Consider the following 144,179-nt stretch of genomic DNA (forward strand, 5'->3'; position numbering starts at 1 on the left):
ATCCTCCCATCTCAGCCTCCTGAGTAGCTGGGACTATAGGAATGCATCACTATGCCCAGCTATTTTTGTATTGTTTGTAGAGATGGGGTTTCACCATGCTGCCCAGGCCAGTCTCAAACTTCTGGGCTCAAACAATCCACCTGCATTGGCCTTCCAAAGTGCTGGGATTACAGGCATGAGCCACAGCACTGAGCAAAATTAAATTTTTAGACCTTACCCTCAACTGTAACCACTGTTATAAATTTTAAGCCTCTGATATCACTAAAACAATATCAAAATATGTTATAAGAGTTAAACCTCATCATGCTTGTGAAATGAATTGGTAAAATCTGATACCATATTCATATAAAACAATGGTCTCCAACATTTTTGGCACCAGGGACCGGTTTTGTGGAAGACAGTTTTTCTACAGACAGGAAGGGGGTGCAGGATGGTTTCAGGATGATTCAAGCACATTACATTTATTGTGCACTTTATTTTTATTATTATTACATGATAATATATAATGAAATAATTCTACAACTCATAGTAGTGTATGATCAGTGGGTGCCCTGAGCTTGTTTTCCTGTGACTAGATGATCCCATCTGGGGATGGTGGAAGACAGAGACAGATCATCAGGCATTAGATTCTCATAAAGCGCACGCAACCTAGATCCCTTGCATGCACAGTTCACAATAGAGTTCTCGCTCCTATGAGAATCTAATGCTGCTGCTGATCTGACAGGAGGCGGAGCTCAGGCAGCGATGCAAGCAATGGGGAGTGGCTGTCAATACAGATGAAGCTTCACTCATTTGCCCGTCACTCACGTCCTGCTGTGTGGCCTGGTTCCGAACAGGCTATGGACCAGTACTGGTCCATGGCCAGGGGATTGGGGACCTCTGGTGTAGAACAGTAGTTTTTCTTGTTGTTGTTGTTGAATCTAGTTTCTGAGTAAGCCAACACAGGTACATTGCACAGTGAGACCTGATAACGAATATCACGATTTCATATTTTAAGTTATCTAAAATGCAAATGCTAATTGATAGTGCCTGGTTTTTTGCTTGCTTGTTTGTTTGCTTATTCTAAAAATGCTTTCAGGAGCTGCTGGCTGTCAGTGTCCCTGTGCTATTTGTTTTGCGGTGTTGATGGCACATTTATGACAAGAAACGCCAGACCCAACATCGTCCTGCTGATGGCAGATGACCTTGGAGTGGGGGATTTGTGCTGCTACGGTAATAACTCAGTGAGGTAAAGTTGGACTCTGACCCCTTCCCTGTATGTGGGAGTCTCCCGTGCCACAGTGGTCACGTCTTTGCCGTTGTAGAGAAGGGTTTCTGGAGAGAAGTCCATTGTCTGATGTTATTGGCAGGAATAGCAGAGGTCCCCGGGGAAAACTGCAAAATGTCAGGAGACCGCTTAACATCTCAGTTCCCTTAGTTTCTAGCTGTTGGTGGTGGCGTTTTCATTATTGTGCAAAATTTACGTTTAAAAATTGGCCTTTTTTGGTCAGGCATGGTGGCTCAAGCCTATAATCCCAGCACTTTGGAAGGCCAAGGTGGGGGGATTGCTTGAGCCCAGGAGTTTGCGATCAGCCTGGGCAACACAGGGAGACCCTGTCTCTACGAAAAAAAATTAAAAAAAATCTACTGGGACATGGTGGCGTGCGTCTGTGGTCTCAGCCACTCAGGAGGCTGGAGCAGGAGGATTGCCTGAGCCAGGGAGATTGAGGCTGCAGTGAGCTATGATCCCACCACTGCACTCCAGCCTGGGTGACAGAGGGAGACTCTGTTTAAAAAAAAAAAATCACCTTTTAACCATTCTAAAGTGAACAATTCAGTGGTAAGTACATTCACAGTGTTGGACAACCATCACCTCTGTGTAGTTGTAGAATTTTTCACCGTCCCAAAGAAGACCCCCATTACCCATCCTATCCCCATGCCCTGTTAACCACAAATGTACCCTCTGTCTCTATGGATGTGTCTCTTCTTGGAGTTTCATATACAAATAATCATATAAAGTATGTATTTTCTCTGGCTGCCATGACAAAGGTCCACAGACTGGTTGGCTTAGATAACATCAGCTTATTCTCTCACAGTCCTGAAGGCTGGAAGTTCAAGATCAAGGTGTGGGTAGGGCTGGTTCCTCCTGAGGCCTCTCTCTTGTCCTTGTAGATACCATCTTCTCCCCGTGTCCTTACAGGATCGTCCCTCTATGTGGGTCTGTGTCCTCATCTCCTCTTATTATGAGATGTCTTAGTCTATTTCAGGCTGCTATAAAAGAATACCATAGGCTGGGTGCGGTGGCTCACGCCTATAATCCCAGCACTTTGGGAAGCTGAGGTGGACGGATCATGAGGTCAGGAGATCCAGACCATCCTGGCTAACATGGTGAAACCCTGTTTCTACTAAAAAAATACAAAAAATTAGCTGGGCGTGGTGGCGGGTGCCTGTAGTCCCAGCTACTCAGGGAGCTGAGGCAGGAGAATGGCGTGAACCCGGGAGGTGGAGCTTGCAGTGAGCTGAGATCGCGCCACCGCACTCCAGCCTGGACAACAGAGCAAGACTCCGTCTAAAAAAAAGAATACCATAGACTGGAGTGGCTTAAAACAACAGACATTGATTCTCCCACATTCTTGGAGGCTGGAAGTCTGAGATCAAGGTGTGGGCAGGGCTGGTTCCTCCTGAGGCCTCTCTCCTTGGCTTGTAGACACGGTTTTCTCCCTGTGTCCTCACAGGGTCATCCCTCTGTGTGTGTCTGTGTCCTCATCTCCTCTTCTTATAAGGACTTCAGTCCTATTGGATGAGGGTCTACTTTAATGACCTCATGCTACCTTAATCACCTCTTTAAAGACTCCATCTTCAAATACAGTCACATTCTGAGGTCCTGGGGGTTAGGATTTCAGCATAGGAATTTGGGAGGAACACAATTTTGCTCATAACATATGCTATGTGGTGTTTACTGACTGGCTTCTTTCACTGAGCGTAATGTTTTCAAGGTTCATTCATATTGTAGCATGTGTCAGTACTTCATTCCTTTCCATGGCTGAATAATTTTTCATTATATAGATACACTACATTAGTCTACAGCTTTAAAAATATCTTCCTTGAATTATTTCTAAAGTCTCTGGTCCCCGGGGCTCTTTATTTCTCTACTCTCTTTTGATAGACCAATCTGGCACTTGTGAAAACACATAGCATCTTTTAGTGTGGATTTAAATAACATTGTTTCTTCTTGGAATGCAGATCACAGTCTAGTCCTATATTTTAAGCATATATTTGTTGATTGAAAGGCATTGGTCTTCTTTCTTTCTTTCTTTCTTTCTTTCTTTCTTTCTTTCTTTCTTTCTTTCTTTCTTTCTTTCTTTCTTTCTTTTCTTCTTTCTTTCTTTCTTTCTCTCTTTCTTTCTTTCTTTCTCTTTCTCTCTTTCTTTCTCTCTTTCTTTCTTTCTTCCTTTCTTTTCCTTTCTTTTTTTCTTTCTTTCCTCTTTATCTCTTTCTTTTTTTTTTTTTTTTTTTTTTTTTCTTTTTAAGACAGGATCTCACTCTGTCATCCAGACTGGAGTGCAGTGGCATGATCTTGGCTCACTGCAGCTTTGACCTCCCAGGCTCAAGTGATCCTCCCTCCTCAGCCTCCTGAGCAGCTGGGACTACAGGCATGAGCCCCCATGCCCATCTAATTTTTTTTTTTTTTTGTAGAGTTGGGGTTTTGGCATATTGCCCACTGTGGTCTGAGTTCAAGTGTTCAGCCCCTCCTGGCCTCCCAAAGTGCTGGGGTTACAGGCGTGAGCCATCACGCTCAGCCTTCATTATAATCTTTCTGTGAGATTGTGGGAAAAAAATGTTGTACACATGGGATTAAGATTGGGTATGCTTTAGCTTTTAGGAGAACAGGCACGTCTTTTTTTCAACCTGTAGAATTCTGTAAGTTTTACAAAATTTTTGCAACATATTAGACAAAATGGGAAATAAATTAAACTCCAAAATGTCACAATTTGGTTATAAAATAGGTCAATTTTACCATAAAATATATATTAATGGGAGGCTGAGGTGGGAGGATCATTTGAGGCCAGGAGTTTGAGACCAGCCTGGGCAAAATAGCAAGACCTGTATCTCTGCATAAAACTTTAAGGCCAGGTGTGGTGGCTCACACCTGCAATCCCAGCAGTTTAGGAGGCTGGGGAAAGCGGATCACTTGAGGTCAGGAGTTCAAGACTAGCTTTGCCAACATGGTAACACCTCATCTCTACTAAAAATACACCACTGGGCGTGGTGGCTCACGCCTGTAATCCCAGCTAGTTGGGAGGCTGAGGCAGGAGGATCACTTGAACTCGGGAGGCGGAGATTACAATGAACCGGGATCGTGCCACTGTACTCCAGTATGGGTAACAGAGTGAGGCCCTGTCTCCAAAAAAAAAAAAAAAAATTAAATAAAAATTTAAATAAAGTAGTAGGGCATGGTGGTGCACACCAGTGGACCTAGCTACTTGAGAGGCTGAGGTGGGAGGATCACTTGAGCCCAGGGAATTCCAGGTTGCAGTGAGCTATAACTGCACCACTACACTCCACCCTGGCAACAGAGCAAGAGACTGTCTTTTAAAAAAATATGAAACACATTAACAATTTATTTACTCTAAATTACCCATTAATTTTAGGTCCTTGATAAGAAGAAATTGGCTAATTTTTTCATTGAAATACATTTTTTTCTCAGACTCATAAAACTGTATACTGAGTGACCTGTATTCATTTGTAATAGTTTTGACTCAAGATATATTTTAAACTTACATTTCCCTTTGCTTTTAACCATCAATGCATCTAAGGAAGTAGATTAAAGTTTTAAAAAAATGAATTTTAGGTTTACCAGAAATAGAGTCAACTAGAATAGCTTTGATCCTCGATCATCGTATAGAGAATTTTTAGAAACTCACCTGCCGAATTCTTCTTTGGTCTGCAGCACACCTAATATTGACCGCCTGGCGAATGAGGGAGTGAGGCTCACCCAGCATCTCGCAGCTGCTTCCATGTGCACCCCAAGTCGGGCTGCCTTCCTGACCGGCCGGTACCCCATCAGATCAGGTGAGGCAATGAAAAGGCAGCAACATTTCAGTCTCACCAGAATGCATTCTAATGATTAGTTTTTCAAATCTTTATAAGAATTCTCAAAATGTCACTCAGAATATTAGGGATCTAAAATCAAAGGGCGTTGTTATCCCTGGACAGCTTAAACATGTGTGCCTCTCAGGGAGGTAAAGTTGGACTCTGACCCCCTCCCTGTAGGTGGGAGTCTCCCGTGCCACAGTGGTCACGTCTTTGCCATTGTAGAGAAGGGTTTCTGGAGAGAAGTCATTGTCTGATGTTATTGGCAGGAATAGCAGAGGTCCCCGGGGAGAACTGCAAAATGTCACTGCACCTGCCCATCTCTGTGCATATAGTGACAGGGTTTAGGCCTGTTGGGGGCAATTTGCCAACTTACGGTCAACACTCCCATTTTCAGGTACTTGTGCTAAGATTTCTCAAGAGGCCCCTGATGTCTTTAAGCTAGCGGAGACCATGCAGTGTTCTGAGATAAGTGGATCTAATCTATCTCGGAGGATGAGATTGGAAAACTAGACACAGTTGGGAAAAAAAGTATAAGTGAGAAAAAACAAGGAAATGAAACTTTTACATGCTTCCTTACTGGACCCCATCATTTCAAGATTCAGACTTACCAAGTTGATATAATGACAATTAAATGTTTTCCTTTGCTGCTTAGCTTAGAATCAATACCTACAAACATCCACTCAACATCAATATTATGAACAACAATTTTTATACCCAGTTAAAATATAGTGGTCCCCTTAGACACTATTGAAGTGTTCATGGTTATCAGCCTCTATGTGAAATATTGTGCCATACTGCTGCATTTTATTTAATTCTAGTATTTGCTTGTCATAATTTTAGTATACCTGCCTTCACAGTTTAATTTTTCAGTGAAAAATTTTTCTGTATGAATTTTCTTCCTTCTAAGTAGTAACTTCTCATCTGATACATTCAAGGAATGAACTAATTAGGTTAATGAGAATTATACTAAAAATAAAAGTAAACACTGAAAGTTTTTGTCCTATAAATATTGATTTATTATTATCTTTTTTTGTTGCCTAATGACCTTCTTTCATAATTCAAGGTTCTCCATTTTGTTCAAAATAGTTTGATTTCTAGATAAGCAGTCTCTGTATAACACAGTACCGTGTATGAACAGGGATAAAGACATGAGTCTGTATGAGTTTCCAAAAAAAAATCACACTTCTAATTTCAGGATTTCAGGATTTTTTTTTTTTTTTTTTTTTGAGACAGACTCTCGCTCTGTCGTCCAGGCTGGAGTGCAATGGTGTAATCTCAGCTCACTGTAATCTCTGCTTCCCTGGTTCAAGTGATTCTCCTGCCTCAGTTCCCGAATAGCTGGGATTACAAGCATGCACCACCACGCCCGACTAATTTTTGTATTTTTAGCAAAGATGGGGTTTCACCATGTTAGCTAGGCTGGTATCGAACTCCTGGCCTCATGTGTGATCCACTCGCCTTGGCCACCCAAAGTGTTGGGATTACAGGAGTGAGCCACCATGCTCAGCCTAATTTCAGGGAATTTTAAGTATTGATTATGGTGAAATAAAATTTATTTTAAAAGGCCGGGCGCGGTGGCTCAAGCCTGTAATCCCAGCACTTTGGGAGGCCGAGACGGGCGGATCACGAGGTCAGGAGATCGAGACCATCCTGGCTAACACGGTGAAACCCCGTCTCTACTAAAAAAATACAAAAAAACTAGCCGGGCGAGGCGGCGGGCGCCTGTAGTCCCAGCTACTCGGGAGGCTGAGGCAGGAGAATGGCGTAAACCCGGGGGGTGGAGCTTGCAGTGAGCTGAGATCCGGCCACTGCACTCCAGCCCGGGCGACAGAGCCAGACTCCGTCTCAAAAAAAAAAAAAAAAAAAAAAAAAAAATTTATTTTAAAAAAATAAGAAAAAAATTAGGTGATTGGTGGAGAGATTTCAAGTCATTGCCATGTGTATATTTTTAATAATTTCACACAAACGGTTCAGTTTAATTCATTCTACTTATCAAAAATTTCAGCAAAATAGTTCAACAGCAAGATAATGGTCTAATGCTTCCCTTAGTAAAACTGTTTCTCTTTCCTATCAATAACACTGTCTAGAGTCTACCTTCTTCTTCTTCCAAGGTAGGATCCTTGAAATGTACTTTTTTCTTTTGAGATGGAGTTTCCTTCTTGTCACCCAGGCTGGAGTACAATGGCATGATCTCAGCTCACTGCGACCTCCGCCTCCCAGGTTCAAGTGATTCTCCTGCCTCAGCCTCCGGAGTAGGTGGGATTACAGGTGCCTGCCACCACACCCAGCCAATTTTTGTATTTTTAGTAGAGACAGGGTTTCACCATGTTGGCCAGGCCGGTCTCCTGACCTCAGGTGATCCCCCCGCCTTGGCCTCCCAAAACACTGGGATTACAGGCGTGAGCCACTGTGCCTGTCCTGAAATGGTCATTTATTTCTTTCTTGCTGATCTTCACTTGTGGTTTTCTTGTGAATTCCTTTTAAACTATAGGTGTATACATTTGTCTGCCAGTATAAATCTACATAATCCCAGCACTTTGGGAGGCTGAGGTGGGCAGACCACTTGAGGTCAGGAGTTAGAGACCAGCCTGGCCAACATGGTGAAACCCTGTCTCTACTAAAAATACAAAACAAAAACAAAAACAAGCCAAGTGTGGTGGCACACGCCTGTAATTCCAGCTACTAGGGAGGCAGAGGCATGAGAATTGCTTGAACCTGGGAGGCAGAGGTTGCAGTGAGCCAAGATGGTGACACTGCACTCCAGCCTGGGTGACAGAGCGAAACTCCATCTCAAAAAAAAACAAAACAAAACAAAAAAAAATTACATATATACACACACGTATATGAAAAAGAAATTGTCACTCCTACAATTCTTCATTTCAGATTCCCAATGATACATTAAAAAATGTATTTATACCCAGCTAAATATCCGAGTATTTATACACAGCTAAAATGCAGTGGTGTCCTCAGATTCTATTGAAGCATGAAGGTTATCAGCCTCTACATGAAAAACTAACGAAGGTTATTTGTTGTTAGTCTGAAATTCAAAGGAGTGTAACTGAGTATCCCATATTTATTCTGGCAGCCCTAATTCCAAGGGAATGTTTGCATTTAGCAAGTGGGAAAAGGAGAGTCAAGGATGTACAGCCAGAAAGGCAACAGAAAACTTGGGGAAGAATGGCTTTGAGGAGGTGCAGGAGGAAAGGGCTTGAAGCATGTCGGGATAAATTCGGTATTAGCAAAGACTATGGTGCTAACCTATTGACTCCTGTGAATTTAGGGATGGTGTCTCCCTACAACCTCAACCGTGCCCTCACGTGGCTTGGTGGTTCAGGTGGTCTTCCTACCAATGAAACGACTTTTGCCAAGCTGCTGCAGCACCGTGGCTACCGCACGGGACTCATAGGTATGGCGCCTGAACTCTGCTCGTGGAAACGTGATCCTGCGGCCTCTGTCATAGTATCTAAGGTGTTTCCGGGGATGTTGGCTCTGTGCGCGCCAGTTTGACCGACTTCTCTTTGAGATAAGACACTTGGAGAAGGAATTGATCACACATTGACTGGGGATGTGTAGAATCAAGGGCATAATATTGGAAAAACAATGAGAACAGAAAGCAAACAAGGGTATCCAAAGTTGCCACTAAAATGGAATATTGTGTTGGAGGGATACGATGTTTGTGACACCATTATTAGCAGAAAAACTCGTAAATTTGTAGCGAAGTACTGTTGAAATTGAAAACTTAAAGCATTAAGAGTTGTCAAATGGAGGCAGTTGCTGGTCGATTTAGATCACATAATATTCTATGCCCTTTTGGCGGGGGTGGGGTGTTGGGGGGGACATGAGCTTGTGAGGGAGACTTTCACCGAGAAATAAGTTTGTAGAATTCCAGTCCTAGAAGATATTCCTCTAAGAATAACTTGTGTGATCAAATCCTTTTGGGAAATGCTACCCCAAAGCATTGTATGGTTCACTATTTTTGAGGATTCCTAATATGAATTGTAAGCCACAGCTCTGAGATATCCTCAGTTAAAAAAAGGTTAAGAGATTTTCCATCAGTAGGGCAGGTATTCCCATGCAACTCCCAGCAGTGTCCTGTGAGTGGGAGTTCTCCAGATTAGCTTTGAGCAGCGTTCTCACATCATTAGAGCACAGGATTCAGATCTCACTCTGCCATTATTCATTAATGTGACTCGGGCTTCTGAATAAATCTAGATAGCTGGGCACAGTGGCACGGACCTGTAATCCCAGCACTTTGGGAGGCTGAGGCAGAAGAATTGCTTGAGGCCAGGAGTTCAAGACCAGCCTAGGCCACCAGAGCAAGACCCTGGGTCTACCAAAATAAAATTTTAAAATTAGCTGGGCATGGTGGCACACACCTATAGTCCCAGCTACTCAGGAGGCTGAGGCAGGAGGATTGCTTGAGCCGAGGAGTTCGAGGCTGCAGTGAGCTATAATCATGCCACTGCACTCCAGCCTGGGCAACAGAGCAAGACTCTGTCTCTTAAAAAAATAATCTAGACAATGTGTTTTCTATTCATAATACAGGGTCTGTGAAGTGTTGAATACAATAATGTGTGTGGACAAATCAGAACATGACCTGGCCCCCTAGAGGATGTGCTTGATAAAAGGAATTACTTGCATCATCAGAATCATTTGGTTCTTGATGAAATTCTTTGGCTAGTTTGTCATCCCTAGCTTGCGGACCTAGAAGAGGTGTTCCATCTGTAAATAAAATCTTGGTTACCTTTCAGTGAGATGGAATAAGAGGGTGGGAAGGCACTGCTAGCTAAAAGCATGAATGTGCAAGCTGCACCGAGAGTCCTTGGTATTGTCCCCACCAAACAACCAAGACATCGATTCTGGCTTCCTAGCAAGCTCCAGATACCTGGAAACTTTCTCATTGTTCATGAGGTTGTTTGGTACCAAGCAAAAGATTTCTTCTGAATGAACACTAGGCTCCTCTTCTTGTAGCAAAAGCAAAGCGGCTCCTGCTGCATGGCTTTTGTCTGAAAGAGACACATTGCAGGGAGAAGGCTGTTGGCCCATGTCTATGCCAGGGAGGTATTCGGGGACACCAAGAAAAAACCATGACGACCACAAAATGAAAGTTACATTTGAGTTTTCCAAAGGGAAGCCCACATTCTAAAAACAGACCAGCACTGAATGCTGCCCTGCTGCCGTGGTATGATTTTATTTTACTTTTAGGCAAATGGCACCTGGGTTTGAGCTGCGCCTCTCGGAATGATCACTGCTACCACCCGCTCAACCATGGTTTTCACTACTTTTATGGGGTGCCTTTCGGACTTTTAAGCGACTGCCAGGCATCCAAGACACCAGAACTGCACCGCTGGCTCAGGATCAAATTGTGGATCTCCACGGTGGCCATTGCCCTGGTTCCTTTTCTGCTTCTCATTCCCAAGTTCGCCCGCTGGTTCTCAGTGCCGTGGAAGGTCATCTTTGTCTTTGCTCTCCTGGCCTTTCTGTTTTTCACTTCCTGGTACTCCAGTTATGGATTTACTCGACGTTGGAATTGCATCCTTATGAGGAACCATGAAATTATCCAGCAGCCGATGAAAGAGGAGAAAGTAGCTTCCCTCATGCTGAAGGAGGCGCTAGCTTTCATTGAAAGGTATTTAGCCATTTCTTGTCTGATTTCTTGCGTGGAAATTTTATTTTTATTTCATGGCAGGTCGTCACACCTTGATAACACGGACCTTTAAAAATCTTTTGGAGAGGCCGGGCGCGGAGGCTCACGCCTGTAATCCCAGCAATTTGGGAGGCCGAGGCTGGCGGATCACGAAGTCAGGAGATTGAGACCATCCTGGCTAACACGGTGAAACCGTGTCTCTACCAAAATACAAAAAAATAAGCCGGGCCTGGCGGTGGGCGCCTGTAGTCCCAGCTACTTGGGAGGCTGAGGCAGGAGAATGGCGTGAACCTGGGAGGCGGAGCTTGCAGTGAGCCGAGATTGCACCGCTGCACTCCAGCCTGGGCGACAGAGCAAGACTGTCTCAAAAACAACAACAACAACAAATCTTTTGGAGAAAATGTGTGGTATTTGGCTTTCTGTTCCTGCATTAATTTGCTTAGAATAATGGCCTCCAGCTGCATCCGTGTTGCTGCAAAAGACATGATCTCATTCTTTTTCATGGCTGTGTAGTATTTCATGGGATATAATGGGAACTAAACATTGAGCCTCCATGGACATAAACATGGAAACAATAGACTGCAAACTTCTAGAGGAGAGAGGGAGACAGGGGGACATGGTTGGAAGACTACCTATTGGGTGCTCTGCTTACTCCCTGAGTGTAATAGGCCCAGGTAACAAACCGGCACATGGAGACCCTGTATCTAAAATAAAAGCTGAGGAAAAAAAATGTAGGTGACATTTGTGATAGACTTGAGTCTCCTCTTAGGTAGAATAAAACAGTTAAATTTCCTGCAAATTTTGAATGCTCAAAAGGCAAAACAACAAAAACAAAAAAACCCACATATTTTGCTCGCTTTCCCATTTTTAATGTTTTAATTATTATTATTTTTTTTTTTTACTTTTTGGAACAGGATCTCACTCTGCCACCCAGGCTAGAGTACGGTGGTGCGATCATGGCTCACAGCAGCCTCGACTTCCCAAGCTCAAGTGATCCTCCCACCTCAGCCTCCAGAGTAGCTGAGACTACAGGCACACACATGATGCCTGGCTAATTTTTGCATTTTTTTTTTTTAAGAAAGGGGGTTTTGTCATATTGCTCAGGCTGATCTCAAGCTCCTGGGCTCAAGCGATTCACCCACCTCGGCCTCCCAAAGTACTGGGATTACACTATGCCCGGCCACTTACCCCTTTTCTGAAAACAAAAACTGGAGTTGCCATATTTTATTCTATTTTGCTTCAGTGTGGATTGTTGTGTAAATTGATTAAACTTGGGGGGTAAATTTTTTCCTCTGTCTCGGACACATACCCAGACACATACTCAGACACAGCCGGAAGAGCTCTCTGTCCATGAACTGTTGGGAGGTGGCTCTGTATTTATAGATACCCAGTTTTAAGTTTTCTATGTTCAACACAAGCTATGCAGGCATGACTGTAATGAGCTCTCATCATCCCATACCAGCTCACTTCTACATTACAAATTATTATTATTATTATTATTTGGAGACAGGGTCTCACTCTGTCACTCAGGCTGGAGTGCGGTGGTGCAATCATAGTTCACTGTAGCCTCAAACTCCTGGGCACCAGTGATCCTCTTACCTCAGCCTCCTGAGTAGCTGGGACTACAGACGCACATGGCCAGACCCAGTTAATTTTATAAAATTATTTTTCCGTAGAGACAGTGCCTTGCTATGTTGCCCAGGCTGGTCTCAAACTCCTGGGCTCAAGCGATCCTCCTGCCTTGAGCTCCCAAAATGCTGGGATTACAGGTGTGAGCCATTGTGCCCAGCCTAGATTACAAATTAGAGGCACATTAAAATTGTTGGTGTGGATTCTCATTGACACTGTTTGTCACCTTCCTTAGTGGGGTTGACAGGGAGTGGAGAGGGGAGGCTATATTGTTACTCCACCAGGCTGAAGGGTATGCAGTGGAATATCATTCACTCATATGCCCCTGTGCCCGTCAGATTCATTATTTATTCCAACACAACCATGAGAACAGTGATACAGCCACCCACTCAGCTCTCCGTTCATCTTACCTTCTCTTCCCATCCCAACCCATTTGCTTGGGCTACCTTTTTGGGAACATATTCAATCTCCAACTCCTTCCCTTCTTTCTATGCTGGTTGTAAAAATGTGTAAAGGAGTAGCTTTAGAATGACTGTATGTGGCAATGCAAAACACAAGGTCAGGCGTGGTAGCTCATATCTGTAATCCTAGCACTTTGGGAGGCTGAGGCAGGAGGATTGCTTCAGCCCAGGAGTTTGAGACCAGACTGGGCAATATAGTGAGCTCCCATCTCTACAAAAAATGTACAGAATTAGCCAGGCTTGGTGGCATGTACCTGTGGTCTCAGCTCCTTGGGAGGATGAGGTGGAAGGATCACTTGAGCCCAGGAGGTCGAGGCTGCAGTGAGTCATGATTGCACCACTGCACTCCAGCCTGGGCAACAGAGTTGGACCTTGTCTCAAAATAAATAAATACATAAAATGCAGAATACAAAAAGCAAGATGTAAATGAGGAGAATTTATTTCTCTCTTGGGGTAGGCAGGCTACAGATACAGTGAGGTTATTCACACCTCAGCTTTTATCTTGTTCTCTGCCACCTTTGTGAGCAGCCTCATGGCCCAAGGTGGATGCCAAAGCTCCAGCCATCAGACTTATGTTCCAGGAGCCATGAAGGAGGTGGAAGAAAGAAAGAAGGGAAAATGGAAAGTAAGGAGCATCAAATCCTTACTGTGGCACATCTGAGTCTGTCCTTAAGATATGATTCTTCTGAACTCATACCTAAAAGAACACTTTGAGACAATAGATGAGGAGAATTCATACTTTATAACCTATTCAGCAAAGATTAAAAGATTTATTAAGCTGCTACTTTATGTCAGATGCTAAACTGGACACAAGAGAGTATAAAATGAACCGCATTAAACATTTTTGTTGTTGTTGTTAAGACAGGGTCTCACTGTGTTGCCCAGGTTGGAGTGCAGTGTTGTGATAATAGCTCACTGCAGCCTCCACCTCCCAGGCTCAAGTGAACCCCTTGCCTCAGCCTCCTGAGTAGCTGGGATCACAGGTGTGCCATTATGCACAGCTATATTTTTGAATTTTTTTGTAGAGACGGGGTCTTGCCCTGTTGCCCGGGCTGGTCTCAAACTCCTGGGCTCATGCAATCCTCCTGTCTCAGCCTCCCAAAGTGCAAAGAATATAGGCATGAGCCACTGCGCCTAGCTACATGAAACATTTCACTGGGAACACAAATGTTCTGTTATCCTTCGTTCCTCTTCATATCCTTTCAACATAAACCTCGTGGTATTTACGACTCACAGGAGAGGTATTGTCATCTGAAGTACATAGAAAACCTCCAGCAACCATTATGAGATCTTTTCATCAATGCAGAATCGCATTTAAATGGTGGAAATGGCTTTATTTGTGAAGGTAATTTTGGTAACTTTCTACCCCTTAGGGTCAAACGGGAACCTTTTCTCCTCTTTTTTTCGTTCTTGCACGTACATACTCCACTCATCTCCAAAGAGAAGTTTGTTGGGCACAGTAAATATGGCAGGTATGGGGACAATGTAGAAGAAATGGATTGGATGGTGGGTAAGTATTCAGTGACAGAACTGTAAATATCTGAAGTACGGGCTACAGAAAAATAAATCTGTACTGTCTCAAATTATGTCCAGCCCCTTGCATAGCATAAATACCTGTTAAGTGTTTGTTTCATCCCTGAATTGAATTAAAAGATGGCTTTTAATTGTTCAGCAATACCAGTGAAATATATTCCCCAACAGAAGTCACAGTTTGTAAATATAAGTTTTCCCATCTTTAAAATAAAGACAGTCACTTTTCTGAAAAACTCATTGGCAGGATAAATAAAGTTGCACTGTAAAGAATACTGTAATTCCTGGCCGGGCACACAGTGGCACATACCTGTAATCCCAGCACTTTGAGAGGCCGAGGCTGGCAGATCACTTGATAAGGTTAGGAATTCTAGATCAGCCTGGCCAACGTGGTGAAACCCCGTCTCTACTAAAAATATAAAAATCAGCCAGGCATGGTTATGTGGGCCTGTAGTCCCAGCTACTTGGGAGGATGAGGCAGGAGAATCACCTGGATCCAGCATTCAGAGGTTGCAGTGAGCCAAGATCAGACCACTGCACTCCAGCCTGAGTGACGCAGCGAGATTCCGTTTCCAAAAAAAACAAAAGAATATTGTAATTTCAATTCCTGGTTATTTTGATGGATATAAAGGGAAATGTTATTCTGATTAGTCAGTTCTACAGGAAATACATAGAAATTTGGGATGGGGATTTAACACAACTAAAGCAATTTATTTCAAAGGCATAGTGTTCACTATAAAGAAATGCTGAGGATAATAAATTAGCAGGCAGGAGGCGTCACTGTATGCATTCCAGAATAATAACTGGCTGTGCTAGTTGAATTGCATTCGCCCACCCAGCCTCTATGTGCCTGACAGAGTTGTCCTTCTTCTCAGCAATGGTGTTTCATTTTGGAATACAGTACTTTTCTTCTTCTGAGTGCAAACTTCTGAAAACGGTGCTCTGCCAAACCATCTAAACTAACAATCTCCCAGTTATCAGCCGCCTGTGTCTATTTATATGGAGTGCCTTTGAAAGAAATGGAGCTATTTTAACTTAAATGCATTTAAGGGGTGTTAATCAAATTTTATTATAAATAACTTTCTTTTCCCTGAAAACCACAATCTAAGTGAGCTATAAAAAACTAGTTAAAATTACCAAAGAGCTAGTGGTGTCAGATAGGACAAAGAGGGGAATCCTGTCATGGGATAAATTTCTCTTGTACATTTCCACTGTGTGTGTTTCCCTCAAATTCTAGGTACCATTGTAATATTTACCATCTATATTTAATCCCAAAGAGGAGATAAAGTACAGAGAGGGGCGGGGCGTGGTGGCTCATGCCTGTAGTCCCAGCACTTTTGGAGGACGAGGCGGGAGGATTGCTTGATCCCATGAGTTTGAGACCAGCTTGGGCAACATAGCAAGGCTCCATCTCTACAGAAAAATACAAATATTAGCCAGGCATGGTGTCACACACACGCCTTGGAGTTCCAGCTACCTAGGAGGCTGAGGAGGGAGGATCACCTGAGCCTGGGAGGTGGAGGTAGCACTCCAGCCTGGGTGACAGAGTGAGACCCTGTCTCAACAAAAAAAAAAAAAAAAAAAAAAAAAGAATACAAGGAAAGGCAGTGCTGCCAGGCTGCCAGTAAGGCATTTAAGCAGAAATGGGGAGAAAAAAGGAATGTATTAAAGGGAAAAACTTAAGGGCTTAAAGGGAACTAATCCCTGACATCCAAACCCTTTTTAAGCTTGTTGAACTAAAGCTAAGCTCTGTATTTCTTAATTTAATCTTTGCTGTGGGAAGTGTATGTGTGTGTATATATATATACACCCAGTTGCAGTTATTTTATTTGCATGGTATAAATTACAAATCACTTTTATGCATAATACTATAGCTAGTTTTAATAGGAATTAAGCACCATATGTTATATACATATATATACACACACACACCATATGGTTTATATGTATACACATGTTATGTTATATATATATATACACACATAGTACTGTATGTTGCATATATACACATTTATTATATATAATTTAATTCCTTGGTAATGAAATACAAACATTGAAATGTGTTACAGTTAAAAACCGCTATAACATTATAGCCTTTATGGAATTATATAATTGGGATTTTTTTTTCTTTGCTTCTTTTGAAATTGCTTTTACTATATTTGTACTTAGTCAAAGGACAGTTTCCTGCAAAGGGAATTTCTGTTAAAGTCAATATCTGAGTATTTATCACTGAGAAATAATTATGTTTGTTTTACGGTATATGTAAATACATGATGAAGACGTGTTACAGAAGCTAGCAATTGCATTATTAAATGGCTAATATTATTTGACACAGGAGAAATGATGAGTAGCTATTTTTCTGCAAAACATCTCCCAATATTCTGAGTTTTCTCCATCATTTCTTATAAAAATTCTACCAAAATGAAGACATGTTGAAAGTCAGACAGGTATCTCTGTGGGTATTATTTTACTATTTAACAATATGAGTATAAAACTCACAGGTTTAGTAATTTATTAACTTTACTCAAAAATAAACCTTAACAATGCTATACTCGTGCAAATGCAAATACAAGGTGCAAAATGAACTTAATGAATCTTCAAGAATTCAATGACATTTTAAATTTTCCAATGAAAGAAACTTGTGCCTATTAAAAAACACTTTTAATCCCCCCCTCCCTTTTTTTTTTTTTTTTTTTTTTTTTAAGATGCAGGGTCTCACTCTTTTGCCCAGTCTGGCTGGAATGCAGTGGTGCGATCACAGCTCACTGCAGCCTTGACTTCCAGGGCTCAGGTGATCCTCCCACGTCAGCCTTCTGAGTAGCTGAGACTAAAAGTGTGCGCCACCATGTCTGGCCAATTTGTGTGTGTGTGTGTGTGTGTGTGTGTGTGTGTTTTGTAGTGAAGGAGTTTTGCCATCTTTCCCAGGCTGGTCTCGAACTCTTGGGCTCAAGTAAACCTCTCACCTCGGCCTCCCAAAGTCCTGGGATTACATGTGTGAGCCACTGGGCCCAACCTTAATCACTTTTCATTATTGGTTTCTTTCCAGTTGTCTTTGGTAAGAGGTCTTACAAGTGATCTATTACCGTTAGTATTTATATATTCATATGCATCTGTCTATTTTCACTTTAGACACTCTACGGACAATTATTTGCCTATGTATTTGTTTTGAAACAGAAAAAGAATTTGCAGCTACTATATTTGCACAGTATAAATTACAAATCACTTTTATGATTTTTTTGATATTATAGCCAGATCTAATGTGAATTGATAATTTACATATAATTACTCTCTTCCCAGAAAGCCTTTATAATCTTTCATCTTACAAACCCTGGGCTTTAAAATATCTTAATTTCTAATGATAACATTTCTAAAAAATAGTATATGTCACTTGTAAAACAAATCACTTTTGAACAGTAGATAACAAAGGTTAATGAGTTTACGTATAAACAGTTTTCTGTGCGGCTCCTTACATTTTCTTTTATCTCTGAACGGGACAAGAGCATCACAGAGATGATCTAGTGTAAACGAGAAGTGCATTGGGACCTCAGGCCCAGGACGATGTTATCTGCTGATTAGCAAATGCTCAACAGACATCAGAAAGGAAATGAATGTTGTTTGGAATTTTGCTAGAACAGCTTTCTACTTATTATTTTAAAAAACTGTCCTCCTGAGGGATTGTCAACACCTTAAAGACAGTGTCTGCTGAGTCTAGCGCAGCATTAATTGTCATTAGATCTTAACCATAACCCGGACAGCAAGAATAACCTGCAATTTCCATGTAGACTTCAGCTAGCAGCCAGGACAGCAAAATCTCTAAGGGAGGCGGTGCCGTGCCCTGGAGTACGAGGATGGCTTTGCTCAGGTGTTCCTGGAGGTGTCATTTTGCAAACTGTATTTTTAAAAATTAATGTTCATCGGTTCATTTAACTGCTGGGCCTAGTTGGCATTGTCTATTTGAATCGTTTGGGGCAATGATGACGTTATATATTATTACACGATTTGTATAATAAAATAGACTTTATTATATATTAAATAATAAAATAATGAACATATGCAATAAAATTATATAATAAACCAATACTTTATATATTATATACAAACTATTCTATATTTTAAATTAATATAATTAATGTATTTAGTATATTTAATATAATTTATATAATTACATTAATATAATAAAATTAATGTGATATGCGACACACAATATCATACAATTGTATAAAATATAGTATATATTCATATAAATGATATAAATTTATGATAAAATTTCATATATTAGATATATTATAAAATTTTATATATTCCTTATATATTTTACATTTATTACATATACTCATATTTTATCTTATATTTAATATCTTTTCCTATATATCTATAAATAAACATATTTTTACATATTACATTGATGTACAAAATACTATATAATAAAATATTTACATGCTATTATAATTATATAACAATTTTTACACAATGATATAGTGTATTAATAATCATAAACTATTATGATGTTTCTAGTATTGTAAAGTCATATGGTATAATAATACATAATATGTATTGATTATACATATTGCAATATATTTTATTCTATTCCATAATTGATTACATTTTAATATATAACAATTCTTTATGCATTTCTAATACATCATGTTATATATTAATATGTATTTGTAAGAAATATGTACTATATATCATACAATATATAATAAATATATAGTTGGTAATTAAAATGTATGAAAGTGTATATTATATTAAATATAACATATACATTATTACATTATATATTAAATATTTTAACTGCTGGATATAATATATATTATATATACTATATTACATACAGTTTAAAATAGTATATATTACAATATTATATGATTAATTATACAATATTGTGTAATGCAGAATAACATTTAAATGCTATGTGTAATAAATGCATAATAGCAAACATATAATAAAGCAGTGGTGATCTGCATCGAGAGGTCAACGTCTTTGTGTCTCTGACCCTCACCAGGTAAAATTCTGGATGCCCTAGACCGGGAGTGCCTGGCCAACAACACCTTGGTGTACTTCACCTCTGACAACGGGGGCCACCTGGAGCCCCTGGACGGGGCTGTTCAGCTGGGCGGCTGGAACGGGATCTACAAAGGTGATTGTGCGCAGAGAACCAACACCTGTCCATTGAAAATCAGTAGTCTCTACTGGCTTTGCGTTTGCTTGAAGTCATTTGCCATGATGTTCAGGTATTTTTATGTGAGTCAGACTCTTATTAAGCTAGACCAAAAAAAAAAAAAAAAAAAAAAAAAAAAAAAAAAAAAAAGCTGCAAATTTTGGAGCAGTTTCCAAGAGCTTCAAAGTAAAATGTTTGAAGCAATGCCAACCCCATGAGAGAGGGCATAGGATCTCAATGACCATCTATGGCAGATTTCCCAGCCTCCGCACGATTGACATTTGAGTCTGGAGGATTCTTTGGCTGGGGGCCTCCTGTGCCATTGTAGGCGTTGAACAGCGTCTGTGGGTTCCACCCACAAGTGCCGGTAGCACCCACCCCAGAGCAGCGACAACCAGAAATGTCTCCTGACATTGCCCAGTGCCCCCTGGCGGCAAGGTCATTTCTAGGTGAGAACTGCTCCTTTAGATCAATCCTCACTTGGATTCTCAGATGCAGGTTTTTAATTCGGTAACATCAATGATGCTATTTATTATGCTTTAACGAGTGTTATGTCTATCAGAAAAAATAGTTTTTCATTTGACTGGGGTGCCTATCTCCTCATGGCCAGCAGATTCTTCCAGCTCACTTTGATAGACTTCATGCCGGGTTGTTCAAGAACTCCATAGCACCCACACTTAGGCATCACCAAAGGCATACCAACAGAAAGAATAATTTAAAAAAGAATTCGGTATTTGCTGTTTTCCCACTACCCCCTAACCTTCCAAGTAAAACAAAAAAACTAAAAGGGTATCAAAATTGTCATCATTATAAAATCAGAATGTTTGAACTTCCTTGTATTTCATTAAAAAGTTCTGTGTGTGTGTCTTATATATATATTTTCCTATCTATATAATCACTATGTATACATATTCACCATATTGTTTATAATATATAATCATATATTCATCATATGTGATATATAATCCTATATATAGTCACTATGTATGTATAGTTACTATATCATTACATATAACACATATAATCCTATATATTCGCTATATTCATTACATATAATACATGTAATTTTACATATTTACTACATATAATATACATAATCCTGTACATATTCACTATGTATATATAGTCATTATATTCATTATATATGCATAATTCTATGTATTTAGTATATTTATTGTATAGATCATTACACATAATTTTATATATTCAGTATATATAATATAATATATAATTCTATACATATATTTACTGTTTATAGTCACTATGTTTATTATATATAGTATATAGAATTCTATATATTCACTGTATAGAGTATACATAACCCTACACATATTCACTATATATACTCACTATATTCATTATATATTACACATAACCCTATATATATTTACAATATTCATTGTATATAATATATAATTTTATATATTCACTATATTCAGTATAATATATATAATCCTATATACATTTACTAAGTATATATAGTCACTATATCCATTATATATAATATATATAATTCAATATATATATTCACTTTATATATTCATTATATTTACAATATAAAACCCTACGTATATGCATGCACAGATAGGATTATATATAGTGAATATATATATGTACATATATATATAGGATTGTATATACTGGATTATATATTGCAAATTAATAGAAGTGAGCTCCTGAAAGCATTCACCTCCTCTGACTTGTCATGTAGTCTTGCTGTAGTCATCACTGTTAATTAGCAAAGATTATATTGGTACTAAGCCTAGTAGAAAAAGTGAGGAACAGGTTTGAGTCACCATATACATACCATCTAATGAAATGTGATTATTACAGTCATGATGATTCTAACAACTGTACATATTGTATATTGTAATAATTATTATAATTGCATGAGTATGTGTGAGTGTAAAGCCCCTGTCCTTAAAAAGCACACATAACCCTGGAATAGGACTCTGGCAAAATTGTTGTGAGCATTTCTCAGGCTTTGGGACAGGATACCTGTTTCTCAGGGTGCTCCCTGTGAAGCAATGAATTCAATGGATGGAGAGATTTAGATCTCCCGGGTAAACAATTGGTTTTGTTCTAGTCTAGTTACGCCCCCCACTCTGCCCCACAAAGATACAGGTTATTAAATAAGATGAAGAAAACATCAGGATGGCTTTATGATTGTGTGTTAAAAACACATAGATTTGCTTCAGGGAGCTTGTCAAGTTTTTCTTATAACGAAGAATGGTGTTACTCGGGAGGCTCAGGAGGGAGGATTGCTTGAGCCCAGGAGTTGGAGGCTGCAGTGAGCTATGATCGCGCCACCGCACTCCAGCCTGGGCGACAGAAGGAGACAGTGTCTCAATTTAAAAAAAAAATGGTGCCAAGAAGCTGAGCTGCCTTTCAACACTGGTTAGACTGGTAGATCAGTGAATGTGTCTGCAGTGAATTTTACCTAATTTTCTGCTAGAGGCTTCCGGTTTTGTGTTTCTTTGTAATGCTGCCTGCCAGACAGGTGCACACATAGAAGGCATTCAATAAACATTTCACATAGGAAGAGACCTTTTCCTCCAGAGAGGCTCTTAGTTTTTCTTAAAGAGTCTAGACATATGGTCTTGACACTGGCATTTGGCATAGGGCCATTTTTCTACTCTGTAACAACCACCTGAATCTCACCAGTGATCTTAAGGCAAGGGCTTCATTTGTTTTGTGCTCAGAAACACCCAAGGGGACTTTTGTCTAAGAAGTGATTCTTAACTCTGCCTCTGGCCATTTTTCTACTCACACTCCTCTCTTTCTTCCTCTATAGGGGAAATCACGGGGTAAAATTTTTTAGCTTGTTCCTCAAGGATCAGTATAATGTGGATAAAACCCGTCTTTTTCTTTTCTTTCTCTTTTTTTCTTTTTTGGAGACAGAGTCTCACCCTGTCACCGAGGCTGGAGTGCAGTGGCACAATCTCAGCTCACTGCAAACTCCACTTCCTCGTCTCTGATCCCCCCACTTCAGCCTCCCGAGTAGTTGGGACTACGGGCATGGACCACCATGGAGTGCAGTGGCGCAATCTCGGCTCACCACAACCTCCGCCTCCTGGGTTTAAGCGATTCTCCTGCCTCAGCCTCCCAAGTAGCTTGAATTACAGGCGCCCACCACCATGCCCAGTTGATGTTTTTGTATTTTTAGCAGAGACGGGGTTTCACCATGTTGGCCAGGCTGGTCTTGAACTCCTGTCCTCAAGTGATCCGCCCGCCTCAGCCTCCCAAAGTGCTGGGATTACAGGTGTGAGCCACCACGCCCGGCCAGTATGGTTGGGTTTTAACTCATCTTTGGTTGTGTTGTAATCTTTGGTTTTAGGTGGCAAAGGAATGGGAGGATGGGAAGGAGGTATCCGTGTGCCAGGGATATTCCGGTGGCCGTCGGTCTTGGAGGCTGGGAGAGTGATCAATGAGCCCACTAGCCTAATGGACATCTATCCGACGCTGTCTTATATAGGCGGAGGGATCTTGCCCCAGGACAGGTATGGAAACAGTGGTTGCTTCTAACCTAGGGTGATATATTTGAACATATGTGGATATACTTGATAATTCTATGTGTGTGTGTATATGCATAGTATATTACTTAATTATCAATATTCTGCCCATAGGGCCAGATGTCTTTCTCCCCTTGGTGCATGGTGGAATATTTTGTTTTCTTCTTAGAGTATACCTTAATATTCTTTGTCATATTACACTTATGAAGGTGTGTGTTTGACTGTTCTCATGGATGGGATCTGATTCTCATACATCATCACATCCCTCACAGCTTCTAGACCATTACACAATTAAATGTTAAATGATTACTGAATAAAAACATGTATGCATAGAACAGGTGCGGTGGCTTATGCCTGTAATCCCAGCACTTTGGGAAGTCGAGGCAGGCGGATCACTTGAAGTCAGGAGTTCCAGACCAGCCTGGCCAACATGCTGAAACCCCATCTCTACTAAAAATACAAAAATTAGTCTGGTGTGGTGGCACGTGCCTGTAATCCCAGCTACTTGGGAGGCTGAGGTGGGAGGATCGCTTGAACCCGGGAGGTGGAGATTGCAGTGAGCCAAGATCTCATCACTGCACTCCAGCCCGGGTGACAGGGTGACACCCTGTTTCAAACAAAAACAAAAACAAAACACGTATGTGTGATTGCATGTGTGCTAAATGGTATTATTGTTTCTGGTTTGCACTTTGTCTATGAGGTTTTTTTTTTTTTTTTTGAGACAGAGTCTCGTCCTGCCGCCCAGGCTGGAGTGCAGTGGCGTGATCTTGGCTCAGTGCAACCTCTGCCTCCCGGGTTCAAGCGATTCTCCTGCCTCAGCCTCCCGAGTAGCTGGGACTACAGACCGGCGCCACCATGCCCAGCTAATTTTTGTATTTTTAGTAGAGATGGGGTTTCAGCACATTGGCCAGGATGGTCTTGCTCTCTTGGCCTCGTGATCCACCCACCTCGGCCTCCCAAAGTGCTGAGATTACAGGCATGAGCCACCGGGTCTGGCCTTGTCTATGAGCTTTAAAATGAACACATACATCCTGTGCTTTAACGATTTAATTCCATGTGTGTGGGGTGATATCTATTCATTAAATGTGAAGTTTCACTGGAATCAAAAGAGCGTAAATAGCTTAATTTTTCCAGTCCACAACATTAACTCATATTGTCTTGCAAGGTATCAGGATAATAGTTCCAGCTGTTCTCTTCTTCCATGACCTCAGAAAATGAATGTTTTGTTTCTTTTTCTTTTTGTTATAAAATGAGGGAAAAGGAGAAAGTTTTAAGAATTCCTTCTTCCGCCGGGCACAGTGGCTCATGCCTGTAATCCTAGCACTTTGGGAGGCTGAGGCGGGCGGATCACAAGGTCAGGAGTTCAAGACCAGCCTGGCCAACATGGTGAAACCCCGTCTCTACTAAAAATACAAAAATTAGCGGGGCATGGTGGCGTGTGCTTGTAATCCCAGCTACTTGGGAGGCTGAGGCAGGAGAATTGCTTGAACCCGTGAGGCGGAGTTTGCAGTGAGCAGAGATTGCACCATTGCACTCCAGCCTGGGCGACAGAGCAAGACTCCGTTTCAAAAAAAGAAAAAGGAAATTTTTCCTCTTTATCTTTTGCCTCCTTCTCTTCCTCCTCTTCCTTTTCCTCCTCCTCCTCCTCTTTCTTCTGCTATAAAATGCGTGACTGAACCATGCCTCTCTCATCACCTTCTACATGCCCCCTTCTCTCCCAAGAGTGATTGACGGCCGGAACCTAATGCCCCTGCTGGAAGGAAGGGCGTCCTACTCCGACCATGAGTTCCTATTCCACTACTGTGGGGTCTATCTGCACACGGTCAGGTGGCATCAGAAGGACTGTAAGTATGAAGGCCGCGGACACGTGGAAAGATGATAAGGGCCCTGTTCCTGTCTCCTTCGTCTCCTGGAGGAAGTTGTACCATGTGCGGATATTGCTCAGCCATGATGGTGCTTTTTCGCTGGGAAAGCCACATACACAGTGCACTGCAGTAGGATTTTTATTTTATTTTATTTTATTTTGAGATAGGGTCTCTCTCTGTCACCCAGGTGGAGCGCAGCGGTGTCATCTTGGCTCACCACAACCTCCGCCTCCCGGGTTCAAGTGATTCTCCTGCCTCAGCCTCCTGAGTAACTGGGGCTATAGGCACCCACCACCACAACCAGTTAATTTTTTTTTTTTTTTTGAGACAGAGTCTCGCTCTGTCGCCCAGGCTGGAGTGCAGTGGCCGGATCTCAGCTCACTGCAAGCTCCGTCTCCCGGGTTTACACCATTCTCCTGCCTCAGCCTCCTGAGTAGCTGGGACTACAGGCGCCCGCCACCTCTCCCGGCTAGTGTTTTGTAAATTTTTGTACTTTTAGTAGAGATGCGGTTTCACCATGTGGGCCAGGCTGATCTTGAACTCCAGACCTCAGGTGGTCTGCCCACCTCGGCCTCCCAAAGTGCTGGGATGACAGGCGTGAGCCACTGCGCCTGGCCTGCAGTAGGATTTTAGGGGGATGTGTTTGTGAGAGAGATTTGTGCCCAAAGGGTTTCATTTTAAATTTTAAAAATATTTATAAAATAAAGATGAGATCTTACTATGTGGCCCAGGCTGGTCTCGAACTCCTGAGCTCAAGCAATCTTCTCTCCTTGGCCTCCCACAGGTGTGACCCACCACAGCCAATCCACCCAAAGCGTTTTAGCTTAGGGAGGTGAGTGTTGACACAGACAGACCAATGCCATTGCAATATTTTCATGACTTAGATTTTCCGAGAGAAGGGGCTATACCCTACCACACAGGTTCACGGTGGGAAGCACCAGGGCTTGACTTGGAAGCACAGGCAGGAAGGAATGAAGAGCCCAGGCCGCAGCCTTTATTATTAGGGTTTCCAAGGGAAAGGTCAGGCAGGGCAGGATGAACAGCTTCAGACTGGTAGTTTGAGTAATTACAGTAAGTTTGGAGCAACAGGGACTGTCGCTAGCTGCCTGGTACCCAGTGCTTGGTTGATTTAGGTCAGATCAAGTATCAGCTGACTGTGTGAGAGTTAGGTAAAGGAGGTGGTTGCTTGCATAGGAAGGGTGTGTTCCTAAGTGAGTTGTTACTATTTGTATTAGTCCATTCTCATGCTGCTGATAAAGACATACTCAAGACTGGGTAATTTATAAAGGAAAAAGAGATTTAATGGACTCACAGTTCCACATGGCTGGGGAGGCCTCGCAATCATGGCAGAAGGCACATCTTACATGTGGAAAGCAAGAGAGAATGAGAGCCAAGCGAAAAGGGAAATGCCTTATAAAACCATCAGATCTCGTGAGACGCATTCCTTACCATGGGAACAGTATGGCAGAAACTGCCCCCATATTCAATGATCTCTGCCTGGCTCTGCCCTTGACCTGTGGGGATTATTGCAATTCAAGGTGAGATTAAGGTGGGGACAGAGCCAAACCATATCACTATTTTTAGGAATCAGCTAGCCCTGGGAGGAGCCGTCTTTCCCCGAGTCTATCAGGCCCCTCAAGCTGTCAAAATACTAGCCCGGCACAGTGGCTTACAGTTGTAATCTCAGCAGTTTAGGAGGCCAAGGTAGGAGGATTATTTGAGCCCAGGAGTTTGATATCAGCCTGGGCAACATTGCAAGACCCTGTCTCTACAAAGAAAAAAAAAAAAAAAAGAAAAAGAATTAGCCAGGAATGGTGGCATACAACCGTAGTCCAGCTACTCAGGAGGCTGAGTGGGAAGTCTGAGGCTGCAGCTGGCAGTGATCGTGCCACTGTACTCCAGCCTGGGTGACAAAGTGAGACCCTGCCTCAAAAAAAAAAAAAAAAAAAAAAAAAGTCAAAACATTATAGGATACAGAAAATTAAGAAAACATGATTAATGTGTGTGTGTAAGTATGCATTAGCTTGTGTGAATGTATACATGAGAGAGAGAACAAGAGAGAGAGACTATGAATACCCACAACTTAGGGATGACTGAAGTAATTATTCTAGCAACGAGAAGTACATTTTTCAACGTGGCCTGCATGGTGGTTGCTTCTCTCCACCTTCCTTCCTTTCTAACATCCTAGTGATTGTTTCTGTCCCACATTCACGCTATGGGAGTCAATACAAACAAATATAAATTAACAAATAGTATTGATTGCCTTACACCTGTAAAGAAAGGTCTTCTGGAGTCATTGCATGGAATTCCAGAATTCTTACTTGGTTGGATTTAACTTTATTTGCAGGAGGAATTTTCTCTGATGGGATCAGTCACTTGTGGTGTGATGTATCTTCATTTTGATGCAGATAGTCCTACATAAAACAATTACAAAAACAAAAATAAGTAAAAACCTATGTTTTTAAGATTCTATATGAGTGCAGGACATGATCAATGATAAATAAAACAGCCCCGTAAACAGCATAAGCCTCCCAAATTTAACTATAGAGGATTATACAGTAGAATTTTTTTGTTATTATTTTTTCTCACCATAATTCCAGAAGTTGGGAGCATGGGGCTGACACAGTGCTCAGTACCACGGTCATGGGACCAGGATTCTTGTTTCCACTTAGCCACCTCTGACACACTAGCTTTCATTCTTATGCGTCTCACCCCATGGTTGCAAAGTGGCTGCAGTTCCTCCAGGCATCACACCTGCACTCCATGCAGTAAGGAGGGAAAAAACCAAAGGCGGTAAAGAATCCAGTTAGATGATTTAATCCTATTTTAGTAGGAAAGCACAGCTTCTCTGCAAGACTCCACCAGTAGACTTCGGTAAAATTCTCATTGACCAGAGGCTGGGCAATGCTTATGTTTTCTATCTAAAATTGATCACTGCAGCCAGGCAGGGTGGCACCCCAGCTACTAGGGAGGCTGAGGTGGGAGAATCACTTGAACCCAGGAGGCAGAGGTTGCAGTGAGCCTAGATGCTGCCACTGCACTCCAGCCTGGGCGACAGAGCGAGAGCTTACCTCAAAATAAATAAGTAAATAATAAAACATAAAAAAAAATTGATCTCTGAAAATAGATTTGCTAACCATTTCATATCAGAAGAAAGAAGAAAGGGAGGGAGGGAGAGAGGAAGGAAAGGAAGGAAGGAAGGATGGAAGGAAGGAAGGGGAAGGGGAAGGGGAAGGGAAGGAAGGGAAGGAAAGAAAGGAGGAAAGGAGGGAGCGAGGGAGGGAGGGAAGGAAGGAGGGAAAGAAAGAAAAGGAAGAAAAAAGAAATGGAGGAAAGAAGGAAGGAAGGAAAGAAGAGAGCGAGAAAGAGGGAGGGAGGAAGGGAAGAGGAGGGAGGAAAAGACAGAAGAGGGAAGGAGAAAAGGATAAAGAATGATTAATTTTGCCAAATTACTTTTGTCAATTTCAGATGTGAAAGTGGTATTTAGCCTTGGATCACTTTTAATTTTGTTTGTACCTAATCAGATTGAGGTAGAATTTTAATTTGGTATTCCCAGAATTACCCTATTCCCACTTGGGTCGTCATTGTTATCTCCAAATGTTCTCATGACAAGATTTCTAAAAATGTCTTCAAGTTTGCAGTAAAATTGTACATTGTTCTTAGAGTTGAAGACATGCTACTGTTGCTGTGTAATTTTGTGCAGAAGAGTATTATCAATCACTAGAAAAAGCATTTGAGAAAAACATCTTTAATGAAAAGAGTCCTAAAATCACCACCAAGATGGTATCATAATGCAACTTACTTTTTAGGTGCAACTGTGTGGAAAGCTCATTATGTGACTCCCAAATTCTACCCTGATGGAACTGGTGCCTGCTATGGGAGTGGAATATGTTCATGTTCAGGGGATGTAACCTACCACGACCCACCACTCCTCTTTGACATCTCAAGAGACCCTTCAGAAGCCCTTCCACTGAACCCTGACAATGAACCATTATTTGACTCCGTGATCAAGAAGATGGAGGCAGCCATAAAAGAGCATCGTAGGACACTAACACCTGTCCCACAGCAGTTCTCTGTGTTCAACACAATTTGGAAACCATGGCTGCAGCCATGCTGTGGGACCTTCCCCTTCTGTGGGTGTGACAAGGAAGATGACATCCTTCCCACAGCTCCCTGAGACCATGGGGACCATGTGTTACCCACCACAAACTTACTGTTACAATGGTCATAGAAGCAGAGCTCACCTGACTGATTCATTCCATTTGGGATAAAAACTGATGGCCTCACCCACTGTTTTATCCTCAGAAATCAGTTCTTTCAAGAGCTCAGTGAAATTAAAGTGGGTCCATATATAACAGTGAACCTGGAGGGGAGCATTTGTTGTACAATTTTTTTCTAGTATATAATTGTGCCATTGCCCAAGGGAAAGAGCAGATCAAGGTGACTTCAGCAGAATCTTGTAGAGCTTTTTGTTCCTAGAATTCATGGAAGCATCAGGTCCAATGTCATAAGTTAGAAACTTCTGCTTGCAGATTCTATACCCAGGCATGCTAGCTTTCTAATAAATCATGATAAGTACTTAATTTTTTCATGAAGCAGAGGGTCACATAAAATTTGAAGTAGTACTATTATAGTCAGATTGACTTCTTGATTTTCTCTCTTTCCTTCTTTTCTCTTCCTGTCCAATACACATCTGGTTATGAGAAAAAATACTGGGCTGAAGTTCTTGACTTTGCTTCCTGGTAGCTATATCATCTCTGTGATTTGGTTTCTTCATGTGTAAAATGAGAAAACCAGTGTCTACTTCACAGAGTAGCTATGAGGATTACATGCATTAATTAATGTGAAATTACCTTGTGTAGAATAAGCAGTCAATAAATATTATAATTACAAATGTTGTTGTTGTAAGCATCATCAATTGCAGTTAATTACGATTCCTTAAACACAAAATAAGAAAAATGGTGAAGAGTCAACATTTAAGAAAAAATAAACATGACTAAAACAATTATTTAATTGAAGGAAGGCATTTGGCAATACACATAGGAAGTAGTTCTAAGCAGGATAAACAAACATAAATCCAAAATTTGAAGCATCTGTGACTGCAGACTACGAAAGACAAAGAAAAGATCACAGATGGATGCAGAGCAGGTGAGCCTCAAATTGGGGCTTATCCTGGGAGGGTTCTTGGCTTCCCACAGGAAAGAATTCAAGAGTAAGCCAGTGGTGGAAGAAACAGCTTTATGGAGAAGGTAGCGTCACAGTTCTGTGACTGCTCCTGCAGAGAGCAGGAGCTCAGGGCACTGCTGCAGTCATATTTATACCCACTTTTAATCACATGCAGATTAATGGGCAGTTTATGCAGAAATTTCTAGGAAAAGGGTGGCAACTTCTGAGTGCTCAAGTCATTGCCATAGAAGGGGGCAGTAACTCCCATGTATTGCCATGGCAATGGTAAACTGATATGGTATGCTGGTGGGCATGTCTTATGGAAAGCGGCTTCCATGTTTTAACTGGTCCTCAATTTGGTCCTCTGTCTGCTTCTGTTTCTTCTTCTCACCATTCCTGGGCTCAAGCAATCTTCCTGCCTTGGCCTCCCAAAGTGCTGGGATTATAGGTGTGAGCCACCACATGTGGCCAACAATGAATGTTCTTTATTTTATTTTATTATACTTTATATTTTGAGATAGAGTCTCACTCTGTCATCCAGGCTGGAGTGCAGTAGTGTGATCTCAGCTGACGGCAATCTCTGCCTCCTGGGTTCAAGTAATTCTCCTGTCTCAGCCTCTCGAGTAGCTGGAATTATAGGCACACACCACGACACCCAGCTAAATTTTGTATTTTTAGTAGAGACAGGATTTCATCATGTTGAGGAGGCTGGTCTCAAACTCCTGACCTCAAGCCATCCACCTGCATTAGCCTCCCAAAGTGCTGGGATTACAGGCATGAGCCACTGCGTCAGCAACAATGAATGTTCTTAATATCACTAACCTGTGCACTTAAACATGATTTAAAATGGTACATTTTGTTATGTGTTATTTTACCATAATTAATTTTTTATTTTTTTTATTTTTTTATTTTTATTTATTTATTTTTTTTGAGACGGAGTCTCGCTCTGTCGCCCAGGCTGGAGTGCAGTGGCTGGATCTCAGCTCACTGCAAGCTCCGCTTCCCGGGTTTACGCCATTCTCCTGCCTCAGCCTCCCGAGTAGCTGGGACTACAGGCGCCCGCCACCAGAAATGGAATCTTGCTCTGTTGCCCAGGCTGGGGTGCAGTGGGAGATCTTTTCTCAAAAACAAAGCAAAACCCCAAAAAACAACCTAACAAACAAATGCAATAACAACATCTTCTGCAATTTTTTAAGTTTGAAGATTACTTATTTCACTCAGAGCTCCCCTGTATTGCTTGTCTTTAATGCTGTTCTCAAATTGTGTGTGCGTGTGTGTGTATGTTTGTGTGTGTGTGTGTGTAGAGAGAGAGAAAGAGGGAGCAGCTAGCAGGTCCCTACATCACCCGAAAATCCATCATTTTCTCTTTATTCAATTCTGTAGTGGTGCGATCTCGGCTCACTGCAACCTCTGCCTCCCAGGTTCAAGCGATTCTCCTGCCTCAGCCTCCCGTGTAGCTGGGATTACTGGTGCCCGCCACCACACCCCACTAATTTTTTGTATTTTTAGTAGAGACGGGGTTTCGCTATGTTGGCCAGGCTGGTCTCGAACTCTTGACCTCAGGTGATCCACCCACCTCGGCCTCCCAAAGTGCTGGGATTACAGTCGTGAGCCACCGCACCCGCCCCGATTCTGCTATTTCTTATTCCTTTTTACATTGTAGCCACAGTGCAGACTTTGACCTGAAGGAACCAATTAATTATGCCTCCACTTCACTAATGTGCCACTAGGAGGCGCTAGACAAATATTTCTCAACTACTCGGTCAATGCGTTCAAGCATGCCACAGGTGTTCATGCTAGAGACTTGTCATTGAGGTTTTCTTGAGCCATTGGAAGGAAATGGCCATGAGGAAAAGACTCGGTTTGTTTTATGTTAATCCAGGGGATTTGAGTCAAAGTAGCCAATCTGTCCTCCACAATTCAGCATTTTTAGAGAAACAAAAAATGGTGGTGAAACATGCAGACTCTAAAACTGAATGTCTGCTTTTCAAGTTCTTTCTATTTATTGGCTAGGGAAAAATAAGTGTCACTTAACTTCTCTGTAGTGCAATGTCTCAACTTTAAAATGACTACAATAGCAAACTCTGCATAGAGTTGTTGCAAAGATTAAATAGATAAACATGCTAAAACACAAGAGGCTGGAACGGCATTTTAAGATGATAGTAATTTTATTTTATTACAAGAAACACTGAGGTTGAATTTTCTTAACCCAGAACTTAGATTAGGAAGAAGTGGTCATTAAAATATATCATGCATTATTACTTATATGGTCACCATTCTGTGCAGTAGATCATTAAACTTATTGCTCCTGGGAGGGGATAAATTTATTAACTTGCCTGATGTAATCATTCCACATTGTGAACATATATCAAAGCATTCCATGGTACACCATATATACACACACACATACATATACATATATATACATATTATTTGTCAATTAAAAATAAAAATAAAATGCTGACAAAATAAAAGGTGTTAAATGAATGCATAAGAAACATGAGGTAGGTGAAATAGGAGTCTTACTCAAACCATCTGCCCTGATCTGTCCATCATCCCATGCTGGGACATGAAAAGCCACATATTCAGAGCACTGGGGGAATTGAGAGAGAGTGAAGGACAGACAGAGTCTTCATCAGGGACGTTCCCCCACGGGAAGCCTCCTACCATGAACCTTAAAGACATGAGTTCTGGAAGGTGTCTAAGAAGGGATTTTCTGGGATTTGTGGTTTTGCCAGAGAGCTCGCAACACGGTAATGGGAGCAAACCCTTCTTTCATTATTATATTTTCCAAAACTCGTGGCAATATTTTGGATAATTGTTAAGGTGGTAGGAGAGAGATGTAAGAAACAGCCCCAGAGTGCCTTTGTGTTTGCTGCCCTGCATGTTTGCCAGAAAGAACATATTCCTCAGGTACTAGTCTCATGCTGCTGATAAAGACATACCTAAGACTGGGTAATTTATAAAGGAAAGAGGTTTAATGGACTCACAGTTCCACATCACTGGGGAGGCCTCACAGTCATGGTGGAAGGCAAAAGGCACGTCTCACATGGTGGCAGGCAAGAGAGAAAAAAGAGCCAAGTGAAAGGGGAAACCTCTTATAAAACCATCAGATCTCATGAGGCTTACTCACTACCATGAGAACAGTATGGGGGAAACCACTCCCACGATTCAATTTTCTTTCACTGGTTTCCTCCTGCAACACGTGGCAATTATGGGAGCTACAGCTGAAGATGAGCTTTGGGTGGGGACACAGCCAAACCACATCACCTCAGGTATGAAGAGACTGAAGAAATGAATGTGCCATTTTTCGTCTTTACAGAGTGTTTCAAATTTGCAAATGCTCAAAAATGTTATCCCTCAAAGACCTTTGAGGAAAAAGTTGGTTGATTGACTCCAGCAAAATGGAATGTAATCCAAGAAAGGCGAGAGTAGCCAAACACAGTGGCTCACACCTGTAACCACAGCATTTTGGGAGGCTGAGGTGGGAGGATCTCTTGGGTTCAGGAGTTCAAGACCAGCCTGGACAACATAGTGCAATCTCATCTCTACTAAAAATTTGTTTAAAATTGCTGAGTGCAGTGGCGCATGCCTGAAGTCCCAGCTACTCAGGAGGCTGAGGTGGGAGGATCACTTGAGCCCAGGAGACTGAAGCTGCAGTGAGCTGTGATTACACTACTGCACTCCAGCCTGGGTGACAGAGCAAGACCCTGTCTCAAAATACTACTACTACTACTACTACTACTACTACTACTACTACTGCTACTACTACTACTACTACTACTACTGCTACTACTACTACTACTACTGCTACTACTACTACTGCTGCTACTACTACTACTGCTACTACTGCTACTACTACTACTACTGCTGCTGCTACTACTACTACTACTGCTACTACTACTACTACTGCTACTACTACTACTACTAAAATAGAAGAGAGCACACAAGAAGCAGTGCTGAATACATAAATGTATAAAACAAAGTCTGAATGTGTTAGTGCATAGTTGTGAAAATAATCTGGAATTAACATTTCACATGGGAGGTAATTGAAAGAGCAGAGCAGAAAGAGAGAATGAGCATATGTTCATGTTTTTGTTTCATCTGGGAAGAAGACATAAGTAATGACTTTATATTTGATAGAAAATATAAGCTTAAATATGTGTGCTGACAGTTTAAAGGTAGTTACCACCAGAAAACTAGAAAAGATTTGTACAAGTTTCAGAGCCTTAATGGGAAATGTGTGAATTGAAGAAAACCTGACTCATGCAATCAGAGGTGGGTGGGAAAGAATTACACTGAAGTAGAAAGTCTGATATATGTAAAAAAGGGAAAATAATATGAAACAAAACTGCAGGACTCAATCCAAATATAACAGTGGTCATAATAAACATGGATGGATTAAAATTCCTTTTTAAAAAGATAGGCTTTCTGAATGGAAAAATAAACATAAAATCCAGACATACAGTAGTGCAGGAGGCAGCTTAATTAAAAACAAACAAACAAAATGTTGAAAATAAATGGATGCATTTGATATTCTGTTCCACTATCCAATCTAAGTAATGGTTAATTGTTTTATAGATTGTTCTTCAGTTTTTGTTTGTTTGTTTTGAGACAGAGTCTCCCTCTATCCCCCAGGCTGGAGTGCAGTGGCCTGATCTTGGCTCACTGCAACCTCTGCCTCCCAGGTTCAAGCAATTCCCGTGCCTCAGCCTCCGCAATAGCTGGTAGTAGAGGTACCCCCTACTGCACCTGGCTAATTTTTGTATTTTTATGAGAGAAAGGGTTTAACCTTGTTGGCCAGACTGGTCTCAAACTCCTGACGTCAGGTGATCCACCCACCTCGGCCTCCCAAAGTGCTGAGATTACAGGCATGAGCCACTGTGCCCTGACTTCAGTTTGGTTTTGTCCAGTGTTTTCTCATGATTAGACTGAGGTTATGCATTTTTGGCAAAAAAAAAATCATCAGAATTGATGTAAGTTTTCAGTGTGTCATGTTACGGAGTGCATGATGTCTTTATGTCCTGTCCTGGTGATGCTAAATTTGATCACCTGGATTAAGTGGTGTCTGTTGGAGATCTCCACTGTAAAATTATTATTTTTCTCTGATCCAGGAAAGGTTAAGCAAGAGTTCGGCACCATTTTAAGTCTAATAAGAAACATTTACTATCTAGTTTCTCTGAAGCCTGCTGCCTGTGGGCTACATGTGCATAATAAAAACTTTGGTCTCCACAACGCCTTATCCTCACCCAGGCATTACCTTTCTATTGATTATAGGTCTTTAATCAGAAATCCTTGGAATCCACCTATGACCTGGAAGCCCCCCACTTTGAATGGAATCCCACCTTTCTGGACTAAGCCAATGTACATCTGACATGTATTGATTAATGTCTCCTGTCCCCATAAATTGTATAAATCCAAGCTGTCACCCAACCACCTTGGGCACTTGTTCTCAGGACCTCCTTGGGGCTGTGTTGTGAGCCGTTGGTTAAATGAATAACTCTTCAAATATTTTACAGAGTTTGACTCTTTTCGTGGACAATAATTGGTGCCCTACACGTGGGGCCTCAGAAAAGACTCAGAATCCTTGATGCAGTTGCCTGAACCCGGAGCTAAGGTACCAGCGGGGCCATTGGAAGCCCTCCCTGGCTTCAGGTTTCTCCTCCAGTGGAACCGGTGAGTCCTCCGGAGCTCTGGACCTTCCATTTGGTTGATGGTCCTTGATTCATTCTGAGCTGTTTTTCTTTCTTCTTCCTCTTTTTTTTCTCCTAGGAAGTTGTCGTATAGGATCCTAATTTAGGTTTGGTGGTGCATTATAAAGGGTCTTCTCCACTGCCTTTTTCCCCTCAAATTAATCTCGATTGGCCTGTGTGTGCATTTGCGTGAGGAACTGAACTGCCGCTTTCATAGATAAATGAGAGGCTGAGCTCCTCAGCTTGTAAAAGAAAGGGGGTTTTGCTTCTCCTAACCAAAACACACCCCTGGGTGGTAAGGGTTGAGTGGGAGTGTCTGGGGGATTGGCTCCCACCATGATGTGCAGTGACCCTACAGGGAACCGCACAACAAAATTAATTCTAAGAGGCTCACCCAGGAGACAGGTGTAGGAGCTCATCACTTGCCATGTTGAGCCCTCTTGGAGGTCTAGACCTCTGGAGAGAGAAACGGAGACAGGTAAAAGGGTAGAATGACTCAGTGGTGACATACAGTGTAGCCCCTTCCACAGCCAGCACACTTCAATCCACCCTACTAAAACCTAGGCCACAGATGAGTTCCTCGTTTTTTAAAAAAGTGGGAGACATAGCACGTAAGAATGAGGAAAGGCAGAGAGAACGACCCCCATTTGGGCACCCCTTTTGGTTTTATGGTTCCTCTACTTGTAAGTATTTGTGTAAGTAGGAAAAGCTTGAGGGCATGCCCGGTGAAACAAAAAGCTTCCCTGTTACATATTATGTCTGTGCTTGTTCACACTTTAAACCGCTGCACACATTACATCAGAGAAAATTCCAGCCCAAAGTTCAACCTGCAACCATTCAGTTTCTAAGTCCTCTATTTTGCTATTTTCTTTTCTGCCTACTTTAAATCTTCTGTTTACTTCTTTTTCTTTTCTTTCTTTCTCTTTCTTTTTTTTTTGAGACAGAGTCTTGCTCTGTCACCCAGGCTAGAGTGCAATGGCGCAATCTACTGCAGCCTCTCCCTTCCAGGTTCAAGCAATTCTCCTGCCTCAGCCTCCCAAGTAACTGGGATTACAGATGTGCACCACCACGTCTACCTAATTTTTGTATTTTTAGTGGAGACAGGCTCTCACCATGTTGACCAGGCTGGTCTCGAACTCCTGACCTCAAGTGATCCACCTGCCTGGGCCTCCCAAAGTGGTGGGATTACAGGCGCAAACCACCACTCCTGGCCTTTCTGTTACTTTTCCATTGCTGTTGAGATAGAAGTCACTGTTGGGATCCAACCTTTTTGTTTGTGTAAACTGGTGAGTCTGTGTTGATATCTCTTGGCTAGAGTTCCGAAGCAAAAGCTATAGGATCTTTGTATGAGTGTGTATGCGTGTTTGATTTCTTTATGTACGTGCAAATATGTGTACATACATTTTTTTTTATGTGCTTTAGCCATGAAGTGTCAAACTGGCTTCAAGTTAAAGAGTATTCATAAATTAAATACTAAGCCAAAACGCTTTTCAAGTTCACGTGACTTACATAAATCTTTAATAAATAAGCTGGCTTTAAAATTATTGGTACAATAGTATTAGAAACATTTAAAAAATTGTCAGCATACATGTTTGTTTCCATTTACTGATCAAGCAGTTTCATATTTACCTTCGACAGATATTATAAGGTGTCAAAATTTGGCATATGGCTTATAAAACTATAAACCCAGCAACTCAGCATGAAACAGAATAATCTCTGTTTGTGTACTTTTTGATAAATAAGATGTTTAATGTGATTAGTGTAATAAAAATAGCTAAATCCTAAGTTATCAGTAAAATATCTATATATCTAACTTTAAAATTTTTGCTTAGGTAAACACAAAATTCATAGACTATAAAAATGGTTAACAGGGAAATAAATTTAAACGATGACTATCACAGTTTTCACAGATGATCTAGGTAAAAGATTTTACAAAATTAATTAGGTAAACGTAATGAAACAAATGCTTGTAAATAAACATAATTTAGAATCTAAAGTTAAATAATAGATATTCATTAAATATCTGGGTCATTTTCAATGTTAAAAAATTATAGAAAAACTTTTCTAAAAAATATGTTCTTATTAAAATCTAAGTTATTTTCATCTAATTCCATGTTTATTTATTTATATTTTTTGAGATGGAGCCTCGCTCAGTCTCCCAGGCTGGAGTGCAGTGGTGCAATCTCAGCTCACTGCATCCTCCGCCTCCCAGGTTCAAGCGATTCTCCTGCCTCAGCCTCCCTAGTAGCTGGGATTACAGGTGTCCACCACCACGCCTGGCTAATTTTTGTATTTTTAGTAGAGATAGGAGTCTCGCCATGATGGCCAGGCTGGTTTCAAACTCCTAATCTCAGGTGATCCACTCACCTAAGCCTCCCAAAGTGCTGGGATAACAGGTGTGAGCCACTGCACCTGGCCAGATTCCAGGTTTATTTAAGGGTTATTTATGAAATACAGTAAAAGGAACCAAGAAATAAGAGATATAAAGAAAGTAGGCTGGGTGCAGTGGGTCACATCTGTAATCCCAGCACTTTGGGAGGCTGAGGCAGGCGGATGATGAGGTCAGGAGTTTGAGACCAGCCTGACCAACACAGTGACACCCCATCTTTACTAAAAATACAAAAATTAGTCAAGCATGGTGGCATGTGCCTGTAATCCTAGCTACTCAGGAGGCTGAGGCAGAAGAATTGCTTGAACCCGGGAGGCAGAGGTTGCAGCGAGCCGAGATTGTGCCACTGTACTCCAGGTTGGGTGGCAGAGCGAGACTACTCTGCTCAAAAAAAAAAAAAAAAAAAAAAAAAAAAGTTACAAGGAGGTATTTTTGGTAAGAAATGTTAAAAGAAAAATAATTTTGTATGAGAAAGAATCTTGTATGTTTAATTTTTCTTTTCACATAAAATAACTGGTTGTTTAAGAGAGATGTTTAGGACAGAACAGAAAGTTCAAGCAGGTTGTATATGGTCTGTGCATGTCATAATACAGTCTGTAAAAAAGGAATTCAAAAAAATTTGTATGTAATTAAGTTTTCTATAATTAAAAGGAAATTATAATCATTCTAGGTATTGGACTTCAATAATAAAAATACAGTAATGCAAAAGGAGATAATTGGTTAGAACAAGATTTTCTTAAAATACTGATGTACTCTTAGTGAAACTGCAAGAAGTTTTTAATTTTTGAATTCCATCATCTCTTCTTGAAATTCTTCAGATTGACATCTTAGGGGTTCAACTTCTGCTGCATCCTGCTCACCTCAGAGCGTTCCCTCTTTTGAAAAGGAAAAGGCCTGGGATGGTAATTCTCTCCTTCAACTTTTGCTGGCTCCTGTAATTTTTTAAAAATTAATAGTCTAAAGGAAGAGAGAGAATTTTTGAAAACAGGCAAATGAAAAATTGTATAGGATGTGCCTCTATCTGTGTGTCTGTCTATATGTTTATTTATTGTTTGTTTGTTTGATTGATTTGTTTATTTTTGAGACAAGGTCTCACTCTGTCACCCAGGCTGGAATGCAGTGGTGTGATCTTGGTTCACTGTTGCCTTGAGCACTGGGCTCAAGTGATCCTCCTGCCTCACCTCAGTCCCCCAAGTAGCTGGAACCACAGGTGCATACTATCTCGTCCAGCTAATTTTTTCTTTTTTTTTTTTTTTTGTAGAGATGGGATTTTTCCATGTTGGCAGGCTGGTCTCAGTCCTGAGCTCAAGCGATCCACCTGCCTTGGCCTCCTAAAGTGCTAGGATTACAGGCGTGTGGCACCATACCTGGCATTGTCTGTAAGTTTCTATATGTGGTGAGGAAGTAATATTTCAGTACCAAATTACATGAAAGAGCTGTAATCAAACAGCTTAAAGAAAAGTAAGTGCTTATCAGACAACCAGAAGCTAGCTCAGATGCTTTTAATTCACATTCCTTTAGTAATCTTTAGTAATACTAATTTGATAAATTTAATTTCAAAATCCTGTCCAGTGGTTTAAAATCTTAGAGTCATGTTAGACGGGACTGTTCCCTTGACCTTGACCCCCTTCATGGGCAGGAACTGGAGTGACTCATGTTACTCAGCCTGCAGTTTATGGACAGCTTTGTGTTAACAGCTCAGTGAAGGGTCAAGGTGACAGCCTTCTGCACCTGTCCTTTTTGACACCGAGTTCTTGTTTGGTATTCAAGAATCATCAGGTCACACAAACTGTTTGAAAGATGATGAATGTGGAGGACTTTAATGAGCAGTGGAAGTGGTTCTCGGTGGAAGAGGAGCTGGAAAGGGGGTGGTGTGTGAAGGTGATGTTTCTCTGAAGCCTAGCCTTCTCTGGCTGGGCTGCCCTCCAAAACCACGTCGTCTGAAGTTAGTCGTGTTTATCTGTAGTCTCCAATGCTCAGTTACTTCTCTGCTCACCACTCAGCAGCTTGTATCCCTGCCAGTCAGCTGCTTGTGTTGCTTTTTTCTTTTTCTTTCTTTCTTTTTTTTCCTGCCAGCTGGTCTGGTCTTTATGGGCACCGGATAGGGGCAGGGAAGGCCAGAAAGGCCATCATTTGGGCAGAAAAACGAGGCCAGCTGCTTTCACATAGGGCTGAGCTTCCAGACTTGAGGCTGCAGTTTAGCCGGGAGCCCAGCGGTCCTGTATCAATGTTAGATTAAATTAGGTAATCCCAGGTTTTGCACTGGAAATTAGGGTTACTGGGAGTTGGGATAGTAGGAGAGTAAGATGTATTTTTGGTGAGGTTTATAAAAACATAAAGATGTGGTTTTTGCCAAAGATTATGTAATATTTACAGGCTATTTAAAGGTCACTTTAAAATAAATGGAAAATTATACAGACGAAACTCATTGGAGAAAGAAAAATAGAGGTGGGAAATGAGAAACCTTTGATTTTTGGGTGGCCACGTGGTCACACATGGTACTGAAGCGGCATCATTGTCTGGGGTAAATACCCGAGATTCATTGTCTCATGGCCACAGAAAACGAGGACGTGGACACACAGAATGAGTTGAGAGCAGAAATTTAATTGGCAAAAGAAAGAGAAGAGCGCTCTGCAGCAGAGCGGGGTCCTGGAGAACTGGGTTGCTGCTTCGGTGCTGAAACGCAGCAAGTTTTATAGATGAGCTTGAGGAGGTGGCTATGATTTACATAGGACGCAAAACATTGGTTGAACCAGGTGTACCATTTGCATAGGGCACGTAAAACTGGTTAGGACTAGGTGTGTCATTTGAATAGGGCATGAAAAGCTGGCCTAATCTTTTTTTTTTTTTGAGATAGAATTTTGCTCTTGTTGCCCAGGCTGGAGTGCAGTGGCGCCATCTCGGCTCACCGCCTCCCAGGTTCAAGCGATTCTCCTGCCTCAGCCTCCTGAGTAGCTGGGATTACAGGTGCCTGCCACCACACCTGGCTAATTTTGTATTTTTAGTAGAGATGGGGTTTCTCCACGTTGGTCAGGCTGGTCTCAAACTCCTAACCTCAGGTAATCTGTCCACCTTGGTGCCTAATCTTTTATTATGCAGATGGATTATTTACCTGGCTAGTGCCATGTTGCCTTTTTTGTTTGTTTGTTTTGTTTTTTGTTTCGTTTTGTTTTGTTTTTTTGAGACGCAGTTTCACTCATGTTGCCCAGGCTGGGGTGCAGTGGTGTGATCTCTGCCTAATGCAACCTCTGCCTCCCGGGTTCAAGCGATTCTCCTGCCTCAGCCTCCTGAATAGCTGGAATTACAGGCGTGTGCCACCACGCCTGGTTAATTTTTGTATTTTTTTTAAGTAGAGATGGGGTTTCACCATGTTGGGCAGGCTAGTCTCAAACTTCTAACCTCAGATGATCCTCCCACCTTGGCCTCCCAAAGTGCTGAGATTACAGGTGTGAGCCACTGTGCCTGGCCTCTGGTTTTTAACTGTACACGTGGTGACAAAGAAAAGGGAAGAGGGAGCCTCCATGTTGAACATACCTGGCTTCCAGGTAGCGCTTTTCCATTGGCACAGCTGCCAGCATTTACCTACGCGAGCTTCCAGCTTGCTTATCTATGCCTGCAGCTCGATTTTCCAGGCTGCTCTTTGTTAAAAAGAAATGATTTGAGGGCTCCTTTTTTAAAAGGGAAATTCTGCCAAGGACTATTTTAGCCTCACTATCTGCCTGAATAATTTCTTTCTAGTTCCTCTATCAGTAAGGAGATGCAGCTGGCTTGTCTTCAGTCACTAAAGGTCAAAGCCACCCGACAAATTTAGAGATGGATCCTACTCATACTCCCAGGGAATTTAGTTCACTGGATATATAGGAAATGCAAATTAATAAGGAAAAAGTGAACTATTCAATCGCTTGCTTACTGCCTCTGTAGTTACTAAAATGAAAGTAAAAGAGTGCTGGCTTGGGCGTGAAGGCCACACCAAGCTCAGATGTGGGTCTGTCTCAGATCAAAGCTTCCTACAAAAGGAAAAATTAAGCCAGGCCAACCAAAAGTTACTTCTGAGACCTGTGATTACCAAGAAGATAGACATGTGGAGGAAGGGCAAAACCAAGTAACTATTAAACTCAGGGTATTTACAGGGCTGTTCAATCTTTCGGCTTCCCTGGGCCACATTGGAAGAAAAATTGTCTCGGGCCATGCATAAAATACACAAACAATAATGATAGCTGATGAGAAAAAAAAAGGCAAGAAAATCTCATAATGTTTTCAGAAAGTTTACAAATTTGTGTTGGGCCACATTCAAAGCTGTCCTGAGCCACGTGCCGCGCAGAGGCTGTGGGCAGGACAAGCTTGAAAAGGAATTGGTTTGTCTTCTAGATTGGTATCGTCAGCTTCCTGAGTTCCCTTTTCTAAAAATGGGTTGTAAGAATGACTAAGAACAGTATGTTTAAATTTTTTTTTTTTTTTTGAGAAAGAATCTCATTCTGTCACCCAGGCTGGAGTGCAGTGGCATGATCTCAGCTCATTGCAACCTCCACCTCTGGGGTTCAAGTGATTCTCCCACCTCAGCCTCCTGAGAAGCTGGGATTACAGGCACATGCCACCATGCCCGGCTAATTTTTCTATTTTTTGGTAGAGATGGAGTTTCACCATGTTGGCCAGACTGCTCTTGAACTCCTGACCTTAGGTGATCTGCCCACCTTGGCCTCCCAAAGTGCTGGGATTACAGGCGTGATCCACTCTGCCCAGCCAATATGTTTAATTTTTAAATGCCACAGAAAGAAAGAGCATGTTTGGGTTGGTGCAGGGCCTGCAGCTCCCTCACTATTAAACACTTGCTGATGAGTGTATAGGACCCAGATGCCCAGGAAGTTTTTCCGGAGGAAATGGCCAGCCTGGTGGACTGGGTAAACACCACCACAAGGTCTGTTTATCCTGAGAAGGGGACTGTCCAGCCTTCCCTATAAAATGCCAAGTGGAGCACCCCTGATAAAACAGCTGATGTGCTTCATATGCAAGCCATGTGGGATTGGCTTTATGATGACCGGGATATTCACCAGCTGAATATGCCCATTACCCAATGTATTAGTCCGTTTTCATGCTGCCGATAAAGACATACCTGAGACTGGGCAATTTACAAAAGAAAGAGGGGTAATTGGACTTACAGTTCCACGTGGCTGGGGAAGCCTCACGATCATGGAGGAAGGCAAGGAGGAACAAGTCACATCTTACATGGATGGCAGTAGGCAAAGAAAGAGAGCCAAGCAAAAGGAGTTTCTCCTTATAAAACCATCAGATCTCATGAGACTTATTCACTACCACAAGAACAATATGGAGGAAATCGCCACCATAATTCAATTATCTCCCACCAGGTCCCTCCCACAACAATGGGAATTATGGGAGATACAATTCAAGATGAGCTTTGGGTGGGGACACAGCCAAACTATATCATTCAGGTCATTCTGTGAAAGGAAAATAAATCTCAGGACCCCAAAATCACTAAGCCAAGAGAAAAGTCAAGCTGGGAACTGTGTCAGGCAAGCCTGCCTCCCATTTGATTCTTAAATGAGACAGCTACAAAGATAAGAAGCTACATACTCCCCTCACAATTTGTGCTTAAGGAAATTCCTTGTGGACAAAGGACAGACGCAACTCAAAGTCATCCTTCCAAGGCTCCCCTGAGACAAATGCTTATCTGATAACTTCCTCTGTGCCATTGCTTATGTAAAAGTGCAGATTCATTGAGCCAGCCTAAATTGTGTATTCAGTGGAAAGCTGATCAAGGACTCAAAAGAATGTAACCTTTTGTCTCGTATCTACTTCTAATCTGAAAGCCCCCACTTCAAGTTGTCCTGAATTACTGAACTGAACCCATGTATGTCTTACACATAATGACTGATGTCTCATGTCTCCCTAAAATGTAAAAAAGCAAGCTGTGCCCTGAGCACCTTGGGCACACGTCGTCAGGACTTCCTGAGGCTGTGTCACGGGTGCATGTTCTCAACCTTGGCAAAATAAACTTTCTAAATGGACTGAGACCTGTCTCAGACATTTTGGGTTCACAATAGATTCTCGGTGTATTAACGATGTTAGTTGAAGAACTGTGAGGTTCACACATTTGGAAAGCTTCATTTCTACAAATGTTGTGGTTCAAGTTTCCCTTTCTACAAGAGCACCCCAGGTGACATTACTCTTGCAGAATCAAACAATGGTTTGACAAAACTTATCAAATTTGCTGTTGTAGCTTTCCCTCATGGGTCTTACAGATGCTACTAAAAGACTAGGGTGTTAACAAAAAGAGACAAACTGTAAAATTATTTAAGAGATTTATTCTGAGCCAAATATGAATGGCCATGGCCGCCCATGACACAGACTTCAGGAGATCCTGAGAACATGTGCCCAGTGTGGTCAGAGTACAGCTTGGTTTTCTACATTTTAGGGAGACATGAGACATCGATCAATACATGTAAGATGTACATTGTTTCAGTCCAAAAAGGTGAGATAACTCAAAGTGGGGGATTCCAACTCATGGATGGACAAGACACAAAAAGTTGCATTCTTTTCCGTCTTTGATCAGAATACACAATTTACATGTGACGGGGATTGGGGGGTGGCGGTGGTGGGTAGAGGAATAGTGACTGATGCCTGTTCAGTGAATCTGCATGTTTGCGTAAACAATAGGGCAGGGGAAGCTATCACATATGCATTTGTCTCAGGTGAGCAGAGAGGGCTGACTTTCACTTCTGTCTCTCCTTTGTCGCACATCTCTGAAGATAAGCCAAGGTGAAATTGAACAGAACAGTTTTAGGGTAAAGATCTTGAGGTGCACAAAAATTTTCTTTGTGGGCAAATTGTGAAAGCGGTATGTAGTTTTTTGGTTTTGTTTTGTTTTGTTTGTTTGTTTTTGTCTTCATAGCTGTCTTATTTAGGAAAAAATGGGAGGCAGTTTTTCTGATGCAGTTCCCAGCTTGCCTTTTCCCCTTGGCTTGGGGATTTTGGTTTCCTTTCACCAATTAACAAGTAAAATTAATAAATTAACAAACAAAAACAGGGAAGGGAAAAGTGAGTCAAAGGGCTCATGCCAGAGGGTGGAAATCTTCAGATAATAATTTTATTATTATTATTAATTTTTTTTTGGAGATGGAGTTTCATTCTTGTTGCCCAGGCTGATGTGCAGTGGCAAGATCTCAAGATCTCAGCTGCAACCTCCGCCTCCCTGGTTCGAGCAATTCTTCTGCCCCAACCTCCCGAGTAGCTGGGATTACAGGTGAGTGCCACCATACCCGGCTAATTTTTTTGTATTTTTAGTAGAGACGGGGTTTCACAATGTTGGCCAGGCTGGAATGTTTAGATAATTATTAAGAAATGAAACAAAGAAAAGGAAAATTGATGGAATTAAAGCAAAAAGTCTTTACAACATGATCAAAGGTTGAGTGGGCCACAGGGAGCCCCAACTGGTCCCCCAACATTAAGGGGCCCCATGCCAGTTTTCTTCATTTGCCTCAGACTGGAGAAGTTTAAGAACAATTGAGGCCAGGCACGGTGGCTCACGCCTGTAATCCCAGAACTTTGGGAGGCCAGGGTGGGCGGATCATCTGAGGTCAGGAGTTCGAGACCAGCCTGTCCAATATGGTGAAACCCTGTCTCTACTAAAAATACAAAAAAATTTGCTGGACATGGTGGCGGGTGCCTGTAATCCCAGCTACTGGGGAGGCTGAGGCAGGAGAATCGCTTGAACCCAGGAGGCAGAGGTTGCAGTGAGCCGAGATCACGCCATTGCACTCCAGCCTGGGCAACAAGAGTGAAACTCTGTCTCAAAAAAAAAAAAAAAAAAAAAAAAAGAAGGAAAGAACACTTGGAAGATGGCCAAGTAGCTGACCTAAGAGATCAAGTGCATGGTTTGGCGTTTAGACTTGAGGTTTTATGCACTGACCTTTAGACTGTAGTCTTGTGTCCCTTCTCCCCTGAGTCTTCCCTTGGTGTGGGCTGTCCGCATGCACAGAGGCCTGCCGGCGCTCGGGAGGGGAGCATGCGCAGTGTGTTTACTGGAGTTGTACGCGTGCTCACTTGAGGCGTTCTTCCCTTACCAGCCGCGTGTTCCTAGAAGGTTGTGACTACTCGGGAGGCTGAGGCAGGAGAATGGCGTAAACCCGGGAGGCAGAGCTTGCAGTGAGCTGAGATCCGGCCACTGCACTCCAGCCTGGGCGACAGAGCGAGACTCCGTCTCAAAAAAAAAAAAAAAAAAAAAAAAAAAAGAAGGTTGTAGACCAGTTAAACTCCGCCGTTTTGCCTCTTAGTGCGCATGCTTGAGCCCACTCACTCACCTGCTGAGATCGTATTGGGAAGCTGCTGACCACCAGTTTCAGGTGTTTTCTATTTATTAGGAGACGGCCTTTCCCTGGTGCTGACTGTGACCAATTATTATTTTAGAGAGACGGTTTAATAACCACCTGATGCTCGCCTGACATTCCTGGTGGGGTTGCGGAGAGCCTTTCCTGCCCTGCTTATGCCTGAGTAGCTACCTACTGTAACAATAACTGAACTCTTTCAACCAATTTCCAATGAGAAAATCTATGCATCTATCTATGACCTAGAAGCCCCCACTTTGAAGAGTGTCACCTTTCTTGGCTGAACCAATGTCCATCTTACATGTGTTGAGGGGTGTCTTATGTCTCCCTAAAATGCATAAAGCCAATCTAACTCAGCAACCCTGGGCACATGTTCTCAGGATCTCCTGAGGGCCAGTAGTCACTCATATTTGGCGCAGAATAAATCTCTTAGAATAGTTTATAGAGTTTGACCTTTTTCGTCAGCAGAGGCAATTACACCCTTGCTATGGGATGTTAACTGAAGCTAATGGAAATAATGATGTCCAAAAGAGTTCCATGATGAAACATAAATGGTTCATATAGGACCTGCTACCTGGGGAATGCAAAGATAATATACAAGGAGGGAGCCTCTTTTTCCTCTTCAGACTGACTCTGTAATTATGTGAGGATCTGCTGGTTTTTACAGTGCCCGATAAATAGCTCTTTGCATATGAATTGCAGTTCCAAGGTAAACAAACAACATCTTGTTTGGAAGGCTGTTGCTCTGGTTAAAGAAGCTTTAAGGACTTTTTTTTCTTTCGAGATATTTACAGTTTAGAGTGATTGGATAGCATATCTTATTGTGAGCAAAATTTACCTTTCTCTCTACCCGAGTTCTCCACAGTTTGGAAATTATTTCTGACTATTCCTATTTTATGGCAATTTATAGTGGTTTTCATGACTTTAGCAGGACTGTTTTCTTTTGAAATAGGACACAATTGTAGACACTGGTTATTTGACCAAGGCTTTGACTAAAATAATGTATTTTTAGGTAAAGTTCCAGCAAAGTCAGCCTGAGAAGAGCCCATATGACCAATCAATTCTTGCTGTGCTTCATGCAAATACTCAAGTATAATAAGCCTAAAACTTACTTTGCAGATGTATTGGTCTTCCTATATTTTTCTTCAGTAGAAAAGGAGGGCTAGAGAGACAGAAAAGTTGTTTCAACTATAACACACCTGTTACTAGATTCCAGCCCTGACCTTTGCTTTTATTATTTACTTATTTATTCATTTGAGACAGGGTGTTTCCCTCTTTCCCGGGCTGCAGTGCAGTGGCGCGATCTCATCTCACTGCAACTTCTACCTCCTGGGTTAAAGCGATCTTCCTATTTCAGCCTCCCAAGTAGCTGGGACTACAGGTGCATGCCACCGTGCCCTGTTAATTTTTGTATTTTTAGTGGAGATGGGGTTTTGCTATGTTGCCCAGGCTGGTCTCAAACTCCTGGTCTCAAGCGATTTGCCTGCCTCAGCCTCCCAAAGTGCTGGAATTACAGGTGTGAGCCACAGTGCTTGGCTGTGACCTTCGTTTTTAAATGCAGATGGAATCATGAATTATTTCTTGGCTACAATAATTCTCTAAAGATGAAACAGGTTATAATTTTATTCATGATGCTTTTAGTTGGCACCCTAATAGAAAAGTTCTTTTTTTCTGTTGTGACACACAAATTCTCTTGATTGTCAAAATTATGAATGTTATTTATCCCTTGTTGTTTTGCTTCTGAGAAAACCGGAATCATGGTATTCTGATGATCAGAGATAATTTGACAAAGCCTGTAAATATCCCTCATCTGGCATCCCATTGGGCCAAAACTATTTTTCATTGCCAATGCCCTGCTGCTAAAACTATACAAGCACCCTCACTCTAGACCCAGGGACTATCATGGAAGAGATGGGAGCGTGAGATTGTAGCAGCCGATTTTGAGAGAGAGAATTAGTTCAGACCCTTCAAATCAAGGATGGATACTAAACAGCAGGTAAAACAAGCAGTTTTTGCCTCCTGGGTTATTACCCTTTACATCCATCCAAACCATAACAAATTTCCTGCTCCCCATAGAATTAAAAGAAAATTACTGAGAGGATAAAGGTACTTCATGACAAATCCTCCTTGGTATAATACTCCAAGGTATGATTTATGTGTATACACACACACACACACATATTATATATATACATGTATACACTATATATAATATACATATATTATATGTATATAATTTTTTTTCAGCCAACTTAGGACAAATTACTAAAAAGTCTGTAAAAAGCATTACGACACAACAAAATTCTCTAAATTCCTTAGCTTAAAAGGTTTTAAATGTCTCTAAATTCCTTAGTGTAAAAGGTTTTAGCCATGCTTATATTTTGTGTAGCTAGTAGCTACTAGTCTGTAACTGCAACCAAGAACACAGTAGCTTGATGCATAGAAGGCAAAGAGAAGTTAATTTTGTAACCTCACTTTTGGCTTTGGCTTTTTGGCTTTTGTATTGCTTAAAGAATTTTAAAGGTTGATGAATGTCTGTCCGCCTTCATTCCCATCTGTCCTAGGACATTTAAATTGGCTGTAAGTCTTTGGGCTCTAAGCCCCTTTGTTATTCTCTTGCCAATGCACCACAATGTAGCAGTCTCTCATTGTAAGGTATCACCTGGAGTTTTTTGTCTCACAACCAAGAGAATTAAAGAGCATGGACACAAAGGTTGAGGTTGGAGCCAAAGTTTAATAAGCAAAAGAAGAACGCTGTCCACCACGGAGAGGGGGCCCGGAACAGGGTTTCTGTTTCACAGTTGAATGCAGAGGCTTTTATAAGAAACCTATGAGGGCTGGGCATCTTATTTGCACATGGTGCAAATTCCTGGTAACTTCATAACATCCTCCTAGAGCATACACAGACCCTTAGCTTGAGTTACTCTATATTGTTTTATTCCGCTCACTGCCCATGTCTCAGAGCACAGAATTTTCCATTGTGGTCATGTCTGGGCAAGTCGCCTGTGCACCCTCTCTTATCTGTGCAGCTGTGGGCATGTCTTAGGCAACCCCCCGTGCAAGTTCCCTTATCTGCAGTTCCTGCAGGCTGTTCTTTTGTTTGAAAGGATTCAACTGAGGACCCACCCTAACTGTCTGCCTAGCTGGTTTCTTCTTTCCTATTCTCTCACCTTGGCCATGGGGAATTCCATCAAGGGGCCAGATGGGCCAGGAGCAGGCAGTCATGCCACCCTGGCAATGCTATGGAACAAAATTAAACTTTAGTGGTCATTTATGTTGAATTGTGCACATCAGAGTACAGGAGGCTAATAAGCAATGAGACATGCCCAGGTTTGCATGTAAGTGAGAGGTAGGAACTCTGATAGCACCAAGAGCTCAAACTGACCCCTCGTTGCTAGTGGACAAAATGAGGTAAACATTTGTAAAAGGATTTCTGGACAAACTTTGTTCATCCTACTTTTTAGGGTTTAAATTTGAAAAACGGAAAATGCAAAGATATGGAAAAATAGTGCCAGGTGCAATGGCTCGTGTCTGTGGTCCCAGCACTTTGGGAGGCTGAGGCAGGTGGATTGCTTCAGTCCAGTATTCAAGGCCAGCCTGGGCAACATGGCGAAACCCCATCTCTACAAAAAAAATATAAAAAATTAGTTGAGTGTGGTGGCATGTGCCTGTAGTCCCAACTTTAGAACAAGAGGTCAAAGATGCAGTGAGCCGTGATTATGCCATTGCACTCCAGCTTGGATGACAGAGCAATACCTTGTCTCCAAAAAATAAAATAAAATAAATAAGAATACAGAAAAAATAGTAAGAAGAAAATCACAAGACTCTATAATCCCATCACCCAGAAATAACAGTTAAATTCCTGCCATATATTTTCATTATTCTTTTTATTAAAATAATCATTATTATTATTATTTTACAAATGTGTGTGTGCTCATTGTATTAGTTGTTTATGGTTGCCTAACAAAAATAGTTGTCCATTGCTGCCTATCAGTAATTTGTAGACATACCCCTACAAGTGCCAGACTCTGATATCTGGTCACAAATCTTTATACCCTTGTCACATGCAAAATATTGTTACCTCGTTCCAAAGCCCCCAAAAGTCTTATCCCATTGTAGCATCAGGTTAGTGAGCAGAATCTCATTAGTTGAATCATTGTATTTATGGAAGAAGCCTCTTGAGTAATGTTCCTTAGATAAACCTCTTCAAATACAGTATTATACATATAACTGTGTATTATACATAATATACAGAGAGTATATATTATATATGGAGTGTATATATATATATAATGTGTGTATGTATATGGTGTGTATTATATATGGAGTATATTTATGGTGTATAAATGGTGCATATATATCTATCTGGTGTAATTGGTGTGTGTATATATGTGTGTATACATATGTCATGTACATATATGTTGGATATATGTGTACATGGTGGGTATGTATCTATAGAGGGAATATATATTTATGTGGTATATGTATTATGTATAGACGTATATGGTGGGCCAATATTTTATATGCAGTGTATATTATGTATACACAGAAACACATACACATGCACATCCCATATATACTATATGAGTATATATGGATGGTATGGATGGTTATGGTGTGTGTGTGTATATAAATATAGGGTGTGTATATATGTGGTATGTGTATATATATGGTGTGAGTATATGTATATATGATATGTATATATGGTATAGAGTTATGTATATAGGAGATGCGAAATGTACATATATAGTGTGCAGAGGTGTATAGACATATGGTGCACATGTATTTTGCATATGTCGGCTATATATAGTGTATATATGGTAGGTGCAAACATATATATATTTCTTTTTTCTTTTTTTTTTGAGACAGGGTCTCACTGTGTGGCCCAGGCTGGAGTGCAGTGGCACAATCTCAGCTCACTGCAACTTCCACACCCTTCAACCCTAAAAGTGAGAAAAACGTATGTAGCATTTACAGGGTTTTAACTGTAAGGAAGATGCAGTTCCCAAGGAGATGGAGAGAGAAACTGACCTTTAAAGTGTAGCATCCACTCTGCTCCGCATTCTATTTCTTTTCACACAGGCACCTACACCGGTTAGATGGGGAAAGCATTCCTTGCGTCTTGCATATGTGGCAACAGAGACTAAGAGACAGAAAGGAGCTTGTCCAAAGATAGAGTTACATTTTTGGCAAAGGCAGAAATAGATTATCTAACTTCAAGGCCAATGGAACAGGTGTGGTCTTTTGAAGCCATTTCCTCATGTCACCCTTCCTTGTGACTTTTACTGAGCAGGGAGTTGGGACAGCCTAGGAGATGGTCATGAATGTTTCCCTCTAAGCACTGATCACAAAGAAGAGATTTTTGCCTTCCAAAGTTATTAGTGTGTTCATTTTTATCTCTCAGGAAAAAAGTGGCAAAGTTGGAGATGGTGTACACTTTCCTTTATTGCTTGATTGAGGTTAAAAAATTGGCCAGACGTGGTGGCTCACTCCTGTAATCCTAGCACTTTGAGAGGCCAAGGCCAAGGATAGCTTGAGCCAAGGAGTACAAGACCAGCCTGGGCAGCATAGAGAGATCTCGTCTCTACAAAAAATTAAAAAATTAGCTGGGTGTCGTGGTGCACACCTGTAATCACAGCTACTTGGGAGGCTGAGGTGGGAGGACTGCTTGAGCTCAGGAGCCAGAGGTTGCAGTGAGCCGAGATTATACCACTGCACTCCAGCCTGGGCAATCAAGCAAGATGCTGTCTCAAAACAACAACAACAACGACAACAAAAAAACCCCGAAAATCTTGTATTCTATTGTCACTCATCACATTATTTTTAACTAATTTTATTTTAATCACTTATTGTTGAGTCACCTCTGAGATTCTCTATTCCAGTGGCATCATTGTAAAATGAAACTGCCTTGTCAACTGCACTTGTTATGACACCAAGCTTCTGCTAAGAAAAAACAAATGCATAACTCTGCATAACCTATATCCTATGACAGGGTCTATGCCTCGCTGTATTTAAGCATTCATTTAGTCTTCAGCAGTGTAGTACTTTCACCTATGTTTTGTCAAATTCAAACATTTGCAATACTTCATTTATTTTTTCTGCATGTCCTTCATATTTTGGCTTTGCTAGTCCACTTTGACCAAAAAGCTTTGATTCTTTAAGTGTAGCCCTAAATATCCTATCTTAAGCATGGGTGTAATTTTCTTCTATTACCAACAGAGGTTCTTTTACAGTTTTTGAAATCACTGATGAAAAAGAAACAGCTCAAATTATATTCTACTACAAACATGATACATTCAGCCTGGCACGGTCAGTCATATCTGTAATCACAACATGTTGGGAGGCCGAGGCAGGAGGATCACTTGAGTCCAGGAATTGAGGCTGCAATGAGCTATGATCACACCACTGCACTCTAGCATGGGTGACAGTGAGACCCTGTCTCAAAAAAAAAAAAAAAAAAAAAAAAAAGATACATTCAAAGAGGTCAAAACAAAACAGTGTGAAACCTATCTCCCTGATTGCAGCTACCTCTTTCTATGCACACGCCTGCAATCCTTTTTCACCTATCACACACTAAAAATATTTCAGAATTATTGTTATCGCACGCTGAGGTCATCTAGGAATGTTTTAAAGAACCTGTGTCTCTCTGAAGTTCATCCTGCTTGTCTAACTTGTCTGGCAAGGAAATTATTTTCTTAATTATTATTGCTGAGAAAGACTGGGTGAGGTGGCTACCCCACAATTAGCAGATGTGAAACAAGAAGAAGTGAACAGGCTGCAAATTAGCAAGTTCTGTTAGCAAGTTCTGGCATGGGTGAGGCAGTTGCAGGAAATTGGTTTCCTGGAAACTATGCCCAGAAACTAGCCTGACATCATGAGAAAGCTCCCAGCATTCATAATGAGCTGCATATGAAGTGCCAGGGGAGGACACTGTAGGTGAGATGGACCACATTTTGAAATACACTTTTTCACACATTTTATTTAGGGAGAATTTCTGACATGTCCTCTGATAATTTGAACTTCCTTGATTTGCAGTTGTACATTGAGAGATCATTTCTTGGTCAAAATAAATGTTCAGCAGGTGTGAATGCTCTGTCCACAACCTTTTTTTTTTAAACAGTCTCGCTCTGTTGCCCAGGGTGAAGTGCAGTGGCGTGATCTCAGCTCACTGCAACCTCTGCCTCCCGAATTCAAGCAATTCTTGTGCCTCAGCCTCCCGAGTAGCTGGGATTATAGGCATGTGCCACCACACCTGGCTAATTACAAATTAATTTTTAAATTTGGGCAGATTTGCAAAACTATCAAGCTATTACCCTGTAACATCCTTAGCCCTCAGCTTGTCACTGCTTGCAATTTATTTTTATTTTATTTTATTTTATTTTATTTTATTTATTTATTTTTTTGAGACGGAATTTCACTCTTGTTGCCCAGGCTGGGGTGCAGTGGCGTGATCTCGGCTCACTGCAACCTCCACCTCCCAAGTTCAAGCCATTCTCCTGCCTCAGCCTTCCGGACCACAGGTGCATGCCACCCCACCTGGGTGATTTTTTTTTTTTTTTTTTGAGATGGAGTTTCGTTCTTGTCATATAGGCTGGAGTGCAGTGGCATGATCTTGGCTCACTGCAACCTCCACCTCCCAGGTTCAAGCGATTTTCCTGCCTCAGCCTCCCAAGTAGCTGGGATTACACGTGCCCGCCACCATGCCTGGCTACGTTTTGTATTTTTAGTAGAGACGGGGTTTCACCATGTTGGCCAGGCTGGTCTCGAACTCCTGACCTCAGGTGATCTGCCCGCCTGGGCCTCCCAATCCCAAAGTGCTGGGATTACAGGCATGAGCCACCATGCCCGGCCTAATTTTTTTTTTTTTTAGTAGAGATGGGGTTTCGCCATTTTGGCCAGGCTCGTCTCGAACTCCTCGACTCAAAGTGCTGGGCCTTCCAAAGTGCTGGGATTACAGGCGTGAGCCACTGCACCCAGCCTACCTACTGGACTTTTTTTCAGAGACACACTGTGGTTTCTCAAGAAAGAATGCCTGTTCCTGGTCCCAGCTGCACACTCACTTTACAGTGTGTGCTGTACTTGGTCAAGTGTATTGATATTGGAACACGAGCCAGAGTGGATGGGCCTTGGTCATAAATCATGAGACAGCTCTCCTTCACTGTCAGATAAAACCCAAATTCTCTATGACCACCTCCAAGGTCCCGGCATTGACGATCTGTTCTTTTCTTCCTGAAGGGACATCACCCCCGGTTCTCAGGGCGTCTCCTCACAAGCTTCTTACAAATGCCTTTCCTCAGGAATGTGACTCCACAATGACCTTTTTCTTTATTAAAAAATTTGCAGCTTACAATCAGCTTCCTCTATTATTATTATTGTTATTATCATTACTTGAAATAGGGGGAGAGTCTCACTATGTGGTCCAGACTGGTTTCAAACTCCTGGTTTCAAGCCATCCTCTTACCTTGGCCTCCCACAGTACTGGAATGACAGGTGTGAGCCCCCGCACCCGACTAAGTGTCCTCTTAAAACCCATGAAGTCTTTCAAAGCTGTCTTCTTTTCTCTATGGAATTCAAATCGCTAAAGCATTCCTGACAGTTTAGATAAGTTGGAGATAAACCCAACCTTTAGGATCAATGCATGAAACTGCTCTTTCTCTTTTTTTTTTTTTGGACAGAGTTTTGCCATCGATGCCCAGGCTGGAGTGCAATGACACAATCTCGGGTCACTGCAATCTCTGCCTCCCAGGTTTAAGCGATTCTCCTGCCTCAGCCTCCCGAGTATCTGGGATTACAGGCATGTGCCACTACGCCTGGCTAATTTTTTTTGTATTTAGTAGAGACGGGGTTTCACCATGTTGGTCGGGCTGGTCTTGAACTCTTGACCTCAGGTGATCTGCCCGCTTCAGCCTCCCAAAAGTGTTGGGATTACAGGCGTGAGCCAAACGCACCCAGCCAAAACTGCACTTAAAATCCAATCTTTGGCTGGGTGCAGTGGCTCATGCCTGTAATCTCAGCACTTTGGGAGGCGGAGGTGGATGGATCACCTGAGGTTGAGAGTTCAAGACCAGCCTGACCAACATGGAGAAATCCCGTCTTTACTAAAAATACAAAATTAGCCGAGCATGGTGGCACATGCCTATAATCCCAGCTACTCGGAAGGCTGAGGCAAGAGTATCACTTGAACCTGGGAGGCGGAGGTTGCAGTGAGCCGAGATCACGCCATTGCACTCCAACCTGGGCAACAAGAGCAAAACTCCATCTCTCTCTCTCTCTCTCTCTCTCTATATATATATATAATCTTTGTCCCCAATTCCTACTTTTGGGAGTAAACTATGCCTATTTCAAACTATTGCTGGACAAGATTGCCTAGTTTCTGCTTCCCCTCATCCCTCTTGGTCAAGTCATCCAGAGAGGAAATATAAAGAATGATCAAGAAAACCTCCAAGTTAACACAGAAATACGTATCTATGGCGAATGCTGCCTGCACGCAGCTTATGGCTCCATGGTCCTAGCCATCATAGCACATGGCAAAATTGTCCTATTGACTCTGCTCTCAGCCCCTACATGGAAGACCAAATAAAGGTGCTGGGACAGAAGGATGAAAAGGAATTCTAGGATAAATATCTCATCTTCATCGTCCCTGGGTTGGATAATTCTGAGGGTCTGTCATTGAATCTCCGTGTTTCTGCACAGGACTCAGCTTCAATAGCCCGGTGGCAAGCTGCTTCATAAGTACAACCTCTACTGGCTTCCTGCCTTTCCCTGCCTCTCTTCCTCTTTCCCTGATCAATGCTCCCTCAATTACCTCCCTAATAACCTACTTGGATATATGGTTTGAAAAAAAAAACGCAGCATCATTCTTTTTGTCTTAAATTTTTAATTAAAAAATTTTTTTTTTGAGATGGGATTTGGCTGTTTCCCAGGCTGTAAGACAGTGGCGGAATTACAGCTCATTGCAGCCTCAAACCCCTGAGCTGAAGTGATCATCCCACCTCAGTCTCCTGAGTAACTGGGACCACAGGTGTGTGCCTCCATACCTGGCTAATTTTTGTATAATATTTTTTGTAGAGACAGGGTCTCACTATGTTGCCCAGTCTGGTCTCAAACTCCCAGGCTCAATCAATCTGACTGCCTCAACCTCCCAAGGTGTTGAGATTACAGGCGTGAGCCACTGCGCCGGGTCGCACCATCATTCCTTTTGTTTTTTTTTTGGAAATGAAGTTTCCCTCTGTCGCCCAGGCTGGAGCACAGTGGCGTCATCTCGGCTCACTGCAATCTCTGCCTCCCGGGTTCAAGTGATTCTCCTGTCTCAGCCTCCCGAGTAGTTGGGATTACAGTCATGTGCCACCACACTCAGCTAATTTTTGTATTTTTAGTAGAGACGGGGTTTCACCCTGTTGGCCAGGCTGGTCTCGAACTCCTGGGCTCAAGCCATCTGCTTGCCTCAACTCCCAAAGTGGTGGGATTCCAGGCGTGGCCCACCACTCCCGGAGGAAGCATCATTCTTAATTTCAATGTCGAGTCTAGACATTTAAAAGAATTGAACACACTGGATCATATCAAAACAACATCTTGTTAAAGAGAATGACCCTCTCCACCCAACCTGAAATAGATGGAGGCAGTGCTGACTTTAACCCAAATCTTAAACAAAATCTGCTTCACTCAATTTTCTTGTAGACAGGCTGACTACTTTATTAGAAAACGGGAAAACATTGACCTTTTTCTGTGATTCTCCTCTGATCACCCTAGGTAGAATTCCTTTCACTTTCTAACCTGTGTCTGTTTCAACCCAGGATACATTCAGCTTGTTGCCTGTAACACTTTATTGCACTTTTTAATAGCCACGACTGACACTGATCCTCTTTGCTGAGAGAGGAGCTATTCTGATTCCATTCGTTGTGACTCCAGAGTCTACCCTGGAAGTCAGATGCTCAGCTGGCATTTTATAAATTTTCCATGAACAGATGAACTTTGGTTTTGGGGTAAAAGAGTCGGTTGCCCATCATTTGATAGATCCCTGGATATTTTTTCATTAAAAACACCCTAGCAGATTGCTTATTGCAAAATGACATGTGTCATATCTTCTTTGGAGCTGAATATTGTTAAGCAAAATTTATATGAATGAGAAGCAAAAAAATTTGTTTGTTTTGCTTTGCTTCAGCAAGAATTATCTCCTGCATCAGAAATGCAGGGAGCACTTTTGTTCTTTATTAGGGTTTTTTTTTTTTTTTTCCCCAGAAACTCTGACATTACCAGGACACTTAGTCATCTGTGATCTGCTTAAAAGCTCCCTTCAGCTCCTAGAAGAGTGGGTGGTTCTGATTCTATTTCAGTGAGATGGTTTATGGAGCCCTCTTCATCCCATAATTCTGAAGAGTAACAGTCATAACGTCTTACTAGGGGGCAGCTGAAATTTTCTAGGGAATGTGGCTAGAGAGTGTCGTTATCTTTACATCAAAGGCTATGCACAGATAACTCACCAATCTTGATTTCACCCATGAGAAAAGTGAACTCCAAGAGTTTCAGGGATATAGACATGTCAATGATAAGTATTGCATTCATTACAATTTCACTCTATTTCCTAGAAGAGGGAACATTATATTTCCTGGCCAGATGCTACACTTCGAAAGAAATGCAAACTTTGATAAAATACGCATGCTATCAATTTACTTAGGGGACCTTTATCTTCACTGGGTCACTATACCCAGCATGACAATGAAGTCTTCCATGTATTTCTTGTCCTACTGGAAAAAAAAACATAGAAAAGCTATGTACAAGGACTATATTAAGATTCATCTGTATCTTTCAGAGATGGCAGGCAAGTGCCATTTCTGAACAATTTGGGTAAAATCAGACACATGCACCCTACCCTGACAACCACTCAATGGACACCAGAACATTGCAAATCATGACCTTTAACAGGACTGCCTTTGACTTACATGACTCAAGAAACAACACCTGGTTTGGTCAAAGGTTTGTTCCTTTTCATTGTGTGTTCTAGTGTTTTCTTTTCCTGCTCTTATGACTGTTGTGTGCAATGGCATTATTGCATTAAATAGACACGACTGATTAGGTAGCATGAACCATAGTTTAGAATTTAGCTAAGTGTGGCTATGTTACTGTTTTGTTTTGTTTGTTTTTTTTTGGAGATAGGGTCTTGCTGTGTTGCCCAGGCTGAAGTACAGAGACTATTCAGACGCATGATTCCACCACTGATTAGCACGGGAGTTTTGACCTGCTGCATTTGTGACTTAGGGTGGTTCACCTGGCCTTAGGCAGCCTGATGGTCTTCTGCTCCTGGGAGGTCACCATGTTGGTGCTGAACTTAGTGCAGCCACCTGATCCGCATAGCGCACCATAGCCCAGAACTTCTAGGACCAAGCAATCCCTCACCTCAGTCTCCTGAGTAGCTGGGACCACAGGCATGCTACTTGCTGTTTTTGTCAACATAAAAGGGAGTCAGAAAAGGCAGAACATATCAAGATCAGTACATCTAGGCTGGGCATGATGGCTCCCACCTATAATCACAGTGCTTTGTGAGGCCAAGGCAGGAGGATTCTTTGAGGCCAGGAGTTCAAAACTAGCCCAGGCAATATAGAGACCTCATCTCTACAAAAAAATAGAAAATAAAGAAATTACCCAGGTACAGTGGTGCATGCCTGTAGTTCCAGCCACTCCAGAGGCTGAGACTGGAGGATCTTTTGAGCTTAGGAGGCTGAGGCTACAGCGAGCTCTTATCATACCACTGCACTCCAGCTTGGGTGATAGAATGAGACCCTGTTTCTAAAAGAAAAAGAAAAAGACAAAAAGAGATTAGTAAATTCTTTAGAAACCAAGATTTTACCATGAGCAGTTGCATGAAGGTGGAAAACCTTTCTGTGATTATAAGTAGAGATTCTGAAAGAAGTCCTCAAAGTGAACACTCATTCCACAGAGAAACAGAATGAATCAAGAGAGTCCTGGAAGCTGGAAGGAGAGGAATCTGTAGAAAGCAGAATCACTTGAGTCACTTAACTAATTCACCAATGGGACTGCAAACTGACGGTCATGGAGCTGCCATGGGAATCTGAATTACAGACACTTTTATTCTTTGTATTTTATTGTTTGGGTTGAAAATGCAGCCAGGTGCAGTAGTTCATGCTTGTAATCCCAGCACTCTGGGAGGCTGGGGTGGGTGGATCACCTGAGACCAGGAGTTTGAAACCAGCCTGACCAACATGGTGAAACCCCATCTCTACTAAAAATACAAAAATTGGGATTCCATTCCAAGATGGCCAAATAGAAACAGCTCCAGTCTGCAGCTCCCAGAGTAATCAATGCAGAAAACTAGTGATTTCTGCATTTCCAACTCAGGTACCTGGTTCATCTAATTGGGACTGGTTGGACAGTGGGTGCAGCCCACAGAGGGCAAGCCAAAACAGGGCAGGACATTGCCTCACCTGGGAAGCACAAGGGGTGGGGGTATTTCCCTTTCCTAGGCAAGGGAAGCCGTGACAGACTGTTCCTGGAAAATTGGGACACTCTTGCCTAAATACTGAGCTTTTCCAATGGTCTTAGCAATCGGCACACCAGGAGATTATATCTTGCACCTGGCTTGGCAGGTCCCACGCCCACGGAGCCTTGCTCACTGCTAGCACAGCAGTCTGAGATTGAATTGTAAGGCAGTAGCCTGGCTAGGGGAGGGGCATCCACCATTGCTGAGGCTTGAGTAGGTAAACAAGTGGCCAGGGAAGCTTAAACTGGGCAGAGCCCACTGCAGTTCAGCAAGGCCTATTGCCTCTGTAGATTCCACCTCTGGGGGCAGGGCATAGCTGAACAAAAGGCAGCAGAAACTTCTGCAGACTTAAACGTCCCTGTCTGACAGCTCCGAAGAGAGCAGTGGTTCTCCCAGGATGGTGTTTGAGCTCTGAGAACGGACAGACTGCCTCCTCAAGTGGGTCCCTGACCCCTATGTAGCCTAACTGGGAGACACCTCTCAGTAGGGGCCAACTGACACCTCATACAACTAGGTGCCCCTCTGGGACAAAGCTTCCAGAGGAAAGATCGGATAGCAATATTTTCTGTTCTGCAATATTTGCTGTTCTGCAGTCTCCACTAGTGATACCTAGGCAAACAGAGTCTGGAGTGGAGTGGACCTCCGGCAAACTCCAACAGACCTGCAGCTGAGGGACCTGACTGTCAGAAGGAAAACTAACAAACAGAAAGGAATAGCATCAACATCAATAAAAAGAACATCCACACCAAAACTCCATCTGTAGGTCACCAACATCAAAGACCAAAGGTAGATTAAATCACAAAGATGGGGAGAAACCAGAGCAGAAAAGCTGAAAATTCTAAAAACCAGAGTGCCTCTTCACCTCCAAAGGATTGCAGCTCCTCACCAGCAATGGAACAAAGCTGGATGGAGAATGACTTTGACGAGCTGACAGAAGTAGGCTTCAGAAGGTTGGTAATAACAAACTTCTCTGAGCTAAAGGAGGATGTTCGAACCCATCACAAGGAAGCTAAAAACCTTGAAAAAAGATTGGACGAATGGCTAACTAGAATAAACAGTGTAGAGAAGACCTTAAATGACCAGATGGAGCTGAAAACCATGGCACGAGAACTACGTGATGCATGCACAAGCTTCAGTAGCTGATTCCATCAAGTGGAAGAAAGGGCATCAGTGATTGAAGATCAAATAATGAAATAAAGCGAGAGGAGAAGTTTAGAGAAAAAAGAGTAAAAAGAAACGAACAAAGCCTCCAAGAAATATGGGGCTATGTGAAAAGACCAAATCTACATTTGACTGGTATACCTGAAAGTGACAGGGAGAATGAAACCAAGTTGGAAAACACTTCAGGATATTATCCAGGAGAACTTCCCCAACCTAGCAAGGCAGGCCAACATTCAAATTCAGGAAATACAGAGAACGCCACAAAGATACTCCTCAAGAATAGCAACCCCAAGACACTTAATTGTCAGATTCACCAAGGTTGAAATGAAGGAAAAAATGTTAAGGGCAGCCAGAGAGAAAGGTCGGGTTACCCACAATGGGAAGCCCATCAGACTAACAGCAGATCTCTCTGCAGAAACTCTAAAGTCAGAAGAGAGTGGGGGCCAATATTCAACATTCTTAAAGAAAAGAATTTTCAATCTAGAATTTCATATCCAGCCAAACTAAACTTCATAAATGAAGGAGAAATAAAATCCTTTACAGACAAGCAAATGCTGAGAGATGTTGTCACCACCAGGCCTGCCTTACAAGAGCTCCTGAAGGAAGCACTAAACATGGAAAGGAATAACTGGTATCAGCCACTGCAAAAGCATGCCAAATTGTAAAGACCATCAATGCTAGGAAGACACTGCATCAACTAACAAGCAAAATAACCAGCTAATATCATAATGACAGGATCAAATTCACACATAACAACATTAACCTTAAATGTAAATAGGCTAAATGCCCCAATTAAAAGACACAGATTGGCAAATTCGATAAAGAGTCAAGACCCATCAGTGTGCTGTATTCAGGAGACCCATCTAATGTGCAGAGACACAAATGGCTCAAAATAAAGGGATGGAGGAAGATCTATCAAGCAAACGGAAAGCAAAAAAAGAGCAGGGGTTACAATCCTAGTCTCTGATAAAACAGACTTTAAACCAACAAAGAGCAAAGGAGACAAAGAAGGCCATTACATAATGGTAAAGGGATCAATTCAACAAGAGGAGCTAACTATCCTAAATATATATGCACCCAATACAGGAGCACCCAGATTCATAAAGCAAGTCCTTAGAGACCTACAAAGAGACTTAGACTCCCACACAATAATAATGGGAGACTTTAACACTCCACTGTCAACATTATACAGATCAATGAGACAGAAGGTTAACAAGGATATCCAGGACTTGAACACAGCTCTGAACCAAGTAGACCTAATAGACATCTACAGAACTCTTCACCCCAAATTCTTCTCAGCACCACATCGCACTTATTCCAAAATTGACCACATAGTTGGAAGTAAAGCACTCCTCAGGAAATGTAAAAGAACAGAAATCACAACAAACTGTCTCTCAGAAAACAGTGCAATCAAATTACAACTCAGGATTAAGAAGCTCACTCAAAACTGCACAACTACATGGAAACTGAACAACCTGCTCCTGAATGACTGCTGGGTAAATAACGAAATGAAGGCAGAAATAAAGATGTTCTTTGAAACCAATGAGAACAAAGACACAACATACCAGAATCTCTGGGACACGTTTAAAGCAGTGTGTAGAGGGAAATTTATAGCACTAAATGCCCACAAGAGAAAGCAGGAAAGATCTAAAATTGACACCCTAACATCACAATGAAAAGAACTAGAGAAGCATGAGCAAGCAAATTCAAAAGCTAGCAGAAGGCAAGAAATAACTAAGATCAGGGCAGAACTGAAGGAGATAGAGACACAAAAAAAGTTCAAAAAAATCAATGAATCCAGGAGCTGTTTTTTTGAAAAGATCAACAAAATTGATAGACTGCTACCAACACTAATAAAGAAGAAAAGAGAGAAGAATCAAATAGATGCAATAAAAAATGATAAAGGGAATATCACCACCAAGCCCACAGAAATACAAACTACCATCAGAGAATACTATAAACACCTCTAAGCAAATAAACTAGAAAATCTAGAAGAAGAAATGGATAGATTCCTGGACACATACACCCTCCCAAGACAAAACCAGGAAGAAATTGAATCTCTGAATAGACCAATAACAGGCTCTGAAATTGAGGCAATAATTAATAGCCTACCAACCAGAAAAAGTCCAGGACCAGACGGATTCACAGCCGAATTCTACCAGAGGTACAAAGAGGAGGGGTACCATTCCTTCTGAAACTATTCCAATCAATAGAAAAAGAGGGAATCCTCCCTAACTCATTTTATGAGGCCAGCATCATCCTGATACCAAAGCCTGGCAGAAACACAACAACAAAAGAGAATTTCAGGCCAATATCCCTGATGAACATCAATGCAAAAATCCTCAATAAAATACTGGCAAACCGAATCCAGCAGCACATCAAAAAGCTTATCCACCATGATCAAGTGGGCTTCATACCTGGGATGCAAGACTGGTTCAACATATGCAAATCAATAAACATAATCCAGCATATAAACAGAACCAAAGACAAAAACCAAATGATTATCTCAGTAGATGCAGAAAAGGCCTTCAACAAAATTCAACAGCCCTTCATGCTAAAAACTCTCAATAAACTAGGTATTGATGGGATGTATCTCAAAATAATAAGAGCGATTTATGACAAACCCACAGCCAATATCATACTGAATGGGCAAAAACTGGAAGCATTCCCTTTGAAAACTGGCACAAGACAGGGATGCCCTCTCTCACCACTCCTATTCAACATAATGTTGGAAGTTCTGGCCAGGGCAATCAGGCAAGAGAAAGAAATACAGGGTATTCAATTAGGAAAAGAGGAAGTCAAATTGTCCCTGTTTGCAGATGACATGATTGGATATTTAGAAAACCCATCGTCTTAGCCCCAAATCTCCTTAAGCTGATAAGCAACTTCAGAAAAGTCTCAGGATACAAAATCAATGTGCAAAAATCACAACCATTCTTATACACCAATAACAGACAAACAGAGAGCCAAATCATGAATGAACTCCCATTCACAACTGCTGCAAAGAGAATAAAATACCTAGGAATCCAACTTACAAGGGATGTGAAGGACCTCTCCAAGGAGAACTACAAACCACTGCTCAATGAAATAAAAGAGAGCACAAACAAATGGAAGAACATTCCATGCTCACTGGATATGAAGAATCAATATTGTCAAAATGGCCATACTGCTCAAGGCAATTTATAGATTCTATGTCATCGCCATCCAGCTACCAATGACTTTCTTCACAGAATTGGAAAAAACTACTTTAAAGTTCACATGGAACCAAAAAAGAGCCCAAATTGCAAAGACAATCCTAAGCCAAAAGAACAAAGCTGGAGGCATCATGCTACCTGACTTCAAACTATACTACAAGGCTATGGTAACCAAAACAGCATGGTACTCGTACCCAAACAGAGATATAGACCAATGGAACAGAACAGAGGCCCCAGAAATAACACCACACATCTACAACCATCTGATCTTTGACAAACCTGACAAAAACAAGAAATGGGGAAAGGATTCCCTATTTAATGAACAGTGCTGGGAAAACTGGCTAGTCATGTGTAAAAAGCTGAAACTGGATCCCTTCCTTACACCTTATACAAAAATTAATTCAAGATGGATTAAAGACTTAAATGTTAGACCTAAAACCATAAAAACCGTAGAAGAAAACCTAGGCAATACCATTCAGGACATAGACATGTGCAAGGACTTCATGACTAAAACACCAAAAGCAATGGTAACAAAAGCCAAAATAGACAAATGGGATCTAATTAAACGAAAGAGCTCCTGCACAGCAAAATAAACTACCATCAGAGTGAACAGGCAACCTACAGAATGGGAGGAAATCTTTGCAATCTAACCATCTGACAAAGGGCTAATATCCAGAATCTACAAAGAACTTAAACAAATTTACAAGAAAAAAACAAACAGCCCCATTGAAAAGTGGGCAAAGGATATGCACACACACTTCTCAAAAGAAGACATTTATGCAGCCAATAGACATATGAAAAAATGCTCATCATCACTGGTCATCAGAGAAATGTAAATCAAAACCACAGTGAGATAGCATCTCACGCCAGTTAGAATGGCAATCACTAAAAAGTCAGGAAACAACATGTCCTAGAGGATGTGGAGAAATAGGAACGCTTTTACACTGTTGGTGGGACTGTAAACTAGTTCAACCATTGTGGAAGACAGTGTGGCGATTCCTCAAGGATCTACAGCTATTTGACCCAGCGATCCCATTACTGGGCATATACCCATACCCAAAGCATTATAAATCATGCTACTATAAAGACACATGCACACATATGTTTATTGCAGCACTATTCACAATAGCAAAGACTTGGAACCAACCCAAAAGTCCATCAACGATAGACTGGATTAAGAAAATGTGGCACATATACACCATGGAATACTATGCAGCCATAAAAAAGGATGAGTTCATGTCCTTTGCAGGGACATGGATGAAGTTGGAAACCATCATTCTGAGCAAACTATCACAAGGATAGAAAACAAAATGCCACATGTTCTCACTCATAGGTGGGGATTGAACAATGAGAACACTTGGACACAGGCTGGGGAAAATCACACACTGGGCCTGCCATTGGGTGGGGGGCGGGGAAGGGATAGCACTGGGAGATATACCTAATGTAAATGACGGGCTGATGGATACAGCAGGCCAGCATGGCACATGTATACCTATGTAACGAGCCTGCATGCTGTGCACGTGTACCCTAGAACTTAAAGTATAAAAAAAATAAATTAATAAAATAAAATAAAATCAGGAAGAAAAAAAATAGCCAGACATGGTGGCAGGCACCTGTAATTCCAGCTCCTCAGGAGGCTGAGACAGGAGAATCGTTTAAGACCAGGAGGCAGAGATTTTAGTGAGCTGAGATTGTGCTGCTGCACTCCAGCCTGGGCAAGAGAGTGAGACTATCTCAAAAAAAAAAAAAAAAAAAAAAAAAAGCACAGCCCTTTATATGTAAATTTTCATTCTAGGGAATAAGTTCACATCTTCTTAACATGTGTACTTTTGGTGTTTTCAGACCATTCCAGTTCAAAATTCCTCTCCAGGTACATTTACCTGAAGAAATCGGCATCTCTGGTCTGATGCAAGATCTGGTTTCCAGGCTGGATGCAGTGGCTCACGCCTGTAATCCCAGCACTTTGGGAGGTCAAGATGGGAGGATTGCTTGAGCCCAGGAGTTTGAGACCAGCCTGGGCAACATAGTGAGACTATGTAAAAATATAAAAATTATCCATGGACTGGTGGGTGCCTGTAGTCCCAGCTATTCGGGAGTCTGAGGCAGGAGGATCACTTGAGCCTGGGAAGTTGAGGCGGCAGTGAGCTGTGATCACCATCATTTTACTCCAGCCTGGGTAACAGAGAGAGACCCAGTCTCAAAACAAACAAACAAACACAAAAAACAAAAAAACCCACCCGGTTTCTAGAGTTTATGGAATCATACAATAGCATGTTTAATGGAGTGTTCCATCTCGCAAAATGGTGTTTTGTCGGGAGAGGGTTATGTATGCCCTCTGATATTTTCAACTCTTTATTTAAAATGCTGGGAGAGTTACTCTCTGGCTTTGCATCTGTGTTGTTTAATATAATAGCCATCCATTTGGGGCAGGGTGTGGATGAACAGTACACCTACCATCTTCCAAATTATTTCCCACACTTCACCTTGTTGAATATTATTAAGATATAAAGAGAGGGAAGACCTTCCATTTCCCTCCCACCCACCCACCCACCACTTTTAATTGGGAGCACAGATGTCCCTGAGGCACTGCTATAGACCATGAGGTCACTGCAATGCAAGGGACATCAAACAGGATTGCTCTGGCTCAAAACAACCAGTCTTAATTCTGGTGCGATGAATGGCTTTGGTGGTCATCACATATAAGAACATTCAGCGTTAGCAAGAAAGGCTGTAGGTGTGTCGCTGAATGTGATGTTTTGTTGTCGGTGTGCTGTTGTTTTTCTTTTCTTTTCCTGGATGTGTAGTAGGAGTTGCAAATGTGGGGTGCAGATTGCCTCATTTGCACATAATTAAGATGAACCATCTGGGTGAGCCTAGCATGGACCAGCCCTCCCATGGCAGAGGGAGGTGAGATGGAGCGGCTAACGCTTTGGCAATGATTCAAGGCAGCTGCCAGAAGAGGCCAAGCCTTTGCAGAACAGCCTGTTTGTTCTGTTCCCAGACATTAGAGAGACAAGACGGCTGATAGGTGAGATGGGGGAGGTTTGTTTGGACACATTTTCTCAGCCTTTTTTTGTTTTATAACCTCTCGTTGAAAAGGGCAGAGTCGAAAGATCCTTTGACCTATTGTACTCTGAAACTCAATGGATCAGCTTAGGCATTGAGAAATTGATTCCAAGCCAATTTTAGTGTGGGTAAGTTTCTCTCCTTTCTGTTACTCTCATACCCTTTCTTCTTTCTTCCCTCCCTCCCTTTCCTTCTTTTTCTTTCTTAACCAAGATCGTGTGTGTGAGTGTGCGTGTGTGTGTGTGTGTGTGTATGTAGTGTGTGTAGTATGTGACCAGAGTATCCATGCTTTGGAGCAAAATGAATTTAAGGAGGAATGAGTTTGTATTTTGTCCTTAGTGTTATTTTAAGGTACAAATATGGGTAGTAACTTGCAGACTACAGACGGGCTTTTCTTTCACTGTAATGCATTTGGCTGTCATATCCCTTAGTCCTAAACACCCACCCGCCCGCCCCCGCCACTGCCAATTAAATACAACCATTAGTCATTCAGTGGTTTCTGCATTTGCATTAATGCAGTGAAAAAAGAGGCAGCTCATTTTGATTAATTGCCCCTTTCCTTATTCAGGACACAGAGGCTTTCTGAGTCTAAACTTGTAGGCTTGGCAGGACACTGAGACAATTCTCTTGTGCCAGCGTGTTTCAGGGTAGGTTTTTCCACCGAGACAATTCAGCCAAGAGCCCCGGGACTTGGGGCAGCAGGAGTTGTTTTAAAAATGGGCCAAAAGATGAGCAGAGCACTTGAGGTCAGGAGTTCGAGACCAGCCTGGCCAACACGGTGAAACTCCATCTCTACTAAAAATACAAAAATTAGCTGGGCGTGGTGGTGCACACCTGTAATCCCAGTTACTCAGGAGGCTGAGGCAGGAGAATGGCTTGAACCAGGGAGGCAGAGGTTGCAGTGAGCCAAGATCGTACCACTGCACTCCAGCCTAGGTGACAGGACGAGACGAGACTCCATCTAAAAAAAAAAAAAAAAAAAAAAAGGTCAAAATAATGAACTCATTGAGAGTTCAGGATTCGTGTAGTAGTGACCTCGGAAAATCAATTTTAAAATGTTGGAATTATGGATACGGCTCCCAAGTCTCTAGTGAGAATTTCATGCTGGGAACTAATTTAACTGACACATGAATGATACTTGTTTTTTTTTTTTTTTTTTAGTCTTTTTAATCCTGTCTGTGTCTTCTGCCAAAGACAGCAAGAAGGTTCTCCGAGCTGCACAATGAGGCCCAGGTAGGTAAAGCTGCATAATACATTGTGAGCACATTGAATCTAATGTATAATTCTGTGTATTTGTGAATTCAGCCTTACGGATGGAGGCATTTAATATCATCTGTCTTTTTCTTCTTTTTTCTTTTTCTTTTCTTGTAACCTACTATGAGTCAACATGCTGTCTTTATATGACTGGCCATAAGATGACTAAGTTCATTCTCTCAACTTAGTAAGTGTGTGACTTTTAAAAAAAGGTAGGAGAGAGTTAGGCAATTGATATAAATACAAACTGTAAATTTCCAACAGATATATATGAGTTTATGTTTATTTTTATTTATTTTAGAGACGGGGTTTCACAGGGTTTTGCTGTCACCCAGGGTAGACTACAGTGGTGCAGTCATAGCTCACTGAAACCTTCAACTCCCGGGCTCAAGTGATCCTCCAGACTCAGTCTCCAGAGTAGCTGGGACCTCAGGTGCTTATCGCCATGCCCAGCTAATTTTTTATTTTTATTTTTTGTAGAGACAGGTTATCATTATGTTGCCCAAGTTGGTCTTGAACTCCTGGGCTCAAAGAATCCTCCCGCCTCAGCCTCCCAAAGTGCTGGGATTACAGGTGTGAGTCACCATTGTGCCCAACCGTATATATGATTTTAAAGCATTGTAAAAACAGGGGGTGATAAAACAATTCAACTAACTTTGCACAGATGAAAAGCATTTCTGTAACTTCGGGAATTTGGCCCACAGTCCTGAGCATGTAGCTTTTGCCTGCAAGACATTCTCAATCTTCAAGGAGATGTTCGCATAAAGCAAAAAAAAAAAAAAAAAAAAAAATTGTAAACTTCTGTGGCTATAATTGTTTCAGAGTATTTACAAAGGACTCTGAGAGCCAATAGGGATGAACTCCTGTTTGTATTTTTCCTCTCAGAGGAGATATTTGAAGTGGGTTTTGAAACATTATATAGAGATGAGATAGGGATTGAATCAATAATCCACATGTCCAATGTTCATTACCTGATAACTGAGTAGGGATATGCTGAGAAGAGCGTCATGTGTTTCCTTAAGAAAATATGACCTCAGCTGGGACTGAGCAAAACCATGAAGTGGACTCAAGTGATCCTCAGATTCCACATTTCTTTCTTTTCTTCATTTCAGTTCTTCCCCCAACTTCCACTTTTCCTTTACTTGGTAATTCCTTATTTTATTTACCTATATATTTTTTGCTTGTTTTCTTTTCTCCAACAAAAGCTGCTATCCCCACACTTTTTTTTCTTTTGAGGGTCTCGTTCTGTAGCTCAGGCTAGAGTACAGTGGCACGATCTCACTTCACTGCAGCCTTGAACTCCTGAGCTCAAGCAATCCTCCCACCTCAGCCTCCAGAATAGCTGGGACTATAGGCATGCACCACCACACCCAGCTCATTTTTATATATTTTGTAGGGATGGGGTCTCACTATGTTGCCCAAGCTGGTGACTAACTGATTCTCTTGCCTCAGCCTCCCAAAAAGCTGGGATTACAGGTGTGAGCCACTGCAGCCTGACTTTTTAAAAATTTGGAGTAATGATATTTATGAATATTTTATTTTTATTTTTTGTTTCTTTATTTAAATTCATTTTTCTTTTTTTTCTTTTTTAAATTTCTTTTTCTTTTTTTATTGTCCCTTGAGTCAAAAAAACTGACATATAAACATTGTGTAGATTTACGGTGTACAACTTGATGTTTTGAAATATGCCTGTATTTTGGAATGGCTCAATTATGCTAATACAAGGTACCTCATCCACTTACCTATTTGTGATGAGAATACTTTGAGTAGATTTTATCAGTAATTTTCAACTCTAAAATACATTCTTATTAACTATAGTCAACACAAGTATAATAGATTCTTTGAACTTATTTCTCCTGTTAAATTGAAATTTTTTATCCTTTGACCAACATCTCCCCAAGCCCCCCACTGGTCCCCCAGCTCCTAGGGGGCATCATTCTACCCTTTCCTTCTATGAGATCAACTTTTTGAGATTCCACAGACAAGTGAGATCATGTGGTATTGGTGTTTCTGTGCCAAGCTTATTTTCCTTAGCATAATGACCTCCAGGTTCATCTATGTTGTCATATATGACGGAATTTCATTCTTTTTTTAAGGCTGAATAGTATTCCATGGTGTATGTGCACCGCATTTTCTTTATCCATTCATCCAGTGATGGACACTGAGGTGTTTGGCCATTGTGAAGAGTACTGTAAGGAACACATACACCCACATGCCCTTACATTGGAATAAAAACTAATTTTAGAATTAAGTTAAGGTTAAATCCCTTAACCTTAGAGACTCATTTAAGTCCCTTAAATGAGGTTAAGACCCTGGAAGAGGGAGTTAACCTCAGGAGTCTTATCGTCTCCATCTTCTGCAATGATTTGCCTCTGAGTACATGTTTTCAGACTTCCCTCCTGGAAGGGCATCTACTTTAGCCTTTAAAAAAATTTCAATAGTTTTTGGGGAGCAGGTGATGTTGGATTACATGGATAAGTTATTTAGTGGTGATTTGTGAGATTTTGATGCACCCATCCCCCGAGCAGTGTACACTGTACCCAATGTGTGGTCTTTTATCGCTCACTCCCCTCCCACCCTTTCCCTGAGTCCCCAAAGTCCATTGCATCATTCTTATGTCTTTGTATCCTCATAGCTTAGTTGCCACTTACGAGTGAGAACATACAACATTTAGTTTTCCATTCCTGAGTTACTTTACTTAGAATAATTGTCTCCAACTCCATCTAGGTTGCTGCAAATGATATTATTTTATTCCTTTTTATGGCTGAGTAGTATTCCATGGTGTGTGTGTATGTATATGTATATGAAAATGTGATATGGATAGATATCTATAGATCTATATAGATAAAGAAAATGTGGTATATATAGATATCTATAGATCAAGAGTGTCTCTCTCCAAGCACCAAGTACTGCTGCTGAATGGCAGCAGAAGTGCCCAAAGGAATGCTCTCTTGGCTTCTCACTTTGCATAAAATCTATAGATATGTATCTCTATACATCACATTTTCTTTATCCACTCATTGATTGATGGGTATTTGGGTTGGTTCCACATTTTTGCAACTGCAAATTGTGCTGCTATAAACATGTATGTGCAAGTGTCTTTGTTTTTGTTGTTGTTGTTGTTTTTTGTGGGGTTTTTTTGTTTTTGATTTTTCTTTTTTCTGAGATGGAGCCTCGGTCTGTCACCCAGGCTGGAGTGCAGTGGTGCAACCTTGGCTCACTGAAACCTCCCCCGGCTAATTTTAGTACTTTCAGTAGAGACAGAGTTTCACCATGTTGACCAGGCTGGTCTCAAACTCCTGACCTCAGGTGATCCACCCGCCTCGGCCTCCCAAAGTGCTGAGATTACAGGTGTGAGCCACCACACCCGGCTTCGAGTGTCTTTTATATATAATGCCTTCTTTTCCTCTGGGTAGATACCCAGGAGTGGGATTGCTGGATCAAATGGTAGATCTACTTTTAGTTCTTTAAGGAATCTCCATACTGTTTTCCACAGCGGTAGTACATCCCCATTAGCAGTGTAAAAGGGTTCCCTTTTCACTGCATCCACGTTAACATCTGTTGTTTTAGCCTTAGTTTATGCAAAGTGAGAAGGCAAGAGAGCATTCCTTTGGGCACTTCTGCTACCATTCAGCAGCAGTGCTTGGTGCTTGGAGAGAGACACTCTTGAGCTTAGGTAGACGTCTGGGAGATCCACGTGATCTCCAAAGACCCCTGTTGTGTTGTGTTGGGAGGTGGATCCTGAATCCACCCAGAGAAGCCTGATACCAATAAAATCCCCGCTTGCTTTCCAGGAGCCCCTTGGTCTTCATGTCTTTGGTGTGCACATTCTTGAACACGTGCCAGGCACACAGGGTGCATGACGACAAGCCTAATATTGTCCTGATCATGGTTGATGACCTGGGTATTGGAGATCTGGGCTGCTATGGCAATGACACCATCAGGTAAGGCGGTTTCATGGCGAGTCATACATTCATCAGTCATTCAGGTTCCGCAGGCTGATAAATTATATGACTGCATCTATATGCAAAACCAAATTTGATAGTTTTAAATTATTTAGATTATTTAATAGTTTTACAATTACATTTTTAATACTTTTAATTTGAATCTCATTCAGTTTTTAAACTTAAGAAATAATAATTGTCCATCTTCACGGGGTACACAGTGAGATTGGGATACATACAATGTATAGTGATCAGATCAGGGTAATCAGCTCATCCAGCGCCTCTAGCATTAACCAGGATAGTCATAGTAAAAGCATGGCTGTCCGGACCCGAGTCCTGGCTCTGCATTTACTAGCTCTGAAGTCTTGGAGAAGTCGCTGAACCTCTCTGTGTCTTAGTTTTCTTATTTGTCTAATGCAGAGAAGACTTTATACCCCTGAGTTTATATGTGTGAAGAACTTAGAATAGTACCTAACACACAACTACCCTCTATCATGCAGTCTATTATGAAGCATGATGATTGTATATACATGTACATTGTAGACATAAACACATAAATATAATTATAAATATATGTGATATATTTCATATATGAATATATTCTATAACATAAAATATATATCATACATTTATTATATTATATATCAATCTTTTATGAATATATGAATGTATATTCAATATATAAACATTTATGAATAGATTTATAATATATGAGTATATAATATATTACAAATATATATGAATATGTTATTCATATATACATGAATAGATACATATTTGTATGTTTATGAATATATATTCATTTTCATACAAATGTATTTAAATAAATTTATACACATTTATATATAAATATATTTAAGTAAATATAAACACATATTTGTATATTTTATAGAAGTATATTTAAATAAATATGTGTAAAATATTTATATAAAATAATAAATATTTATATATTTATAAATTTATGTAAATATTTATATAAAACAAATATATATTCATACATATTCATAATATATAAAAGTATATATTATTAATATATAAATAATATATAGTATATATTATTAATATATAAATAATATATAGTATATATTATTAATATATAAATAATATATAGTATATATTATTAATATATATAAATAATATATAGTATATATTAATATATATAAATAATATATAGTATATATTATTAATATATATAAATAATATATAGTATATATTGTAAATATATTAATAATATATAGTATATATTGTAAATATATATTAATATATAAAAATATTATTATAAATATATATTCATATTCATAATATATAAATATATTCATAACCTTATACATATTTATGAATTCATCTGTGTTGTTGAAAATTATGGGATTTCCTTCTTCATAAGTTCATAAATTTATACATTTATGAATATATATTTATATATTCAATTACATATATTCATAAATATATAAATGTGAATATGTCTATTCAGTAGAATTCATTCTGTTTTCCTAATTTGGGGAGCCAACAGATTCTTTAAGGTGATGAGCTTGTATTTTTAACAATGGGCATTCTGAAAGAAGAAAAACAGATATGAAACAAACTCAGAGCTTTGTGGTGGATTATAGAAGCCATCTGTATTAGCCGTTCTTATACTGAGCTTAGGAGTACATCATTATAAGACATACATCATACACTTTTAAGATCATTGCATTGTGTGACTAATAGATGCTGAAGGTAGTCATCACAGTTTTCGACAACAGAGCTAAGAGTCATGAAAAAGTAGTCGCCAAAAATCAACCATTACTTATGAGAAAAGAAGGGAGGACTCACCCAAAAGCACAGAAACATGGTGTCCATAAATAGCAGATATTTACAGAGAGTATGTTAGCGTGGGGTATCGGTGTTTTGCTGAAAATACTAGCAATTTGAGAAGTGAGATTATAATGCGAAATCTAAAACCAGGCACATGTGCTCCAGGAATGCAGTTTACAATTTTTTTCTTTGCAAAATAAATAATGTTTTAAAAGTTGGTAGGTGGGCCGGGCGCGGTGGCTCACGCCTGTAATCCCAGCACTTTGGGAGGCCGAGATGGGTGGATCACGAGGTCAGGAGATCGAGACCATCCTGGCTAACACGGTGAAACCCCGTCTCTACTAAAAAAAACCCAAAAACCTAGCCGGGCGAGGTGGCGGGCACCTGTAGTCCCAGCTACTCGGGAGGCTGAGGCAGGAGAATGGCATGAACTGGGGAGGCGGAGCTTGCAGTGAGCTGAGATCCGGCCACTGCACTCCAGCCCGGGCGACAGAGCGAGACTCCGTCTCAAAAAAAAAAAAAAAAAAAAAAAAAAAAAAAAAAGTCGGTAGGTGACTTCCATATCTGAAAAAAAAGTTAGATACGCACCTTGGTAAAGCTGGAAATTCTTCTTGCACCAGTTACCTGTCATAATTTCTCTCATGAATAAATGCAGAACTCATTATATTTTCTTTTCATCCAAGAGGAGACTGACTCTTTTTTCAGAAGTCTCTCCGGCCTCCAGAAGTCTCTTGTGAAATTATTTTGTAATTGACAAATTACAGTTGTGTGTATTTCTGGTGTACATCATGATGTTTCGATCCATGGATCCATTGTGGAATAGCTAAATCAAGCTAATTAACATGCACAACCACACATACTTATGATTTATATGTGGTGAGAATGGTTAAAATTATGGCATTTCAAGAATAGAATACATTCTTATTAACTATAGTCACCACAATCTGCAAACAGATCTCTTAAATTTATTCCTCTATGTGAGGAATAAATCAAATAGAGGATTCATTCATGTTTGGCTCCGTGAAACACTGTGTCCTTTAACCTACCTGTTCTCGACCCTCACCCCAGCCCGATACCCTCCATTCTACTGTCTACTTCTGAGTTTGCTATTTTAGATTCCACACATAAGTGAGATCATGCGATGTTTGTCTCTCTGTGCTTGGCTTTATTCATTTAATCTAATACCCTTCCAGTTCATCTGTGTTGTCAAAAATGATGGGATTTCCTTCTTTTGGTTATTTAATCATATGACAGTTTTGCAACCTACATAGACTGCAGGGAAATGTATCTATCAAACCGGTGGGTGGGTGGTCTGTAAGTAGTCAGGCATAAGTAAGGTCTGTAAGCAATTAGCCTCGATGATTCAGACCCCATCCCTTAAGCATTTTATTTTGTAAGGCTGTAGTACAGCGAATGGACACCATATAGCGGCACCCAGGTATACGATCCCCGCAGAACAACAGCTGCCTGGAATCTCAGTTATACTTCACCTTGACACGGGCAAAAAAGAAAAATGAACTCCGTGTGCAGTTACCTCTGGGCACCTGGAAATCATAACAAACAGAGATGTTGTTTATCTTCAGATCTCCCCGTCTGTCTCTCTGTCTCTCTCTCTCTCTCTCTCCTCTTTCTGTTTCTCCATCTCTTTCTATGCCTGTCTGTGTCACCCCTCTCTGTCTGCTTGTCTCTCTTTCTCTCTCTCTCTGATTGTCTCTGTCTCCCTCTCTCCTTGTCTCTCTCATTCTATCCATTTCTTCCTATCTCTTTCTGTCTCTCTCCCTCTCTCTGTCCTTCTGTTTCCATCTCTTTCTGTCTCTCCATCTCTTTCTATGTCTGTCTCTGTCTCCCCCCTTTCTCTGTCTGCTTGTATCTCTTTCTATGTCTCCCTCTGATTGTCTGTCTCTGTCTCCATCTCTCTCTATCTCATTCTATCCATTTCTTTCTCTCTGTCTTTCCTTCTCTCTCCCTCTCTCTGTCTCTTTCCATCTCTCTCTGTCTCTCTCTTTCTCTCTATCTTCTTCTCTCTTTCCGTTTCTCTGTCTCCCCCCTTTCTCTGTCTGCTTGTCTGTCTTTCTATGTCTCCCTCTGATTGTCTGTCTCTGTCTCCATCTCTCTGTGTCTATCTCATCCTGTCCATTTCTTTCTCTCTTTCTGTCTTTCCTTCTCTCTCCCTCTCTCTGTCTTTCCATCACTCTCTGTCTCTCTCTTTCTCTCTATCTTCTTCTCTCTTTCCATTTCTCTTTCTGTATCTCTCTGTCTCTTTCTCTCTCTTCATATCTCTCTTTATGTTCGTCTCTCTCTGTCTTTCTATCTCCCTCCGTCTGTCTGTCTCTTTTTCCACCTCTCTTTCTGTTTCTCTCTGTCTCCCTCCCTCTGTTTATCTTTCTTTCCATTTCTTTCTGTCTCTCTCTCTGTCTCTCTCTTAAACTCTGTATGTCTCTTTCCATCTCTCTCTTTCTATTTCTCTCTCTTTCTCTCTCATCTTCTCTCTGTTTGTCCCTCTCTGTCTTTCTCTGTCTCCCTCTTTCTGTCTCTCTCTTTCTCCCTCTTTCTGTCTGTCTCTTTCTCTCTCCCTCTGTCTGTCTCTCTCTTTCCATCTCTTTCTGTTTCTCTCTGTGTGTCTTACCCTTTGTCTCTTTCTCTCTCTCTCTTTTCATCTCTCTCTTTCATCTGCCTCTTTCTGTCCTTCTCTGTTGCTCTCTTTCTCATCTCTCTCTCTCTTATCCTTTCTTTCTGTCTCTCTCTGCCTCGCTTTCTGGGTGTCTCCCTCTCTCCCTGTCTGTTTCTCCTCTCTCTTTCCACCTGTGCCTTTCTGTTTGTCTTTCTCTCACTCTTCTTCTCTGCTTCCCCTGCCCCCCACCTTTTCCTTCTCTCCAATACACCTTGCCTCTCCTGCTTCAGGACGCCTCACATCGACCGCCTTGCCAGGGAAGGCGTGCGACTGACTCAACACATCTCGGCCGCCTCCCTCTGCAGCCCAAGCCGGTCCGCGTTCTTGACGGGAAGATACCCCATCCGATCAGGTGTGCAAACTGGCGGGCTCTGCTGGACTCTGCCCTCATGTTAGGATGAGAGGAAATAAAAATGTGGCTTGGCTACGTTAACAAGTAAAAAAGGGCTGGGCATGATGGCTCATGCCTGTAATCCCAGAACTCGGGAGGCCAAGGTGGGAGGATTGCTTGAGCCCAGGAGTTTCAAACTAGCCTGGGAAACAGAGCAAGACCCCATCTCCACAAAAAAATGTTTTAATAAGTTGAGCATGGTGGTATGCGCCTGTGGTCCCAGCTACTTGGGAGGCTGAAGTGGGAGGATCGCTTGAGCCCAGAAGGTTGAGGCTGCAGTGAGTGTGATCACAGCATTGCACTCTAGCCTTGTTGATAGAGCATGTCTTAGAAAGAAAAAAAAAAAAAAAAAAAGATACAAAGGAAAGAAAAGAAAAAGCACACATGTGCATAGATGCACTGGCATACACAGCTACCACCGCCCACCCCAGAATCACTGCACTTCTAAGAGATGCAAGATCGCCCTGTGTGACTGAGTGTCTTTTGATGCAATGACAGCTTTTTACCTGAATTCCAAGCCATAAGGTGTACGTTTGAGTTTCCCGGGTCAACAAAGACAAACTCTCTTGGAATGAAATAATTAATACCACATGTGTTTACACATTCAGTCTGTCACCAAAAAATATATTTTTTTTCTTTCAAACCACAAAGTCATGGCTGGGCACGGTGGCTCACGCCCGTAATCCCAGCACTTTGGGAGGGTGGATCACTTGAGGTCAGGAGTTTGAGCCCAGCCTGGCCAACATGGTGAAACCTCGTCTCTACTAAAAATACAAAAATTAGCCAGGTGTGGTGGCGGGCACCTGTAGTCCCAGCTACTCAGGAGGCTGAGGCAGGAGAATCGCTTGAACCCGGGAGGCAGAGGTTGCAGTGACCCGAGATTGTGCCACCGCATTCCAGCCTGAGTGACAGAGTGAGACTCCGTCTCAAAACAAACAAACAGCAACAACCAAAAACCCACAAAGTCATAAACCAAGAAATAGCTATCTGATTTTTGGACAACTTTCATCACAACATTTTACCCATGGAGACAGTAGTATTATCCCTTTGCTCAATTTATATCAACTTTATTTTATTTATTATTATTATTATTATTATTATTATTGAAGTGGAGTCTCGTTCTGTTACCCAGGCTGGAGTGCGGTGGTGCAATCTCGGCTCACTGCAACCTCTGCCTCCTGAGTTCAAGCGATTCTCCTGCCTCAGCCTTCTGAGTAGCTGGGATTACAGGCACGTGGCACGAGGCCCGTCTAATTTTTGTATTTTTAGTAGAGATGGGGTTTTGCCATATTGGCCAGGCTGGTCTCGAACTCCTGACCTTAGTTGATCCACCCACCTCGGCCTCCCAGAGTACTGGGATTACAGATGTGAGCCACCACGCCTGGCCATATATCAATTTTAGATAAAACAAAAATGAAACGAGAAGAAGGAAATTATCCTAATCTCTAATTGTCATGTTCTCGTTACTTTTTAATTTATTACTATTATTTTGAGACAGGGTCTTGCTCTGTTGCCCAGGATGGAGTGCAGTGGTATAATCATGGCTCACTGCAACCTCAACCTTCCAGGCTCAGGTGATCCTCCCACCTCAGCTTCCTAAGTAACTGGGACCACAAGTGTGCACCACTATGCCTGGCTAATCTTTAAATTACTTAGGGTCTTGCTGTGTTCCCCAGGCTGGTCTTGAACTCCTGAACTCAAGCCATCCTCCCTCTTTGGCCTTCAAAAGTCCTGGGATTACAGACATGAGCAACTGCACCCAACCTGGTGACTTTTTTTGTTTGTTTTGTTTTTTACTTTTGAGATAGGGTCTCCCTTTGTTGCCCAGGCTGAAGTGCAGTGTCACAATCTCAGTTCATTGCAGCCTCAAACTCCCGGGCTCAAGCGATTCTCCCTCCTCAGCCTCCTGAGTGGCTGAGCTTGCAGACACCCACCAGCATGCCCGGCTAATTTTTGTATTTTTGATAGAGATGCGTCTCACCATGTTAACCAGGCTGGTCTTGAATTCCTGCACTCAAGTGATCCGCCCACCTCAGCCTCCCAAAGTGCTGGGATTTTAGGCACGAGCCACCGCGCCTGGCCAAAATTAGCTGTTTTAAAGTGTGCAATTCGGTAGCTTGTAGCTCTTTTCCAATACTGTACAACCATCACCTCTATCAAATTCTAGAACATTTCCATCACCCACAAAGGAGATCTTGTCACCATGAAGCAATCACTCCCCATTCTCCCTTCTCCCAGCCCCTGGTTACCAAAAATCCACTTTCCATCTCTACGAACATGTCTGTCCTGGACATTTCACATAAAAGGAATCATACAGTATGTGACAGTCTGTGACTGGCTTCTGTCACTGAGCATAATGTCTTATGGTAGCCTGGGCCAGAGCTTTATTTTTATTTTGCATACTATTCCCTCGCATGGGTTCACTACAGTTTCTCCATCCATTCATCAATTGATGGACAACAAGATGTTTCTACCCTTTAGTGATTGTGAGGAATATAGCTATGAACATACATGTGCAAGTTTTTCTTTGAATACCAGTTTTCAATCCTTTTGAGTTCCTCAGGAACCTCAATTCTTTTGATATTCCCCAAGAGTGAAATTGTTGGGTTGCATGGTTCTATTTTTTTTTTTTTTTGAGAGGGAGTTTCACTCTTGTTGCCCAGTCTGGAGAGCAGTGGCACAATCTTGGCTCACTGCAACCTCTGGCCCTGGGTTCAAGAGATTCTCCTGCCTCAGCCTCCCAAGTAGCTGGGATTACAGGCATGTACCACCATGCCCAGCTAATCTTGTATTTTTAGTACAGACTGGGTTTCACCATATGGTCAGGCTGGTCTCAAACTCCTGACCTCAGGTAATCCTCCTGCCTCGGCTTTCCATAGTGCTGGGATTACAGGTGTGAGTCACCACATCCAATCATATGGTTCTATTTTTAAAGGTGAGGGAAGTGGGCTGGGGCACAGTGGCTCACACCTGTAATCTCAGCACCTTGGGAAGCTGAGGAGGGCAGATCAGTTGAGGTCAGGAATTCTGGAGGCTGGCCAAGATCAAGGCATGCCAGCTTCAGTGTCTGCTGGGGACCTGCTTCCTGGTTCATAGACAGTGCCCTCTTGCTGTGTCCTCACATGGTGGAAGGGATGAGGGAGCTCTCTGGGGTCCCTTTTGTAAGGATACTGATTCATTCTTGAGGCTCCATCCTCCTGACTTCATCCCCTCCTAAAAGCCCTACCTCCTAAACATTACCTTGCAGGTGAGGGTTTCAATGTGCAAATTTTGGAGTGACAAAAATATTCCCTCCATAGCAACACCTACTCATTGTACTTTTTTCCACGCTACTTCTAGGTATGGTTTCTAGTGGTAATAGACGTGTCGTCCATAATCTTGCAGTTCCCGCAGGCCTCCCTCTTAATGAGACAACATTTGCAGCCTTGCTAAAGAAGCAAGGATACAGCACGGGGCTTATAGGTAAGACACAAGGATTGGTGTTAGTCATTGATCATAAGGTAATAATGTCCTTTGTTCTACCCTTGATTTATGACTTTCTCGGAAACACTTTATTTTACAATGTCTTATGTAAAGGCTCAGTGGACCATTCTTACAATCCCAGCACTTTGGGAGGCCAAGGTGGGAGGATCACTGAAAGCCAGGAGTTTCAGACCAGCCTGGGCAACATAGAAAGACCTTGTCTCTAAAAATATAAAATTAGCTGGGCATGGCGTCATGTGCCTATGGTCCCAGCTACTCTGGAGGCTGAGGTGGGAGGATTGCTTGTGCCAGGAGTTCTTTTATTATTATTATTATTTTTAAGACAGACTCTTGCTGTGTCGCTCAGGCTGGAGCGCAGTGGCACGATCTCAGCTCACTGCAAGCTCCACCTCCTGGGTTCAAGGGATTCTCATGCCTCAGCCTCCCGAGTAGCTGGGACTACAGGCGCGTGCCACCACGACTGGCTAATTTTTGTATTTTTTGTAGAGATGAGGTTTCATCATGCTGGCCAGGCTGGTCTTGAACTCCTGGCCTCCAGTGATCTGCCTGCCTTGGCCTCCCAAAGTGCTGGGATTATAGGTGTGAGCCACCACACCCAGTCTGATTCTTCACACAGCTCAGTGATAGGAGATGTTTTAAAATGAACATATTACAAGAACATAAAATTTTTCTGGCTCTGCCTGCCCGCATAGTCTCTCACCGTGTATCCTGTCACCTGCCTCTTCATTTCACTAAGACTGGACCACACAGGTTTTCTTCCCACTGCTAGGGATGATAGAAGTCTTCAGCCACCCAGTAGTTGTAACTCCAGCTACCATTCCTGTTTGGGAAGCCTGGGTTTCAGCTGGCGTGAGAATCACGTGCTATTTTAAATCCCTTCAATTTTTGTAACACATCTGCTGTTGATAAGAGAAGGCAATCTCTGTGGGGTTGCAGGACAGGAAGCCTAAGCCAGTAGCATTGCCTCTTCTCTACCTACTCCCATAGACACTCAGAGGTTGATGGAAGCACAGGCATTCTTGATTGGGCCCTCACCACATACAGGAAACTGTTAATATTCCTAGTAGATACACATTATCACAGCCTCTGGGGGTTTGCTGGGCATCCACATGCTAGCAGGACTCACATGCACCCTTTGGTGATCATTCAAGGTGTGGTACATTTTACTGAATAAGTCCCTTACTTCAATCAGTTTTAATGAGAGCTCCTAGGATTTCCAGCCAGCCAGCTATTCATCCATCCATGCTGGGTCCATCCTCCATGATTTATCTATAGCTACCATTGGTCATCTCTCTCTGTTTCTCCATCCATCTATCAATCCATATATCTCTATGCATCTATCTGTCCATCCATCTACCTGTCTATCTACCTCTTTGTCTGTCTATTGATCAATCCATCATCTATCATTTATCTATCATCTATATATCTATCTACCCATCATCTATCTATTTATCATCTATAATCTATTCATCCACCCATTCATCTATCATGTATCTGTCTATCCATCTATCATCTGTATCTATCTATTTATCTAGCCATCCATTCACCTATCTATTTAGACATCTCTCTATCCATCTACCCATCCACCCTTATATCTCTATCCCTGTCTGTTTATCTATCTATCTATCTATCTATCTATCTATCTATCTATCTATCTATCTATCTATCTATCTACCTATCATCTATTCATTCATCTATCCATCCTATCTATCTATCTATCTATCTATCTATCTATCTATCTATCTATCTGTCTGTCTCTGTCTGTCTATCTATCTATCTATCTATCTATCTATCTATCTATCTATCTATCTGTCTGTCTATCTATCTATCCATCTGTCTATCCGCCCATATATATCCATCCACCTATCTATCTACTCACCTACTCAGCCACCCACCTATCTATCCATCCATCCACCTACACATACATACATGCCCCATCTATCCATCCATCATTTATTTGTATCTATCATATTTATCACATCTATCTCTCTATTGATATATACATACACATGTGTATACATAGATGTACACTCCATAATTTATTTTCATCTATCATATCCCATCTGTCTATTCATCCACCCACAACACAGATCTATTTATGCATCTATCTAATTACCCAGTCATCTATCGATCCATCCATCCACCTACACACACATCTATACATGCTCCATCTATCCTCCATCACTTATTTGAATCTGTCCTCTCCTCTCCTCTCTTCTATCTATCTATCTATCTATCTATCTATCTATCTATCTAACCACTCACTCTATCTCTATCATCTATCTGCCTATCTTTCTGTCTACATATTAGCTATCATCTATCTTTCTATCTATCATCCCTATTTATTTAGCTAGCTATATCTACATATACATCTATTCATCTATCTATCTTCCTATCTTTCTGTCTATGTATTATCTATTTATCTATCTACCTACCTATCATCTGTATCCATCTAGCTATATCTATGTATACATCTATTCTTCCATCATCTGCAACCTGCCTTGTCTCTGTGATGTATCTATTCTTCCATCGTCTGTAACCTGCCTTGTCTCTGTGATGTATCTATTCTTCCATCATCTGCAACCTGCCTTGTCTCTGTGATGTATCTATTCTTCCATCGTCTGTAACCTGCCTTGTCTCTGTGATGTATCTATTCTTCCATCATCTGTAACCTGCCTTGTCTCTGTGATGTATCTATTCTTCCATCGTCTGTAACCTGCCTTGTCTCTGTGATGTATCTATTCTTCCATCATCTGCAACCTGCCTTGTCTCTGTGATGTATCTATTCTTCCATCATCTGCAACCTGCCTTGTCTCTGTGATGTATCTATTCTTCCATCATCTGCAACCTGCCTTGTCTCTGTGATGTATCTATTCTTCCATCGTCTGCAACCTGCCTTGCCTCTGTGATGTATCTATTCTTCCATCGTCTGTAACCTGCCTTGTCTCTGTGATGTATCTATTCTTCCATCATCTGTAACCTGCCTTGTCTCTGTGATGTATCTATTCTTCCATCATCTGCAACCTGCCTTGCCTCTGTGATGTATCTATCTTTGTGGCTATGACTTTGTCGTCTCAGTGAATGAGAAAATTTGTAGTTCCCATCCTTGAAAGAAACTCACAATTCTACTTTTCTCCCTTATTTTTTATCCTGTCCTGTTGCTCACAACCAGATCTGAATACAAACTTTCTCTGTAAACTAAAGAACAACAACAACAACAACAATGTGGCTAAGTGGAACTCGGATTTTTTAAACCAAGGAAAATATCTCTGCTACTTTATTTTTGTGCATTAGCTGATTGTTTGATGTGAAGAATGCTCACATGTTCTTTGTAATGTGCTGGCATATGTTGACATATTGATGTGTAGATGTGTTTGTGTGTTTGGTTTTAGGCAAATGGCACCAAGGCTTGAACTGCGACTCCCGAAGTGACCACTGCCACCATCCATATAATTATGGGTTTGACTACTACTATGGCATGCCGTTCACTCTCGTTGACAGCTGCTGGCCGGACCCCTCTCGTAACACGGAGTTAACCTTTGAGAGTCAACTCTGGCTCTGCGTGCAGCTGGTTGCCATTGCTGTCCTCACCCTAACCTTTGGAAAGCTGAGTGGCTGGGTCTCCGTTCCCTTGCTCTTAATCTTCTCCATGATTCTGTTTATTTTCCTCTTGGGTTATGCTTGGTTCTCCAGCTACACGTCCCCTTTATACTGGGACTGCCTCCTCATGCGGGGGCACGAGATTACGGAGCAGCCCATGAAGGCCGAACGAGCTGGATCCATTATGGTAAAGGAGGCGATTTCCTTTTTAGAAAGGTAAGCGTACTAATTAAAAATTCATGTAATAATCATAATTATCTCTTTTTTAAAAGGACCTAGATAGATTTGCAGGGTGATTGTAGTTTTTAATAATCTATTGTACACATCTAAATAGCTAAAAGAGAATAAGCCAAATGACTCTAGAATAAAGAAAAGACAAATATTTAAGGTGATGGACACCCCAATTAACACTGATTTAAAACAATAAATCATTTGTAATAATTCTTTACAAATTATATGAATGTATTAAATTGTAATGTGTACCCTTAAACTATGCACATCTACAATGCATTAATAAAAATAATAGGGGATGATGGTATTAAAAATATTGAGTTAGGAAATGGAATATTGCTAAATGGTGTAATAGGGTTAGATAAAAATATGAAGTGTATTGAAGACCAGTTGGACTCATCAGTTTGTACCTAAAGAGGTGGTACCTTGTTTGGGCTCCTGTTATTAAAATCATGGTCTCTCTATTGGCTCTGAAATTTATATGTGGTCAGACCATGGAGGCAGACTCTAGTAACTCAAACTCACAAATTGTTTACGTTAATTTACAATGCATCTTGTCATCATGTTAATTTACAACAGGAAATATATACATACACTATATATGTATACATGCACTTACAATATGTATGTATATATGTATACATGCACTTACAATATGTATGTATATATGTATACATGCACTTACAATATGTATGTATATATGTATACATGCACTTACAATATGTATGTATATATGTATACATGCACATACAATATGTATGTATATATGTATACATGCACATACAATATGTATGTATATATGTATACATATGCTATCATGTATATATATAATATATTTTATAATATTTTTTGTCTGGTTCCCTGATACATATAGATATAGATGGATATAGATATAGATAAATATATATATACATATCAGGGAATCAGATGAAAAAAGTAAGTTGTCCATTGCATTATGTCCCTATTGTTAAAAAACAAAAAAACCTACTTGGGAAAAATAAAATTGGAAGGCTTCTCTTTGAGCATGTGATATGGAAGGGCTATTTCATGAATTGGATGAGGTAAATGGTCAAAGGTGATTGTTATAAAAACTTTATGCATCCCAGAACACAATGGCTGGAAATTTTCAAGGGTATCTATCTTCTTGTTGTTGGACCTTCTTTCTTTAAAAAAAAGTCTGTGAGCACATTTTTCATTTGCTTTTTCCATATTGATTGAGGTTTAATCTTTACCAATAGCCATTCTAGGATCTAGATTCTCAGGATGTAAGGTGTCTTGTGTACTCTGGTACATAGCTTTGTCCTTACTCTGTAGCCCAAGTGAAGGTGATAAATATGTAGTCTGGGGCTGGGCATGATGGCTCATGCCTGTAATCCCAGCACTCTGGGAGGCCAAGGCAGGTGGATCATCTGAGACCAGCCTGACCAACATGGTGAAACACCATCTCTACTAAAAATACAAAAATTAGCTGGGAGGCTGAGGCAGGAGAATCACTTGAACCCAGGAGGCGGAGGTTGCAGTGAGCTGAGATCATGCCATTGCACCCCAGCCTGGGCAACAGAGGGAGAGTCTGTCTTAAAAAAAATGTTATCTGGGAGTAATGAAGCCGTATTTGCTCTGTAGATGGAACTGAATGCTTGGTGTCACTTAGAGCAAATCCTTCTGTTCCCTGGTACCTTTCCAAATGTGCAGAGTTCTATGAATTTTTACAGAAAGAGCATCAATATGAGCAAATTAGCACCAACCACTCTGAGAGTATAAGATAAGCAATCCCATTCTCTTCTGTCTGCCAGTTCGAGTCTTCAAACATTCCCACACAGTTCTCCTTAGGACTTTACATTAGTACTTGAAGAACAGATCCTATTGTTGAGATGTACATTGTTCACCAAAACCTCTGTCGAGTTTCAAAAGTTACATATGATCCACAATAACACAATATTGAATGGAAAAAACAATGGTGAAGAGGAAATATAAAGATTTGGACGTTGTGACAATAAGCTAATGGCTTAGGTTCATGAATGCTAGAAACTATTTTTATCTGGATTCTCAGTGTATGAATCTCCTACAGTTGCTATAACAAATGGCTATAGGGCTGAGTACAGTGGCTAGTGCCTGTAATTCCAGCACTTCGGGAGGCTAAGGTAAGTGGATCACTTAAGTTCTGGAGCTTGAGACCAGCCAAGGCAACATATGGAGACCATATCTCTACAAAAAACACAAAAAATTAGCTGGATATGATGGCATGCATCTGTAGTCACAGATACTCAGGAGACTGAGGTGGGAGGATTAGTTGAGCCTGGGAGGTTGAGGCTGCAGTGAGCCATGATTGCACCACTGCACTCCAGTCTGGGCAACGGAGTGAGGGCCCTGTCTCGAAAAATAAAAAAAATTACCACAAATATAGTGGCCTAATGCAACACAAATTTATTATCCTGCTGTTCTTGAGGTCAGAAATCCAAAATTAACCTTGTGGGCTAAAATCAGATGTTGGTGGGGCTAGTTACTTCTAGGGGGTCTAGGGGAGAATCTGTTTTCTCTTTTTTCTAGTTTCTTGAAGCTGCCTGCATTCCTTAGCTTGTAGGGTTTTGTTTTCTGACTCAGACACTCTGTGTCTCTTTTACAAAAGGACATTTCTGATTCCACTGGACCCACCCAGATAACCCAGGATAATCACTTCATCTTACGATCCTTAATTCATTCCATCTGCAAAGACCTTTTACCATGTAAAATCACATATTCACAGGTTTTGAGAATTAGGATGTGGATATCTTTGGAATGGGGCATTATTCAGCTGATCACTTTGACCATGACTCTTTATTTTGGCAGCTTAGTTTGGGGTGAAAACTATTTAATTTTAAATCTTTAATGTTCAGAGCTGTACTTCCTCTGTAGGCTTTAGGGGAGGATTCTTCCTGCCCTTCCCCACTCCTGGTGGCTTCAGGCATCCCTGGGCTTGTGGCCGCATCACCCCAGTCTCTGCTTCATCTGCATATGGTCTTCCCCTCTGTATTTGTGTCTCATCTTCTGTCTCTTATAATGACAATGGTCATTGGATTTAGTGCCCATCCTAATTCCGGGATGAGCTCATCTTCAGATCCTTAACTAATTACCTCTGCAAAGGTCTTGATATCCAAATAAAGTCTCATTCCAGGTTCTGGGCTTTAAAATATATGGATGTATATATTTCTGGGGGCTGCTATTCAATCTACTACAATTGTATTCGGTTTCTTCTGGAGGCTCTAGGGGAGGATCCCTTCTGCCTCCTCTAGCTCCTGGTGGCTCCAGATGCCCCTTGGCTGGTGGTCACATTACTCCATTTCCACATGGACTTTTCTTCTGTGCTTGTGTCTCCTCTTCTCCTATAGGGACAGCGTTATTGGACTTGGGACTCATCCTAATCCAGAATGATCACATCTTAACTAATTAAATATCTAGAGGCCCCATTTCCAAATAAGGTCCCATTCTGAGGTTTGAAGTGAACATGAATTTTGAGGGGTCACTGTTCAAGACACCATGACATAAGTCTTGTTTTTAAAATTCATTTATTTTTATTTATTTATATTTTGATATCTCATCAGAGCAGAAATTTCCCAATGAATGGCATTTGTGCTTTGTGCTTCCCTGGGTAGCTGAGGACTTATCATTCAGGCAGGTGGATTATCAAAGTTAAAAGTGGGTCAGCCTAATTCCGTGTATCCTCATGTGAGAAACTACAGGGTGCAAATGGCTTGCCAAGGCATTCCTGTTTGTACTGGCTTATGGCTTGTGAAACTCTTGATCTTGGTAAGAAATGACTTCCATACCACCATCTCTTGATGTGTCTCAGGGTGTGACTCTAGTTTGAGGCTTCATGAGCAGTGAGAACATCCCCCAAACAGAGCTGGATTTGACTTTTCACACTCTCATGATATGGGAGATCTGTGTTGGCTTGCAGTATGTTCTACAGTTGTCCTGGCATCTGAGAATCAAAGGAACTGTGATGGTGTCACAGGACTACCAGGTTCATATGCCTGCCACACAGTAACATACCAATACACTGAGGCAGCAGGGTTTACGGTAGAGAAAGGTTTAATAATTGCAGGGCAATTAGTGCAAACATGAGAGGAGACCTCAAATCCATCTCTCTCTCTCTCTCTCTCTCTCTCTCTCTCTCTCCTTCCTTCCTTCCTTCCTTCCTTCCTTCCTTCCTTCCTTCCTTCCTTCCTTCCTTCCTTCTTTCTTTCTTTCTTTCTTTCTTTCTTTCTTTCTTTCTTTCTTTCTTTCTTTCTTTCTTTCTTTCTTTCTTTCTTTCTTTCTTTCTTTCTTTCTTTCTTTCTTTCACAGATTCTCACTCTGTTGCCCAGGCTGGAGTGCAGTGGTGCAATCTCAGCTCACTGCAACTTCTGCCTCCTTGCTTTAGCAATTCTCCCACCTCAGCCTCCCCAGTGCTGGGATTATAAGAGCCCACCATCATGCCTGGCTAATTTTTGTATTTTTAATAGAGACAGGATTTCACCCTGTTGGACAGGCTGGTCTCGAACTCCTAACCTTAGGTGATCTGCCTCCTTCAGCCTCCCAAAGTGGTGTGTTTACAGGCGTGAGCCATTGTGCCTGTCCTCAAATCCATCTTTCCAAGGAGTTCTGGGCTGGATTTTTTAGGGGAATCATGGAGGTTGTTGGGGTCATTGATGGGTTGGGGTAAGAGGGAATGAAATCACCAGAATGTGGAAATGGCATGCTTTAGTAAGTCAGCTTCTCACAGGGTCCTTCAGAGAAGCAGACATCAGTAGTTTCCCTGGTATGCACAGCCTGAAAGATTACCGCAAATGGAAAACTTAACATTTCATAATGTTATGTTACCATCCTGTGGGTCTTTGTGATTCTAGGACAAATAGGTACCAAACAAGTAGGAAGACATAGATCAGAGAGCAAGCTGACCTCAGGATCAAAGCTGAGTATGCTGCAAGCTTAGTTCATTTTTGTTTCTCCCCCTCCCTTCCTCTCTGATTGATTTTATGAAGTTTATAGAGATGATTTCAGTAGCATCACCAAAGGGGTTAGGGAGCAGTTGAGGTGCTGCAGGATCATGGAATCCATTCCATGCAGGATAGGGCCCTTGGGTGGACACACTCTATCTTCTGCAGCATGGAGAAGAAGGAAGCAGGTCATGTCTATGAGAAGCCAAAACAGTATTTTTCACATTCATGGATGTTGAAAACTCACAAGTAGTTTCATTGATGTCTTCTCAGGCACCGCAAGGAACCTTTCCTTCTTTTTTTCTCCTTTCTTCATGTGCACATACCTCTCCCCACCACGGACGATTTCATTGGCACCAGCAAGCATGGCTTGTATGGGGATAATGTGGAAGAGATGGACTCCATGATGGGTAAGACACAGGACCTAAGTGGACAGAAACTAATAGGACAGGACACCTGAAAACTGCTCTTGGTCAACCTGTAGAGTGAAGAGAATTATGCCTATGGGACAGGGTGGTCTGAGACATAAATGAGGTAATAGTTGCAAGCAATTGAGAAAGTCAGCAAAAAAACTATATGCATTTCCTCTCCTTTCTTTGTATGCCGTTCACTTATCAACTGGGGTCTTTGTCTACTTGACTGCATCTCCAGTGCTGGCCAGATAACACATCAAATCTTCTTTTCAAAAATTTCAACTCTTGTTTTAGATTCAGGGAGTACATGTGCAGGTTTGTTACCTGGGTGTATTACGTGATGCTGAGGTTTAGGATCTCATCAAACCCTTCACCCAGACACTAAGCGTAGCACCCAATAGTTAGTTTTCAATCCTTCCCCCACTCTTTCCTTCACCCCTCTAGTGGTCCCCAGTATCTATTGCTCTGATCTGTGTGTCCACGTATACTTGATGTTATGCTCCTGCTTATTTTGTTTTGTTTTTAAAAATAAATTTTATTGTGTATATTTAAGATTCACAACATAATGTTAAAAGATACATATAGATAGTAAAATGATTACTATAGTGAAGCAAATAGTAATCGTTAAGTAACATAATATAGTAATATTAAGTAATAGTAATACAGTAAGCAAGTATATCTATCATCTCACACTGCTACTTTTTTGTGACAAGATCAGCTAAAATCTATTTAACAAAAATCCAGCTGAGCACAGTGGCTCATATCTGTAATCCCGGCACTTTGGGAGGCTGAGATGGGAGGATCATTTGAGCCTAGGAGTTTGAGACCAGCCTGGACAACATAGTGAGACCCTGTCTCTACAAAAATACAAAAATTAGCTGGGTGTGGTGGCATGCACCTGTAGTCCCAGCTACTCAGGAGACTAAAGCAGAAAGATTGCTTGAGCCCATAAATTGAGGCTGTAGTGAGCCATGATCACACCACTGCACTCCATGCACTCCAGTCTGGGTGACAGTAGCTCCCACTTATAAGTGAGAACATGCAGTGTTTGGTTTTATATTTCTGCATTAATTTGCATAGGATAATGTCCGCCACCTGCATCTATGTTGCTGCAAAGGACATGGTCTTGTTCTTTTTTATGGCTGTGTAGTATTCCATGGTGTATATGTACCACATTTTCTTTATCCAGTCCACCACTGATGGGTACCTAGGTTGATTTATGTCTTTGCTCTTGTGAATAGTGCTGTGATGAACATAGAGTGCACATGTCTTTTTTTTTTTTTTTTTGAGACAAGATCTCACTCTGTCCCTCAGACTTAAGTGCAATGATGTGATCTCAGCTCACTGAAATCTCTGCCTTCTGGGGTAAAGCGATTCTCCTGCCTCAGCCTCCTGAGTAGCTAAGGCTATAGACACATGCTACTGTGCCCGAGTAATTTTTGTATGTTTTGTAGATGCAAGGTTTTTCCATGTTGCCCAGGCTGCTCTTGAACTCCCAAGCTCAGGTAATATGCCTGCCTCAGCCTCTCAAAGTGTTGGGATGACAGGCATGAGTCACTACACCCAGCCCACGTATCTTTTTGACAGAAGGAGAAATCGTATTTTTAGACTCTTTAGTGACATAGCCAACCTTTATTTCAGGTCTGTTGAGCACCAAGATCTTAGTTGGGGGTTGGGAATTAACTGGTAAGTCAGAATCCAGTACCCTCATGAACTCATCCTGTAGAGAGAACAATGTAAATGGGATTTCCTAAGACTTACATGGTAAATATATTGATTAGCAAAATGGCTTCAATTTTCCAACATTAATGAAAGAAAACCACGAGTGAAACTCACATATGGGCAGGACACAAATTTAAAGTATAATATTTTCCAGATACAGATATTGTGAAATATATGTCACTAAATAAAAAGACACTTTGGAAAATTAAACCTGGAAAAAGCAAAGCCAATTTGCATAGTCTTAAACACATAAAAAATATAAAGTATTTAAAAATATAAATAATATTCAAACCAAATACATACACATGAATGGATGTTTATGTAGGTATAAGTGTGTTTGTGTCTGTAGTGTTTGTGTACATATGTTTAGAAACAGATGATTGACAGAGATAGATGATAGGTAAATAGATGATAGATGGATAGATAGATGATGGATTGATAGATAGTTGATAGATGATAGGTAGATAGATGATGGATGGATGATAGATAGATGATAGATGATCAACAGATGATTGATAGATACGTAGATAAACAGATGATAGATGATAGAGAGACAGATATAGATTGATAGATTATAGATGAATACATGAATAGGTAGATGAATAAACAGATACATAGATGATAGATGGATAGATATATAGATAAATACATGATACATACGACAGATGATAGATGACAGATAAGATAGCTGATTGATAGATAAGATAGATAGATGATAGGATAGATTGACAGATATGTAGATGATAGGTAGATAAATAGATACATGATAGATAGATAGATACATAGATAGATGCATAGATAGATAGATAGCTATGCATACCCCTCTTACTTTCTGCCTCCACCAGCACTAGGCAACGCAGCAAGTCCTTACAGTTTACATTCTTAATATTGCACTCAATCTCAAAAAGTGTGAGCGATCCTATTTTTGATTTGATCTTTGAAAATCAATGAAATAGGTCATTCAAACTCAGGCTGTGATAACCAAAAGAAATTACTATTTGCTTTAAAAATGTAAATTAACAAAGTTCCCAAAGTATCTAATTTAATAAAACTGATGATGTGTCATAGTGTTCGAACAAGGCACTTTGGGTGTGACTTTAATTTCAACGGGATTTTTCTAGTGACATTCAGATAGTATTACACAAATGGATGGGTATGTTGAATCTGGGTGGACAAGCTGTGATATCTGAAAATTATATTTTGAAAAAGCGCAACTGAGATGTACATGATGCTGGTGCCCAGAGTTTTTGAATGTTTTGTCCACACAGCCAGGATCAAGCCTTTAGGAAGAATAAACATTTGCTTTAATATATGATTTTAGCAATTCTCAAACAAACATGTATTTACCCTGAAATTATTTATCCCAGAAGCTGTAACAATACCCCAAGTTCTAGGAATTATTGCTTTTTTTTTTTTTTTTTTTTTTGAGACGGAGTCTCGCTCTGTCGCCCAGGCTGGAGTGCGGTGGCGCGATCTCGACTCACTGCAAGCTCCGCCTCCCGGGTTCACGCCATTCTCCTGCCTCAGCCTCCCGAGTAGCTGGGACTACAGGCGCCCACAACCGCGCCCGGCTAATTTTTTTTTGGTATTTTTAGTAGAGATGGGGTTTCACCGTGTTAGCCAGGATGGTCTCGATCTCCTGACCTCGTGATCCACCCTCCTCGGCCTCCCAAAGTACTGGGATTACAGGCATGAGCCACCGCGCCCAGCCGGAATTGTTGCTTTTCTTATTAGAAAAGTTTATTTGTGGCCATTCCTGGTAGAGATATCACATTCCTGCCTTTTATAATTATCATGGGTGGCCGGGCGCGGTGGCTCACGCCTGTAATCCCAGCACTTTGGGAAGCCAAGGCAGGCAGATAACGAGGTCAGGCAATCAAAACCATCCTGGCTAACTGTGAAACCCCGTCTCAACTAAAAATACAAACACATCCATGGTGACAGGCGCCTGCAGTCCCAGCTACTCAGGAGGCTGAGGCAGGAGAATGGCGTGAACCCCGGAGGCAGAGCTTGCAGTGGCTGAGACCGCGCCACTGCACTCCAGCCTGGGCAACGGAGTGAGACTCCGTCTCAAAAAAAAAAAAAAAAAAAAAAATTATCATGGGTTTTCCACAGCAGTGCCCTGGAATAATGGAGTCTGCTGATAGAATAAACACTTATTTTCATTTTTTAATAATTTCCACTTTTAGTTTAGATTCAGGGAGCACACATGCAGGTTTGTTACCTGGGTATATTGCGTGATGCTGAGGTTTGAGGTACAATAGATCCTGTCACCCAGGGAGTGAGCATGGCACCCAATAGATAGATTTTCAGCCCTTGTCCCCCACCTTCCTTCTCCCCTTTTGGAGTCCCCAGTGTTTATTGTTCCCATCTTTATGTCCATGAGTACCCAATGTTTAACTCTCACTTATAAGTGAGAACATGTGGTATTTGGTTTTCTTTTTCTGTGTTAATTTGCTTAGGACAATGGCCTCCAGCTGTATCCATGTTGCTGCAAACGATGTGATTTTGTTCTTTTTCATGGCTGCATAGTATTCCATGGTGCATCTGTACCACATTTTCTTTATCCATGTGGATTGATTCCATGTCTTTGTTATTGTGAATAGTGTGATAAACATGCAAGTGCCTGTGTCTATTTGGTAGAATGATTTATTTTCCTTTGGGTAGATACCCAGTAATGGGATTACTGGGTCAGAGGGTAGTTCTATTTTAAGTTATTTGAGAAATCTCCAAACTGCTTTCCACAGTGGCTGAGCCAATTTATATTCCCAACAATAGTATATAAGTGTTGCATCTTCTCTGCAGCCTCACCAGCATCTGTTCCTTTTTTTACATTTCTTTGACTTATTAGGTTGGTGCAAAAGTAATCGAGGTCTTTGTCATTACTTTCAATGACAAAGACCTCGATTACTTTTGCATCAACCTAATAGTAGCCTTTCCAGCTGGTGTAATAAACACTTTTAAAAGTGATACTTCCCATGGGCCATGCACTGTTACCAGTGTATTCTGGATGAATCCCTGCAACATCCTCACAGACGAGTACCATCTTCATCATCAAATTTATCCCCATTCACAGAGAAGGAGACAAAAGTACATGGCCTTTGGTGGCTGCTCTTGGAGATAAGCCAGGGTTGGGCTCCAGAACTCTTACTCCCTAGCTCAGCTGCCTCTTATGCAGGGCAAAGAAGTCAGGTTGAAAGATGAAGAAGGAGAGCTACATTCTTCTCTGAAGCCTCCTGTAGCCCCGTTAGATTCCTACAGACTGTCATTTCACAGGAGTCAGAAAAACTCCAAAAACTTCCCCCAACCTGGCTTCCTGCTTCCTTCGAGCCCAGTGAGAGGCTTTCAATGGAGATACCACCCTTGCCCCACACAGGGGGAAAATCTCTGATGCCAGATGAGTCATGCATTTCTGCATGGGAGAAAGTCCATCAACTTGGATCTGAAGAGCAGGTTTCTCAAGAATGCAGATAAGAAAGTAAAATGTGGAACAATGAGTAGGAGAAATGGCCTTATCAGCAGGAGATGAGACAAGGATGAGGGTTCTGGCTGAGCCTGTTGTACAGACAATTGTGAGTGGTGGAATCCCAGGGCAGGCATGTCTGTGGACAGCAACACAGCTTGGGCAGCTCCCCCAGACAGGGCAGAACTGCAAAGGAGGCTGTAAACATGTATTTCTATGCCATATATATACATAATTTATATGCAATATATGAGATACATATATAAAATATAACTTAACTCTTTATATTATATATTTATATTATTTGTTATACATATTAATATTAATAATTTGAAAGTTTTATCATACATAATGCATATATATTATGTATTTCTGTAGCATATAATTTCTATATTTATTTATTTATTTCAGTTGATGTTAGAAAGGTATGAATCATTTCCATGGTTGTATTCCCTGCTACTTGGGAGACTGAGGTGGGAGGATCACTTGAGCCCAGGAGTTTGAGGCTGCAGTGAGCCACGATTGCACCACTGCACTCTAGCCTGGGTGATAGAGCAAAATCCTGTCTCAGAAATAATCATTTCCATGGCCACTATGTAATCTCTCTAAATTTTAAGATATAAATAGAATAATTGAATATAATTGAATAATATTAAGAATACAAACAACTCAAAGTAATTTAGTATTATTTGCAAAGAACAGAATTGCCTATGTTAAAAACCCTAGAGTTTAATAGAACACATATTAGCACATAGATGACATATGGTATTATAATAAAATTATATTACATACAATTTATATTATAGTTATATTACTTATATACATTGTTATAATATATTGTATTCATATAATATAAACATATCATTAATATACAATTATTAGATTTTAATATAGTATATGGTTCTATCTTATATATATCGCAATTATGCTATGCATATTATATATTATGTACATATATATATCAGTACTATAGAGGTTTCATTAAACTTTCTGGGGTTTCCAACATAGTTATGTTCACTACATTTAATGTTAAGTTTGTATTTTATGTGTTAAAGTATGTATTTAACTTTAATGTTAATTGCATCAGTCAGGTTATGTAGAAAAATAGGTTACATAATGACAAAAATATTCTTATTTTTCTGGTATTAATGAAATAGTTCCAATTTTTACTTTTAAGCATAATGTTGGCTGACACTTTGAATCTTTCTATTCTTAATATTTTGAGAGACTTATAACATATGCATTAATTAGATAGTAGCCAGGAAAATTCTTGCATGCTTTCTAGTATTGCCTAACTATATACATGTTATTTATCATGCTGTTAATATTATCTATATTTTATATATATTTTAACAATGTAACTTATGAAACATTTTTATTATATACATAAATACATATATACTACGTTATGTAGTATATATCTTCTAAAGATTGACATACAATATAATAAATACATTTGTTTCTGTATAGTATATGTTAGTATAGTATTAGTCCAATAGTATAATCAGTTACATATATATATTAGCTATACATAAATATATTAGCTATATATAAAAATACATTAGTTATACATGAAGTCTACAATGTTTCTCTGTTGGGTATATGCACCAAAATTAAGACCTTTTCTTTTTGTTAAAAATAATGCATTTCAAGATACGATGGATCACCAGCTACCATTCATTATAGCTCCAATGTCAATAGCTGAAATATTTAGAAATAATTTTTCAAGCAGTAAATGAGTATCTTGAAACTGACTCATGAAAGAAAACTTGAATACATGGAAGGGAAGAGTGGATTGTATAAATGTATTAGTTATTTTGAAGTTAATATTGAAGGCTAAGGTAGCTCTGATTAGAGCATTAATTACTATCCTCTGGGGACTGGTCATTATATAGGTGATGATGAAATACACACCGAATAAACTGATAGGAAATAAACTTTCCAGAAACATCTGATGAGAAAGTCTTTGGTAGAAAACATCAAGAAACACTTCTGTGATCATAAGAAATGCTATCAAAAAGCAAACTACAAAAATTAAAACACAGAAATACAAGATTTGACTTTTAGATCAATGAAGCAGAAAATAATAGCCTTGGAGCAGGTCTGGGAAAGAGAAGGACATTACATTCGGTACAATAAAGTTTTTAAATCAAGGTGGCAGGGCTGAAAGGTGTTGGGGAAAGTTTGTATTATGAGTTGAGTTACATCCCCCCAAAAAGATACGTTCAAGTCATAACCCAAGGTATGTGAGAATGGGATCTTATTTGGAAATAGGGTCGTTGCAGGTGGAATCAAGTTAAGATGAGGTCATTGGGGGTGGGTCCTAATCCGATATGGTGAATTAGGATGAGGCTGCTGCAAGCCAAGGAAGGCTAAGGACTGATGCCAGCTGTCCAAAGCGAGGAAGAAGTAAGGAAAGATCCTCCCCTAGAAACTTCAGAGAGAGAGAGAGAGTGACCCTGCCAATAACTTAATTTTGAACATCTGGCCCCCAGAGCTGTGAAAGAATAAATGTTCGTTGTTTTAAGCCACCTCATTTGTACTAATTTGCTTCAGCAGCCTAAGGAAATTCACAGAGTTAGTTTAGGAAAAACCATTACCAATTCGATTTAGCATGCTTTTCCATACACACTGAGGACATTGAGTGAAACAAAACAAAAATTGGAAGAAGCTATAGTTAAACAGTAAATTTACATCTGGATGAGGTATAGTGTTAGTAATAACAAAAGGTTATCTGATAAGTAGCATGACTAAAGGCCCTATGCAAACTGAGGAAATATTAGCAACAACATGACATTGTTTTAACTGCTTAACAAATAAAGAGTTCTTATAAATCAATAATGGAAACACATAATTCCTTCCAAAAATATCAGCAAAATTTAAACATTTTTTACAGATTAAGAGTACAAATATTAGAGTGGACACAGAAGGAAACCCATGATCATTCATAATGTACCATAATCACCTATCAAACATTAGATACTGATGAGGAATTGAAAAAATGAACTATTATTAATGCTGAAAGTTGTTCATTATGGCATTTGAAATTATGGCAAAGTATGAAAATTAACCAGAATAGTGAACAACAGTACAATGGTTAAATAATTTATGGTACTTAAAAATAAAGCATCATAAATTGTTTAGGCCGGGTGCAGTGGCTCACACCTGTAATCCCAGCACTTTCGGAGGCTGAGACAGGCAGATCAACTGAGATCGGGAGTTCTAGACCAGCCTGACCAACATGGAGAAATCTTGTCTCTACTAAAAATACAAAATTAGCTGGGTGTGGTGGCGCATGCCTGTAATCCCAGCTACTCAGGAGGCTGAGGCAGGAGAAAGGCTTGAACCTGGGAGGCGGAGGTTGCAGTGAGCTGAGATCATGCCATTGCACTCCAGCCTGGGTAACAAATGCAAAACTCCATCTCAAAAAAAACTATACACACACACACACATATGTATATATACATATATATATACACACACACACACAATGGACACTTTTCCAACCATTAAATTGTACAAATAAGTTTTTTAGTTTTTTTTTTTTAATTGAGACAGGGTCTCACTGTGTTGACAAGGGAGGTCTCAAACACCTGAGCTCAAGGGATCCTCCTTCCTTGCCCTCCCAAATTGCTGGGATTACAGATGTGAGCCACGATGCCCAGCCTTGAGTAATTTTTTAACACGTAGATTTTCCAAGAAATAATATTGGATGAAAAAAGCAAGTTGAAAACTGTGCATGCAATATCAACCCAAATATATATAGAGATGCATCTACAAGAGTATGTGATATGGTTTGGCTGTGTCCCCACCCAAATCTCATCTTGAATTGTAGCTCCCATAATTCCCACATGTTGCAGAGGGATCTGGTGGGAGATAATTGAATCATGGGGGCGGTTTCCCCCATATTGTTCTCATGGTAGTGAATAAGCCTCATGAGATCTGATGGTTTTATAAGGGGAAACTCCTTTTGCTTGGCTCTCATTCTCTCTTGTCTGCCACCATGTAAGATATGCCTTTCACCTTCCATCATGATGGTAAGGCCTCCCTAGCCACGTAGAACTGTGATTCCATTAAACCTCTTTTTCTTTATAAGTTACGCAGTCTCAGGTATGTCTTTATTAGCATCGTGAAAACAGACTAATACAGTATGTAACAATTTTTTTTAAATAGTCAAATGGCAATGGGGGCAGGAAATTGGTGGTCTTTATTTTCCTCCTTATAATTTTCTTTATTTTTTGTATTTCCCAAGCTATGCTGTATTTTTATAATCAGAAAAATGTTAGCCTTGTTGTTTTTTCTTGCTACTTTTCACTATTTACTGAAAAATAGCAAGAAGAGTAAAAACAACTGCCATGTCCCCTTCACCCATCTTTCCCAACTGTTAGCAATTTATCAAATATATCTTCTCTCTCCCTCTTCCTTTCTCCTGATCATCCTCTTTCTTCCTCTCTCTCTCTTTCTCTCTTCCACCTCCACATGTTTCTTATGCTTCTGAATATTTGGGAGTAAGATGCAGATATGATGTTCATTAAATTTAGAAACTTTAGTGTGTATTTTATAAAACAAAGACATTCTCCTACATCATCACTGCAAATCATCAAAATCGGGAAATTAACATGGATGGATTCCTACGATTTAATTCACAAATCCCAGCCAAACTTCTCCAGCTGTGCTCACAAGAAACTTTATACACAGCAAGCAAGACCAATGGACAAACAAAAACCAACCAACAAAACCCCTACTTTCTCCACCCTCTTTCTGTTCTGGTCCACGGATTTTCTTGTCGTATCTGTTTAAACTCCTCTGATCTGGACAAAGACTGAGCAATCTCTATTCTTTCTTGAGTTCAAAGACCTTGACATTTTTTGAGAATAAAGACCAGGTATCATGTAGAATGTCCCTTGAATTGGGTTGGTTTGACATTTCCTTCAATGGAAATAGAAGTGATGGTGTGTTCTCAATCCAGTAGATAAGGAAGTCAATTAGCCCCAACAATGGTTATAAAATTCTTCATCAATGGATTAAATGGTGTCTTCCAGTTTTCCCCACTATAAAGTTACTTATTTTGTCATTAATAATTTGAAATTATTAACGATTTTATGGGAGATACTTTGAGATGAAGCCAATATCTTGGTTCTTATCAAACATTCAATGTCAGGTTTAGCATCCATTGATCATTTTCTCTTGAATCAATTTTCAGTGCGATTTTTTGCTAAAAGTGCTGTGGTAAAATTTTAAAAGTATTTTAAAGTATAAATTACTTCTTAACTTGCCCTTACCTGTGTGCCTTGGCTCTAGAAGAAAATTTCTAAGGTATAGTACCTTAGGAATGTTAATGTAATGTTTTCTGAGATAACCAACAGCAGAACACACAGAATTAGACACATTTGAGACTAATAGGTTTTTTCATAATTATGCATAATACAGACTGGGTTTGGGAACTCTAGGAATTTGGCTATTTTCCTATAAAAATGATTGAAATTGTGGTTTATTTTGAATACATTCTTCCTCTTTTCACTTGCCCATTGAGTCTAATTCTCCCCACCTAGTCATCCTATTCTCTATTTAAAATATCAAATAAGAAGGGAAGGGAAAATGGTTAGATAAAGAATTACCTACCTAAATCATCTGCAAGAATATGTCAAATAAATTATGTGAACCCAACAGTGGGAGTGTCTTATTCTTGCCTCTGTCTCCTCAAATTCTGTAACAATGTCTGCCTTCCGTGAGCAGAGAGGGTGCATAAACCATGGCTGCCATTCTGTGCAACATCAGAATACCACCACAGTCCTTCTTTTCATATCCAATGGGAAAAACTGTATTTCTCTGTTTAATGTTTTCATTCTACATGAAGGAAATTATCAAGGAGAATTTGCCCTTTTAAATGTTATTAGTAGCAACTGATGTTGATTTGTATTGCCATAGTAATTTCTTCTTGAAGCAGGTCATCTTTTATTTCTTAAAAATTTTGGGCTCTCAGTTTTTTTGTTTTTTTTTTTGAGATGGAGTCTCACTCTGTTGCCCAGGCTGGAGTGCAGTGGCACGATCTCAGCTCACTGCAACCTCCGCCTCCCAGGTGTAAGCAATTCTCTGCCTCAGCCACCCGAGTAGCTGGGATTACAGGCCTCTGCCACCATGCCCAGCTAATTTTTGTATTTTTAGTAGAGACAGGGTTTCATCATCTTGGCCAGGCTGGTCTTGGACTCCTGACCTTGTGATCCACCCGCTTCAGCCTCCCAAAGTGCTGGGATTATAGGCGTGAGCCACCACACCCGGCCTCTCAGTTTTTTTTCTTTCAGTTGTTTGTCAATTTAAACTGTTAATGCACATTTCTTTTCTTTTGTGGCTTTTGACATAGTAAGGGTCACACCATCCTTGTTTTCCTTTAGATAGCTCATGCCCATTAGACTTAGGGGTGAAATACCTCATAATGTCATTATTTTTACTTGTCTCTTGTATATTATTTTAGGCAAGATTCTTGATGCTATCGATGATTTTGGCCTAAGGAACAACACCATTGTCTACTTTACATCAGACCATGGAGGGCATTTGGAAGCTAGGCGAGGGCATGCCCAACTTGGTGGATGGAATGGAATATATAAAGGTGAGGAGAGGAACTCACGCAAGTGATCTGGTGGTGAATAAGCTTTTTTTATGGTTCTTATAATTAAAGCGCATGACGCCAAAGAATGAGGCCTGAAAACCTGAGCAAGTTTGTTTAATTTGACTCTTAGTAAAATGAAGTATCGGACCAAGGTCAAGAAAATTGGTCTTATATTTGTTAACATTTCTGTGGAGGGAAGCCATGTATGTAGAGGGAGCATCTAGAAATATGCCTTTCTGACAACCCTATCAAATTATGAGGAGTTAGCACAAGCAGATGCTTTTATGGGGTCTTTAAAGAAATATCCACACATTCATTTAGTTTGTGAGACTATTGAGAGATTAAATGAGGGGGAATGTGGTTCCTAGAGAATAGAGGTCAGAAACCAGGGATCCTTCATCATTAAGAAGTCTGGGCTGGGCGCGGTGGCTCACACCTGTAATCCCAGCACTCTGGGAGGCCGAGGCGGGTGGATCATGAGGTCAGGAGATCGAGACCATTCTGGCTAACACGGTGAAACCCCGTCTCTACTAAAAAATACAAAAAACTAGCTGGGCGAGGTGGCGGGCATCTGTAGTCCCAGCTACTCGGGAGGCTGAGGCAGGAGAATGGTGTAAACCTGGGAGGCGGAGCTTGCAGTGAGCTGAGATCCGGCCACTGCACTCCAGCCTGGCCGACAGAGCGAGACTCCGTCTCAAAAAAAAAAAAAAAAAAAAAAGCAAGTCTGACGCTATCTTCCAAGGATATAGTATAGCATAGAAAGTAGCGAAGCCTGTCTTGATGTTCATGATTAAATTCACATGTACTGACTTTATGTCCTGCTGTAACATTTAGTCCACAAAATAGGTCCATAAGGTACTACATTGGCCAGGTCTATAATGTGTAACCTGATGTTAGAAGAATGTTATCTTCATCTGTGAAATGAGGATTAAAAAAAGAAAAAGAAAAACAAAGATAATTATCTGGAAAATGTCAAGTATATTTTATCATATGTCTTGAGAGAGATTTTAAAGTATTTTCTATAGGAAAATACGTGGTTATTCATGCAACTACAGATTCCACAGTCTTGGGTTCGGTAGGAAATTATAATTTCTGTATGAACGAGGTAAAGGCTCTGCCTCCATCTTGCAGAGGGTGATGAATGTGTACTCTTTAGAGCGTGTAGCACTGAAGTGTGTATTTAGGACCCAAAACAAATCCTTGGTGGAAATTGTTATTATAGACATTCTATTTTTAAAACATTCGGTAGTTTTGGGGATACAGGTGGTTTTTGGTTACATAGATAAGTTCCTTAGTGGTGATTTCTGAGATTTTAGTGCACCTATCACCTGAGCATCTACTCTGTACCCAACGTGTAGTTTTTTTTCCTCAGCCCCCTCCCAATCATTCCCCAAAGTCCCAGAGCCCATTATATGATTCTTATGTCTTTGCATTCTTGTAGCTTAGCTCCCACTTATAAGTGAAAACATAGGCTGTTTGGTTTTCCATTCCTGAGTTACTTCACTTAGAAGAATGGCCTCCAGCTCCATCCAAGTTACTGCAAAAGACATTATTTCATTTCTTTTTATAGCTGAGTAGAATTCCATGGTGCATGTACACCACATTTTCTTTATCCACCTGTTGGTTGATGGGTACTTAGTCTGGTTCCATATCTTTGCAATTGAGAATTGCATTGCTGTAAACATGCATGTGCATGTTAGATATTCTCTGTTTGCTTATGATAACTGTTTTTAAAAATTTTTGGCTCATGCCTGTAATCCCAGCACTTTGGGAGGCCGAGGCAGGCAGATCACGAGATCAAGAGATCGAGACCATCTGGCCAACATGGTGAAACCCCGCCTCTACTAAAAATACAAAAATTAGCTGGGCATGGTGGCGGGCATCTGTAGTCCCAGCTATTTAAGAGGCTGAGGCAGGAGAATCGCTTGAACCCAGGAGGCGAAGGTTGCAGTGAGCCGAGATCACGCCACTGCACTCCAGCCTGGCAACAGAGCAAGACTCCATCTCAAAACAAAAAACAACCACGACAAAAAATTTTAATTAAAAAAATTAAAACTAAATTAAAAACTTTAATTAAAAAATTTAATTTAATGATGTATTAGAAGGCGGCAGTAAATATGAAAAAACACGAGAATAAAGAATTCTGGGGTGGGACTGCCATTTCAAATAAAATGTTCAGGCACGCCTCATTGAGGTTACTGTGAGTTCCATAATCTTGGGGGCTGGATACAAGAAAAATACTAATTAAAAAAAATATAGGAAATTACTTTGAGCAAAGATATGAGGGAGGTTGGAGATGAAGTAGGTGTGTATTTGAGATAAGAACACTTTAAGTAGAGAAAATAGCCATGCAAATAGAATGTAAGTGTCCAATATTACATATGTTTAGTTATTTAATCAAAAACCTACCAGCAGCACAGGAAAATATAATTCTGTAGACGTGCACTACTTACTCCACTAGGACTCTACATAGAATAGACACTATACAAATGTGATCTCTTTTGATACTAGTTTACCTTTTAAATATATTCAACACTGTGACTATTTTAACTAGGCACAATAATTGAATGTAATTGCATTGTCTTATAGGTGGAAAAGGCATGGGGGGCTGGGAAGGTGGAATCCGCGTCCCAGGAATTGTTCGATGGCCTGGAAAGGTACCAGCTGGACGGTTGATTAAGGAGCCTACAAGTTTAATGGATATTTTACCAACTGTCGCCTCAGTGTCAGGAGGAAGTCTCCCTCAGGACAGGTGATGTCATATAAACTGTTAACAACAGCTTATTTTCACCCTTCTTCCCTCTCAGAAGATGAGAGTGACTCTATCCTGGCAGACCCACTTTTTCCCTAATACCTACACAGTTTTACCTTCCTATATGACTGTGTCTATTCAGCATTCTTCATACGCCAGAGACCAGTCTTTTCTTTTTTTCTATTGAGGTAAAATATACATATATAATTTACCATCTTTACCATTTCTCAGTATACAGTTCAGTGGTAATAAATGTATTTATTTTCTTGTTTTCCCCTTCATCTTCCTCTCGTCTCTCCCCTTCCTGACCTCTGGTCATCACTATTCTACTTTCTATCTTCCTAAGTTTCACCATTTTTTTTTCAGCTCCCACATTGAGTGAGAAGATGTGATGTCTGCCTTTCTCTGGGCTTGGCTTATTTCACTTAAAACAATGGCCACCAGTTCCATTCATGTTGCTGCAAATGACAGGCATTCCTTCTTTTTTTAGGGGTGAATAGTATTCCCTTGTGCGTATATAACATTTTTTTAAAAAGGAATTTGTCTGCTGATAGGCAGTTAGGTTGAACCATAGCTTGGCTATCGTGAAGAGCGCTGTGATAAACATGGAAGTGCAGGCATTCCTCTGATCTGTTGATTTCTTTTCTTTTGGGTATATACCAAGTAGTTGGATTTCTGGATCACATGGTAGCTCTAGTTTTGGTTTTCTGAGGAACCCCCATATTGTCAGAGACCAGTCTTAGATACTAATCTAATGTGGCCCATCTTAGATATTTTAACATTTTCAATTGAGAGAAAGATGGAGACAGGAAGCTTTGGAGATGAAGACATGGTAGGTAAAACTCACTCATCTCTATAAGAAAGGGAAAAATAATCCTAGTCTCTGGTGTGAAAGATCTGGAAGACTGTGAAGAAGGTAGGATGTTTGAGGGTGCTTTGAACTCTATCATGAATACTTTGAATTTCATCAAGAGGAAATCGTTCATACTACATTGCTGCATTCCCCGGCAGCAACCAACCTAGGCAGGTTTGCTGCTGATTGATTGACAGTTCATTGATCACAGCTCTGCAAGGGAATCCAGATAGGTTAGAACCACAACTATGTCTCTCCTCCAAGCCCACAGAGTTCTTGTAATATTTCTTTCTTCATGTAACAAAGCTAATCTATTTCTGAAGAAAAATAGGATAAATCTCAATGTTAATTGTAAACAAAAAGATCCCTCATTTATGTACATAGTTTTTAAAAAGTGAGTTCTTGCTCTGTTGCCCAGACTGGAATGCAGTGGTACAGTCCTATTTCACTGCACTCTCTACCTCCTGGGCTCAAGCGATCCTCCCACCTCAGACTTCTGAGCAGCTGGGACCACAGGCATGCACCACCACACCTAACCAGTTTTGTCATTTTGTAGGAATGGGATCTTGCTATGTTGCCCAGGTTGGTCTCCAGCTCCTGGTCTCTAGCGATCCTCCTGCCGCAGTCTCCTGAAGTGCTGGGGGTTGACAGGCATGAACCACCACAACTGGCACCCACTCCCCCTTTTCTTACTTGCTTTAGCCAGTAAGGGAATTTGTTGAGAATTTATGTAAAATAATAACAGAATAAAGATTCCTTCTACTTTGAAAAAAAAGTATTTATCAATTTGAGCTAAATAATACATTTCCAAAAAATTATGTAATAGTATTAGTACTAATGCCAATATTTTAAGTTACTGAGCCAATCATAATCAATAATCTTCCAAGATATGAGTGAAATGCGCTGAGTTTGGGATATTGGTATAGGCTATATTTTGGACTTATAAAGTGCTGAGGAGAATCTCAGTCTCATGGAATATTGGTCTGTGGATGCTGATGAGGATTTGCCTTTACAGAAATTATTTTATTTTTAGGCCAGGCACAGTGGCTTACACCTGTAATGCCAGCACTTTGGGAGGCTGAGGCAGGTGGATTGCTTGAGCCCGGGAGTTTGAGACCAGCCTGGGCAACATGGTGAAATTCCTACAAAAAATACAAAAATTAGCCAGGCATAGTGGTGCACACCTGTAGTCCCAGCTACTCAGGAGGCTGAAGTGGGAGGATTGCTTGAGTCTGGGAAGGTTGAGGCTGCAGTGAGCTATGATCCTGCCACTGCACTGCAGCCTGGGCAACAGAATGAGACCCTGTCTCACAAAAAAAAGGGAAAGAATTTGATTTTTATTTTGATTTTGTCAGAATAAGCTCTAAAAATATTACATCTTCATTCCCATTCCTTCTGCATTTGACTTCACACTTCAATAGAAAACAAAGGTGAATTACTGCAATGATTCTAGAAGATGTGAATACTTTGGTGAAACTACAAGTCACTCCATTTTGCTAAAAGTCTCTAGTAGTTTTTATTATATCAAGAAAAAAGCAGATCCATCAGATGTGTCAAAGCTCGTAAGAAAAAGAAAGTTGCCCCCATCCAATGAAGGAAGCTTACACTTGGTTTTAGCCAGTGAAGGCAATTATTTTGGATTGATAGATAAAACCTGTGTATTTGATGATAGATAAAAACCTGTGTGTTTTGCTGTTACTTAGTTATTCATATAAAGTCAAACAGATATTGACCAGGATGAAAAGCAGCTTAAAAAAATAAGACAAAGAAATTAAGACTATATTTCATGGTTTTCAAAATTTTTGTTATAAATTTTTATATTTTCTCCCCTCCCTCTCCAAAAAAATGTTAGGTTCTGTTGGCACTAATACAGAAAAGAAAAATATTTTAGAAGTCATGGTTAACTTACTGAAAAACAAACTATCAAGAACTAATTAAGACAAGACACACCCCCAAGTTTGCCTTTCTAATATTTAAAAATATATGTTTGATGTTAGTAGATAGTGTCAACACACTAAGGCTGGAATTTATTTTATAATTTTCAGGACTGAACTTTAGATAAAGATGTTTTTATTTTCTGTCTGAAAAGAAGTTAGGCATTGATGATGCTAACACGGAAAGAAAGTATACTTTATATTTTATTTTTATTGATTTTATTTTTGAGACAGTTTTGCTCTGTTGCCCAGGCTGGAGTGCAGTGGCACGATCTCAGCTCACTGTAACCTCTGCCTCCCGGGTTCAAGTAATTCTCATGCCTCAGCCTCTCAAGTAGTTGGGACTACAGGCACACATCACCACACCTGGATAATTTTTGTATTTCTTATAGAGATGGGTTTTCACCATGTTGGCCAGACTGGTCTTGAACTACTGACCCCAGTGATCCTCCCTCCTCAGCCTCCTAAAGTGTTGGGAGTTACAGGTGTGAGCCATCGTTTCCAGCCCAGAAAAAATATTTAAAAAACCACTGTGAAGTTGTTGCAAAAAGAACCTATCCGAAAAACTATGGAGAAGCCCAGTTTCCATGTTCTACCATTTAGAAATAGTTGTTTTAAGAAGTCTGTCACTCCACATAGCCCAACAGCCTGTTAGGGAGAAGGGAAATGTCCTGGCACAATATTGCTACGTTGCATGAGGGTGGAAGGCAACTGCTGCCAAGTTCCAGCCGTTGTCCTCATGTTAAAAAGAAGAACGAGTTGATTGGAGTCACTCATCACTCCAGTGCATTCTGCGCCATGAGATTAGACGCTTATTTGATCAGAGGTTTAGGGTTATGAGTTTGGTGTCCTTGATAAGATGTATAGTACAGCTGTCCTTTCCTGCCTGCAACCATGACTCCACTAGCCACAGGCTAAGTCCTCAGAGGATGCACCATCTTTGTAGTTAAATGTGAAGTGGAAGAAAATCGCGAAGATGTCTAAGGCACTGTGGTGGGAGACCTAACCTCAGTTTCACGTACAGGTTGGCGTGCGGGGTACTACTCATCAGGTTGATTTTTTGGTTATTCCTATGCTTGGTTCTCCCAAGCCTCTTTATTTGAATTCATGACTTCTTTGGCATGTGCGTTGACCAGTTAAATACATCCTTGCTAATAGAGAATAGCTCTACTATGTAGAAGGGAACAAAAAGCAAATTCACAGTATCAGGCTCACTGTCTATGACACCAGCAGCATGAGGGCCTATGGATACCTGTCTCCCATCTCCTTCAATCCCCAACACAATGAAATCAACAAGAAGAACTCAAAAGCGGCTCTCACCTGTACAGAAATGAAGGATGCTAATACTCTAAAAGCCAAATAGTAATTTATTTTTAGAATTAACACAATTTGTTTCACCACCTCACCACAGAAAACAGATAAAGCAAATTACAACCAAAAATAGAGATGGACAGATTTATAACCAGAGATCCTGAACAAGAGAGTAGAATAAACAAAAAAGAAAAGTAAAGATAAAACAGAGGAAACCACTAATGTGTAGAAACATGGGAATCTGAGGATGCAATGGTTTATCAAAGTGTTGGGGAAAAATGACTTATCAGGTATGTGGTTTACCAATACAGCTGTCCCTTGGTATCCGTGGGGGGTTGGTCTTAAGACCCCACATGGATGCCAAAATACCCAGATGCTCGTGTCCCTGATATAAAATACTGTAATATTTGCATATCACCTACACACATCCTCTTGTATATATTAAATCATCTCTAGATTACTCATAATACCTAATACAATGTACGTAAATGCCACATAAAATAGTTGTTATATTGAATCCTTTAGGGAATAATGACAAGAAAAAGCCTGTACATATTCAGTACAGACAAGACCGTCCCTAAAAGGACCATAAGCCTAAATGTAAATCCAAAATTATAACACTTCTAGATAAAAACATGGGAGAAAATTGCTGTAATATTCAGATAAGAAAATAATTGTTTTTAGATTTATCAAAAAAGTCACAAGCTATAAAAGAAAAAAATGATAGATTAGTCATTATCAAAATTTAAAATTTCTGCTTTTCAAATGTCAATATCCAGTAAATAAACATGTGACCTCAGTCCATTAGTGGAGAAAAAAGGAAAAGAAAGAAAAAATTAAAATATTAAATACGAACTTAAAAGAAAGTTGAAAAGAAAAGAAAAAGACAAGCCGTGAAGTAGAACCAAATAGTCATCTGTCTGAACTCAGAGGTTCTGCATCTGCAAATTCAATCCGCTGCAGATCAAAAGTATTTCATAGGATTTTCTAGAATAAAGAATCTAGAATAGACTAAAATGTTTTGAAGAAGAAAATCGTTTGAAGACTCACTACATAATTCCAAAATTTACTGTAAAGCTAGAGTAATCAAGATGGTGCTGTGTTGATATGAGGGTTTCAGTGGATCAACAGAAGAGGGAAGTCCAGAAATTGATCAATATATATATTGCATTTCAACAAATGCCCAAAATAATTCGGTAGAGGTAGGACTGTCTTTCAATACATGACACTAGAACAATTGGACATCAAAATGCAAGAAAAATAAATCTCAACCTATATCTGACACCACATTAGAAAATTAACTCAATACGGACCATAAGCTTAAATGTAAACCTGAAGCTATAAAACTTCTAGGTGAAAAAATAGGAGAAAATCGTATGAAATATTTTTGATCTGCAGTTGGTTGAATTCGCAGATGCAGAACCTCTGGGCCGGGCGCGGTGGCTGACGCCTATAATCTCAGCACCTTGGGAGGCCGATGCAGGTGGATCACTTGAGCTCAGGAGTTCCAGACCAGCCTGGCCAACATGGTGAAACCCCATCTCTACTGAAAATACAAAAGTTAGCCGGGCGTGGTGGCGGGCATATGTAATTCCAGCTACTTGGGAGGCCGAGGCAGGAGAATCGCTTGAACTCAGGACCGGGAGGTTGCCATGAGTCGAGATCGCGCCACTGCACTTCAGCCTGGGCAATAGAGTGAGACTCTGTCTCAAAAAAAAAAAAAAAACCTGTGGATACAAAGGATGATTATTTTCTTCCACTCCATGGCTTGTCTTTTTCTTTTCTTTTAAACATTATTTTTTAAAATTTTACTTTAAGTTCTGGGATACACGTGCTGAACGTGCAGATTTGTTACATAGGTATACATGTTCCATGGTGATTTGCTACACCCATCATCAACCTGTCACCTAGGTTTTAAGCCCTGCATGCATTAAGTATTTGTTCTATTGCTCTAAACTTTTTAAAATTAATATTTAATATTTTAATTGTTTTCTTTTCTTCTTTTTCCCCACTAATGGACTGAGGTCACATGTTTATTTTCTTGACATTGCCATTTGAAAAGCAGAAGTTTTATATTTTGATAATGGCTAATTTATCTTTGTTTCTTTTATAACTTGTGATTTTTGTGATAAAACTTAAACTTTTTTCTTATCAAAAGATCACAGTGATTTTCTCCTATGTTTTCACTTAGAAGTTTTATAGTTTCAGGTTTACATTTAGGCTTATGATCCACATTGAGTGAATTTTTTAATGTGGTTTGAGGTATAGGCTGAGATTTATTTTCCTTGCATTAGGATATCCAACTTTTCTACTGTCATTTATTGAAAGACAGTCCTATCTCTACTGAACTATTTTGAGCATTTGTTGAAAAGCAGTATACGTATCGGTCAATTCCTGGACTATCCTATTTCATTGATCCATTGAAACCCTTATTTCGGCCGGGCGCGGTGGCTAAAGCCTGTAATCCCAGCACTTTGGGAGGCCGAGACGGGTGGATCACGAGGTCAGGAGATCGAGACCATCGTGGCTAACACGTGAAACCCCGTCTCTACTAAAAAAATACAAAAATTAGCCGGGAGCGGTGGCGGGCGCCTGTAGTCCCAGCTACTCGGGAGGCTGAGGCAGGAGAATGGCGTGAACCCGGGAGGCGGAGCTTGCAGTGAGCTGAGATCCGGCCACTGCACTCCAGCCTGGGGGACAGAGCGAGACTCCGTCTCAAAAAAAAAAAAAAAAAAAAAGAAACGCTTATTTCAACACTACACTGTCTCAATTACTCTAGCTTTATAGTAAATCTGGGAGTTATGTAGTGAGTCTTCAAACTATTTTCTTCTTCAAAAAATTTTAAACCACTCTAGGATCTTTATGTTCCCATGTAAATTTTAGAATAAGTTTCCTCATTTCATCATAAACCTTTCTGAAATTGATTGCTTTAAATCTATAGATCAATTTGCAGAAAATTGATGTCTTAAAACACTGAATTTTGCAATCAATAAATATAGTTCATTTCTCCATTTATTTCTCTTATTAGGTGCTTTGTGGCTTTTCTCATACAAATTTTTCACATAAAAATGCTATCCCTAAATACTTCGTGCTTTCTCATGTTATAGTACATGATACTTTTAACATAATGTCATTCCCAGCCATTCATTGCAAATATATAGTCATTTTTAAAGGTTGATGTTGTACTGTGTGATCTTGCTAATCTTACTCATTATTTCTGGCAGGTTTTTCGGTGATAATTAACATAGGAAATCATTGTATCTGATAGTAAATATAGTTTTATTTCTTCTCAGATCCTTTTTAGGTGGGGCGCGGTGGCTCACACCTGTATTCCCAGCACTTTGGGAGGCCAAGGCAGATGGGTCACCTGAGGTCAGGAGTTTGAGACCGGCCTGACCAACATGGTGAAACCGCTTCTCTACTGAAAACACAAAATTAGCCAGACGTGGTGGCACAAGCCTGTAATCGCAGCTACTCAGGAGGCTGAGGCAGGAGAATTGCTTGAACCTGGGAGGTGGAGGTTGTATTGAGCCGAGATCGTGCCATTGCACTCCAGCCTGGGCAACAAGAGCAAAACTCCGTCTCCAAGACAAAAAAAAAAAAAAAAAAATTCCTAACTGGGAACAGTGGCTCATGCTTGTAATCCCAGCACTTTGGGAGGCTGAGGCGGGTGGATCCCCCGAGGTCAGGAGTTCAAGACCAGACTGACCGACATGGAGAAACCCCATCTCTACTAAAAATACAAAATTAGCTGGGTGTGGTGGTACATGCCTGTAATCCCAGCTACTCGGAAGGCTGAGACAGGAGAATCCCTTGAACCCGGGAAGCAGAGGTTGTGGTGAGCAGAGATCACGCCACTGCCCCCAGCCTGGGCAACAAGAGTGAAACTCCATCTCAAAAAAGAAAAAGAGAAAAATCCTTATCTGGGATGTATTATTATGTGTCCCATTACAAAGCAGCTTTTATTATTATTGCTTTCTAATATAAGGCATGAGATCTATTCTCTAATATAAATTTTTAAAATTCATTTTAGTTTAGATTCAGGGGCCCATGTGCAGGTTTGTTATTTGGATACATTGTGTGATGCTGAGGTTTCTATCAAATTCGTCACCCAAGTAGTGAACATAGTACCCAGCAGGTAGTTTTTCAACCCTTCCCTCCTCCCTGCCTCCTGCGTTTTGGAGCCCTCCAGTGTCTCATGTTCCCGTCTTTATGTTCATGTGTACCCAGTGTTTAGCTCCCACTTATAAGTGAGAACATGGTGCTTGGTTTTCTGTTTGTGCGTTCATTTACTCCATTTCTCATATAAAATTAGAAGTATGTGACTTTTAATGATTCCATAAAATTTTTTCAAAGGGTAGCAATATGATTGCAAATGAAGTTCAGATTTATGAAATTGCCACCAATTGCTGAGCTGCGGAGAGCCTCTGTGTCACAGCCAAGGCGATCCGATCTTTTCGCCTTTGGGGCATGCATTGTCACATTCCTCGGCCTCATCATTTCAGGATCAAAGCTTAGCTTTCTTCCCTTACCCACTGGAGTGTAATCTCCCAGAGAGCATGCGTGAGTTTTCCTAAAGACTTAGTACCTGTCGTCTGGCCCTCAGGCATGACGCAGTCTTCACCAAGTACTCTTCAGGTAGCTTGGGACCAAACGTCCCTTCTCTCCCTTCTCCTTGTCTGCACTGTCTGTGTCTCTGCAGGGTCATTGACGGTCGAGACCTCATGCCCTTGCTGCAGGGCAACGCCAGGCACTCGGAACATGAGTTTCTGTTCCACTACTGTGGCTCCCAGCTGCACGCCGTGCGGTGGATCCCCAAGGATGACAGTGAGTGCTCAACCCGTTGCTTCCTGTTCCCTGCCAGGAGCAGGGTCCCTCAGGTGTATCCTGAACACATTCTTCCTTTCCTCCCTGGACCGGTCCTTTCATTCCAGGGCTGTCACTGAACACATGTTTTTGGAGAAGTTTCTCAGAATTGCTCTTTTGCAGAAAGGCAGGTGGGGGTAATGGAGATGCTAACTGGTTTCACTTAATTATCTCAGCAGATGCACATACATTAAAACATCACATTGTGCCTGGAAAATCTATGCAATTTTTACTTATCAATTACACCTTAATAAAGAAAACAGATGTATGAACATAAGATTTGCCTATAAAGTCAGGGAGCCACTTTTAAGAAACATACATTTTTAGCTGGGCATGGTGGCTCACGCCTGTAATCCCAGAACTTTGGGAGGCTGAGGCGGGCAGATCAGTTGAAGTCAGGAATTTGAGACCAGCCTGGCAAACATGGCGAAACCCTGTCTCTACTAAAAAATGCAAAAATTAGCCGGATGCGGTGGTACACGCCTGTAGTCCCAGCTACTCGGGAGGCTGAGGCAGGAGACTCGCTTGAACCCAGGAGGCAGAGGTTTCAGTGAGCTGAGATCACGCCACTGCACTCCAGCCTGGAAGACAGAGTGAGACTCCATCTCAAACAAAAACAAAGCCAAAATATATATATACATTTTTAGAAACAGGACTGATGTCTGCTGGGAAATGTGTATATCATTTTACCAGGGGATTCTAATGTTCTCATTTTGTTGTAAGGATTGCATAATATTTAGCATTGACCTGTGGGCAAAAAGAAACCCAAGGACCAGCCTTGAGAAGATGGAAGAAGACAAGAGAAGCCAGCACCGTGGGCGCATGCCTCTGATGTGCTTACTTTCTTTCTTTCTTTTTTTTTTTTTTTTTTTTTGGAGATAAAAAAATACTTATTGCGTATCTTCTATGGGCAGGTTATTTTGTAGGCATAAGTTGTCATGGCTAAACTTTCTTTCTTTCTTTTTTTTTTTTTGAGACGGAGTCTCACTCTGTCGCCCAGGCTGGAGTGCAGTGGCGCGATCTCGGCTCACTGCAAGCTCTGCCTCCCGGGTTCACGCCATTCTCCTGCCTCAGCCTCTCGAGTAGCTGGGACTACTGGCGCCGCCATCACACCCGCGCTAATTTTTTGTATTTTTAGTAGAGACAGGGTTTCACCATGTTAGCCAGGATGGTCTCGATCTCCTGACCTTGTGATCTGCCTGCCTCGGCCTCCCAGAGTGCTGAGATTACAGGTGTGAGCCACCACGCCTGGCCGGTCATGGCTAAACTTTCATTTATAAAAATCAATTCTAGACAGACTAAAGATAAAATGTAAGATTAAAAGTGTTAGAAGAAAATGAGTTTATGACCCAGAAATTGGAAGTTTTAAAATTTTTTTAAAAGTGACACACACGTAATAATATGCACACATTGCACATGAAAATTGGGGGTATCTAGTGATATTTTGAGATGGGCAATGCATAGTGATCAGATTAGAATAATTGGCACATCCATCATCTCAAACATGCATAATTTCTTTGTGTTGGGAACATTGAATATCCTCCTTCTAGCTGTTTGTAACTATGTAACATGTTATTATTAACTATAGTCATTCTACAGTGTTTAGAACAGGGGTCCCCAACTTTTTTGGCATCAGGGACCAGTTTTGTAGAAGACAATTTTTCTGCAGACTGGGGTGTGGGGATGGTTTTGGGATGATTCGAGCACATTACATTTATTGTGCACTTTATTTCTATTATTATTACATTGTATCATATAATAAAATAATTCTACAACTCATCATCATATAGAATCAGTGGGAGCCTGAGCTTGCCTTCCTGCAACTTAATGGCCCCATTTGGGGTGATGGGAGACAGTGACAGATCATCAGGCATTAGATTCTCATAAGGAGCACACAACCTAGATCCCTTGCACGGGCAGTTCACGATAGGGTTCGTGCTCTTATGGGAATCTAATGCAGCCACTGATCTGACAGGAGGCGGAGCTCAGGCAGTAATGCCAACAACAGGGAGTGGCTATAAATACAGAGATGAAGCTTCACTCTCTCGCCCCACCACTCACCTCCTGTGTGTGTGACCAGGTTCTTAACAGGACACGAACAGGTACCAGTTCGTGGCCTGGGGATTGGGGGCCCCTGCTATAGAACGCTAGGACTTCCTTTGATGTGGCTGAAATGCGCATCATTTGACGAGTCTCTCTTTTCTCCTCCAGGTGGGGCGGTTTGGAAGGCTCACTATGTGACCCCGGTGTTCCAGCCACCAGAAGCTGGTGGCTGCTATGTCACCTCGTTATGCAGATGTTTCGGAGAACAGGTTACCTACCACAACCCCCCTCTGCTCTTCGATCTCTCCAGGGACCCCTCGGAGTCCACACCCCTGACACCTGCCACAGAGCCCCTCCATGATTTTGTGATTAAAAAGGTGGCCGACGCCCTGAAGGAACACCGGGAAACCATCATGCCTGTGACTTACCAACTCTCAGAACTGAATCAGGGCAGGATGTGGCTGAAGCCTTGCTGTGGGGTGTTCCCATTTTGTCTGTGTGACAAGGAAGAGGAACTCTCTCAGTCCCAGGCTCCTAATGAGAAGAGATAATTACAATCAGGCTACCAGAGACCACTATCTTTGGTGCTTTCAAGTTTGCAAGGAGTGCATTTAAGAGCCAATAAATTAATCTACCGTTCCAGATTATTAAAGGCCCACTGGTGATTCCACTTGCTGCTTTTTTTTGGATTCCTGTGGATAAATGTTGATTGAAATTTGTTTTATTTCCCGAAAGTCTATAATTTATTAATTCTCTCGTAAAATATCCACACAATGACTGCTGATAATGTCACTGCAGAATTGCTACTTCTTCTGTTTTTCGCCCAGTCTCCACCTTGCCTATTGCCAGCACCATCATTGGCCTTTGCAGTCTTCGTGACTTTCTTTGCTCTGTTCTTACATTCCACTTGCTGTTTCCTTGAGGTCTTTTTCTTCTCACATGGACTGTGTCTTGCAAGTCTATGTTTGGGTTCATTTTTCTTTGCATAAACTGAAGATTTGTAAATCATGCCAAAACCAGTCATCTTGCTACCACCAAAATGAGTTCTGAATATGAATACAAGGAGGACATCCTGGCTGGGCACAGGGGCTCACTCCTGTAATCCCAGCACTTTGGGAGGTCGGGATGGGTGAATCACTTGAGGCCAGGAGTTCGAGACCAGCCTGGCCAACATCATGAAACCCCGCCTCTACTAAAAATACAAAAATTAGCCAGACGTGGTGACACATGCCTGTAATCCCAGCTACTTGGGAGGCTGAGGCAGGATAATTGTTTGAACCTGGGAAGTGGATGTTGTAGTGAGCAAAGATTGCGCCACTGCACTTCAGCCTGGGTGACAGAGCAAGACTCCATTTAAAACAAAAACAAAAACAGGACATCCTCTGTGTGGTCTTGTCCATTTTGGCTAGCTTTTCCTGAATTTCTGTCTTAGATACTGTTGCCTTCCTGGGGTGAAGGACATCGATGACCATTTGTTGCCTCTGAAGAAGTTGGTAGCTCATGACCTTCCTGTGTAGATAGTTACCGTGTCATTCATGTTGACAGCTGAGTGCACTGGTGCAATCATAGCTCACTGCAGCCTTGAACTCCTGGGCTCCACAGCAATCCTCCCAGTTCAGCCTCTGGAGTAGGTGGCACTGCAGACACATACCACCACACCCAGCTCTTTTTATTCTTTTGTAGAGAATGGGTCTTGCTATGTTGCCCAGGCCAATCTCAAACTTCTGTCCCCAAGTGATCCTCCTGCCTCAGCCTCCCAAAGTGCTGGAATTATAGGCATGAGCCACTGCACCAAGCCTCGTTTCCATTTTCTAAACATGTCTTTCCGTGCCAGAAAACAGGCACCTACAGACACCTGTGCCATCTGCCCAGCTGCTTTGCTCTAAATATAAGGCCCTGTGTCAACAGGAGGCAACATAGCAGGCATTGAAACAGTGCATTAAGAGAAACAAGTCTGAACGTGGCCACTAACCAACCAAAAGGGTTTATGTTTGTCAACAGTACATAGAAACTGAATCAAGAGTGGTGCAATAATTCAGCAAAACGCGTGTGAACCCAGAAAGTCTGAGACAGTTTTTTCAGTTAACTTAGAAAGTTTCTTTTGCCAAGGTCAAGGACGTGCCCGTGACACAGCCTCAGGAAGTCCTGACAACAAGTGCCCAAGGTGGTCGGGGCACAGCTTGGTTTTATACATTTTAGGGAGACATGAGACATCAATCAACATATGTAAGAAGTACCTTGGTTTGCTTTGGAAAGTCGGGAACCACCTGAAGCAAGGGCTGGAAGACTTGAAGTGGGAGGGGACTTTCAGGTCACAGATGGTGAGACACAAACGGTTGCATTCTTTTGAGTTTCTGATGAGTCTTTCCAAAAGAGGCAATCAGATGTACGTCTATCTCAGTGAGCAGAGGGGTGACTTTGATTAGAATGGGAGTCAGGTTTGCCCTGAGCAGTTTCCAGCTTGAGTTTTCCTGAGTCATTTTGGGGGCCCAGGATATTTTCCTTTCACACGTGCTAGCACTGAGTGACATAGCAATTGGTCTCCTGGCAGTCTGGAAATTTCAGCAACAGCTGATAAGCCATTGCCTCTCCTGAGCAGCCAAGTTCTAGAAAGCAAAGGGAAGTAGGCATTAGCAACCTGGGAGGAGCACTGCTTTGATTCCCCCAGAATGTGCCAGAGCGTTGATGAAGTCTCTTATTTCCTTCTTAATTCAGCCTCTTGATTTAGGTATAAACACTTGTGTGAGATTGCCCAGAGCTGCCATAAAAATCACCATAAACTTGGTGGTTTAAGAAAACGGACGTTCATTCTTCCACCACTCTGGAGGCTAGAAGTTCAGAAATCAAGGTGCTTCCTCGGAGGCCCTGGGTAGAATCTATCCTTGCCAATCCTTGACATTCCTTGGCTTGTGGACACATCGCTCCAATCTCTGCCTTTGTCATGACATGAATGTCTACGCCCTGGGTCTTTAAATCTTTCTCTCCTTATATAGAGAGAGTATAGTCATACAGAATTTAGAACCCACCTTCATCTAGTATGACCTTGTTTTCTCTTGATGGCATCTTTAAAGATCCTATTTCCAAATAAAGTCTCATGCACAGGTACCAAGGTTTAGGACTTTAATGTAACCTTTGAGGAGGTCATAATTTAATCTGTTGCACCCCTATATACCAAGAAGAGCACCTGGGACTTGGAAATGCTCTGTAACTTGCTCAGGAGAACACAGCTTAGGTGTTACTGGGCTGGGACTGGGACCCTAGCCATGCCAACCCCAAATTTCCATGTACATCAACCCTATGATGTTGAAGTAGGAGGCAGGACTTGACTCCAGAGGTGGGGGTTGGACACCAGACCAGATTGAGGGCTAGCTAAAACAGGGCAGACTGAAGCAGCTTTCAGTCAAACACGCCCATCAGTGTGCCATGTCAATTTACCATTGCCATGGCAATACCCAGGAGTTACCACCCCTTTCCATGGCAATGACGCAATAACTCAACGATTACTACCCTTCCCCTAGAAATTTCTGCATAACCCACCCCTTAATCTGCATGCAATTAAAAATGGGTATATATTTTGGGAGGCTGAGGTGGGCAGATCATTTGAGGTCAGGAGTTTGAGACCAGCCTGACCAACATGGTGAAACCTTGTCTCTACTAAAATTACAAAAAAATTAGCTGGGTGTGGTGGAGCATGCTTGTAGTCTCAGGCACTCAGGAGGCTGAGGCAGGAGAATCGCTTGAACCCGGGAGGCAGAGGTTGCAGTGAGCCAAGATTGTGCCACTGTGCTCCAGCCTGGGTGACAGAGTGAGGCACAGTCTCCAACAAGGAAAGAAATAAAAATAAAAATAAATGGGTATAAAAATATGACTTCAAAACTGCCGTAAGCTGCTCCTCTCTGCCTGCAGGGTAGCCCTGTTCTGCAGGAGCAGTCACGGAGCTGTAACACTGTCACTTCCTTAAAGCAGTTTTCTTCTACCTCTGGTTTGCCCCTGAATTCTTTCCTAAGCTAAGCCAAGAACCCTTGTGGGCTATTCTGAAAATACCTTAACCTGAACCATTTTGAGACTCACCTGTCCTCCAGGAGTGTCTTTCAAAGGTGCAACCCCAGGAGTGACATAATCATGTGTGTTCGTCAATTTGCAATTGCAAAAATGTGGAACCAGCCCAAATGCCCATCAATCAACAGGTGGATAAAGAAATTGTGGTATGTACATGTACAAATAAATACTAATCGGCCATGAAAAGAAATGAATTAATGGCATTCGCAGCAACCTGGATGGGTTTGGAGACTAAGTGAAGTCACTTAGGAACGGAAAACCAAACATCGTATGTTCTCACTCATAAGTGGGAGCCAAGCCATGAGGATGCAAAGGCCTAAGTATACACAATGGACTCTGGGGACTCTGGGGGAAAGGGTGGGAAGGGGGTGACGGATAAAAGACTACAAATTGAGTGCAGTGTATACTGCTCAGTGATGGGTGCACCAAAATCTCACAAATCACAACTGAAGAACTTACTCATGTAATCAAACACCACCTGTTCCCCCAAAACCTATGGAAATAAAAAAAAATTAGAAAACTATGTGTGTTCGTCTTAATTTAATGGACATATACTGTTGCCTTGTCTTTACTAAGGAGTAATATGAACGTGTCAAGTGAAAGACAAATAACTGTCTTAATATTAACTATTAAACTAGGATATCTTTTTCCTAAGTGATTTGGGGCAACCATATTAGATCTTATTTGTCCACAAAAGAATTCCTTACAAAGGCTGAGCAATTTCTCTGCCACTCTTTGTTATAAGATCTCTAAAACATCGTCATTTTCTCATCACTGTTAGGAGGAGGTTCACCTTGAATTTAGAATACCCTAGAACAGAATCTTAGGATTTTAGCCTGAGAAATAACTTCTGAAATCTTCTTCTCAAATGCTCTTATTTTTGCAGATGAAGAACACAGAGTGTGGAGACATGAGGAGGCTTTGGTGAGTCTACACTGTAAAGGGAGCAGGACCATGAGGTCTGGACCCAAGGTTGTCAACCCCACATGCAAGGTCCTTCTCCCTCCCTGGCTCCTGTCCTTCCATTTTCTTTAACCACATGCCAAGGAGACGGTAGTAGATAAAAGCAAGCTATGTACCACCAAGGGAACACGTTCTTTTCCACACAGTGGTGTTCAGAGGTGGAAAGAATGTTCTCTAGGGTTTGACACAATGGGGTGAATGGGAATTGTTCTTCTTACCAACTAAATATCTTTGGACATATTCCCTAATCTATGTATACTTCAATTGTTCCATCTGTGAAATGCAACTAAAAAGTTTATTACGGGACTTACAAAGATTAATGGAGATACTATCTCTAAAAGACTTTGCACACAGCCCATAGGCCCATAGGTAGCTCTTAATAAGTATTATATTTCCTTTTCCAGTGGTTACTTTGAAAGTACCTTAAGATTAAAATTGAAAGAACGTCATCTATCAAAATGATACAAACCTTTGCCATTGGTCTAAACACTCCAAACTCAATGCTTGATTAACCTATCATGACCCATTGCATCAAGAAAATTACCTTCACCTGCCTTGTCTATCTGAGGTGGTCAATATTTTCCATATGCCCCTTAAGCCCTTAATTAGCCTTTTTCCCTAAATAGAAAGATAAATTATACAATTCAGTTTACAAATATAGTTACTTAAGGAATGTCTATTATTTCCTCATTCTGAATTATCCTTTAAATAATTTATATTCTTTCCTTCGCATCGAGGAACACAAGCCTGATTGAGCAGTGCGTGTTTTTAACCATTAGATGAATGTAAACACTAGGTGGCATGCTAACACAGCTGCCTGCACAGCTTGCTCCAGATTCCTAATACGATAAATGTGTACATTGATTGCATTTTTGTAAAGATAGCGTACATTTTAACTTTATTCTTGGAAGAGGAATTTGTAAAGGAAAGACACCTTTTTCAACCCATGCTGTTTGATTGAATCCAGAAATTCACCTCCACCTACTTTATCCATCTGAGATGGTCAGTATTTTACATAAGCTCCTCAAACCCTTAATAGCTTTGAAGGAATGGAATGCATTGCCTAAAGTTTCAGACAGGAATAACAGAAAGCAAAAATTAGAGAAAGACAGACAGAAGGGTAGCGGTGGAGAGAGAGAGAGACAGAAGTATCAAAGTGCATCATTTATCATCTGGATTTTTCTAAGCACATACATTTTAATTACAACTAGTATGTGTGATCTGTGCTACTCATTCACCCCTCAGAGGGTGAACATAAATGGAGAACCTAGAATAATCCAGACACTGGTCTAAATTTGGAGAAAAGATACATAGTTTCTTCTGTCTCAAGGCCGTGTTCCGAGGATGAGTAAAGCAATGTGAATTAGAGTTGAGATGGGCCAACAATAAATAATCTCAAAAGGCTTGGCTGAAAGCAGCACCCGCACCTCAGATCTTGGCTATAATTTAGCTAAGGAAGCAGTGTATTTAGGAGCCTACTTGCAATGATTTTTTCCAATCCAAATCTTTTATGAAATTTGACTTGGGTGGTACAGGGATTCAAGAGCAAATCCCAAATCGGATGGACCCACAAATAGTAAAGACTCCTAGGGTTAGGGTTATAGGGTTTTCCTTACTCAGATCTGCCAGTGGTCTCAGAAGCCCTGCCTCTGGCTGGAGCGGGTTTCCTTAGCACTGTTGTAAAAAACAGCGGGGGACACAGGAAGTACACATTGCATGGAAGCACAGTTTGTATGGGTGGATACCTTGGGGTGATTTGTGGTTAGTTGCCCGGCCACCTCTTGGTGATGGTAATTGAGCAATGGACATTTTCCAGCTGCAGATGGCAGGATGGCAGTCAGATTCCACAGAATAGAAAGCTTGGATTCTGATTTAGAAAAATCCTGCCTCTTCAAGTGTGCCTGATTTGATTTTCCATTGCATTTAGATGACATGCAAGTGAAACACCCACTTGGAAAATGCCAAATATCCACCCACATCTCCAGTCTGTATTCATTCTTTAAACAGTAAAGACTTCCTTCCTTCCTTCCTTCCTTCCTTCCTTCCTTCCTTCCTTCCTTCCTTCCTTCCTTCCTTCCTTCCGTTTTTTCTGAGACAGGGTCTTGCTCTGTCACCCAGGCTGCAGTGTAGCGCTGCAGTCATGACTCACTGCAGCCTCGACCTCTCAGGCTCAAGTGCCCTCCTGCGTCAGCTTCCCAGATAGTTGGGACCACAGGTACGAGCCCCCACTCCCGCCTAATTTTTGTATAATTCATAGAGATGGAGTCTCACTATGTTGCCCAGGCTGGTCTCAAATTCCTGGGCTCAAGCCATCCGCCCACCTTGGCCTCCCAAAGTGCTGGAATTACAGGCATGAGCCACCATGCCCAGCCTAGTTTTGTTTCTTCTAAGCAGAATTTTGATCAGCAATCCAGATTCCCTAACTTTAACCCCAAGAGCCAAATGTAAGTCCTTGCCAGAGAAATGCTATTGATGGTATAGACTTAGGAAATATGCACATTTAAGAGCAAACTTTTGCAGAAACCCACTCTTGCTATCAATATGAGTAATAATGACTTAAGCAACCTCAGTTCTTGGCATCTTTCCTTTGTGGATAGAACCAGGTATATAGTTTGCAAGGCCGAGTGCAAAATGAAAATGCTTAGCTCTTGGGGAAACAGGTAAAAGTAAAAATAAAATGCTTACGTCTGCTAAAGCAAACTAAATATGGCCCGAGAAGGACTCTGTACTTATATATTTGAGTCCTTGTAGATGAAGGGTACCCCAGGCAAACAAAATTGAAAACCTAACTTAAAAATATGCATCTGTACCAATAGCTGAGTGTTGGCCAATCCCAGTGGCCATACTTCAACCACTCATAGACTGCTGAGTGTTCAAACTGCGTTCAAATCAGGCAAACGCCAAGCTGTAATCCATTTCACTGTTTCTGTACCGCACTTCGGATTCCTGTACCTCACTTTACTGTTTTTTTTTTTTTTTTTTTTTTTGAGACGGAGTCTCGCTCTGTCGCCCAGGCTGAAGTGCAGTGACGCGATCTCGGCTCACTGCAAGCTCCGCCTCCCGGGTTCCCGCCATTCTCCTGCCTCGGCCTCTCGAGTCCACAGGCGCCGCCATGCCTGGCTAATTTTTTTTTTTTTTTTTTTTTTTTTTAAGTAGAAACGGGTTTCACTGTGTTCGCCAGGATGGTCTCGATCTCCTGATCTCGTGATCCGCCCTCCTCGGCCTCCCAAAGTGCTGGGATTACAGGCGTGAGCCACCGCGCCCGGCCCACTTTACTTTTTTTGTCTATAAATTTGTTCTGACTACGAGGCACCCCTGCAGTCTGTCTGAATCTGATGTGTTTCTGGAGGCTGCCTGATTCAATCAAATATTTTCTTTGCTCAATTAAACTCCATCAAATTTCACTTGTCTGAAGTTTTCTTTTAACAGCTCCCTGTTCCAAAATGTTTAAGAATTTCAACAGGGTGCCAGCAGAGCACAAGGAAAAACAACAACAGTAACAACTTTTGCCTCTGTCCTCCTCAGTTCTCCAGCTACCGCCCTGGAAATTAAACTGTCGAAAGAAGAAAAGAAAAGGAGAATTTATTAAGACATGCAGTGCACATCCACATGGGGTGAAACTCAGTGATGAGTAACTCAAAAACATGGTTAGAACTTGGGGCGCATAGAAGAAATCAGCCAAGAACAATACATTTGTCTGGAAGGAAAAAGGCAAAGGAAAAAGGCCTTTTAAGCTCCTAGGAGCTGCAGACTTTGGGAAGACAAATACAGGAGGGAAATGGAAGATAAAGGCGAATTGAGTAAAGGTTTGTTATGTAGATTGCTCTAGGCCTGTGTCTCTGATAATTAACAGTCTAAGCCTACTTTCCGGCAAATAGGAGAGTGCAGAGAGGTTTTGGTTTTTGCTTTTTTTTTTTTTCCCCCAGTCCCTTAGCTGACTTGCTTTTATTGTTTGAATAAAAAAAGAACGAGATCATGTCCTTTGCGGGAACACAGATGGAGCTGGAGGCCATTATCCTTAGCAAACTAGCCCAAGAACAGAAAACCAAATACCGCATGTTCTCACTTATACGTGGGAGCTGAATGATGAGAACACGTGGACACAAAGAGGGGAACAACACACACTGGGGCCTTTCGGACGGTGGAGCATGGGAGGCGGGAGAGGATCAGGAAAAATAACGAATGGGTATGTGAACCCAGAAAGTCTGAGACAGGTCTCAGTTAACTTAGAAAGTTTCTTTTGCCAAGATTGAGAACGTGCCCCTGTGACACAGCCTCAGGAAGTCCTGACGACATGTGCCCAAGGTGCTCGGGGCACAGCTTCGTTTTATACATTCAGGGAGACATGAGGCATCAATCAGTATACGTAAGAAGCACATTGGTTCGGTCTAGAAAGGCGGGACAGCTTGAAGCAAAGGCAGGAAGACTGGAAGCCGGGAGGGAGTTTCCAGGTCACAGATAGGTGAGACACAAACAGTTGCATTGATGTGAGTTTCTGATGAGCCTTTCCAAAGGAGGCGATCAGATACTCGACTCTCAGCGAGCAGGAGGGGGGACTTTGACTCGAATGGGAGTCAGAGACCCTAAGCAGTTCCCAGCTTGACTTTTCCCTTTAGCTTAGTGACTTGGGGGCCCCAAGATATTTTATCCTTTCACAGGTTCTAAGCTTAATGCCTGGGTGATGAACTAATCTGTATAACAAACCCCCATGAGAGTTTTATTCTGTTTTCTTTTAGCAGCTCTTGCTTCCCATTTGTCTTCAGCTCAAAATAACCCTTATGCCAAAGTGATATCTTCTGGGGTGACCTATCCTGCTCTCCTACAAGAGCCTTAAGCAAAGTTTAGAGCTGTCGTGCAAAAGACCACCGGGGTGGCCAAATAGTGTAATAGAAAGGAGAGTTTTATTGGTGATGTCAGTTTGCAAACTGGGGAGTGAGTGTCCCTGGCGTAAACAGAAGGTGCTCTCTCTCTGAAGAGGGAAAAGAGAGATTGGGTCTCATGCCTCATAGGGATCATATTACACAATAGAGTCATGCATATTCAGCAGGTTTGGAGGAGAAGCTATGCATATTTATGAGGGGAGCTGAGTGCATGCCCAATGGGTAAACATATACGTAATATATGTCCCATGTTCATTTAGGGGCTATGTTTTAGCATTAAAATGAGGTGGGGCATGGTGGCTTACGCCCGTAATCCTAGCACTTTGGGAGGCCAAGGCGGGTGGATCACTTGAGCTCAGGAGTTCGAGACCAGCCTGGGCAACAGGGTGAAACATCATCTCTACAAAAAATAAAAATAAAAGAATTAGCCGGGCATGGTGACACACACTTGTGGTCCCAACTATTTGGGAGGCTGAGGTGGGAGAACTGGTTGAGCCCAGGAGATTGAGGCTGCAGTAAGCCAGGACTGCACCACTGCACTCCAGCCTGGGTGACAAGGTGGGACCCTGTATCCAAAAAGAAAAAAAAAAAAAAAGGTGGGATTTGGCTCTTCATATGAAGAGGTGAACTACAGGACACAAAGACAGTTTGTGTGAAGCCTCTATGAGCTGGTGAAACGAGTAAGGTCTGCAATTGCTTATCAGAAAAGAGTGTGTGTAAAGCTGCTCCTCTGTCTGAATAGTAGTCTGGGTTGTCAAGAGTTAGAAGGGGCTGGGCACAGTGGATCACGCCTGTAATCCCAGCACTTTGGGAAGCTGATGCAGGCATTTTGCTTGAACTCAGGAGTTTGAGAACAGCCTGGGCAACATGGTGAAACTCCATCTCTACAAAAAATACACACACACAAATTAGCTGAGCATGGTGGCATGAACCTGTGGACCCAGCTACTTAGGAGGCTGAAGTGGGAGGAGCGCTTGAGCCCAGGAGGTTGAGCCTGCAGTGAGCCATAATCAAACCACTGCACTCCAGCTTGGGCTATAGAGTGAGACCTTGTTTTAAAAAAAGGGTTAGAAGGTCTGATAATTTGCCTGGTAGCTCCTCTTCTTCGGGAGTTTAGCAAGAGTGTGGTTTTTCTTACAACTTTAGGGGTTTAGGAAGTTGCCATGCTAGCCTCTCTGTGAACTCAGCCTGTAGCTAACTTTTCTTTCCTTAACCTTAGGGTCTGTTTTAGTTGCTAAAGGGGCATTTATTCTGGTCTCTCTGATGACAGGGCCTTGTGCAACAGTGGAGGTCCTTCATCATGAAGTTCACCCTGAACATGGGTAATATCACCCAGACCAAGCCTGGAGCCTTCACGGTAACTTAGGGCAAGTGTCACCAGTTTTCCAAAACCCCGCTGAAATTTCAGGTCTGACTAGACAGGCGCAGCCCTCTTCTCAGACTGTTCATGTTTAAGGCAAGAGCTCTATTTGCGCTGAGCGCCAAAGGATGTGCTGAATGAAAGTTAGCCTAAAGCTGCCCCGTGACATGTTTTAAGGTTTGCCTAAAGGTTTCCCCGTACGCAGTGCACTGAAACCTAACTGGATGTGTAAACAGACTGGAACCTGGCACTTTTGTGCCAATCACAAAGTTTTGTCCGAAGGAAGTCAACTGTCCAAACCATGCCCAAGTAAGGCCAATGGTGAGCTGTAACGAATTTGGCTGTTTCTGTACCTCACTTCTGTTTTCTGCATATCACTTTTCTTTTTCTGTCCATAAATCCTCTCTCACCATGAGACAGTGCCGGGGTCTCTCTGAACCTACTCTGGTTCAGTGGGCTGTCCAATTTGTGAATCATTCTTTGCTCAGTTAAACTCTGTTAAATTTATTTTACTTATATATTGTTATTATTATTTTTATTTTTTAGAGACAGGTTCTCACTCTGTCACCCAAACTGGAGTGCAGTGGCACCATCATAGCTCATTGCAGCCTTAACTTCCTGGGCTCAAGCAATCCTCCCACCTCAGCCTCCCAAATAGCTAAGACTACAGGTGCCCCCCACCTGCCTCAGTCACCCGAGTAGCTGGGACCATAGGTATAAACCAATTTTTTTTTTTTTTTGGCTTTAGTTGCTAGAGGAATCCTGGTGCCACTGGCAGGTCTGATGGAAGAACCTATGCATTGCAAACCCTGGGTTGGAGATGCCACTGAGATACCTCAGGGGAAATGCGGAGGAAGGAGTGGAAGTCTGGATGACAGGAGACTGTTGTTCTGCAGGTGAGACAGAAGCACTAGGGGATCCCGGCTTCAGCCGCACTGGGAGATTTTCTTTAACATGTAAATTTATGTCTCATACTAGTTCAGGTCATATCTGGCCTTCTGGGGACACAGTCCCAATATGTTTCTTTTGTTGTTGCTGCTTTTTGTTTACTCCTCTGATGCTACAAAAGCTCCAATGCATACTTCTTTTAAGGTGCCCTGGCTCATGCCTGTGGGCCCAGCTACTCGGGAGGCTGAGGCAGGAAGATGGCTTGAGCCCGGGAGTTCGAGGCTGCAGTGAGCTAAGAATGCACCACTGTTCTCCAGCCTGGGCGACAGAGTGAGACCCTATCTCAAAAGAAAAGAAAAAAATAAACAAGACAGTGCATTTCAGTGAAAGAACACTTTCAATGGCTGGGCATGGTGGCTCATGCCTGTAATCCTAGCACTTTGGGAGGCCGCGGTGGGAGGATCGCTTGAGCCCAGGAGTTGGAGACCAGCCTGGGCATCACGGCAAAATCCTGTCTCGAGCTCCTGGCCTCAAGTGCTCTGCCCGCCTCGGCCTCCCAAAGTGTTGGGATTACCTGTGTGAGGTACTGCGCCCGTCCGGAAACCTTGTCTCTACAAAAAACACAAAAACCAGCTGGGCATGGTGGTACTGCGTGCTGTCCCAGCTACTCAAGAGGCTGAGGTGGGAGAATAGCTTGAGCCTGGGAGGTAGAGATTGCAGTGAGTCGAGATCATGCCACAGCACTCCAAGCTGGTTAACAGACTGAGACCCTGTCTAAAAACAAAACAAAACAAAACAAAACAAAAAACAGGCCGGGCACAGTGGCTCATGCCTGTAATCCCAGCACTTTGGGAGACCAAGGCAGGTGGATCACAAGGTCAGGAGTTCGAGGCCAGCTTGGCCAACATGGTGAAACTCCGTCTCTACTAAAAATACAAAAAATTAGCCGGGCCTGGTGGCACATGCCTGTAATCCCAGCTACTTGGGAGGCTGAGGCAGGAGAATCACTTGAACCTGGGAGGTGGAGGTTGCAGTGAGCCGAGATTGTGCCACTGCATTCCAGCCTGGGCAACAGAGAAAGACTCCGTCTTGAGAAAACAAACAAAACAACAACAACAACAAACAAACAAAAACAGAATAAGCTGGGCTTGGTGGCTCATGCCTGTAATCCCAGCATGTTGGGTGGCAAAGGTGGGAGAATCACTTGAGCCTAGGAATTCGAGACCTGCCTGGACACCATAGTGAGACTCCATTTCTATTTATACAAAAAAATAAAAATAAAAAAACCAGAGTACTTCAGAGTCACATGTCATCAGTGTAGATACAATTATTACCTACAGGGGGATGAAGTGTGTCCCCAGCAAAGTGAGAACTGATGAAATCTCTTCAGATGTAGTTGTTTAATCTCATGAATCAACATCAGTTTTGTTGATTCAATGGTACAAATATAAAGTTCCATGAAAGAAAACAGTCCTAATGTTAGATAGGTCAGTAGGGTGACTATAGTTTACAGTAATCTATTACATATTCAAAATTGCTAGAAGAAAAGAATTCAAGTGGTTCTAGTATAAGGAAAAGACAAATGTTTATGGAGATGAAGATCCCAAGTACTCATTTGATTTTTACAAATTATATGAATCTATTCAATTATTACATGTATCCCCAAACTAAGTAGATCCATTACACATCAGTGAAAAAAACAAAGAAAATTTCAAAAAATCCGTGAGCTTTGAAGTAGATTTCAATATGTTTCATATTGAATATTTACATATTGAATATTCACACATTGGCCTATTTACATATTGAATATTTATACATTGACAAATTTACACATTACATATTCAAAAAGCATGTAATGAGTACAGAATACCCCTGAGGGAGCATGCCAGCAATGTGGATACCATATTTATCTTTCTCTTATGTTTTAGTGGAGAAAGAAATAACAAAGTACTACTTCCTACTTCATTAGTACCTGGAGGAGTGTTTGGCAGTAGATATAGAGGAACGGTAGAGGAAATTCCCCAAGTTTGGAAAGGAAGGAAGGATTCCCCAAGAAAGTGATGTTTGAAGGAAAATCTGATGGGTGAGTAGGGTAAGGGGTGGTCATATGAAGCACTGGGTCCTTCCTGGTAGAGTTTAGCGAGGAATGGAGTACAGAAACTGTAATCATGAGATCAGGTTGAACCAGTTCAACTAATTGTTTAACCATTGTTTAAGCTGTTCCACAGTTGTAACAGAACCAACATTGCACGTTGTGTAGCCTGGGCACAGGCAAAGGGAGAAAGCTTTGACCTCCAATCACACCCAGAACTGTTGATGCCAAAAACAGTAGGACATGACTGGAAGCAGGATGCAGAAACCCACTCAGAAGCGAAAGGTCTGCCGTCCTGAAGACCTCGCGCTGAAATCCACTGTTCCATTCAAACTTGCCACACCAGCACTTCCATTCACTTCTTTTTCTTTGCTTTTCTTTTTCTTTTTTCTTTTTTCTTTTTTTGACAGGGTCTTGCTCTTTCACCCAGGCTGGAGTACAGTGGCATGATCATGGTGCACTGCAGCCTCGACCTCCTGGGCTTAATTGATCCTCCCACATCAACCTCCTGGGTGGGTAGCTGGGACCACGGGCATGCGCCATCGCACCAGGCTAGTTTTTGTATTTTTTGTAGAAATCAGGTTTTGCTATGTTGCCCAGGCTGGTCTTGAACTCCTGGCCTCAAGAAATCCTCCTGCCTCGGCCTCCCAAAGTGCCATCATTACAGGCATGAGCCACTGTGCCCAGCCACATACTTCTTAACCCATAAACATTTGAGCTAACTCCCCAGATCAGGAAGACAGATTTGAACCCTGCCCCCTATCTCCTTGCCAGTTGACCTCACAGTAAAGCCTTAAAAAGAAAAAAACAAACAAACAAAAACCGAAATGGTACCCTACAGCAGGGTGTGGTGGCTCACACCTGTAATCCAAGCACTTTGGAGGCTGAGGCAGGTGGATTGCTTCCGCTCAGGAGTTGGAGACCAGCGTGGGAAACGTAGCAAAACCCTGTCTCTACTCCAAAATACAAAAATTAACTAGGCATGGTGGTGTGTGCCTGTGGTCGCAGCTACTCGGGAGGCTGAGAGGGGAGGATTACTTGAGCCTGGGAGGTAGAAGCTGTGGTGAGCCAAGATCGTGCCACTGCACTCCAGCCCAGGCAACAGAGTGAGACCCTGTCTTAAACAATAACAGCAAAACCCCCCAAAGCAGTGCCCTGGTATTGGCTTATAGACATGTCAAGCAGTAAGCCCATTGCTCAGTAACAAAATGGGTGGTGCAACCCTGAGGAGTAGTAAGAACCCCAGTGTGGCTGGGAGACACAGAATGAGGTAAACGATGGCAGACGTTGAGGGTGGAGAGGTAGCAGGAAAGAAGCAACAAGTACAGATGATTCAGACCTCGTGGTCCAAGATGAGGAGCTTCTTCTTTATTCCAGGAACAGAGGAAAACCATGAAATGGGTCTACACAGAACACAGCACAATCAGGTCTATAATCTCATCTCCTACTGTGTCAAGAGGGTTTTGGACTAGAGAAGAATAAGGCTGGGAATTGAGGCGGTACCAGTTAGTGGGATGTTGTAATCAAGACAGGGAAGAGATAATGAAATCTTCCACCTGGCTCCTGGCATTATGAGAGCTGGAACGATGTGGACTGGTCCAGGAGCTATTTAGGGTCAAGCCACAAGACAAGTAGATTAAATGATTCATGATTAAATGATATCCACAGCCTCCAATAAACTGATTTCACTATTATTCATCCTTGTTTTCTTGTTCCAGACCACCATCTCTGAGAAAAAAGTAGGATTATTGTGAGAGGTCTTCTTTGATCTTTTTTTCTTTCCTTTTTTGGGGGGTGGTGGGTGGGGACAGTCTCTCTGTCACCCAGGCTGGAGTGCGGTGACATGATGTTGACTCACTGCAACTTCCACCTCCCAGGTTCAAGCAATTCTCCTGCCTCAGCCTCCCAAGTAGCTGGTATTACACGTGTGCACCACCAAGCCCAGGTAATTTTTGTATTTTTCGTAGAGATGTGGTTTTGCCATGTTGGCCAGGCTAGTCTCAAACTTCTGGCTTCAAGTGATCCACCCACCTCGGCCTCCCAAAACGCTGAGATTACAGGTGTGGGCCATCACTCCCATTTGCTCTATCCTTGAAGGGCTATAATGGAACCAACCAAGGAAAGAACATAGCAGCAAATGGCCACTCCTCACCTTGGTATCTCTGGGAATGTTATGAGGCTACTGTAGAAAAACGGTTTGATGAAACGAAGCCTGTGATCACCTAGTAAATTGTAGAGAAATGGCTTCCACGTGTGAGGCTGTCCTTTCCCAAACCATGACCTTAAGGTGAGATGGATAAGACTTCTGGCATGCAAAGGGAGTTAGTATAATTAGGACCATATTATTTTTCAAATACAGAGTTGAGGACCACTGTCGTTTTCTGTAATGCGTGTCTAAATGGGCTCGGAGGGACTGTGAACTCTGGTCCTGGAACTGATTTCATAACCTGGGGCACGTTCATGGAAATATACGGTTGGAAGGGAGCTTGGACAGGTCTCTACAGATCCCACTGCTGATTGCTTTTGATAGAAGAAATCACTCCATTGTAATAAGACAGTGCAGCTTCCTCTCTCCTCAGCTGTGAACATCTGTGGAGACAGAGAGTAAGGATTCTGATGCCATCTTTTAATGATGCTCTTAGAAAACTGTTGACTAGATCGCAGGGCTTGCTTCTACTTTTCTCAAACTGCATTAAGCATTCTTTCTTCCCATTTGCATTCACCAACCCCTTTACCTTCTCTGTGTCCTCTCCAACCAAATATTTTTTTAAAATAGACATCTACACTTGACCAGAAGTTGAATACATGCCTACCTGAGGATGCTAAAAGAGTTCTATCTTGGTTTTCGTACCTCTGACCTATATATTATTTTGTCTTGTTAATAATTGTAACTTCCAGGCTAGGCACAGTGGCTCATGCCTGTAATCCCAGCACTTTGGAAGACCAAGGCAGGAGGATCACTTGAGATAAGGAGTTCGAGACCAGCCTGGCCAACATGGGGAAACCCTGTCTCTACTAAAAATTCAAAAATTAGCCGGGCGTGGTGGCACACGCCTGTAATTCCAGCTACTTGGGAGGCTGAGGCATGAGAATGGCTTGAACCTGGGAGGCAGAGGTTGCAGTGAGCCGAGATCGTACCATTGTACTCCAGCTTGGGCAACAGAGTGAGACTCCATCTCAAAAACCAAAAAACAAAACAAAACAAAAAACTACATAGTAAAGATATTCCATGAATGGGGTTATACTATTAGTAAATGTTTGGATCAACATCTGTAGTCCTTTTAGGAAGTAATAAGAAGGTATAAGAAGAGAGGAAAGAGATCTTTCATTGCAATCTATGTGAGGCTTTGGGTGTGAGCTAGGTTTCTGGGGTTTTCTCAGACAGAAACAGCGAGCGCGAGAGAGAGGCATGCTTATATCCCATGCTGCCGAGAGTGGCAAAGAGATGACAGCATTGCTTCAGCAGTAGTGGTGACATTGAGAGGGAGATGGTGATAGGAAGTGAAAAAGGAGAATTTTCCCAGTGGAGCACTTTTTTTTTTTTTTTTTTAATAGAAATGGGGTCTTGCTATGCTGTTCAGTCTGGTCTTGAACTTCTGGCCTCAAGTGATCCTCCCACATTGGCCTCTCAAAGTGGTGGGATTACAGGTATGAGCCACCATGCCTGACCCACAGTGGGGCACTTTGGTGCTTCGCTATAAAAGTTATATTCCCAAGAAGCCCAAAGATGGAGAAAAAAACGTGTGTTGTGTTTACCAAAAATAAGGTGTCTGCTTTGCATATAACCCCAAGAGGGATCATCTGGGAGCCCCTCCCAAATATTTGGAGAAGAATTTGCAGAAAGTTCCAAGTCCCTCAAGAGTAGAGACCCAAGAGTAAAAGAGAGAACACACCAGCATTCATGATTTCAAAGTTCGATTTGCTCCCGAGTCAAAAGCCAGTGTTTTCATTATGATTCAGATTTATACATTCACGACAACTATGCTCATTTTGCAAAACTCTTATGCTAAAAAAAAGTGACGTTTCCTCCTTCTAAACAGAAACCCCTTTCTCTACAAGTGTTTACTTTTCCTACTTTCCGATAAAGGGAAGACAATCTACCCGGTCTGTTTATTTTTTTACATGCAGCCTCTCTGACATGTGGAATTAGGAGACTGGGGTGCCAAGTCTGTTCTTTTCAGTGTGTAATTTTATAGCTTTCCCCAGAACAGAAGAGGACAAGGGAGGCAAGCTGTAAAGCAGAGGGGAGGAATTGCATGGGACAATTTTATTATGCCATGAAATCAAGACAGAGTTTGATGCCAGTGACCATCTTGGACAGGCAGGATCCAGACAGAGATGAAGCCCGTGACCTGCAGAAGTGCACTTGGAAGAAGGCAGGCTGCACCCCAGCTGTTCTCTTTGCCCTGAATGGTTCCTGCCTTATGGGACCAAGGAAACGGGTATTGCTAAAACGATAAAATTGGCAGCTTCCAGGAAAGCTTCTGGAGGAATTCCTGAGGCCCCTAACAAATTAACATATGTTGGGTGGCTAAAAAGAACAAGACTTTATTCTCCCCCCGTTCGGAAGACCCGAGCCTGAGATCAAAACATCTCAGGGCCACGATTCTCCAGAGGCTCTAGGGGAGGCTCTGTCCTGCCTCTCCTAGGTCCTGGGGGCTCCGGGCGTCCCTGGGCTTGTGGCTGCACCACTCCAGTCTCTGCCTCCGTCTCCACATGGCCTGCTCCTCTGTGTCTGTGTCTGTGTTTCCTTTTCTGTCTCTTATTTTATTTATTTTTTTCTGCATTGAATCGGTCATTGCTCTTCTGTCTCTTATAGGGACACCTGTCATTGTATTTAGGAATCACTGTAATCCAGTATGATTTCATGTCAAGATCCTTAACTAATTACATCTGCAAAGGCCCTGTTTCCAAATAAGGTCTCATTCCAGGTTCTAGGCTTTAGGATATGGACAGATTTTTCTGGGGGCCACTGTTTAGTCCACTACATTTGTATTCAGTTCCTTCCGGAGGCTCTAGGGGAGGATCCTTCCTGCCTCTTCCAGCTCCTGGGGATTCCTGGCATCTCTGGGCTTGTGGCCGCATCATTCCAGTCTCCGCCCCCATCTCCACATGGCCCTTCTCCTCTGTGTCTGTCTCTGAGAACGGCAAAGGTCTGACAGCATTGCTTCGGCAGTAGTGGTGACATTGAGAGGGAGACGGTGGTAGCAAGTGAAAGAGGAGAATTTTCCCAGTGGAGCACTTTTTTAAAAAAATAGAGATGGAGTCTTGCTATGTTGTCCAGTCTGGTCTTGAATTTCTGGCCTCAAGTGATCCTCCCACATTGGAATCTCAAAGTGGTAGGATTACAGTTATGAACCACCATGCCTGACCCCCAGTGGGACACTTTGATGCTTGGTTATAAAAGTTATACTCCCAAGAAGAAGCCCAAAGATGGAGAAAAAAAAGTGTGTTGTGTTCACCAAGAACAAGGTGTCTGCTTTGCATATGACCCCAAGAGGACACCTCTTAGAAAGACACTGGTCATTGGATTTAGGGCCCACCCAGATAATCCAAGATGATCCCATTTTGAGATCCTTAACTTGATTCCATCTGCAAAGATCCTATTTCCAGATAAGGTCCTATTCCCAGGTTCTGTGGTTAAGATGTGAACTCATATTTTAAATGTCTCCATTCAACCTATTACAGCTTCCATGGGACATATTTGCCCAGCATCCAGTGATGTAAACTGGATTTCTGTGTGTTTTTAAGAGCTGAAAAGGAAGGAATAATTATCATTCCTGAAATACCCTTGTATTTTAGCAAAATAAAAGTTCCCCAGATTTGCTTAATGAATCTTTACAATAAGTAGCAGGGAATTAAGTATCATGGGTGTGATCTGAGACTTGGATGAATTAAGGGAAAAACTTAAAAGTTTTTAAAACCTTACTACCTCCTGCCAGCTCACCAGACACCTTTAATGCTTCAGGAGCAGCACACGAAATATAATTTTTGAAGGAGGAGAGTTCCATGTCCACATCTACGTCAATGGAAAAAATAGCTGGGTGGAAAAGACTAGGAAAATGAACAGAGAGTAATTTTCAAGATTTCCTTTCATTAAAAAACAAAACTTGCTGGTTCCGAGATAAAAGAAAGTGAAGCACTTTTTTTGTAAAGGAACAAATTCTAAGATTTGGAGTGAAACATTGATATGAGCAGTAAGTGAATAGCTGAAAATATAACGTAACCTTAGTGGAAAGGGATTTTGAAATTGTTCTTTGAAACTCTCTGTTTCATGTGCTCTGTTAATCTGATTTATTTACATGCATTTAATGTGAGCATAGGGACTCATGCTTTTACTCATGTTATGCAGGATTTGGTGTACAAAGAAATATGTCTACCTATACTGATTCTGGTTATTGGTAAACTTAAATGAAGACTATTGGTTATCATGTCTTCCTGGATTTGCAAGTACTTGGTATACACCCAGTTTCAATTGTGGGGAAGCATATTATGGGGAAACTCGTGAATCACCGCTTATTTTTTCAAAGCATGTGGAAATTCCACTCACATGAAAAAACATACTTCTACTTAAAATAGCGTAAGTCCAATGGGTGCTTTTGAAACAATGGAATCAAATCAGAATCAAAATTCTCTAGCTCTCTGATCTTCAGTTGTAGAGTTAAAATATTAAGGGAAATTGCTTAAATGTTGAAAAAATTTTGAACAGATGGCTATTACATAACCATATGGAATCAATGACCTTCCCCAAATGCATGAGAAAGTCATTTGAAAAATTGATGATGCAACTATAGTTGGAATACACACACATAAACACACACAAAATGACCTATGGCAAGTTTTATTTATGCCATGCAAATGTTAAGTTAATCATCGCCTCTAGTTAATGCATATCCCAGATTTTCTGACACTGTGGATGAAATGTAGACCCACTTGTTGTTTTTGCAGAGTTACATGGAAATGTTGATTAAGTCCAAATGGAATCACAGTTTAGCTGAATTAAATGCCAAATGGCTCCGATCACTTCCTGGAGTGAGAGAGAGGGGAATTCATTACAAATGCAACCTACACAATGCCTTCTGGTGAAAATGTAGCGGATACTTGGTTTCACATGGTCAACTCCACGTGGTAGCTTAGAAAAGTGGTGAAACTTTACAGACAGACAGGGAGAGAGAGAGAAAAAAGAGAAAGAGAAAGAGAGAGAGGAGAGAAACAGAGAGAGAGAAGATAAATTAGATATAGATAGATAGATGATAGATAGATAGATAGATAGATAGGATAGATAAGATAGATAGAGATGACAAATAGGTGAGATACCTAATTAGATAGACAAGTAGAGATAGATAGACAGGTGATAGATGTAGATAGATAGAGGAATAAGTGACAGACTAGATAGATAAGATAGATAATTAGACAGAGATAGGTGATAAATGAAATGGATAATTAATAGATGAGATAAATATAATAGATTAGATAGATAAACTAGGTAGGTAGCTAGGTAGAAAGAAAAAGGAAAGAAAGAAGAAAGAAAGAAAGGAAGAAAGAAAGAAAGAAGAGAGAAAGAAGAGAAAGAAAGGAAAGAAAGAATACATGGATGGATGGATAGGTGGTAGCTAGGTACATAGATAAATGATAGATAAAAAGACAGAATATATGGGTGAATGTTTAGAGAGATGAATGGATAGATGAAATACATAGATGAAATTGATGGATGGATGGGTGGATAGGTAGGTAGCTAAGTAGTTAGGTAGCTAGCTGGATAGTGATATAGTTTAGCTGTGTCCCCACCCAAATCTCATCTTGAATTGTAACTCTCACAATTGCCATGTGTTGTGGGAGGAACCTAGTGGGAGGTGACTGAATTATGAGGGCAGGTCTTTCCTGCACTGTTCTCATGATAGTGAATGTTCTGATGGTTTTAAAAAGAGGAGTTTTCCTGCAAAAACTCCCTCTCTTTGCCTGCTGCCATTCATGTAAGAAGTGACTTGCTCCTCCTCCCCTTCTGCCGTGATTGTGAGGTTTCCTCAGCCACGTGGAACTGTAAGTCCAATAAGCCCCTTTTTCCATACAAATTACCCAGTCTCGGGTATGTCTTTATCAGCAGCCTGAAAACAGACTAATACAGATAGATGCATAGATAGATATATAGATACATTAATTCATACATACATACATAGATGATAGATGATAGATAAATAGATACATAGATATATAGATAGAAATAAACAGAAAGAATAAATGGTCTGGACAGCAGGATAAAGAACATAATTTATTGAACCTAAATTCTCCATATGCCTCTGAAACAGTGCTAGCCAAAGCCCTTCTCAGATACAAGAGAGGGTCCCTTGATTTTCATTCCCTTGTTCTTCACACTGAGACCTCCTTGTTTTCAGCAGCAAGGTGCTCTGTTTAGCACTAGGAGTCACTGCCCCAGCTCCTAATGCAAGAGACACCTGCAGGTTAGCACTCAACCGTAAAGAAAGAACGTGAAAGCTGTCAACGCTGTGGAATGGGATGAGGCGGGAGAGCAGGTGACAGCCACCGTTGCAAGTCCGCTGGTTGCATCAATGCTCTGTGTGACTTCAGTCCTATTCAAGGCAGCCCTTGCCTGTGGACTCTGCACAGTTCTTTTTGACTCACAAGAGCATGCAGGGATGGGGAGAGAGGATTAAAGCTCCTGCTTGCCTCTGTCCAACCTTGACCCAACCTTGAGAAAAGAACAGTTTAATGATGTCTGACACAGCACAAAGAACAGGACTTGCAAGCCAGTTAGACCTGCATTTTAACCTCAGCTTTTTTTTTTTTTTTTTTTTTTTTTTGTACTTTAAGTTCTAGGGTACATGTGCACAATGTGTAGGTTTGTTACATATGTATACATGTGCCATGTTGGTGTGCTGCACCCATTAACTCGTCATTTACATTAGGTATATCTCCTAATGCTATCCCTCCCTTCCCCCCAACTCCCTACAATAGGACCCGGTGTGTGATGTTCCCCTTCCTGTGTCCAAGTGATCTCATTGTTCAATTTCCACCTATGAGTGAGAACATGTGGTATTTGGTTTTCTGCTCTTGTGATAGTTTGCTGAGAATGATGGTTTTCAACTGCATCCATGTCCCTACAAAGGACACAAATCATCCTTTTTTATGGCTGCATAGTATTCCATGGTGTATATGTGCCACATTTTCTTAATCCAGTCTGTCACTGATGGACATTTGGGTTGATTTCAAGTCTTTGCTATTGTGAATATTGCCGCAATAAACATACATGTGCATGTGTCTTTATAGCAGCATGACTTACAATCCTTTGGGTATATCCCCAGTAATGGGATGGCTGGGTCAAATGGTATTCCTAGTTCTAGATCCTTGAGGAATCGCCACACTGTTTTCCACAATGGTTGAACTAGTTTACAGTCCCACCAACAGTGTAAAAGTGTTCCTATTTCTCCACATCCTCTCCAGCACCTATTGTTTCCTGATTTTTTAATGATTGCAAATCTAACTGGTGTGAGATGGTATCTCATTGTTGTTTTGATTTGCATTTCTCTGATGGTGAGTGATGATGAGCATTTTTTCATGTGTCTGTTGGCTGTATGAATGTCTTTTTTTGAGAAGTGTCTGTTCACAACCTTTGCCCACTTTTTGATGGGGTTGTTTGTTTTTTTCTTGTCAATTTAATTGAGTTCTTTATCTGGATATTAGCCGTTTGTCAGATGAGTAGATTGCAAAAATTTTCTCCCATTCTGTAGGTTGCCTGTTCACTCTGATGGTAGTTTCTTTTGCTGTGCAGAAGCTCTTTCATTTAATTAGATCCCATTTGTCAATTTTGGCTTTTGTTGCCATTGCTTTTGGTGTTTTAGACATGAAGTCCTTGCCCATGCCTATGTCCTGAATGGTATTGCCTAGGTTTTCTTTTAGGGTTTTTATGGTTTTAGGTCTAACATTTAAGTCTTTAATCCATCTTGAATTAATTTTTGTATAAGGAGTAAGGAAAGGATCCAGTTTCAGCTTTCTTTCCCAGCACCATTTATTAAATAGGGAATCCTTTCCTCATTTCTTGTTTTTGTCAGGTTTGTCAAAGATCAGATGGCTGTAGACGTGTGGTGTTATTTCTGAGGGCTCTGTTCTGTTCCATTGGTCTATATCTCTGTTTTGGTACCAGTATCATGCTGTTTTGGTTACTGTAGCCTTGTAGTATAGTTGGAAGTCAGGTAGCGTGATGCCTCCCGCTTTGTTCTTTTGGCTTAGGATTGTCTTGGCAATGCGGGGTCTTTTTTGGTTCCATATGAGCTTTAAAGTACTTTTTTCCAATTCTGTGAAGAAAGTCATTGGTAGCTTAATGGGGATGGCATTGCATCTATAAATTACCTTGGGCAGTATGGCCATTTTCACGATATTGATTCTTCCTATCCATGAGCATGGTATGTTCTTCCATTTGTTTGTGTCCTCTTTTATTTCACTGAGCAGTGGTTTGTAGTTCTCCTTGAAGAGGTCCTTTATATCCCTTGTAAGTTGGATTCCTAGATATTTTATTCTCTTTGAAACAATTGTGAATGGGAGTTCGTTCATGATTTGGCTGTTTGTCTGTTACTGGTGTATAAGAATGCTTGTGATTTTTGCACATTGATTTTATATCCTGATACTTTTCTGAAGTTGCTTATCAGCTTAAGGAGATTTTGGGCTGAGACAATGGGGTTTTCTAAATATACAATCATGTCATCTGCAAACAGGGACAATTTGACTTCTTCTTTTCCTAACTGAATACCCTTTATTTCTTTCTCTTGCCTGATTGCCCTGGCCAGAGCTTCCAACACTATGTTGAATAGGAGTGATGAGAGAGGGCATCCCTGTCTTGTGCCAGTTTTCAAAGGGAATGCTTCCAGTTTTTGCCCATTCAGTATGATATTGGCTGTGGGTTTGTCATAAATCACTTATTATTTTGAGATACGTTCCATCAATACCGAATTTATTGAGAATTTTTAGCATGAAGGTCTGTTGAATTTTGTCAAAGGCCTTTTCTACATCTATTGAGATAATCATGTGGTTTTTGTCTTTGATTCTGTTTATATGCTGGATTATGTTTATTGATTTGCATATGTTGAACCAGCCTTGCATCCCAGGGATGAAGCCCACTTGATCATGGTGGATAAGCTTTTTGATGTGCTGCTGGATTTGGTTTGCCAGTATTTTATTGAGGATTTTTGCATCGATGTTCATCAGGGATATTGGTCTAAAATTCTCTTTTTTTGTTGTATCTCTGTCAGGCTTTGGTATCAGGATGATGCTGGCCTCGTAAAATGAGTTAGGGAGGATTCCCTCTTTTTCTATTGATTGGAATAATTTCAGAAGGAATGGTACCAACTCCTCCTTGTTACTCTGGTAGAATTCAGCTGTGAATCCATCTGGTCCTGGACTTTTTTTGGTTGGTAGGCTATTAATTATTGCTTCAATTTCAGAGCCTCCTATTGGTCTATTCAGGGATTCAACTTCCTCCTGGTTTAGTCTTGGGAGAGTGTAAGTGTCCAGGAAATTATCCATTTCTTCTAGGTTTTCTAGTTTATTTGCATAGAAGGACCCACTTGAGCAGGCAGTCTGTCCGTTCTCAGATCTCAGCCTCCATGCTGGGAGATCCACTGCTCTCTTCAAAGCTGTCAGACAGGGACATTTACATCTGCAGAGGTTTCTGCTGCTTTTTGTTTAGCTATGCCCTGTCCCCAGAGGAGGAGTCTACAGAGGCAGGCAGGCCTCCTTGAGCTGCGGTGGGCTCCACCCAATTGGAGCTTCCCCATGGCTTTGTTTATCTACTTAAGCCTCAGCAATGGCAGCCGCCCCTCCCTCAGCCTCACTGCTGCCTTGCAGTTAGATCTCAGACTGCTGTGCTAGCAATGAGGGAGGCTCTGTGGGTGTGGGATCCTCTGGGACATGTGTGGGATATAATCTCCTGGTGTACCGTTTGCTAAGACCCTTGGTAAAGCGCAGTATTAGGGTGGGAGTTACCCGATTTTCCAGGTGTTGTGTGTCTCAATTTCCTCTGGCTAGGAAAAGGAATTCCCTTCCCCCTTGCACTTCCCAGGTGAGGCATTGCCTCACCCTGCTTCAGCTCTCGCTGGTCGGGCTGCTCCCGTGGACCAGCACCAACTGTCTGACACTCCCCAGTGAGATGAACCTGGCACCTCAGTTGAAAATGCAGAAATCACCCATCTTCTGTGTCACTCATGCTGGGCGCTGGAGGCTGCAGCTGGTCCTATTTGGCCATCTTGGGCGCACCCCCAACCTGATTTTAATCTCAGCTTTAAAGCTCAGTCAAGATGTGATCTTCCCACCTCCCTGCACCTCTGAGATATCCTGTTACACGATGGGCATCGTTCTTCGCAACATCATTTGCATTCAGTGCACCCATTCATAAACAGAAAGGCTTTGTTTCACACAGACATCACTTTGAGTGAGCCAGGATTGAGCCTCCGACACAGCTCACTTTACACAAATAGCAATTTACTCCAAAAATTAAGTGATTTTTTAAAATAAAGTGTTGACTTAATTTACAGTTTTGTTTTTCAGATGAAAATGTTGACAGGTTTTTTTTGTTCTTGTATTCTTTACACTTAGAGTTGGCTTATCACACAGTAGACATCAAGAATTTGTTGAGTGAGTCAACAAAGAATCTAAAATTAATGATGTTAATCCCTAGTGTTTGCCATATGACATATGACACAGATTTTTTTTTTTTTCTTGAGATAGGGTCTGGCTCTGTCACCCAGGCTGAAGGGCAGTGATGTAATCTTGGATCACTGCAACCTCCACCTCCCAGGTTCAAGTGATCCTCCCACCTCAGCCTCCCAAGTAGATGGGACTCCAGACACATGCCATCATCACAACCCACTAATATTTTTCGTAGTTTTTTTGGGTAGAGATGGGGTTTTGCCATGTTGCCAAGGCTGGTCTTGAACTTCTGGGCTCAAGCAATCTGTCTGCCTCAGCCTCCTAAAGTGCTAGGATTATAGGCCTGAGCCACCATACCTGGTCAAGAATTTTTAATATACATCAAAGTTTCCATAGATCATACAGTTGTTTATTATTAGTAGTAGTAGCAGTAATTTATTTTTCAAGGTGAGATCTTGCTTTGTTGCCCAGAATGGAGTGTAGTGTTGTGATCATGGCTCACTGAAATCTCAACCTCCTGGGCTCAATCAGTCCATCCACCTCAGCCTCCTGAGTAGCTGGGAATACAGATGCACATCACCTTGCCTAGGAAATTTTTCTATTTTATATAGAGATAGGGTCTCATCATCTTGCCAAGGCTGGTCTTGAACTATGAGCCTCAAGCAATCCTTCCGCCATATTATTATTAGTAGTATTATTTTGAGATGGAGTCCCACTCTGTCACCCAGGCTAGAGTGGAATGGTGCGATCTCGGTTCACTGCAACCTCTGCCTCCTGGGTTCAGGCGATTCTAGTGCCTCAGCTTCCCTAGTAGCTGGAACTACAGGTATGCACCAACACACCTGGCTAATTTTTTGTATTTTTAGTAGAGACAGGGTTTTGCCATGTTGGCCAGGCCAGTCTTGAACTCCTGACCTCAGGTGATCTGCCCACCTCGGCCTCCTAAAGTGCTGGGATTACAGGCATGAGCCACCACACCCAGCTGCCACATTATTATTTTTAATAGACCTTTATTTTTAGAGCAGTTTTAGGTTTACAGCAAAATCGAGTGGAAAATACAGAGACTATCCACATACTCTGTGCCCCCAGACATGCACAGCCTCCTCCACTGTCAACATCCCCCACTAGAGTGGTGCATTTGCTACAATCCATGGGCCTACATTGACACATCTTCATGACCCAAAGTCCACAGTTTAAGTTCACGGTTGGTGTTGTGTGTTCTGAGGGTTCTGACAAATCCATAATGTCATGCATCCCGCACGATACTATCACACAGCATAGTTTCACTTTTCCTAAAATCCTCTGTGCTTCACCTATTTATATCCATCCTCCCCCAGCCTGTATCAACAACTGATCTTTTTAATGTCTCCATAGTTTTTTTTTCCAGAATGTCATATAATTGAAAGCATGCAGCAGAGTTAACTTTAAAAAATAACATTCTGAATTACTTCTTTTGGAAAAAAACCATTATTTTTTAGTCAAAATGATGTTTAAGTAATTACTATGTGTCAGACATGGTATATACCTTACCTAATTTAGTTGTTAACATCTTTGCGAATAAAGTGTTCACATCCTCATTTTACAATACAGCTCAGAGAATCCAAATTCA

General features: G+C 41.4%; 2 protein-coding genes across 4 annotated transcripts; both read left to right on the forward strand.

Annotated features, from left to right (window-relative positions):
• Window positions 1-1,136: 1,136 nt before the first annotated feature.
• ARSH (arylsulfatase family member H) lies at window positions 1,137-29,058 on the forward strand. The gene is made up of 9 exons (XM_050776667.1): window positions 1,137-1,228; window positions 4,931-5,052; window positions 8,357-8,482; window positions 10,282-10,705; window positions 14,187-14,323; window positions 19,349-19,483; window positions 22,842-23,004; window positions 24,739-24,860; window positions 28,691-29,058. The coding sequence occupies exons 1-9, from the start codon at window positions 1,137-1,139 to the stop codon at window positions 29,056-29,058; spliced, it is 1,689 nt and encodes a 562-aa protein (XP_050632624.1).
• Window positions 29,059-35,609: 6,551 nt separating this feature from the next.
• ARSF (arylsulfatase F) lies at window positions 35,610-116,326 on the forward strand. 3 transcript variants are annotated; one of them, XM_050776648.1, is made up of 11 exons: window positions 35,610-35,723; window positions 68,546-68,617; window positions 72,433-72,582; window positions 77,278-77,399; window positions 80,778-80,900; window positions 84,314-84,737; window positions 89,981-90,117; window positions 101,778-101,912; window positions 104,502-104,664; window positions 113,465-113,589; window positions 115,840-116,326. In XM_050776648.1, the coding sequence occupies exons 1-11, from the start codon at window positions 35,638-35,640 to the stop codon at window positions 116,220-116,222; spliced, it is 1,920 nt and encodes a 639-aa protein (XP_050632605.1). In that variant the 5' UTR covers window positions 35,610-35,637; the 3' UTR covers window positions 116,223-116,326. The 3 variants fall into 3 exon arrangements, with proteins under 3 accessions (XP_050632605.1, XP_050632606.1, XP_050632608.1); XM_050776649.1 differs by lacking the exon at window positions 35,610-35,723 and adding an exon at window positions 36,200-37,026; XM_050776651.1 differs by lacking the exon at window positions 35,610-35,723 and adding an exon at window positions 67,246-67,512.
• The last annotated feature ends 27,853 nt before the right edge of the window (window positions 116,327-144,179 follow it).

The sequence above is a fragment of the Macaca thibetana genome, chromosome X, assembly GCF_024542745.1.
Source record: "Macaca thibetana thibetana isolate TM-01 chromosome X, ASM2454274v1, whole genome shotgun sequence".
NCBI classification, from domain to species: domain Eukaryota; kingdom Metazoa; phylum Chordata; class Mammalia; order Primates; family Cercopithecidae; genus Macaca; species Macaca thibetana.

Excerpts from the sequence above, each read along its gene's own strand:
- ARSH (XM_050776667.1), top strand. The coding sequence starts at position 1,137 with ATGACAAGAAACGCCAGACCCAACATCGTCCTGCTGATGGCAGATGAC. Across the intron at positions 5,053-8,356 it reads CCGGTACCCCATCAGATCAG|GGATGGTGTCTCCCTACAAC; the intron begins GTGAGGCAATGA and ends CTGTGAATTTAG. Across the intron at positions 23,005-24,738 it reads GGGATCTTGCCCCAGGACAG|AGTGATTGACGGCCGGAACC; the intron begins GTATGGAAACAG and ends TTCTCTCCCAAG.
- ARSF (XM_050776648.1), top strand. The coding sequence starts at position 35,638 with ATGCAGTTGCCTGAACCCGGAGCTAAGGTACCAGCGGGGCCATTGGAA. Across the intron at positions 35,724-68,545 it reads TTTCTCCTCCAGTGGAACCG|TCTTTTTAATCCTGTCTGTG; the intron begins GTGAGTCCTCCG and ends TTTTTTTTTTAG. Across the intron at positions 68,618-72,432 it reads AGCTGCACAATGAGGCCCAG|GAGCCCCTTGGTCTTCATGT; the intron begins GTAGGTAAAGCT and ends CTTGCTTTCCAG.